This window comes from Saccoglossus kowalevskii, chromosome 9 (assembly GCF_978046115.1).
Source record: "Saccoglossus kowalevskii chromosome 9, keSacKowa6.1, whole genome shotgun sequence".
Lineage (NCBI taxonomy): Eukaryota > Metazoa > Hemichordata > Enteropneusta > Harrimaniidae > Saccoglossus > Saccoglossus kowalevskii.
Genome location: NC_140649.1, coordinates 22,606,101 through 22,750,279, shown reverse-complemented (window position 1 = coordinate 22,750,279; position 144,179 = coordinate 22,606,101). Strand labels below are relative to the sequence as shown.

The 144,179-nt window shown below is 34.7% G+C and overlaps 2 protein-coding genes and 1 long non-coding RNA gene across 4 annotated transcripts; 2 read left to right on the top strand and 1 right to left on the bottom strand.

Annotated features, from left to right (window-relative positions):
- Nucleotides 1–33,790: 33,790 nt before the first annotated feature.
- On the top strand, nt 33,791–101,731 carry LOC102809270 (receptor-type tyrosine-protein phosphatase T-like). 2 transcript variants are annotated; one of them, XM_085503314.1, is made up of 36 exons: nt 33,791–33,872; nt 36,020–36,313; nt 39,949–40,209; nt 41,186–41,317; nt 42,374–42,523; nt 46,009–46,161; nt 48,087–48,248; nt 49,138–49,425; nt 52,311–52,640; nt 53,399–53,466; nt 54,571–54,841; nt 55,552–55,772; nt 57,828–57,897; nt 58,213–58,319; nt 62,187–62,379; nt 63,174–63,297; nt 65,193–65,403; nt 66,159–66,198; nt 68,536–68,653; nt 71,495–71,640; nt 73,908–74,158; nt 76,065–76,155; nt 76,935–77,011; nt 77,160–77,196; nt 77,309–77,406; nt 77,601–77,720; nt 81,315–81,466; nt 84,150–84,285; nt 84,478–84,627; nt 87,832–87,931; nt 88,145–88,227; nt 89,142–89,276; nt 90,117–90,233; nt 94,227–94,384; nt 95,968–96,103; nt 96,587–101,731. In XM_085503314.1, the coding sequence occupies exons 1-36, from the start codon at nt 33,818–33,820 to the stop codon at nt 96,659–96,661; spliced, it is 5,310 nt and encodes a 1,769-aa protein (XP_085359440.1). In that variant the 5' UTR covers nt 33,791–33,817; the 3' UTR covers nt 96,662–101,731. The 2 variants fall into 2 exon arrangements, with proteins under 2 accessions (XP_085359440.1, XP_085359439.1); XM_085503313.1 differs by having other exon boundaries at nt 81,312–81,466.
- Nucleotides 101,732–126,218: 24,487 nt separating this feature from the next.
- LOC146738983 (uncharacterized) lies at nt 126,219–126,441 on the bottom strand. The gene is made up of 2 exons (XR_014930586.1): nt 126,373–126,441; nt 126,219–126,259 (listed from the first exon to the last, which is right to left on the bottom strand). It is a non-coding gene; the product is annotated as an uncharacterized LOC146738983 (long non-coding RNA).
- A 12,495-nt stretch (nt 126,442–138,936) lies between these two features.
- Nucleotides 138,937–139,977, top strand: LOC102806828 (carbohydrate sulfotransferase 1-like). Its single transcript, XM_006820113.1, has one exon. The coding sequence runs from the start codon at nt 138,937–138,939 to the stop codon at nt 139,975–139,977; it is 1,041 nt and encodes a 346-aa protein (XP_006820176.1).
- Nucleotides 139,978–144,179: the final 4,202 nt, after the last annotated feature.

The following is a 144,179-nucleotide window of genomic DNA, read 5'->3' as shown; positions in this document are numbered from 1 at the left end:
AAGCCGTTGCTGGTGAAAAGTTACCCCAACTGGGGTCAAATTTCTTGGTAATGAAAACAGATATCAAAAATTCAAATAGTAACTTTGTGCCCACACTTAAGCTGAGTATAATGAGCTATCTCTGAAGTGTTTTATCCCAAATTTGTAAGAGGAGATACATATCTCTTGTCCAATAGATTCATTATTGCACAAGTTGGATGTCTCTATGTGTAACAGTGCTCGAGATATTACACTTATGCATAACTAATGAGGTCACATGGCCATATATTATCATCTGATATGTTAGTCACATCTCTTGTCCATTGACTCCAATATTGCTTCAGTTGCATGTTCCTATCTGTAACAGTGTATGAGATTTTACAGTTATGTATATTTAATGAGATCACATGACTATGTATTGTCATATGTCAGTCACATCTCTTGTCCCATAGCTTCAATATTGCACAGAATGCTTGTCTTTATCTGTAACAGTGCTTGAGATATCATGGTCATGCACATTTAATGAGGTCAAATAACCATACATTGTCATCTCATGTGTTATTCACATCTCTTGTCCGTGGCTTCAATATTGCACCAGTTACGTGTTCCTGTCTGTAATAGTGCTTGGGCTATTATGGATATGCATAATTAATGAAGTCGCATGAGCATATATGATAATCCGATATGTTAGGCATATCTCTTCTCCCATGGTTTCAATATTGCACAAGTTGCATGTCCCTATCTGTAACAGTGCTTGAGATATAACAATTACTTATACTGCCGTTTTGGAAATACTATGGCAGTTGATCTTTTAAACTTATGCAGGAATAGTGGATTCGTCAACAATTATGCAAAACATTTTAGCAGCTAGGCCATGTGACATATGTGGCAGAACTTATCAACAAGATCTTATCAACCTCCACCAACATGGCAAATGCTGATTGGTTCATTAGTCTTGACAAAAAGCTTTACGAAAAACCGGCAGAAGAATAATAATAATAAACGGAACAAATTCAATAGGGTTTTGACCCATCTGGGTTTGAAACCCTAACAATACAAATTAAGAAAGTACAGATTAAAGAGTTACATGAAGGTACAGCCTCATCGTCAGTCCATATCACGTCGGGATAAATCAAATTTTATCAAGATTGGATAGTATTATTATATTTTTTCAAATGGACCTTAAGTTTCTAACGGTTTTTGACTTTTTAGTCTCTGCCGAGGAGCTGTGTGTTAATTAAACTATTGTTTCTTTAATTGTCAAATAAAACATACGTTTCATTTTTGTACTTGAATCTTGACCAATATGGTGCTTACTATGTTCACGTTACGTGCCGGAATGTTTATTCTTTCGTGTTTGCAGATTTCACATTCACTTCATATTGGCCGAGACCCACTTGGGACCAACTCGACCAATAAGTGTAGAATCATTTGCAATTTCATGTATTTTTTGGTAAAAGCAAAACTCACTTGATTTTGAAAGAAGGTATCATAAGCTTTAATAAAAATTAGGGTGAAATTTTTTGTCCTAGGGGTCTGAAATTCAAGATGGCGACCAAAATGGCCGCCGTTTAGCAATGATTGAATATATTCACTCATACACATACAGTAGTTATAACAACAAATAAAGTGTTTAGATATGGGGGTTTTGACAGAAAGAAAGCTATGAAATATTCAAATTTAGGCTAAAGTTATGATTAACATGCCTAAACACAAGATGGCTTCCATTCTGAACTCTATTGAATCTTTACAATGATTTAGGAAATAAATCTGCAAAATAGCTGTATGATTAAACTAATGTATTGCTCACAAGGCATGCATAGCATGATAAAGTCAAACAGAAACAAATCTACACAATTATTTTAACACAACGTTAGTTTTGTTCAGTTATTGTATAAATAGTATAAGTGTAGATATAGCAATATACATCAATCGTCTTCACACTCCCCATTTCTCTCTGGTCGGTTTGTTTTGTTGTTGCAAGTGAATGCCAAACATCCACATAATTCTGTACAGGGGATATTGTTTTTGCGACATCTACACATTCCTTCACATCCACGTTTACATCCGCATTTTATTAGGTGAAGTAGGAGCTGGGAGGTTTTGGTGCTTTTCATTAGCTTTCTTCCAAATCATGGCTATGTAGTGTACGCTACAGTGAACCTGAAGTTGGTGAAGGTTTTCTCCTTCAGCTGCACGCTATGAGTAAAGGAACCAGCGAAGCTCATCAATACAGCACACAAACAAAGCGTTTCAGTTGGGAGCATGCATCATTGTCATTTCCTAGCATTGATAGTAAACCCAAAGATTTGATCATCACAATACACGAATGCCTTGAAGCACCAGTCCTTGGTTCTGCCAGCAAATCAACCAGACATGTCAGAGCCTATCAGAGCGTGAAAATCCAACAGTGCAGAAACACGCTTTTGTCCCAACTTGTTGTATATGTCTGTGTCTGGAGAACTTACCACAAACTCTGCTTGATGGGTAACACTTACAGTATGCAGTATCAGCAATGAGTCTGCCTCTTCTTGGCTGTGAGTGAGAAGCGAATCTTGAATATCTTCAATGTTGAATTTGGGGTCAGTCTCAGTAACTGAGTTTACTACAGCCATTCTGTTGATGATGACCACTCGGTATGCTGATGGTTTAATTGTCACCACATCTGTATGTTCTACCGTTGTAGCTGCTATTGCTTGGAGTAGATGTGTTGCTTGATTGCCTGATAACTAACTTTCAATTGTTTTGTTGTTGTCAGTTTCGGCTTACTTGTGCATTACTGATGAGTTTCTCAAGATGATGCAGTATTGAAACCTTATCATCGGCTAGCAGAGAGACCCATCTGCAGCAAATAATGATCGTGGTATCACACCAAACTCATAAGTTCCTATGCACACCTTCAGGTCAAGTTCTAGTCTACTTCTGGAGATAATGATAAAGCGTTGCAAGAGATCTCGCACTGTAAGAGCTTCCAATGCTCGATACATGTGCTTCCTGTTGAGGATCTGTGTTACCTTTTTTGGTGTGTATAGTTCAGCTTCGACCCATGTCAATACCACTCTCTTCCACTCATTTACCAAGGGCAGATATTGCTTCTTAGGTCTTTTGGGTCATTGTCAAGAGCACCAGCTAACAGGGTAGAAAGTACTTGTTCTGGTTTGGTTTTGTTTGGAGGTCTGGTGAAAAGCACATCAGGGATATTATCAAAAATTAGTTATGTGTATCTTGGACAATCAGGCAAAGGAAACAGGTTTGATTCTAGCAAAAGCACATATGATTTTTCAATGTCATTCATATTCAAAACAGATTAATGAGTTGTGTTGTTAATTTCCGTTTCTACCATGTCGAGCAGCTAAAGATCGGAAACTAACACTGTGCAAACTGAATTGGATCTTTTGAGAGTTGCCTTTTTTATGTCTCGCTTTGCATGGCTAAAGCACAGCAGGTGATACTTTATGTCCTCTACAACTGCTGTTAAAAGATCGGATGATAGAACAACATTGCTCATTCTGACTTTCAATTGTTCATTTGCTGTCTGTTGACCAATTGCTTTGAACTGAGCTCCCATGTTTTCAGTTGAGACATTATGCAAGTCTGATTTGTCTTCTCGGCAAATGACACACATCTCCTTGTCAAAAGTCCTAATCCTGGTACATGTAGGTTGTGACTTGAAAGTACATGTAGGTGTAGATTTTGATGGTCGTTCTCTTTTCTTTTGTTTGACGTCACTGTCATTTTCTGTTGCTTGTCCTTTCTCATATCTGATTTTTGCTCATTTAATTGCATTAATTGCAGTTCTTCAGCAAACAAACCACTTAAGCGATCCTTTAATGCAGAGAACTCTGTTTCCCCTTATGAACATCGAACATCAGTTTTATTAATTAGTTTTATTCTACTGAGGACAAAGAAGAATGATGATGAATGTTTTTGATGTTGACCCTTAGGAAGTAGCAAACTACCTAAAACATTGATTTCAGGCCGCCATATTTATTTCAAGATGGTAGGTCTGACTGAAACTTCACAAAATAAAAGACTAGTAGTTATAGGAAAGTTGATATCCTTGTGGGAATCTCTATCTGCTCTTTCACAAGAAATAGATGGTGCAAAAATATTAGAATCAGATTTAGATTTACCCCGTTTTTGTAGCGTGGACGCCATCTTGGATTTCAGGATGTCAGAAAGAAAGAAAAAAAAATGACATCCTATTTTTTTCTTATGTCTATATCATATTCTCATAGAATCGGGTAGGATTTTTGCTTTTACTAAAATTAATACACGAATGTCTAGATCATGACAAATGAGCCTACACTTAACAGCAAAATCATGCTCTCATTAGTTGATCTCTATTTTATCAGTTACAAAGCCAACAACTGCAGTAAACTCTATACGCAGTTTCCTGTTATAAACTAAATTAAGATTCACATGAATATAATGTACTATTTTTTATCTTATGCAACTAAGCAAAATATTTTCACCATATAAACCGGTGAACAATCAATGTTTGAGCATTTACTATGACATGTGTGCCTCTTGTTCAGGTGACCCCAAATTTGTGTTTAATTTTTGATATCCAGCTGGCATGAAAAAGATTATGTAACAACATGTTTGTTTGAAATGTTGATAATAAATACTTTTTATGAGACAAATCAGCTTTCGCACATTATCTTTACAATTTAAAAAAGTTTCAGTTTAATGGTCACAATTGCCAAATATAATACATTATACTAGCTACCTACAAATGTTTCCAAATTTTAGGTTGTGAACGAGGCTATTGGAGTAAATCGTGTGAGCGCCGTTGCTCAAGTTCACCTACAGCATGTAAAGGAAGGATGTTTTGTGTTTCTGATCCATATGGATGTTCATGTCTTGCATCACATGGAGGATTAGATTGTCTTATAGAAGGTGAGTTGAATAAATACATCTAATTTCAAAAAGGATCGAAATACAAGTATTTGTTTGTAGATATACTTTTGAATTTATATAGATCTGAATCCTATTTATAACAAGTCTGAACATGTTTATAATATAAATACTATTAATTGAATGTGATAGTTAATATTTGTATAAGTCTTCTCAAACCATAATCAAACTTTTCTTTTGTAATATTATTTGTAGTAAGTACCATGTCACATTATAATGTACAGAATAGAGTACCTCTGGTTGCAACCTTATAGGCAGTAGATATTATTATTTGACACACAATCTAAATAAGATTACCTTATTTTTCGGCTTTACAAACAGTGCTACGTATTTTGATTACATATCTTATAAAATATGTCTCGTTCTTCTGTGTGGAAATTTATTATAAGAAAAGTAACGACTGAAAACTTCAAATTACGTAAATAAGCACCAGAAAATATAGCTGAATAAAACAAAGGAATATTGACTTCCCAACAAACAAATTCCATTAAAAAAAATGTTATGTAAACACAACTGAAATGAATGTTCAAACAATAAATGAATGAGTTCTGCTAGTACAGTAACACTTAATAAAGTATGCAATGCAGCAACCTGTGTATGGTTGTCATTCTTTGTAGCTTCACTGTATTCAATCATTTAATCTCTCATAACATTTCTGTACATAGTAGTAGCCCCTTTGTGTATGCTTAATTGTAACATTAGATATATAGTACTGGTGTTTAGATGAACAGGTAACTAATTATAATTTGACAAGCATTGTATAATCCCACACTAAACTGAGCAAGTCACAAGTCAAATGTGTTTAAATGTGTATATTGTCATAACATGTAAACCGTGACACAATCCAACTATATTAGAAGGTAAAATACCACACTCTGGCATAACTACTTATTCGCCTGATATCGTGCATTTTATTGCGCCTGACTTACAAATGGTCACAACAAATTAACCAATCCTGTTAGTTTATACCCGATGGGATCTAAATCGCAATTGATATTGCACACATGTAAGGTAGATCACTGTGACGGTATTGGGATGAGTCGTTCTCGTAGCAACGACACTATTAAACACGAAATGCCACGCATTCTTTATTTCTAATCACTAATGATCTCATAAAAAGTTATGCTTTCTTCAACTATTGACTGGCTACTTAATCACATTGGCTTGGTTTGTCTTGCGTTTTATTATGACTGACAGCTAAATGACGTGATTCCCGTCACTATTTTAGTGAGATACTCAGTAACTTACATTTTACCCTGCAACTAATCTCTCCATGGTATCTTAATAAAATCTCTGTGACTAACGCAATGTCATAGTAGGCACACCACATTCCAGGAAAGCATATCAGTAGCTATCTTGTTTTTATGAATATTACCAATCACTGGAACAAAATTTGAAATAAATTTCCTGATTTCCTCATATATACGTACTGCTCAAATTTATTTCTTTCAAATACGTCAATTTATGTTTTTGCAACATATGGGCAAAATATCACCTTAAACGGGTTTAAATTGTCGAACCCACAAGAATGCATCTACTACAAAAATCAAGTGTTGGCAGCCGACGATTGAAAATCATGAAATACTTGCATTTCTGCTACTACAAGAGAATGTATACAGATTGCGCTGGTGATATAGCATGGTGGGACAGAACAAATAATAACATCACACACATTGATTTTATTCAGGTGCAGCCAACGAGCAATAAATTGAAAATTTATTGTCTGGGCCTTTTGAAGTATCCTAATTTGTATAAAGGAAAGAGGGGAAATTAAAAGCTGTTCATAAGCTACCCTACACCTGAAAAAAATGTCTTCACCTCCTGCTGACTAACTTCATCTTTTGCCTCCCCTCATTAAAAAACGACGTAATTCATAGAGACATTGGCTTCTATAGGCTTCTTGAATACATTTACCACCCAGCAGATCAGTGGGTGACTGGCATTCTCAGTTATTGATAGCACACAGCTGTCCACATTTAGCAGATATTATTTCATCAAATGCGTTTTTTATTATACCCTGCAATATTTTTTTATGTAAGTACCCTACCCACTAAAAAAAGTTTCCCTGTCCTTTTATATGTTTTTTATAAATCTGTCCTGCCCACTGATATTTCCCGCCCCCTACAAAAAAACAACATTTTCTGCCTTCAACAAACATCCTTTGGAAAAGCTTTTCGGATGAACAGCTCCATTGGCTGCACCTGTTTATTTATGAACAGTGCACATCTATCATGTTGGGTTTACTGTTATTATTATGATTAATCATGACTCATGGTTTCTCATTATAGTAGCCAGGCAAAACAGTAGTTAGAATTGTTTATTCCTGCCTGCATTCAGAGTCGCTAAATTTTGTGGATGCTCGGACCAAGTGTTAAATAGTAAAAACAACTTATGTGTCCAGTGAAATAAACATGAAATGCATTATTTGATAACTTCAAGTCATAGGAAGTCTATTATTTGTTTTCAAATCTGATGCCATCTTTTTTATATTACTAGATTGTCCTCCTGGAACATATGGAGCTGGTTGTACACAGACATGTCACTGTACTAATGGATGTAATACGAAAGGGGAATGTATTAGCAGTCCTGGTGATTGTGATGCAGGATGGAGTGGTAATAAGTGTAAAGGTATGACTATGATATCACATCAGATATGTCAGTTTACCAATATATGTAATTACAAAAGAAGAATGTATTACCAGTCCTAGTGATTGTGATACAGGATGGAGTGGTAATAAGTGTAAAGGTATGACTATGATATCACATCAGATATGTCAATTTTTCAGTTTTCCATTGATATCCCAAGTTCTTGGTATGTAGATGCTTTAAAACAATTTACAGACCTGCTTATTTTTTTGGTTAAAATCTGCGCATATTAGTTACCTAATTTGCAGAATACTATTCATATTTTGTTCCATCACTATCTCAAGTTCTAATCACATTTCAATGAAAATTGATATATAGATGATCTGGGACATTGCACATACCTTAGTAGTTTTACCTTAAAATCTGTGCTTATTAATTACCTGAGTGGTATAATATTTAGTAAGTTTTCAGCTATTCCATATCAAATATAATATGATTTATGTCAAAGACAATGCGACGATCTAATTAGATTTGGGTTTACATGCCTAAAAATCACTTTCGAATTTCCTAATGTTAGTTTTTAAAAATTAATCATCGCATTTGAAAATGGACAATCGACTGACTAATCTATTTGATAAATCTTTCTCATTTTGCTTAAATTGCGGAGATATATCAGCTGACAGGTTACTTGTTCAAATCACCAAAAATTGTTAACATTCGGAAAACATTGCCTGAGGTAGATTATAATGGGATAATAAATCTAATGTTTCACAGATTATTTCAATAGGTTCAACCTTAAGTACAACCGTTATATTCATTAAAAGTATTAAGTTTTATAAATATACAATGCGATTCACATGTACATTGTCACAAAACATTATTGCCTACACATGAACCAATTATGTATTCTTCAAATGTGTTATTGTTTCAATATGGCAGATTCCTGATCGTAGTGATATAAAGTGTAAAAATGATGGTGTGGATGGTTACATTGATTACATTGAAGTGACGTATAGAAAGGCAGGTACAGAGGATGAATATGAGGTGGGAAAGACAGAAGGTTACCAAGATATTGTAACGGGTACAAAAGTTATCACATTTACTTCTGAATCATTGCTCCCTTACACAGAGTATGACGTCATTGCTCTGCTTAGAAATGCTGATGCTACAAGTCTACCGAGTAATTCAGTGACTGTTATATCACATGAGGATGGTAAGTTTAATTATCATTCACAACTAGAATACATGTAGGTACAGAATATCAGTACAGTACCAGAATGTAATAATTGATGAAGTAAATAAATAGAATACCTTGTTATATTATACATCTGGCAGTGAAAAAAAATAAAATTCATCCATCTATAAAATGCCATATGAGCACATTTGAACAATTTCCCTTATGTACTCAAGAACTATATAGCCAAACCTGAAATAGAATCCTTGTCACTAATCACAACACAGACACAAAAAGTGTAACTAACTAACTTTGTCATTTATGCAATTACGCTTGATAATGATCTGGAAAAAATTGTGCCGTTGTTTATGGTTGCGATGTCTCTAGTGTCATGTTACAACGTATGTCAACACCGGTAATCAGTTTATGATATAATTACACCATGTGTATGATAAAACCTGAATATGTTTTGATTGAATTGACAGTTGTACACAGTTTAAATATGGTTGACCATGATACACCAGAAAAACACAACAAAAGCATGTTACCACAGTTAGCATAACATTTTCATAGATACTTGTCCAAATTGTATGTAAATTAAAAAAATACAATTAATTTTCATTTTTAACATAGAATAATTATACATTTACATATTTACGGTTACATGGCCAGTCATGGTATAGTAATGACATGACATACTATGAAATACTGTATGTGTTTGTATTACAGTTCCTTCTAAACCTAGAAATGTAACACTACAACCAGCAGTGTATACAATTACTGTTACATGGTTAGAACCAGACCCACCCAATGGTATAATAGCAGCCTACAAGATAACATATTGGAAAACAGGTGATGAGAGTACGAAAAAGGATATATTGATAAATGATGGTTATTCCCATTCACTCATTATAGATAATCTGGATTACCCAGTTTACTATACTGTAATAGTAAGTTATACTTTTTGGGTCAAACCTATTGTTCTAGGTATGATATTTACTTTTGATAACAGTTTTCATTCAACATTCCTAATGTTAGCAGTTACTAGTTATTCCTTTTTTGTTCTAAACTGTCCTCATCATTTGATCATTGTCTTTCTACACAAAAGAGATGCGTAACACATGTTCGCTATGAAACACACTACCCGTAATGGTGTTACAGAAAAACATTTGTATTATAACTTCGTATCGTAAACTATTCGTACATTATTGACAATAAACAACCCTAGGTAAAGGTCTTAAGGGCGAGGGCAAAAGGTAGAAGTTAATTCAATTAATGTACTCGTAGGGGTAGGATCGCCATCGACTATATGTTATTGTTTATTATCAGTAAATAGACGTATTGTGTATCAAATATAATTATATTTGCTATTAATATCACACGTAATAGACATGGTAAAAATAAGTCGTAATTTGATGATCCAGTATACAATAAATGTATTCTATATGCGCATCTATTGAGAATATTGTGGTTCAAATGAGAACAAGTTTATAGAGGGGGTATGCATGCTTCTATTCATAGGTGTTAAGAAAGATCATATTTAGGTACATGTATGTATATGTTATTCATTTTCATATTGTGAGCTACCAATTATTGCATGAAATTATGTTCCTTTTCAGGTATCTGCCTATACTAGTGTTGGAGAAGGGGAATACAGTGATGAATTGAAAACAAAGACAGCAGAAACAAGTATGTTGTGAATCTTAACTATTTAGTTGTCATAGTGTTATTTTTGCAAATACTATATACAAATCATATCATATGTTGCAGCTCCTCGTGAACCTGCCAGCATTGATGTACAAAGAACAACTGAAACCAGCATCACATTGACATGGACAGATCCTACCATATTCAGTGGTGATATTCTACAATATAGAGTGAGTAAATAATGTCCATTTGGCTGCATCTTAGTAGCAGTTAATATTATTTTTGTATTATTTTCAGCTCCACTGTCGACTTGAACACTGTCATATGAGTTATCCGTCGTTCTCGTTCGACTGTTTTCCTTATCGACTTCTTCATGAAAACTACAAATTCGATTGCAATGATAGTCAGTGTATATGTACGTTGGGTAGACTTTTCATAGATTTGTGAATTTCATGATTGTATATCTATTTTATTTTTAATATTTAGTATTTTAAAATTTATTTTATTCATTATATAATAGATAACATATAAATCATCTGAATCGGTGTATTCAACTACTGTATTGGAATCTAATGATATACTCGTTGAGGGCAGTATTGATATACACACTTTAGAAGAACTACCACCAGGAACACAGTTTGAAATATCAGTGAGTGCAAGTACATCGAAGGGATTTGGTAAACCTAGATCAATCATCTCTGGAACCAAAATCGGTAAGTTTATTTTAAGTTTGTACGATCAAGTTATAACGATTTAAATGGAAACTGTAAACAAGTTATCAACTAAATGATTTTATTTTCAAATTACATGTATAATGGTTCCGATGGAAGTGTCAGGCATATCATCGTTCTGACTAATACTACCCCTGCTCATCTTAGAACATCAAACACAGCAACTTCCAAAAAACTAGTGCAGTTATTATTTTATTACCAGAGTCACATATTGCAAATTATATTAATCATGTAAACAAGATAGAATAATGGTCACAGGTATGAGGTATTACTGACAGGAGTCGTTTAGTGATTTATATAATTTGACAAGTAAAAGTCAATGTGGTCAAATTAACAGTAATTAAACTACATGTGAGTGAGTAAATGTTCAAATAAGAAAATTTGAATTGACTATGATCATGTTGTAATCTGTGTTAGAATCACTAATTGTCAAGTCAGTTTGAAATAACTGTAAACCATTTAAGATAATATTATGAATATTATAGTGACATTGATAACAATTTCAGGTATTGATGTTTCTGATATTCTGGAAGAGCCTCATGTGACAAATGAACCAATTTTAACAGAAACCACTGCTACCATTGATTTGAGAAAACTGAAGTCAAACACAGACCTAAAGACTGACACACCACTTCTGTAAGTTACATACATATTTTAATATGATAGATATGTACGCTACATAGATGATAGGCGCATCATTGAGATTACATATAGCACATCAAGATGAAGATAAAATGTTATACATGTATATAAAATACTTGGCATTTGGGCATTTTTCGCAATCAGGGATATTCATCAAACATTTATTCACATTTTCAACAATTGTATATACATTTCATAGATGGCTTTTCGATTCCTATCACAATCAGTTAAATTGTCACGTCATTTACAAACCATAAATCAATTATAATTTGTGGGACGTATAGTATAATGATGGGTTTGTATGTGGGATGCCATCGTCTTAGTCGTCTTTAACCATTTCCTTTGTCAGGGGAAAATGTGTTATTTGTATAATCTTAGTAATGGTGGTACAGTTAAATATGTTGTCCTCAAAAGCTATATTTCAACAAGTTTGGTTGTTTTTGTATGTTAAGTTCCTTCGAAACTAGCTTGAAACCTGTCAACTTATCATATAGCTATTATTCCTAATCGTACATATGGAGTTATATTGCAACATTCCAAGATGTGCTATGTAAAATGACTGTCTTGTATAAATCTCTTATTCCACCAATATTTTGAAAAGTACATGATTGTTCGTTTTCCGCCTTATTTTAGTAAGCATTAAATGCTAATGATCCCCATCACATGTTCCGCTTATATGTAATATTGTCTTGAGTCTTGTATACAGTTCATGTTATATTTTACGAGATGTGTTGATAATAATGCAGTTGATGTTATATTATTCTTGTTCATTTCTTTACTGAAACCAACATTCACAGTTTACATATATACTGTGACTTTTCATCTTGCATAGACTGCACTATATATTTTAGTCGCATAATTTTTCTTATATTTTGCCAGTATTTGTCAGTCACATGTTCTTGCTTATATCATCACATGTTTTAGGAATGTTTATATTGAGGGACTTTGTTATAAATTGTTTTAGAGTCTACCCTCTTATTTTGCACACGGTACAAACACAAATAATTTACAGGGTTTTAAATTTAAATACATGTTCGTTAAACTATATATTTCTGTTCCTTTAAATTTGACAGTATTTCAATGCAATATTGCAAATGGTTAAATCTAGGTAATAATTCTCTTTTATCGTGCTAATGCCATTGCAGACTATATTTGTGTAGAAAGCCCACCCTTTCCATTTATGGGATGTGTCAGTAATAAATTAAGCGTGTCATATAGAGGTTTAAATGTAAATGTTGCTAAATAATAGTTAAGTCTTGTGGGCAAACATGTTATTAAGTAGTAATGCCGCTATACGTAAATACGCACACTTAAGTGGAATCTTCACAATATGAAGAACGAACACAATGATTACTAGGGAGCACATACCAGTACACAACGGGAAAATTTCGTGGAAATGGCAATATACAAAAAAACAACTTTTCTGCAAATAATGCTTCGTTTATTTCAAAAGCTATGTCATGTAACATGTTTATTATTCGACCCATTAAGTGATTTTTTCAATGACTATCAGATATGTAAATGTATGTATGTACATGTACGTTGTTTCGACTTTGTCAAATATATTCAAAACAAGTGTGGATATTTAACCTTACAAAACATGGCTTGTTTACCTTAGCAACTATACACTTATTTGCTTGTACGGTATATGTTCTTGTATTAGTTGAATAGTGAGCCTTGCCAGTAAAATTTTATAATCATTCTGCACTAAATTATTTCATTCTCTTACCCATATGTATATGCGCAATTGTTATCTATTTTTATAGGTTAAGTGAATAACAAATGTTAGGTGGATCTTTCATACCCATTCCACGTCATTGGGCCCCATTGAATGAAGGCCAACACTCATTGCGTGTTACTGAGTCACATTTTTTGCAATGTTTTTTGTCATTTACTTATTTTTAGATATCACTTTTGAATACATTTGACATAATTGCAAGATATGGTGGGTTATATTTACTTTCCAGGTATTTAGGTAGATTTCCATGAAATTCTACTGACTGGCAGCAATTAAATCACAGCTTTTCAAGATTATAACATTTCTGGAGTATGCTTGGGCCGATTATATTCAATAAATTGAACATCATACATAATGAAATACTAATGCACACCAATTTGCTGCATGATTTTATTCAAAATGGCCGACTGGTGACCGTGTTTTTTTTCTTGTAACCTAAACCAGTTTTCAGATATACCTGGACCGATAATGATATATAGAGTAAATATGCATATTGAGTTGTTAAACATTTCAAATGACGTTCAGCCAACTAAAAAACATTTACTTACATTTATCAGACATATTATATGCAAAGTTGATATTGACTTCAGTCATGATTTGTTTCAGAATAGCGGACTGGTTGTTTTAGTGTCCTCATGTTTCTACCTCCGGTCACCGTTACATTTCTACCCATTTTGTTTAAATTTGGTATAGAGCCAAAATTGTGTTAATATTTATATTTAGTTTTGGGTTTTCAAATAAAGTTATCTGTTGACCGCCAGCTATTTTTGTCAAAAATCTCAAATCACAAAATATTTAAAACTTAGCAACCATTTCTCAATAATGCCTTTGTCAATTTCATTTGAAATAATTTTGTACTCCCCCACATTTTTTTAATCAAAATTTCGGTCTTATGCATCCGTAATCATTTATAGAGCGTGTAATTTTGTGTTATCAAGTCATGATTTAGGCACATGAAATTTTAGACAATGAAATTAACTTATAGATAATATGACTTTTTTTATTGGGAGTTTATGCATTTTGACTCAAAGTCATTTCCGAAGTGTTAATTGCTTTGATCATATTTTTTTTGAATTTCGTAATTTTTCAGGAGGTATATTATTGTTGTTCAAGAGAAAGGGCAAAACCAAAAGCGAGATTTAAAAGAGAATATGTATATCACAGCATCGTTTCAACTGAATGAAATCCCTGATCAACTTATAGTGGGTGATGGTATGGAATATAATGGTTATATCAATAAACCATTAACACCTGGAGAACATTATATCATATATGATGGGTTTGCAGTGTATACTACAGGGGTAAGATAGTTAGTATATTGTAGCGTCATTTCCATTACATAAAATCCCGGATAGCCATCAGTGTGGGAATGTTTAGAAATCAATGGTTATATCAGTAAACCAATGAATAACATTCACTTTGACTTTAATGTAACTGTCACTGATCCGCTACAAGTATTGTCTGTAGTGATTCATCAGCAAATTACCAAAAATTAACTATCTCAGACGTGCTATCTCACAATCTGAATTTTTTTCATTTTATTGTTTCTTATAATTATATAAATAATCAAATAATCTTTCGCTGTTACATATTTGTTGTGTTTTTGCCATTTAGTTTGGTGTTTGATCACCCATCTATCAATCACATTTTTATTTATTTTTTATCGATACAGACAGAAGTACGGATGTTACATGACATTAAGCTGACTTCGTTTACAGGTAACCTTCATTGATCAGGAAAAAATATATAGTGCAAGCTGACATAATTGAAAGTGCTATTGAATCTATTTTAGTTAATTTTGATGGTACCTGGCTGCATTACGTTACTAACAGTGCGAACTAAATTGCTATATCCTGAATTATATTCAATGTTTTTAAATTTTATTATTTGTAGCTGACGAGAACCCAAATAGATGTACAGAAAGTGAGAATAATATATCCGTGTTTATGAGAGGTGTCGCTGTTGGTGTGGTTATTACAATTATTATTGTCGTATCATTATTATTTCTAATACGTCGTTTGAAATCCCGTAATAAACACCAAGAAAGGTACACATCACATTTCACTTCAGCGAACTACACGTGTGAACGTTTATCGAACATAACACAATATAATGTCATACAATGTTTAGCTTTGCCAAGATATTACTATAATGGCTTTTTTCCAAGTAATATATACGTGCTTATTTTATTATTTTATTGTAAACTAATTAGGAACGAGATAGACGATGATATTGCTCATGCTAGGAACGAGTCAAAAGGAATGAAAGGTACCATATTTTTTTCTAATCCATGCAAACAATGATAGTATATTAAACTAATAAAGAGACGTATAAGTTAATATGCAACATATCGTTGGTGCAACACAATTACAGATTACGGGGACATCCATAAAAAAGAGAATGGCCACTATCAAGACCTAGGAAACGTCCAAGTAAATAATTACGAAGAGTTGAAAATGAATGAGTACTGGTAAGTACCCTGTAAAATATGGTTTGCAATATATTTGTTACATTAATACATTGCAGTTCGGTGCAGATCACATCCCCAGTAAACTGATGTAGATTCCATCCTCATTCAGAAATACATTTTACTCATACTATAAGTGATTATGTGAGAAATATACCAACGTTGAAATAACAACATATGAGATGATGTTTAAATTGAAAACCATTTACAAGTAAACAATATACGAGACAACTGACAAGTAAAGTTCATTGTCAAATGAGAATAGCCCTTGTGGTATTCCAAACTACGTCATGTATACAATATTTTATATCATTTAATTTCTGATATCTCTATTATTTTTTATAGCAATGTCGCAAAATATTCAAGGCAAACACAAAAACCCAACACTAAGCCGATCATCAGAGGTAACAGATAAATTGAATTATTACAATACAATATAATACAATGATTCAACTATGTGCGAATTAAATTTTCATGCATTGAATGTCAATTGTGACCCACTAATCGGTATGGCGATATAGCTACAATTTATGTATTTAATATTTTTGCTACTAGTTGAATATTTTAATATCCGCCATGTATATTTGGATCGCAGTTAACGAGAGACCAATTACTTAATACTTAATAAAGATGTCTGCATTCGCATACTTTGAATAATAAAATACATCAATAACAAATTATATACATATGCACAATACTGTCTATATCAATGTAAATTGACCATCAATTCAATATTTCAATCCACAGTTTCCTTTTTTGTATTTGATTTCAACTTAATTCAGTGTTTGTGAAAACATAATATTAGTTTGTACATAAAAATGCTGAAGTTCACAAATGTCCACTAAATATGTATATTTACTTTTTTACAGATCCAACTAAAGAACCGTAGGGGCATTACCAAGACCTTCAGAGCGTGTCAGAGTCTCAGTATCAGTCGCTTGTCAAAATGTGAATCATAAAACATGTATAAACAGAATAATATAATCAGAATTATTATATACATTATCTATTTTATTAACAAGTTACTCCCAACGACGTGTCATCATTACATATAACGTTACATATTACGATGGCACATTAGCAACTAGAATCTCTTGTGTACAGTAGGAAATATTGATTACCAGCTTCGTTTATCCACTGAATAGTTTTTTTGCCAAAATTTCCTTCATACATTTCGAGTATAAAATTTGATATTCATAAAGCATAATAGAAATTAATATGTATCATATTGGTATATTACTAGACATATATAACCAGGATTCGCATTAAATTATGAAAACTAAAGACTAAACGCGCAATGGAATTCTAAATATCTGTATTGATATTGTATGCGTGTTTAATATGTAAACACTCCTAATTAATATGTTTGCAAAACAAAATATCGTTGTTGTCACGTGTACATAATACACTACATGTATTGAACAATGTTAAAAAAAAACATTTTTGTCAATCAATCAACTTTATCAAAAAGGTGCATTCTTTATATAATTTTTTCGTAATGTAATGTAATTTTATACATATGCATTCACAGAGACTAATGACTATAATAATATATAGATATATGCCGAGGGTAATGGTAGCACGTATTTACAGGTATACGATTGAAACTTTTTGGGAGGTAGTATCAGTGTGACTGATGTAACAGAGTATCTCTATGGTATGACGTAAAAATTAATGTAAAAACAATTTATTAGGCGTATACAAGTGCATGTGGTTATCAATAGTGCATGGCAAATTGATATTATTTAGAATCATTTTAGCATGACAATACAAATGGCATGATCATATTTCAATGAATATGAAGATTCATAATATAGATTGAAAATCGATAGTTATAATCGATAGTTCACGCCGATAAAAGTGTACTGGTATTATATTTTGTTTGCACACACCCATTGTTATTTTGTAGTTGCATTCGATGCATGTGTATATCTGTATTTTCTTTGTCCAATATTTCTATCAGTTATCATCATAAAATCGTTCACTCCAGTCAGCATCCTTTATTTTATGTTACCTCAAACCCTGCAAATGGAAGTGTGCATGGAATCATAAGAAAAACGGTGTGCATTGTGATAACTGCCATAAAGGTGATTGACAGGTCATACTCTGGAAAGACAGTGGAATCTACAAAGTGTGCTTGTGATTTACATAACAAAGGGTGTTTACAACTTTGGGAGGAGAATTGAAATCTACCAGGTGTGCTGTTATTTGAATAACAAAGGATGTTTATGATCTACTGAGTTGCATACGTGACACAGCTGCTAGCAAGATCACATTCTTATTGGCTTATGTGGAGACCCAGATGGTGACACTGAATCATGCCTATAAATGGGAAGACTCTGGACAGTTGGGTCCATTATTTCAGCTTGGTGTCGATCATTTCAACTTGGTATCCCGTGTGTGCTGCTATGATATTGTGTGGCAAGTGATGCAGGCTACAACCATCATTCTGTGAGACTTGTATGAACATCTCTGCGATATCCTCCTGCCAGTGGTGCCCTCCAGAATATCAGTGTTCCTCTGCAAGCAAGATTCCTGTATTTCTTCGTTGTTGTGTAGCAGAAGCCATTGACTGTCGTCCATTATTACATCCTGGAACTGAGTTGTCACCAATGCACACTTCCCTAAGCAATCCCCTATTTTAGTGACTTTATTCATTGTATTTTTCTGTGCTTCGTTTCTTGTAATTATTTTGAGACGTATTAAAGCCAGGAGCTTTAACTCAATATGTTGGTGTATGTGTATTTCATTTCCAGTACTATTGTCTTGTCTACCCCTATACTAGCAGTGAAAGAACCCCTTGTCCAGTGAGTTCTGTGGGTGGCCCTCTCAATTACGATAAGCAGGCCACTGTGACAACCCCGTTTTAATAAATTATTCGCTGCGTAAAAAATACTGTCATGTTATACTGTTTTCCCATCCCCTTTAGTTGGAAAACATAATAACAAATATGAATGTCAAGCGGGCAGCCACTTTTGGAATCTAAATCAATGAATGTTTAATTGCCTGAAGGTATTGTGTCGATGATGTTGGATAAAACATAATTGACCTACGATGACCAACTGACTCCATTGATGACAGTCACAATAACTGGTTTATCCCATCAATAACTGGCTATATATATTCCAAGACCTAATTTAGTTCTAAAGTAGCACGTAACTAACTCTAATACTTTAAGATAATGCTACTGTAACGGTGCTGTGATTAGCGGATTTTCATGATTATCTCGTTCATATTCTTTTTAGTTTCATACATGCCTAATAACTGATCCTACTGATACTAATCAAGTGCGGAATGTGGTTAGCTTGGCAGTGTGCTTGTGAACTTCCATGTTAAAACACTTATGGTCACTGTACTCTTTGTAGTTGTCTACATGTCACGGAAGTCTGCACGATTCTAGAAGCGCAATATATTGGTCCGTTGTATTTAACGATGTGTGTAAAAAAAAGTTTATTGGTTATGAACAAATCATTGCATCTAAAATTTCAACTTTGGTCATTCATACATCTATTATTCTGAATCACTCAGGAAGATCTTTGTCACGAGTGTCTTGATTTTAATTCTAAAAAAACGAATTGCGTGTACACAGCAGATTTTTACATTTTTATTTATAATATCGAATTACGTGTTGTACACAAGAGATTCAAATAATTGTGAAGCAATTACCGATAGAAATAATAAACGAAAATTAGTAATAAATTTGCATCTTGTGATTTCCAGTCACCAGTTACATTTGGTTAGGTGATATCTCTAATGTAATGTTCTAATTTGACACTCGTTCTAAAATTCAGGTACTGGATATTTATACACATGTAATATATATGAAGAGTATTGCATGTCTTAATCTTGTTATATGATCGTTGCCGACCTTGCTGTGGTGTCCGTAGTACGTGTTTTCATCGCTATCACTTCTTACTAACCGTATATTCACGTTGGTGTGTGTGGGGGAGACCGCGTTTAGCACTGACATATTGCAGAGGCAAACCACATTGCCTGAGACGAGTAACCATACCGAGCATAATTTGTGTACCTAATGATAGTTTATGTGTGACGTCATTTGAAAAAATGGATCAGTGTGCATTATTGTCTCTATTTGAGTATGCATATATTCGTATTGAACTATATCAGTGAAACACGTGTATGATGATGCTTTTAGGTGTATAGTACCACATAAATGCCAGTCTCCATTTGACTAGTAATTATTACTAAATGTATACCATTAATGTTATTGTATATGAGGGTGGGTTTGGTTTTGATAGATAATTAGAAATAGGCTCGAAGTCATAAAATGAACTTCATGCAGCTACAGACCGGGTTACTTGTAGCGTAATATTTGTTGCATGGAATTACTGATCAGTGGACCGGTGTTCTACCTGAGCTTGAAAATTTTGAATAGTCCACCCCTACCATTGGTGAGTGTGGTGCAGACTCAATGGAATGGTTGAAACTACTGGCAGAGACTCATTCAGTAATGGATGTGACATCTGTTTTTGTATTTGACTGGGTCTATTTGACGCATTATATAGTGCATTAAACCATGTAGTGCTTAACATGAATATGTTTTTTGTGGCATGAAAACAAGAAAAAAGTCAAAAACGACAATTATATATATAAAAAAACTTTTTGTAGATCCAAATGAACATATACTTTTGTGCTATGGACAACACCTGTGTAATTGATAAAATTAAGACGTGTCGTAATGATCGGCCAAACTTGCTTGAAATAACATGCCATTTTACGGTAATATAAGACAAAATAAACATTCCTAACTTAACTCAAACGATCTTCGACCCATTTAACATGCACATATCTTTCTTTATATATGGGTGTTTGGACTGTGATTACGCGTAGAACTGTGCCAAGTAAGATTAAGTGTTCCATGCGAGCTGCTGTACTGTGGGACCCCGTTCACAGGGTTTGTGAAAACAGCTAAAGTGGAGAAAATAACAGCAAACTGATTTTGATTTAATCCTAAACTACCAAATTTAAATTCACTGCTTTAACACTGTTTTAACTTTTGATGATTGTCAGGCATTGAAAATGCTCGGATGAATATGCCATCATTGCATTATTATTCACACTATGGGTTGTTGTACACAGCTTATCATAATGTCATAATATTTGTACTTTTCTACATGACAATGACGACAGTCATGAAAAGTCAAAGGAATGATTATGGGCTAATGGACTAATATTGAACACAGAAACAGGATATGGAACTACATTTCTACATAAAAATGCCTTAATTTTGATACATAACACGTTTGTGTTAGGAATATTGTGTATAAATAAGTGTACATGCAAATAGACAAATTTAATATTAAACATCTAACATTCAACGGATGTTTCAAACTCGTTATCACAGCAATGACCTCGGCACTGCAGTAAAGCAATCTACCTACTACATAACGCTCACTGCGCCAAATAGACCAGTTCGAAATGACGGATAGTGAATATCATTCACAAGCCAAATATCAGGTATATACAAGTATAAAACGCATGGGTTCTTTTCATAGTAATTTAAAACTACTTCAGATGACAAATGTATTTCAGATGACAAAAATGTATTCCTGGGTGAGTTAAGCAATTAAGGTAAAGATGCAGTTTATTTGTGAATTTCAATCAAAAAAAGTTTTTTTTTTCGTTTTTTATATAGATTTTTATCTAAAGAACATAATGTAATATTGTGCAAATTAGGAATGGGCCATCTAATTATTTCAGTGTTTGTCCATCAAAGACGACCTACAAGTATCTTGTTTCTTGTACATGTGTATTTAGTTGCCTATTAACCAAGTCCTCAATGCTTTATTTACAAAACAACGAATGCAATCGATTGTTAACCCATTACCTACAGAATCGGTGAAAACATATCAACCTTAGGCATTTAAAACTACGAACTGAGTATCATGCAATCATAATTTTCTACCAGAATCCTTTCACTAGACGATGGCTATCAATATGATAATCATAGTGCACCTGATAAGGACAACGTATAGGCAACATATATCAATATGCATATCTAAATGATTTGGCTGTATTTGTTTGTGAATAGCAGCGTGTTTTAGCTAATAGTCACGTGACATGTTGATGGTCTTGCAACATTATTTACTACAACAAGTAATTCAAATCAACAACTGGTACTATTTGTGGCCGATTGATCACAAATTATCCATGTACTTAAGTACTATACATTTCATAAAGTATAATGATAAAATATCATTTATATGTGTATCTAATATTGCAATTATTGTCAGAATATTGTTATCATTGTTGTTATTTAAAGCTTAATATTGCCTATGAAAAGTGAAATCAGAGTTTAGGCTATTGTTATTCGATCACGTGAAAGATCAACGATCGTGTGGCTCATAGTGCATTCATGTGTGTTAATAAGTTCAATCCAAGTAAAAGTCAAGAAAAACTATTTAGAGATTTATCCGCTGGCTCTAATCATGGTTAACATCTTCTTTGAACAAAATAAAATTAGGTATATTGTAGTACAATGTAGGAATTGCGTTTAGGAGAAGTGTGGCAATAAACAATCGCGGACCAAAATGTAAAAGTTTAATGACAGACTATCGCGTCATATAAGCTATTCCACTGTTGTTTGTATTAAGATAATCCTTGCAAGTAAAGTACTACGATAAAGACTTAAGCGACACCAACGTTAACATGTGAAATACTTAAGACAGATTACGATCCGAATTTATTGATAGATCCGTAAACACACATAAGTGAGTCAAAACAAGGTGCTTAAATTATAGACTTTAATTTGTTTAACGTAACAGTGTACCTAAACTAAACAACGTAGTGCAAATAGCAATGTATTTGTTCACACGAGCAAAATAAATACACTGCAGTAAATAATGGTGAAATCAGTGTATACATCCGTCAACCTAGAGGCTAGAAAGATTACATTGGACGGTGACACTCAATCCGTCACTCTTGCATCCCCATTAAGAACACAGTTTAAAGCGAGAGGGTTGTGCGGGAATTGAGTCTCAAGCGACGATAACAACACACGCTAAAAACGCAAAGGGTAGACGCTTGTTTGTATATAATGACACACTATGGCCATCTGACGCATGCCCAGGTGACGATTCCTCTGCTTTAATCATCAGTAAAAATATGTTCATCATGTCGGTTAGTTGATCCTGCAGGTATAATAAGTGGAACTGAATTGAAAGGTAGTGGTTTTTCAAACATCCGAGTGACCGGAACATAATGAACTGAATTAAACGGTTAAACATGAATGAAAAGGCACTACATACTCTTATACACTGGACACAATTTGACTCAAAGTTGAGTTTCTCAGAATGATAATTTTGTCAGATGGTGTATTTCTGTAGGCGGAAGTATTGTTGTTTTTCTACTAATGGAAAAAGACTTTACAAACAGTTTTTTATTATCTCACTATTTTATTAAAACTATTTCATCAATTATACAGAATTAATAAGTATTACAAATTGCAGAACGAATAATAGTGTAGGAAAGTAAGATATCGAAAAAATAAAATCCAACAATGTTAACATTAAATAATAACATGTGATCGAACGCAGTGAAAAGATAAAAATATGTAATGGTCATCCCAAAACAAAAGGTCGACAATCGACGTGAAAATAAAATCGGATAGAGTAGTGATTTTTAATAAGCAGTTTGACAAGGACAAGTAACGTAAATGAAAGCAATAAAACATACAACGTTAAGCTTTGGAACCCTGCAAGTAGGCCAGTCTCACTGGTTCTCACCACAAGGAGTTACGATCCCCCCTACCAGTCCCAAAACAGAAATAAAACACACAACAAAGTTTAAAAACTACGTGATAATACTACCAGTTGATTTATTCGTGATGAAAAGTGGACATGATTTAAAATGACAGTAGGCGGGTTCAGTGTGTGAAAAAACAATACTTTATTTGAGATTTGACAGTCACCCGTGACACGACGTGGCGGAGCGTACTCAGACCACCCAACGTAGCTAACTGGAAGCTTGGTGTTTATAGAAACCGACCAAAACTTGAAGTGAAAATCAACGTGATATACATAAAGTATGTCACCCCACGAAGCCGACTTAAAGCCGGTTACACCAGCACCTATGGGTCTTCTCAACTGTGACGACCTTACCCGTGAAAACAATACCAATACAACAGACTGGTCCAGGAATATTAACTTGTAGCAGACTACAAGCGTACTTCTAAGCAAACAGCAAGCTCGTCATTGTGCACAGTACATAGCGCATCGCATATAGCCCACTTATTGATAAAAACCTGTAATTTATTACTTATTTTGAAAAAGTCAAATTCGGATAGAGTAGTAGTATTTCGATCAGACGAACCGAAATGCAATACTACGGGTACATTGGTATATATGATGTATGTGTAAATTAGGCGGCTATGCATACTAGTAATGGTAAACCCATTTCAGAATATACACCCAGTAGTAACAATATAGTATGTTATATAATATCAGAAAACTTTAGTGCCATGTATCACATTATTCTATAGCTGTTACTAGGTTAGATTATGCAGAGACCTAACACTGTCTACGGTGATCGGTTATGGTAAGCAGTATCATTGTGCATCTCAGCGTTTACGGCAATTTGAAGAGTCGTTTAAACTGCGAATGATTAGCGTATAACCACAGTCCCTCAACACCCGGTTGGGAAACGAGGGACTGTGGTATAACATAGCGCCCTGGCCGACAGACTCGCCCATGTGCGTCTGAGTATGTCCGCCGATGGGGGCGCAATGACACGGTAATGAACTCCAGTCGTACCAATGGGGCTGCTAAAATTATGGCTCACACGTCCCATTTTAGTAGTCTGAGATTGGGGTTAAGTTACTGATGCCCCGCTGATTTATGGACATTATTTAAAATCAATCAGTCGCAGTTGTAACTATGCGGAAAATGAGACGCCAATGCGGGACTTAATATACGGTACACCAACATATTTGGGTGTTCAGGCTAGCTGTAACTATTATATAAGTATTTGAATTATAGCCGGCGTACAGCCAACACACGTGACTGTTGTAACTTGATTACGCATCTAAGTCGATAACGCGAATCACATAACCCATGACAGTTCATTGATCATGGAACTCGGTTTACAAGCTAAAACAAGAAAAATGTTCAAAACACTTCCTATGTAAAAAGAACAACAACTTATTTTTGTTTTGTTTTTTTAGTTTCATTAGAACCCATCAGAGTTTTTAAAACTCCTGTAACACTACAACGCAAATTAGCTTTGTGAGTTTGTGTTCCCGACCCTTCAAACATATACACAGATACTGACACAGGAGTAACTGAGAAAATGTCAATGTCGTTATCTTTGTCACACAAATGTACAGTACATTACAAATAGTTGACCCTGGGATATTTCATCTGCATACTTGTTTTCGCAAATGTGATAGAATCTAAGGAGTCCACTGATATTAAAACATTGAATAAATTCAAACTGGATTAGAGAGAAGACTATTTTTTCTGGATCGATTAAAGTTCGGAAATAAACTCTACAGCTCCTGTTGGAATATGTGTAGATAAATATAATACTAGTATGTGACACTAGAAATGTTAACATGTGACGTGGTATATCGTGTAACTCAATACAGAACCGACGATCCTTGTTAAGTTAAGGTAGCGAGAAGGAAAATTTTCACTTTTTTCTTGATTTTTCAAAAATTGATAAAACGGTTACTTTAGACCTTGATACATCATCCCAGGTTTACAAAAGATCGAAATTGCGAAATAACGTTGCTTAAATTAGTGTTTTAAACGCTAGAAGAAAAGACTGCAACTGCCGTTTCCTGGATATTTGCATAATGTTTATCTTTGGAAGGGTTTAAATGATAACATCTTATCTGTATACTCTGTTGTTGACGATTCTGATATAATGGGTGATAGGCTTTCCGTCGCAAACAATGCGTGTTTATCTAACGTCCATTGTCAGTATTATTTTAGACTTCGTCTAAGCATGGAAGGTATTAACGTTAGTACCTTCCATGGTCCGAGAAACATGGTCATACAGTCCGGGCATACAGTACTCATTTCGCCCAACCTTCCGCTTTTACATCGACCGCTTATCGCTTAATTTTCGACCATGCGGAAACCGACCGCATTATAATCGCGTTTTTTTTTTTTTTTTTTTTTTCGCTAGCTCGCTCATTGAAACACCGACCGACCGCCCAAACACGGATAACTGGCACATGAGTGGACGAAATGGTGGTTTTGATAGTAAAGTGTGAACATACAACTAGTATTAACTATTATAAAATTCTGAACGACACTTCAAATCTAATAATAGTTGTATGCCACTGTATCGTGAAAGCAACTGAACTGTGACCTCTTGTTACGTGTTTTGGGTGCTTGTTCTAAATGAACTATTTTTTTATTAATTTTAATGATAGTTACGTCAAAAAAGCATAAGTAACTCGTTTTGACAGAGCAGAGAAACATGGAAATGTTAATGATTAATTCCAAAAATAACGATAATGAGTCCACGTCGGTCCATGTCTGGTGAAATTTAATGAGTTCAGTCTGTACCGTATACGTACCGTAAAAGTGTTCCCACAAAAAATATTTTCGACTAAAAACGTCCACATGCCCTGAAAAAATCGAACAGAGCTTGACATGTATGAATAATTTATTGCGCTTAAAAAAACGTGTCAAATTCAGTTATAGCCATAAATATTTGGTGGCCAGTCGATGAACAATTCGAAACTCAGGATTCACACGGAAGTCCTTCAGGGCTGAAAATCATCGACCCTACTCTGGTTTACTTTTTTTCCCAACTTGCAGAGAAAACTGATTCGCCGTGGACTCTAATGTATCTCAGCCTAGTATTTTCTTTTTGAACTGAGATCAAAATATACCGATGTTTTTCAGCGAATAAGTTTTGAAGCCTGTCACAGCACAAAAACACTATGTGAATCGACGCCAGAAATTGGATGGTACAACGACTCTTCAATTAGCGTCAAATATGCTTTGTTACAACATCATTGATTGGTTGAAAGTCACATGATTGGAGCACAACCTGGGTCACAGAACCATATTTGTCGGTATTATCAACAGGACCTCGCAAAAGAACCACACCCACATTTTCTATCTTTTTTAGAGCGAAAGTTGCCAACAAATGTCAAAAAACTCGTGAATTTCATGGATTCGAATAAAATAAAGCAAGCGATTGATAAGAATGATTATTAATATTTTCCCCGATGCTCTTCGAATGTTTAGTTTTTGTTTTTTTTTATTTCAAGGTAAGAAATGGCTAGTTGAAGTTGCATCGACTTCAAGGCGGCTGTTTCACCGCGAACAACTTTAGCTCTCTTGCAGTTTTGTGATGCAAAATAATATATATATTATAATAATAATAGTACTTGTTTAATTATTTAGGGTTTCAGCCCACAAATTACGGACATGATCCTCATGAATTACGGTAAATGTTTGTCCTGTTTCGGCTGATTGTGTTGATCGACGCCCTTCCTAAACTCAGTTTGGAGAAACCAACTGGGATCGACATTCCAAACAAATTATTGGGACACGGTAAACAGACATTCCAAACAATCGAAAAACGAGATTTGGCAGAGCTCCAGAAGGAGTACCTACACTTTATGCAAATTTTTTAAAAATTATGCTAATTTATTCATGACGTAGCAGTCTCTGTGCTCATGAATATTCATTATTTTGTGGGTCATTACATTTTAAAAGGGGCGATATATTATTTTTGGGGGAAGAGTTAGAAAGGGGGATTAGCAATCCTTAGGGGGTCAATACAAAAGAAGGGACCCATTTGGAGAGCAGCCATGCTCCTCGTGTCTGTTGTTGCACGTGACCTACAGCTGTCAACTGTGTTCGTTCTTCGACGACTTCGGCTGGCTTCCACGTGGGGTAGTATTCTTGTGTTCTGTTTTCCTGACTTGAGTTTTTGAATCCGCTGTTTATGATTTTAACGTCTTTCATGTCTTTTGTAGGAGTGTCCAATCCGTGATTCGAACTTGCGATCTTTGAGTTCCCAGCGCACTGTCTTGTCCACTGTACCACGAGTGTCTTCACACAGGAGTTAGGATTTAAGTCCTATTCATAGGACACTGTCTTCACTAGCATTCAAAAATCTAACTAAACATACTGGATTCGAACCAGCGATCGCTCACATTGCTGACATAGTACAAATCAACTGAGCTATGTGGGTAGTCATGCAAACTAAATAATTTGTTGTCATATTTAGCTTTATTGCCAAATGGTGTTTGCGAAAAAAAGATGGGCAGGCAAGGGAATTGAACCCAGGTCCTCCTGATCACTATGTAGAGAACTGACCCACAAGACCACAATGGATTGACTGGATGTATTTGCATTTGATAAGACTATATAGTGTGTATATATATAGAAATACAACATATTTCTATTATTGAGTTACAATTGTCCAAAAAATTGCCAATTTTGTGTTTTTACTTGTGTAAACTATATGCATGCCATAACCCGTTAGTGTACATCTTGCCAATTGGGTGTTTGCCATTTGCGTTGCCCATACCTGACCCGACCCTAACCCTAATGTCAAGACACGTTCCTGTTAATAATTCCGTTGCCCATACCTGACCCGACCCTAACCCTAATGTCAAGACACGTTCCTGTTAATAATTCCGTTGCCCATACCTGACCCCACCCTAACCCTAATGCCAAGACACGTTCCTGTTAATAATTCCGTTGCCCATACCTGACCCGACCCTAACCCTAATGTCAAGACACGTTCCTGTTAATAATTCCGTTGCCCATACCTGACCCCACCCTAACCCTAATGCCAAGACACGTTCCTGTTAATAATTCCGTTGCCCATACCTGACCCGACCCTAACCCTAATGTCAAGACACGTTCCTGTTAATAATTCCGTTGCCCATACCTGACCCCACCCTAACCCTAATGCCAAGACACGTTCCTGTTAATAATTCCGTTGCCCATACCTGACCCCACCCTAACCCTAATGCCAAGACACGTTCCTGTTAATAATTCCGTTGCCCATACCTGACCCCACCCTAACCCTAATGCCAAGACACGTTCCTGTTAATAATTCCGTTGCCCATACCTGACCCCACCCTAACCCTAATGCCAAGACATGTTCCTGTTAATAATTCCGTTGCCCATACCTGACCTGACCCTAACCCTAATGCCAAGACACGTTCCTGTTAATAATTCCGTTGCCCATACCTGACCCGACCCTAACCCTAATGCCAAGACATGTTCCTGTTAATAATTCCGTTGCCTATACCTGACCCGACCCTAATCCTAATGCCAAGACACGTTCCTGTTTATATTTGCTCAATAATGATACTCTGTTGTGCACTGTCTGCGGGTAAGTTGCATTGATGTCAACTGATTAAACAAGTCGCGTTTAAGTAATTTCCACTATTAACAAGTGGTTAAATTGTGACAATAAATGTGTGGACAAATATTTGAGATTAATTTTGGTGTAGACAACTCTCGTTTAATTATTTTACACCATTACAAGTTGTTAAATTGAGAGAATAAATGTCTCAACAAATATTTAATACTTAGTTTGATGTAAACAACTCACGTTTGATTAATTCCCACAATTACAGGTTGTTAAATTGAAAGAATAAATGTGCGGACAAATATTTTAGACTTATTTTGGTGTAGACAGCTCTCGTTTAATTATTTTACACCATTACAAGTTGTTAAATTGAGAGAATAAATGTGTGGACAAATATTTTAGACTTATTTTGGTGTAGACAGCTCTCGTTTAATTGTTTTACACCATTACAAGTTGTTAAATTGAGAGAATAAGTGTGCAGACAAATATTTTAGACTTATTTTGGTGTAGACAGCTCTCGTTTGATTAATTCCCACAATTAAAAGTTGTTAAATTGAGAGAATAAATGTGCGGACAAATATTTTAGACTTATTTTTGTGTAGACATCTCTCGTTTGATTAATTCCCACAATTACATGTTGTTAAATTGAGAGACTAAATGTGCGGACAAATATTTTAGACTTATTTTGGTGTAGACAGCTCTCGTTTAATTATTTTACACCATTACAAGTTGTTAAATTGAGAGAATAAATGTATGGACAAATATTTTAGACTGATTTTGGTGTAGACAACTCTCATTTAATAATTTTACACCATTACAAGTTGTTAAATTGAGAGAATAAATGTATGGACAAGTATTTGAAACTTATTTTGGTGTAGACAACTCTCATTTGATTAATTCCAACAATTACAAGTTCTTAAATTGACAGAATGAATGTATGGACAAATATTGACCATTATATTTGTGAGTAAATACCTGTTGTTTAATTAATTTCCACCTCTACAAGGTTGAGAGAATAAATGTGTCGACAAATATTTGATACTTATTTAGGTGTAAGAACTCGTGTTTGACCAACTTCCACCATTGCAAGTTGTTAAAATAATGAAATAAATATACTGGTATCATTGGATATTTGATTTAATTGTGAAACTTTCTAACAAAACGTTAACTGCTGGCTTCGAACCCTCAATCAACAATTCCGCAGACACGGTATAAATTCAACAACACCACAGAAGATATTCGTCTGTTGCCTGAATTGTTTTCGTAATATAGGGAACGCCATCGACACTTTAACAAAACTTACCTTGACTTGGGTCTTGTTTATCTCTTGTCACAATCTGGAAACTGTTGAACAAATTGCGCGTCGTCCAGTTTAAGACGTTAGTTATTTTATTATTTATTCATTCAGTTTTGTATGGTGCAGTTTTGTGAGGTTTATTATTTTTTGCGACGTTCTTTGTTTACTTGTTTACGGTTTGAGAGATTTCAGTTTATTTGATTTACGTTTTTACGGTAGCTCTGAGCGAGACTCGAACCCACTGTCTTTTCAAGCTAATTTTGTTTTATTTTGATGGCACGCTTGTGTACCACGCTACGACGTTGGTCGTTAAGTGGTGTTCATTTTTCTAACTACTCTAGTGTTCCGATGAGTTGAACGGAAAAGCCAAAACGATTGCTGGTTTCTGATTGCTTCGGTTCTGGTGAGTGTGTATCTAGTGTGATTCGAACCCATGTCGTTTGTATTGGGCGTTTTTTTATTTCCCATGGTAGCTACGCCGTAATATGCAACCACTTCCCCGTTTTATTGTGATTTTGAGTGTTTAATGATGTCTTCCTCACCCGTCACGCCATGACCCAGTTTCAACCACACGGCCATTTTGCAACACAGTTCGTGACCCTCGGCGTCACCCGACTGACTATATGAGCGTTCTCTTCAACTGTTAAGCTAGGATTTATTACCGTTATTATCATTATATTGTCACGTGATTTGTTTTACCTTATGTGTAATGTCTTAAGTATCTTTATTGTAATTTGTATATACCAATTCGTATATACCGAGGAAACGACCCCGATTGAAGGTCATGTATTTTATGACGTCACCAATTCGTGTGTAGGTACTGCTTCTAGATCTGTGCCCGAGATTTTTCTAGATATTTACAGACATGCTGTCATGAAGAATAGAAAGCGTTGACAGGCGAGGCAAAGAAAAATCTGCCACTCAGTGTCGCAATCTGAAACAGCAATTTTTTTTCAAACATCGGCCATTTTGTTTCACCATGAAAACCGTTTTATTAGATGTCTTATCAGAGACACTTGAAGGATTAGCTTGTTTGTAAACTGTTAGCCTGTACAGTGGGACAGTAATGTGTGTCAGAGGATTATCCCTCGTTGTGCGTTTGCATAACAATGGAAAACCCGAACGTTCCTGGAGTACGGACTCAAATGCCAGCAGTTTTCATTTTTCACGCTCGAGCTTGAAATTATTCATTATCTGACACTCTTTATGAGTTCTATGATATCAGAGGTTAATATTTTTGGCCATTTTTAGTGTATATTTATAATAATGCAGCAAATCTACAGTATTTTATTAACCAAAACTGTTTTTCGCGTTTTTCTCGAGTTGAGGTTTCGACTGAGTACGACTCATTGGGACTGCCGCCAAATCAAGTGCGTTCGGACTAGGACATTCGAACTCGCAGTTATCGTTCAAAAGATAATGATGGTGCGAAATATGTCTGGGTTTTTAAAGAAAATGCTTTGTCACTGAATAATAGTCTGTTAAAGGTGTCAAGTATGAAATAATTTGGGGACAAAAAAACAAACCTGCATAGAAATCGGAATAATAGGTCTTTTGATTACCGGGGACACATTTCAATGGACTTGATTACGGACAATGCATGACGTAATTTTCACCAGGAAATTCCGCAGTGTGCTCTCGCAAACGCGGACTTAGTCATTTTTACAAGGTTCGCAATTTTTGATGTCACGTGATAATTATGTAAACAATGACTGTCCAGTTTGTGCGAACTTGTACTTCTATACTTAGTCTTTTGAAATATATAAGCTAAATTACTGTTCTGAACAAGACAACAGACAGAGACTATTTTATTCGAAAACGTCACAAAACCCTTCTCGCTACTTTAACATCTATCTAACTTCACACATTTATCTAACGGTCCAACTATGACATTTCACCTATACAACTATCACGCTCGAAAAAAAACAACTATTTTCATTACGCATTTTATTTTTAGCGAACATACTTGAGATCGGTGTTATAAAAAGATGACGCTATACCGATACAATCATGAAACGATTGTGATAAATGCGTTGAGCGAACGCGAAATGAATATTTATTATACTGAAAAGCTCCCTCACTCGTCACATTTCACTTGTGTTTGTCAGTCTCGTCCTCATGTGCGACCTTCGATTCCACGACTACGATCAGTTACAAGCAAAATAAAATTAATTAAATTAAATATGAAAATAACAATTATGAGTTGATTTTGAAAAGAAATTTACAGGATTGTTTTTCGCAGCAGTAATTAACCGTCTATATGATTTTGAAAAATATGAAAAATAGACAATAACACAACAAACTATTTAGACGTATGCAAGTAAATTACTCCATGATAATACATGACATTCATTGTTACTTTGTTGTGTTTAGTGTTAAACCAATCATAATGAAACAAAGTTCTTCATTGATTTATCTTCTACTCATATGTGACATCATGAGAGACTGTTCGGATGCATGCAGAGAATATCCAGCACTTCATCTGCATAAGTTATGGGCCCCCTAACTTCGTGGTAAACTAAAAATGTCTGGCACTACATTAATACATTACTAAATGTTGAAAAGGGGTTTTATCTAAAAAACTATTGAATTAAGAAAATTATGACCAGAGTCTATTTTTTTGTCACGGTGTACCTCCTTCAGAGGCGACGGCACGAAATTTTGCATGAGAGGGCGATCTTACTAGGGGGTCCGGGGCATGCTCCCTCTTACAATTTTTGAAAGCTAGACCCTCTGAAACGCTGTTTCCTCCATTATGAGGAACAAATTTTGCTGACACAACGCCCCCTCTAAACCCCCGTGCCACCGCCACTGTCCTTCCCCGGACTGGGTGTCTTTTTTTTTTTTTTTTTTGAACAGGTTGTCACGTCTATAATACGCCACATTAAAATCGGGAAAAAATAGGTACGGGTAGTTTTGTTACCAATGTTACAGTAATAATATAAACGGAATGCCAGTATCTAAATTTCTTTTTTAATCTCCACGGCAAACCCGTCGTTAAATCTGCGAGTGAACTATGTATCATACATGATTTAATGTACCGAGAATTGGTTACCCATGCGCCCCGCACAACACGCAATGATTCCGTAGTAATAATCACCGTAGTGTTTATCTGTTGAACCACATGGTAAAAAGAAAAGGCTCAATTTCATCCACATGATACCATAACACTCATAGAAGCCGAGATGATATAAATAAATCAATGACACAGGCGTCCGGTGTATTCAGAAAATTTAAGTACACGGAAACTAGAGTAAAACTTTCGATATCACGTGATTTTATGCAAATTAGTGAACTTATCTATTGGACGCGAACGACAGCAATGGCTATGAGGCTGCCACTTTTATTTTTCGTCGTTCTGAAAATTTCAGTTTCAGGTACGTTTATTTTAACTTGATGGCACTCAGGACCGAGTTGTGCGTATATGTTGTGCCATGTATTAGTGTTAAACGGCCCGTTAGGTCTGTAAACTGCGAAGAGCCGTGTACTTAATTTGAGTTCAAGTAAACTGTGTTTTCGATTTTATGTTCGGTACTTCCGCCTTGGAACTACGCAGTACGATTGATTTTTTGTGTTTTTAGTTTGATGATAGCATATATAAAGTCTTTTATTCAACATCACTATTAAAGGGGTGATGACAAAATCCCTCCAGAATAGCATTACCGCCGCCGAAAAAAATCGTGGCAAGTAAACGTACTCTGTGTCTTTACAAGGGATTATGCTTATGAGTGATCAGTGTAACACTAGACAACTTCTAACAACAACCAGGATGTTCTCTTATGGACCCGCCTACTGCAATTATTACCGTCGACTCGAAAGTAAAATATAGGTTTATCGTTCTGTCCGGGAACTCAGCTGGGTGTATAACACCACGGTTGAGGTGATTTGTTTTCAAACATATTTTTTTATTTGAATCTTGCAATGTACTGTAGCTTGATTGTAGCTATAAATGTGCCGTCGTCTCTTAGGCCACAGTTCCTGGACAACATTTTTTTAGGGACTGTTCTCATTTGAATTAAATCTTTGCACATATGCTCCAACATAGAAACATGAGTATATGGGTAGTTTTCAATAATACTCAGATAGTCACAATATAATGATTTAAAATAAACGCGAAAAATGCTTATATTTCAGTATCCAATCTTCCCGGCGAATCAAATGTATAAATGCTTCATTTTGTGTCCCAGCCCCACCTGAGCCATGGCTGAAATAATCATTTTTTTTCTTCTCCTTCAATGAACTTAGAACTTACATAACTTCAGAAATAAAAAAAAACATACTGAAAACGTAAATTGAAGTGATCTGGTATTATGGGATGTATTATTTCAAAATAGAGGGCAGTATTCAATACTGGCTGTATTTGATTTTTTATTTGAGCATTTTCCAATATACATACGGTACTGTAAAATTTTCACTATTTTTGCTGAAGGAATGATTTAGTGAAAATAAAATCCAATGAATATACCCTTTTACCTATATTTTACATTCAACTCGTCAAAAATCAGTGAAAATAAATTTCATACAAAACACCCCAAAACTCTTTTCAGCGAAAATTAATTCTAGCAAAAATAAAGTATTTTACAGTATACAATGGTTTGATGCGTTGAGTATGGACCAGGCTCTGATTACTTTTTACCGCTGTGTTCAATTGAAGAAGTGCTTGAATACGAAAAAAACACCCAAAGCTTAAATGAACAAATCAAAAATTGGTATTATGGGATGTCAGTATTTCTCAATATTGAATGCAGTATTCAATAATGACTCTTTTCAATGTTCTCGCAATGTAATTATATTATGTAGACATACAAATAGGGTAACATAAATGTGCTTGCATCATCTGAATGCTCTCGCATGAGCTGAAATAGAACCATACCATTCTTGGCACATGCCAAGTTCCAAGAAATTGAATTTAACTTTCTTTGTAGAACAGTTAGTGGAGTGGTTGGTATACATGTATCGTAGGTGATTGTAGGTTGTCGTCATCCTGTGACTTTTTTTTTGTAAACCGTTAACTCTATTGCCTTGATACTTGATACATATGTTCCTTGGATTGACCTCTATGAAATGTGATCATTTTGTGACGATATCTCTATATTAAATGAATATTTTTGGAATTGTTTTTCACTTTTTCTTGAAAACTTCAACTCCTATTGGGTCGATATATGGTATATATTGCCTTAGGTGGACCTCTATTAAATTTAAATATTTTTTTTGACGATATCTTTCAATTCAGTAATTTTAGCAAATATGGTCGTCATTTTTTTGTTAAAAATGTTAGAATTGACTTCTCCTTGAAAACCTTTACTGAGATTGTTACTTGGTATAATGTACAGGTGGATCCAAACATATGTGTTGAAACACTTAATAGAGTGTCTGTTGAACATTCAAGTGCAGTGTTATGGAAAATGGATTCACAGTTGTAAAAATGTGCAAGTCAAATGGATTCATATTAATATTTATTTACTTGCATTACATGTATAATATAAGCATACATTAGACGTTTTTTTAATGTTATTTTTTGCAGTTGCATACCAAGATATAACATTCTTCACTGCAAAAGCATTGCCAAGTTTGACTGGAGGATACTTCATTGGTGGATACTCTGCTGGTGATGCTCAAAGTAATGTTGGTACATCATTTACATATGGTAGAGTAATAGATACAGGTACAGGAGATGATCTACCAATTGGATATTATGAAACAGACTTCAATGATTATGCGAGACGACTCAATTTACCTGAAGGTGCAGGTAGACCAGGTGTATATTACTGTAATACTTCAGATGTGTCAATACAAACAGTACAAGTAGCATCTCAAGGTGAGTAGATCAAACCATAACAGCAGATATGGCTATACAATACAGCTCAATTTACCTACAAATACTGGTAAACCAGGTGTATATTACTGTAATACTTCAGATGTGTCAATACAAACAGTACAAGTAGCATCACAAGGTGAGTACATCAAACCATAACAGCAGATATGGCTATACAATACAGCTCAAGAAACCTACTAGTACAGGTAGACCAGGTGTATATTACTGTAATACTTCAGATGTGTCAATGCAAACAGTACAAGTATCATCACAAGGTGAGTAGATCAAACCATAACAGCAGATATGGCTACACAATACAGCTCAACTTACCTACAGGTACAGGTAGATCAGGTGTAAATTATTTACTGTAATACTTCAGATGTGTCAATACAAACAGTACAAGTAACATCACAAGGTGAGTAGATCAAACCACAACAACAGATATGGCTATACAATACAGCTCAACTTACCTACAGGTACAGGTAGACCAGGTGTATATTGCTGTAATACTTCAGATGTGTCAATACAAACAGTACAAGTAACATCACAAAGTGAGTAGATCAAACCATAACAACAGATATGGCTATACAATACAGCTCAAATTACCTACTAGTACAGGTAGACCAGGTGTATATTACTGTAATACTTCAGATGTGTCAATGCAAACAGTACAAGTATCATCACAAGGTGAGTAGATCAAACCATAACAGCAGATATGGCTATACAATACAGCTCAACTTACCTACAGGTACAGGTAGATCAGGTGTAAATTACTGTAATACTTCAGATGTGTCAATACAAACAGTACAAGTAGCATCACAAGGTGAGTAGATCAAACCATAACAACAGATATGGCTATACAATACAGCTCAACTTACCTACAGGTACAGGTAGACCAGGTGTATATTACTGTAATACTTCAGATGTGTCAATACAAACAGTACAAGTAGCATCACAAGGTGAGTAGATCAAACCATAACAGCAGATATGGCTATACAATGCAGCTCAACTTACCTACAGGTACAGGTAGATCAGGTGTAAATTACTGTAATACTTCAGATGTGTCAATACAAACAGTACAAGTAGCATCACAAGGTGAGTAGATCAAACCATAACAGCAGATATGGCTATACAATACAGCTCAACTTACCTACAGGTACAGGTAGACCAGGTGTATATTACTGTAATACTTCAGATGTGTCAATACAAACAGTACAAGTAGCATCACAAGGTGAGTAGATCAAACCACAACAACAGATATGGCTATACAATACAGCTCAACTTACCTACAGGTACAGGTAGACCAGGTGTATATTACTGTAATACTTCAGATGTGTCAATACAAACAGTACAAGTAGCATCACAAGGTGAGTAGATCAAACCATAACAGCAGATATGGCTGTACAATACAGCTCAAATTACCTACAGGTACAGGTAGACCAGGTGTATATTACTGTAATACTTCAGACGTGTCAATACAAACAGTACAAGTAACATCACAAGGTGAGTAGATCAAACCATAACAGCAGATATGGCTATACAATGCAGCTCAACTTACCTACAGATACAGGTAGACCAGGTGTATATTACTGTAATACTTCAGATGTATCAATACAAACAGTACAAGTAGCATGGCTGCATCACAAGGTGAGTAGATCACACCATAACAGCAGATATGGCTATACAATACAGCTCAACTTACCTACAAGTACAGGTAGAACATGTGTATATTACTGTAATACCTCAGATGTGTCAATACAAACAGTACAAGTAGCATCACAAGGTGAGTAGATGAAACCATAACTGCAGATATGGCTATACAATATAGCTCAACTTACCTACAAGTACAGGTAGAACATGTGTATATTACTGTAATATGTCAGATGTGTCGATACAAACAGTGCAAGTAGCATCACAAGGTGAGTAGATGAAACCATAACTGCAGATATGGCTATACAATACAGCGCAACTTACCTACAGGTACAGGTAGACCAGATGTATATTGCTGTAATACTTCAGATGTGTCAATACAAACAGTACAAGTAGCATCAGAAGGTGAGCAGATCAAACCATAACAGCAGATATGGCTGTACAATACAGCTCAACTTACCTACAGGTACAGGTAGACCAGATGTATATTGCTGTAATACTTCAGATGTGTCAATACAAACAGTACAAGTAGCATCAGAAGGTGAGTAGATCAAACCATAACAGCAGATATGGCTGTACAATACAGCTCAACTTACCTACAGGTACAAGTAGACCAGGTGTATATTGCTGTAATACTTCAGATGTATCAATACAAACCAGTACAAGTAGCATCAAAAGGTGAGTAGATTTTTAATACATTTTACACTAAAAAAAATGTTGATGTATCATGAATTTAACGTTTGTCAAATGGGATAAAAGTACACTTGAAACATGATTATCTCAAAGCCATTTCATTTTTTGATATTTTAAATGCAAAATTAATATACAATTTAAATCTAATTTACTTGGGACCCTAAAATTTGTCTTCGAAAAGCTGTTCAGAATTAGCTGAATAAAAAAATGTGTTATAATTGCTTTTGCACAGGGATTCTGGGTACAATAATAACTATTAACACTTACCGGTAGTTTTCTATCTGAAAACTTACATGATTGCTGAAGTCAGGATTAAATAATGTGTTTCATCACATTAAATTAATGTGATGATACATTTTGACTTAGTCATTTGTGCTTAATATTTGCTTTGATAACTGTTCAAGTCTGGTATAAGTACATTTTCAAACATAGTTCTTGTTACATTTTAATTTTGTAACTTAAAGGCCCTGTATAGGGATTATTTCTCTGCTAATATCACTGTGGTAAATACCGTGTTTACTTCAATTTATGGATTCTATGTTGTATTTATGACAATTAATAAGTTGATATTTTGTTGAATGAACCTACAGTAAATAACTAAAAGGAAATGGATGTTAATTAGACTGATCACATGATCCCTAGAGTTTACGATGACGACAATTTTTTTACAGGTGGCTCAGTGCAAATTCATTTAACTTATGACATTGTAGCTCTTTTACAAAAGTGGCAAACTCATACTAGTCCCTCAAAACGTGCAAGATCGAAAGGAGAGTATTTTTATACTCGCTAAAATATTCACACCTCGTATTGTTTGCATTCAAGGCTGCTATGGTGCAATTTTTCCATGTTTATCCCATCGTACATATATGAGCAATATCATGAGTATAGTTTCCTGTCTTGTGTTCAAACTCACCAATGTATAGGAAAACAAATGATGACATTCGGTTATTATGTACATGTTGCATAGGTCCATGCTCTATGGAACCAAGCCTGAATGAATTGCTATACACATACATTAATACTACTGGGGTTAGTGTTATCAGCTTGTAAATAATGATGTGTTGTAAACACTTGCTACACAAGAGACTAACAGTACTCATTAGGGTAGCCACACCTCTAAGAAACAAGCAACTAGGGTGACTGAATTGAACCTTTAAGCATAAAAGGCGTCAGTCGTACCCCTTTCCTTTTTCAGACTCTAAATAATAAACCTCTGATTTTCAGTATGTAACAGGTATATAATGACACATGTGTGCTCAGATCATTAATTATGTTTCTTCTCAATGTTTTCATAGCTGAAATACACCCAGAGAATCAAACCAAGACCGTGAGTTGGGGAGATGAAGTAAAACTGACAATGACCATAAATTCAACATCAATAACAGAATCACAATTGAAATGGAAACATAATGGTGTGGATATAGAAGCATGGAATGGACAAAGTAGTATTACTATTACATCAGCTAAACCATCAGATGCTGGAATTTATGAATGTTATACTACTCAACAACAACGACAAGACGGATTAAATGGTTTTATGAGACTTATTGTTAGGCGTAAGTTCATTTTGTTTTACATATGGTACACTGTTTTCATTGTGAATTTCCTACTTAAAATCTGTATTTCAAACCTCATCTTCAATAGAAGTCAGATCAATTTTTTTTGAACAGTTAAGAACCAAACAGAACCAACAATTCACCATTTCTCATATGTATAGATGCTCTAAAAGAAACTGCATTCTCTGCTGCTTCGTACAATAGAAGCTGCATCTTCTGATACAGATTTTACAGTATTTATGCACATGCATTACGTGCGAGATGATTCACTGGTCTATGTAAAAGACTTTACATACCTATGAAGATTGATCCGTAACAACAGAGCACAAACGAACGGCAAGGCTTGGCAAGGGAACATTCACTACTGTAAACAGCTCATCTAGAAGTCGTTACAGTACAACCTTAGGATGAAGATTCAACTATATATCAAATTTGTCCTACTGTTTGACACTAGTGAGTGATCTAAAGTGACGTGAAACAACTCAAAGCCTTTCACAATAGATGTCTCAATAAAGTTTATCAATCTTTTGGCCAAATACAATCTCAAACAGTGCTCTGTATGGAAAATCTGGCTGCAACAGTGTTGTAGCTGAAATAAAATGCTGCCGCATTGGATGACTTGGACACATGCTCAGAATGAAACAAAACTATATCTTGTAAGTAGCTCTGGGATGGACTCTACCTGGCAAAGAAAAGTCTGGATGCATCAAAACAACAAGGCTCAGAACTGTTTAAGTTAAGGTGGCAGAAATTGGACTGACTTGACACAGGGAACATCTGCACAAAACAGCTCCTAGAAGTGTGCCATCATGAAGAGTGGTTAATTGTAGCAATGAACCGCTAGTTCATATTCCATGAGTTAATTGTTATTATCTCTAATGTTAGTTTATATATTCTAACACTGGATGTTATTCCATCATGCAAAGTTTAGGTTGCAAAATAGCATTAATTTTGTTTTTTGTTCCAATTATTAAAGGTTGTCCTAATGGTAAATATGGTGATACATGTCTAGATAACTGTTCTACATGTTATAATGGAGGTATATGTAATGCAGACACTGGAGAATGTATATGTCCACCAGGATTTAAAGGAGATGACTGTAATACAGGTAAAAGAAATGACACCATGTAATGAAGTTATACGGAAAATATTTTGTTGGACCTAGTTTAAAACAGAAACTTGATGCTATGAGTTCAATGCATCCATCCAGGCATCTATTCATTTCATTTCTGTATTTTTAGCGAATATTTTTGTCATTTTTAGCTCGACAGACAGTAGATCCACTTAGCTATATAGTTGTGTATGTTGTCTGGATAGATGTGGGTGATTTCTTCCATCTGCCTTGATGAGTGTAAATGAAAATGAAAAATGAAAATTCTATCTACCAACAATTATGCAAATCAGCTATCAAAATGTTTGAATGACTTCTTTGTTTTAGTTTGTTTTTTTATGGTTGTGAATCTAAATCCAAAATTTGGAAATCTATTAGACTAAGCTTAGTTCAAATATTGTGGTCGTTTTTTTATCGTGCAGAGGCCATTGCTGACTACTCACCAATACTAGTAGTTTGCAAATAAACTACCTATGGTATGGTATTTCAAGTGCATCTGGTAAGACATAATATGAGGTTATTTCGATGATACAGCAAAGTATGCATGAAGACAGTATATCAAGAGTATCAACCGGTGTGCAGTAGAAGTCAGGCGATTGCATACTGTCTGCGTGCATACTTTGTGGTATCCTCATAATAACCTTATTAATATACATCTTTTCCTTCCAAGGATACATCATGAGAATGTCAAAATCCAAAATGTTTAGAACAGATTTAGAAAAAAATTTTGTGTGGGGTCTGTGGAGTTTGTTTTTATTATTACAGGATGTTTACACACGTAATCATTCCATATTTGTAATTAGCATTTCCTAATATAGTAAGATGCAAATACCCAGTGCATAAACCACACAATTACTGCCCGCTGTAACTTATGGCATCAAACTATCCATGTGATTTGGAAACATGGAAATTATGTGACTATATATTTATATACTGATTATAGATGAGTAAAGATGCAAGTGATACACACATGATTTACACAACAGATACATTTTGTATGACATTATTTGTATTAAATATATACATTTAATTCTTTTAAATTACATATTATAGGTTGCCAAAATAGAGGGACATGGGGAAAAAATTGTGGACGAGTATGTTCATCATCAAATAAAGATGGTTGTCGAACAAGGATGTTTTGTGTTTCTGATCCATATGGATGTTCATGTCTTGCATCATATACAGGATTAGATTGCAATACAGGTAAGTTGAATAAATACACCTAGCAGTACTGATGGTTGTCATAGTGTAATGATGTGTGTTTCTGATCCATATGGATGTTCATGTCTTGCATCATATACAGGATTAGATTGCAATACAGGTAAGTTGAATAAATACACTTAGCAGTACTGATGGTTGTCATAGTGTAATGATGTGTGTTTCTGATCCATATGGATGTTCATGTCTTGCATCATATACAGGATTAGATTGCAATACAGGTAAGTTGAATAAATACACTTAGCAGTACTGATGGTTGTCATAGTGTAATGATGTGTGTTTCTGATCCATATGGATGTTCATGTCCTGCGTCATATACAGGATTAGATTGCAATACAGGTAAGTTGAATAAATACACCTAGCAGTACTGATGGTTGTCATAGTGTAATGATGTGTGTTTCTGATCCATATGGATGTTCATGTCTGGCATCATATACAGGATTAGATTGCAATACAGGTAAGTTGAATAAATACACCTAGCAGTACTGATGGTTGTCATAGTGTAATAATGTGTGTTTCTGATCTATATGGATGTCCATGTCTTGCATCATATGCAGGATTAGATTGCAATACAGGTAAGTTAAATAATTACAAGGCTCCTTTCTCAGTCAATCACTGTAATTCTGTTAGCCAATCAGTGCTATCTTTTGTAGCATCTCTTCTTTGTTTTAGCCCATTCTTGAATTGTCTCATTCATTCTTTGATGCAACTCGTTTACATGAATGTTCTTGTCGTCTAATATATTTTACTTTTGCGTGGTTCATGGGAACCACTGCTAAAAGGTATTTTTGATGCATATTATTTTACTGTTACGACTGCAGTAAATGAAAAAAGTTCACACACTGTTGACCAAATTAATATTGAAATGAATAATTGTAGACATATTTTGATAGCAATTAATGTCATTGCTGTATGCGATAAAGTATGTGCATGTGAAAAACTCTCTTACCATACCTTAAACCATGTCTTTGGGTGTATGAAAGGAAAGATATTGCCGCCAGATTTCAGTATGCAAATATGCTCAAGCTTGGTACATCAATTCGTGGTGCTTAGTGAAGTCAACAGTCAAAATATTAAATGCATTAAGTACAGTATTTTGTTGTCATACACATGAATATTACACGGATCCAATTGTTAGTTACAGTGTAATTGTTTGTTAGTTTACAAATTAGGTGAGAGTCGAGAGTGATTTCCACCTAAAACATGAACAACATGTTTCGATCACAGTCATTACGAGTGCTTAAAATGACTGTCAGTCATGGGGCTTATGCGAAATCTCTAGGTGTGTTTGTAGTAGTAATGATGTATGTGATATGTTCCAAACTTTGGTCTGGCCACTTAATAGGGATTGCAGAAATAGAAACTTTGACTTGGTTCAGAACCCAAATGTGCTTGTATGCAAATAAATCGTTGTAAAAGTTATGTTTTATAGAACAAGAACCTTGTATACCATATATAGTATGTAAAACATTCAAACACATACTTCCTTGGAATATTTGCACACATCAAGCGACACTAGCTGATACCATAACTGTATTAGTTTACAGGAATTGTGTTTCATTGTCGACCACGAGCAAACAAACCCAGAAAAGTGCTTTCAATAGATCAAGTGGCTTACTTGAGAACTGAATAAAGCATCCCTTCAAAACAAATAATAGCAAAGCATAAGATGTTATCACATAGAATTAACACTCCCAATTGAACAACTGCTTACCAATTTGAATGAACAACTGGATGGGCCATACAAATTGCGTTTCCTAAGACAAACTGGTGCAATCATGAGAATTCAGCTTACCATAGTGTTACTTGTGTTTCCAGTCTGGTGCTTACAATACCTTAATTTTTAGTCAATCATTTTCAAAACTTTCGTTCTCAGAAAGTTTGTGAATTTGATATGTAATTGGGCCACTTCAGAGGCAATTTATGATACAAAGCAAATTAGAAATTCATTATGACTAATATTTTCCAAATATTTAGCATTTTTTGCAAAATTTATTACTGTCACACTACCGTAGTTGGATTTGTAAATTTTAGCCATTTCATAACGATTGGCTATGAGCACCTGATATTTCAACTGAATTAAATACACTTGCTATATTTTTGTGTTATTGTTCTATTGATGGCGGCTCATGTGTGCTGTTTCCATTTTAGTGGTAGAATATATTGTGTAGATTGCATTCAAATTTCCTTTCACTACCAGCTCCCTCTTTTCATCTCAATATAACAAAATAGAAGATTGGGACAAAATTAGTGTTCAATTCTAGGTATATTGAAGAATATAAAAAAAAAGTGCTGACAAATTTGGTCGAGAAAGTCTGGTGGTTAGAGGTTAAAGTTTTCTTCAGTGTCCCTTAGAATCAAGTAATACCTGTGAGATTATTCATTTTTAGTCCCTGTTCAGGCACAGTACAGCCTGAAAAGGAGAGTATACTTTCTTATTTCCAGTTTCCATCTATCCTGTTTCCTTTACATCTCTAACATTTTCTCAGAAATTCTGCAGCAGATATCGATGAAACTTGATTGATGAACAAGTCTCTGTTGAATATGCACATCATTTTTTTTCCAGATCTGAAAATCCTAAGTGGATCTTTTCTCTGATTTTTATCATAAACTACCTCTCCTAACTACACTGAGAGAACAAATGAGCATGCTCAGAATAAATAATTAGGTTTAATAGATTTTAATGCTGGGGCTTTCAGTGACGTCATGACCTTGATCTGAATCAGTGACAGAAATGGACCACAGTCTGGTTTTTGTTTGGTTTTATGAAAAATTAACGCTGAAATCTTGAAAAAAAGTGGTCAGAAAAGTTGTTGTATATTATATCTTTAAACTGTAAAAAATGCATACTATTATAAACAGCCATGTGCATCACTGAAATACCTGGTCACAAAGTTGAAGATCAGTGAAAACACTTTGCAGTTACAGGCACACTGATGACTTAGTTGTGTGTAATAAAGTTATTATTGACACGTGTGGTCTAAATATAGCTTCAGTTGTCAGCAGTGGATAAATGGGTTGTACCATTATGAATCTCAGTGGAAACTGTAGAGGGGGGTCAGGGCTACATTTTGATGGGAATTATAGTGGTGATTCTGAAACAAACCCAGGTCCTGGTAATTTACAAAGACCTGAATTAACAAAGAGGGCAAGTTCTTATTAAAGGTACAATAAGGTTTAATACTCAGATTCATGAATGCAGTTTCTTGAGCAAGTATACATGTATGACACATAGTTTGGTTGCACTTGTGTACTCTTGAGATTTTGGACAAGGGTCAATGGAAGTTTTAAGTTATCAGTACAATATACTAGATTAAGGGAAATCACTTTATGATGAGTTGTACCCACATAGAGTACATATTAATTCACCTGTTTACAGATGTTCCATGTATTATTTTAACATGAGTATTTTATAATTGAATGACGGGGACTGTGACTTTCATGTCTTGTGTTACTTTATATTTGACCAGACTGCCCTGATGGGAAATATGGAGCTGGTTGTACTCAGACATGTCACTGTACCAATGGATGTAATAAATCAGATGACGATCTACTTGTGTCTGGAGAATGTACTACAAGTGGAGATACTTGTGATGATGGATGGGAAGGTGAAAACTGTACAGGTATGGTTATGTCTTCACATATACACATCAATACAAAAACAACTGTCACCTGCATTCACCTGTATTGTGTATTCAGATCTTTTCATTTTGAATGCAAATAGTAAGCATATGTTTAGCATTGTATTACCATTGCACACTCATATTTTAATTTATTTATACAGCATGCACTGCAGTATAGTGTCGTGGGTAACATACAATGTACTGGCATACATGTACATGTATATCTTTATCAAATGACATGTGCATACTATTCACTATCACTAACTGATATTCACACTAAACATAGCAATGTGCATTAGTCACTTCACTTCACTCACAATATTTGATTAAGTTGGATATATGTCTGAATTTAGACAAAATAGTTTTTTTGGGACTATGAATACTGGTGCACCTAATTTTCAGATGTTGATTGATCATTTGGTTTGGCAGTCATCTTGGATTTAAGTTAAGTCATGTGACTTTTTCTGTCATGCCCCCCCCCCCTCCCAAATGGCAAAAACACTTGAAAATCTTTTTATTCTGAACCACTGAAGACGTACATTGATCTGATATTTGTTTTTAGTATCAATGTACAAATATCTTTATATTTTGCGAAGCTCTTTGTCTTTGGTCATATAGTTTGGCTGCCATCTTTGGTTTCTTCTAAAGAGGAAGTTAGTGTTTTTTAATGATGCCACATTTACCCAAATATTTTTTAAATTTGTTTTGAAAAATGTTTCATTTTTATACGGAACTCCTTCTGACAGGAAACAAATAATTCATATCAGTTGTATGATTTCACCGCCATCTTGGATTTTTGTTGAAAATGGCAAAAATCTGGTGTATTTGTTTCTCAGGAATGCTTTAACCAATGAACTAGATATTTGGCATGTAGCCTATAAAACCTTAGCCTCTTACAAGAAAAAGAAAATAATTTGTATCAGTGACATGGTTTACATATTTCTTTATCAAGAATGTGTTTTAACCAATCAGTTTGATATTTTGCTTGTAGTATGTATGGCCGTATGGCAAAGGCTTTTCATGAGAACAATAACATATATATTAGTGGATACATATCAAGGCATATTCAGTCTTCAAACTTAGACCTGAAAAGACTACTCTGCAGCTTTAATTAATTTCATTGGTGACTGGTAGTTTATTTGGAAAAAATATGTTTATAAAAAAAAATACATTAATTATATAATAATAAAGAAAGAAGCTCTATTTGATGACAACAAAGCAAATGGTGGAAGAAACAAATTGGCAAATTATACAACATTCAAAACACAATTTAAAATTGAAAAATATTTAATAACAATGAGTAATGTTAAACTGAGACAAGCCTTATGCCAGTTCAGAATCTCTGATCATAAACTCCATATTGAAACTGGCAGGCATTGCAAAACTCCAAGGAAGGAAAGAGTATGTAAATACTGCGATAAAAAGCAGATTGAAGATGAAGTACATTAATTTCCTTATGTACTGCAGTCTGTACAATACACACAGAATTGAATTGACAAGTACTGTAAGGAAATTATACAAAAAATGAAATAGAAAAAATTCAAAGAAATTATGAAATATTGTACAGGAATCAGAACTGCACAATACATACAAAAGTGTATGTGAATGAGATATGAGCAGCTCCACCAACTATGCTTTCCACCATAGTTATGACTTTAATGTGATTTTAATGTGATTTTTCATTTCGTTAGCAATAGTAGTAAGTGTATTGTATTGTACTGTATCGTACAAGTATATTGTGATTCTTTATGTGTTTGTTTGTAATAAAATTATACGACCATAGAACAACTCATTCTGTTTAGTTGGTTATCTTTACTGTATCTTAGTTTATTTTATTTTTTTATATTATTTTTATATGATCTTAGAACAACTCACTGTAGTTTGTTTTAATATTGAATAAGTATTGTTATTATTATACATTTCAGTTCCCTCTGCTTGTCCTGATGGTTTATATGGTGAATTATGTAACTATAATTGTCATTGTAAAAACAATGCACCATGTGATAAGAACACTGGTGTTTGTGTAAATGGAGATTGTGCACCAGGATGGATAAATCTAGATACTATAGATTCTGATTGTCAACAAGGTTTGTATTTCAAATCACTGGTTTCTATGGTGATTTATGTAACTATAATTGTCATTGTTTTGACGCAGTCTGAAAACAAGGACTTGTGGGTCGAGCTCTGTGCATCCATGCCTCCTTGTGTGCGTCCAGACTTATATCTTAGACATGCCTGGACTTATTACATTCAAACTTAACACAAACATCAAACATAATATTATACATATGCACATCAATTTGTTTACCATTCTGATCAAAATGGCCAAATGGTGGCCATTCTGTGCTAAAAAATCATCAAAAATCAAGCATTTGTGGCATTTATAGATTGATTTTGTTCAAACTTGTACATGCATTAGACATTATGGGTTCCTGATGCACGTCATTTTATTTTTCAGATCGCATTCAAAATGGCTGACTGGTTGCCATTTTGTATTAATGAATGCACTTCTAGAGCCATATCTCTGACATGCTTTGACTGATTATGTTCAAATTTGATATATTCATTATACACTATGTTATAGATATATAGATGTATTCAAATTGGCTGATTTGTTTTAATAAATGCTGTTCCAGAGCAATATCTCTCAATATGGACAAGAACTCATTTGACGATCAGATATAAGATGTCAAACATTTTAATGTTAAACAATCATCATATTCCTGACATGTTTATATTCCAACTATATTACTATAAACAAAACTATATATCTTAAATTCAATAACTAGCTGGGACCGTGCCATGCATGGCTTGGTAATGAATATTGATGTAATTTTTGAATTCTGCTTGACAATTGTACTCGGCTTCCCTCCAAGTCTCTTACTGCATCAGCTATTTTAAACTTGTTGCAATAGAAGGCTGACTTGTTTAATGTGATTACTAATCTTTAGTTGTTTTCTATTATTGTATGTTAAGATGGCCGTCCCAAATATAAAAGCTTCTCCTATCACATCGTTAACCCTGGTGAAGAAACATATTTCATCTGTGGAATCATTGGAAACCCTGTAGTAGCAAATAATCAAATGAAGTTATGGAAACTGGGTACAACTGACTTCCCTATGTCTCCTACTACCTACAATGATAGTGAAAGATATACTGCTGTTGGAACTTTTACTGGAGTTGTTGTTCAGAATGGTGATGTATTTTTCTGTGGTGCTCCAGATATTGGATTTCATGGATTTTCAGTTACTTTACAACTATATAGTAAGTTTACATATATTATGTATCTTATGTTTAAAATGAGGTAATTACAATACTCATAATACAATGCAATAGTGTATAGTAATATATCTTGCCTGCAAATATAGTATGATAATAAAAGTCTATTTAGCATCTGGATATGTGATTAAGTGAACATTTGTTCTTGTTTATTATCATATAAACAGCTGTTATAACCATGGTTTTAGCTGTGGTAATATTCTGCAGTATTTGATCCACACCACGCAATATATTTTGACTCTGTGTTGACTTTTTTCTTTTTTATGTGTTTGACCCAGAGGTTAAAAAAATAGTAATGACATTCTGAACATTACTTTTTTTAAAACCTCTTGGCAGTGTTCTCCCCAAGATTTTGGTCAAGGATGGCAGCTAATTTGCATAATAATTAGCATATGATTTACACGATTTATTCGTAATGTTTGTAATTTTTCGTAAACTACTCATACATTTGTACACTGTACTACTTTTAGTTTTATAATTTAGAATGAAAACATGAGTCATGGCTTAAATCAGTAAACAAGAAAATATTATTATAAAGTAACTCGTCCGATATTTCATGTTCCCGTGAGTGAAGCCTGCAACGTTTTTTTTTATTTCATTGATATTTTAGTCATGGAAAAGCATTGATTTTCGATTTCATTTACTATTTATTTTGAACATTACAATAATCTTTTTTTTTTGAACATTTTATTTTGACATCGGCTATGGCGTAAAGTACGTAAATTACGTAATTAGACCAAAACTTTCAATGAGTACATGTCGACCTAAATCAACTTTAACAGTCTTTTGAATTTCGTTTCATTTTTTATGGTTGTTTATGAACAGCGAGGAGCATGTCATTTAACAATAGCTGTGGAAATCATAGATGATTTTTGAGTGTGGCAGTGTACATGTCTGACAAGCATGGCGGTAAAGCCACGCTGTTTGTATCTTGGGAGAACACTGGTTAGCATAATGAGAAGACTGGTTAGCATAATGAGGCACATCCATTATTTTTCAGATTTTTGTGTTATTGGCCGACTGGTGGTCATTTTGTCCGTACAAAATATTTATTTTTGTTCATTTTTGCTAATAAATTGAGATTACATTTACTAACTTTATTCAGATTTGGTACAAATATATAATTTCATGAAGGTGCAAGCCATTTTGAGTGAAAAAAATTTTTAATTTTTATTCATTTTTGCATTCTTTGGCTTATATCTCAAATTCAGTCCAAATAGGTCAAAATTTGATTAACTGACAATTGTGTTCTAGCATATTAACAATAGTTAATATTTGTATTACAATCTCCCCCCCCCCCCCCCCCCCCCCCGTTGATTATATTGAAGATAATATTTGGTAATCGTAGTCCTAAATAACTATTAAAAATAGCTAGACGTTTCGAGCAATGGCTCTTTATCGATAGCACAGAAGCAAGTTAATAGTTATTTAGGACTACGATTACCAAATATTATCTTCAATATATCATATTTATCAGTCCGAGCAGCGTTTATTTATTGACTCCCCGTTGATTAGCTTGTTTGTTTACTTCATACAGGGTATAATTTCCATGGGTGTATAAGTCATACAAAGTTTTATTTCCAAGTCACCATTCACCATACAGTAATGGAAATCCAAAACTATACTATAGTTCCTACTTGTGGTGTTGATGAGTTCCATTGTGCCACCATCCTTATCTAATTTCAGTAATAACTATTTCATACTGAACCAATTTTTTTACCATATACAGAATTCAAAGTTTTTTTAGTCATACTGTTGGAAATCCAACCTCATCAACCGGTATGTGGTGAGATAAACTAGGCCATATTTTATTTAGTAGCCATAACTGCCTGGATTTCCAGAAAATTTTTTCCTTACTCGTCTGGATTTCTAGATTCTGTTTCTCCATATACAGTTGGAATTCCGGGGTATTTTCTCCATCATACAGTGCTGGAAATCCGACCACATCAACAGGGGGGGGGTGCAGATATAAACTGGAATGGCCCAATCCAATTTAAGATGGTTGCCTATTAGCCATTTTTGCCAAATTTTGCCTAATTTGTTACTGTCCAGTTACAAACTGTAGCGCATCAATAAAATTTGGTGTGTCACAATCCAATCAAAGAGGCAGCCATTTTTCTTTTTAAAAATTTTCTAAAATGCACTTTTTTGGACATGCTTTGTTTTAATATTGATGTGATGATTTCACACATTTAGTGCCTGATGTACATGTATGTCTTGTTTGGGTTTATTTTGTATTTTTACAATGGCTGACTGGTGGCCATTTCTGAAGTCATTTCTCAATTTAGTTCAAATTTGATCATAGCATTTGCATAAAAAAGGTGCTTATAAATGCTGACATTTCATTTGTCATTTATTTAAAATACAAGAACGAATGAGGCTGTGAATTTCTCAATGGCTTGTTAAATGTAGGATTTTGATGCTTTTTTGTGCAAATTTTAAATTAAAGACAAGAAAACAAAATATATATTGATTTTGAATAGCTGAAACCTAGTGAAAATAGTTCCATCTTCATAGAACAGATGTCATATAAACAGGTTTCAATGATGTTGAACAACAAAGATTAAACATTTTTTTGTTCATCAGGAATAACTTTGCTTGTTCATGTGGTGATCCTGTGCCACTATATATCATAGAATATGCGAATATACATACTAGAAAATAAATATACATATATATCTCATGGACTGAAAAAGTGGAATGTATTTGAAAATCATCCTTTTGATATGATATAAGATACTTATACTTATAAATACTTATTTGTCACTTTATATTATACTCCATACATACATACATCAATGTTGAAAGATGTAACAAATAACTTATGAAACTAACATATAAAAAAAACTCATATTACTTTTCATCATCAGATCTGCCAAGATTTTATGCTAGTAACAAACCAAAAGTATCAGATAGTCAATCTGACCAGCTTACTGTGACCTGGAACAAATGGACTACTGATGATATTGGAGATGGTCCAGTTGAATCTTATAAAATATACTACAGAGAGAGTGGTGAGAGTGACTGGATATCAGGTCAAGTTATACCAGTCAGTGATTCAAGTCAGATGAGTTATACATCAACCGTCACAGGATTACAATGGTCTACTCAATATGAAATTACAGTGACTGTTAAAAGACCGGGTCCACTTGGTGAAGGAAATAAAGACACTACTATAACAGAAACTACCCTGTGTGCAAGTATGTGGAATCAGTTATCAGTTAAATTTTATTTGACCACTCACAACAAAAATTCAAATGTAACAATTGTGAATCATGCTAACTTAATACATTCTAAGCAAGCTATAAAACAGGTGGATTTTCAACTTCATGGAAACTGTTGATCGCGTTGATAATTGTAGGACCATTGGATAAACTCCTTTCAGATTTGTTTTGAATACTTCAATTCCCTGTTTTTCATTTTCACTTTTCTATAAAATCAACTAATAAATTGAATATACATGTTCATTACATTTACCTTTCAAACAAAGTAAACATATGCTTGAATGTATTTTCAAGTAGATTTTGTTATTTGTAATGATTATTAATAGCTTCCATTAACTGAGCAATGTCTTGTAGCTGTTCCTATACCAGTATGACCAAAACAGTTTGGGTTTCATCTCTAAATATTGATAAAGTTTTGTTTAATTTTATTTTTATTTAACATATTTAAAGAAGCATGTATATCGATAAAAAACAAACATTTTTAATACCATGTGTAATGCACTTCACTGGAACATGAAATTGCAAAAAAACAAACAAAAAATGTGTGAGTGCAGGAAGACAAACAGTGAGTTATTTTTGAATCAGCTGTCCTGTATCTGTTTATACAATTATGTTTATTTTGACACTGTCAATATTTCAGTGATTCTTGGGGTTGAGATGCAGCAGTCTTGCATTTAGTCAGATTCTGTGTATGTGTATTATTGTTGTATATTAACCTTTAAATTTTGTTGCAGCTCCACAAGCACCAATAATTCATCAAGTGTCATCACCAGAGTTGAATCAACTGGAAGTTCATGTGCAGGTATCCAAATGTTGAATATAGAATAGAATATTTTTTTTAATGGCACCATAAAAAGGTGACATTTTTTTGGCTCTATGGCCATTCAAAGCTTAAAAAGACTGGAAATGGTTTCCTCACTATTTGATTTTTTTTTTCAGTAATATTAACTTTTACTTTTATTTCTGGTTTCCTTCCGTACACCCCCATTTATGTCTCCAACATTTTCTCAGAAATTCTGTAGAAGATATCATGAAACTTGGCAGGTTGATGAACAAGTCTCTGTTGAATATGCTCGTAATGTTTTATTTCCAGATCTGAAAATCCCATGTGGGTCTTTTTCAAGATTTTCATCCAAAATTATCTCTCCCTACTGCACTGAGAGAAAACTGAGCATGCTCAGAATAAATAATTAGCTTAGATTGTAATGCAAGGGTTTTTAGTGATATCATGACCTTGATCTGAGTCAGATGGGTTGTACCATTACCAATCTCAGTAGAAAATGCAGAGGGGTGTCAGGGCTACATTTTGATGGGAATTATAGTGGTGATACTGATACAAACCCAGGTCCTGGTAATATAAAAAGACCTGATTTAACAAAGAAGTCAAGTTGTTATTAAAGGTACATGTATATCGAGGTTTTCTCAGATTTATGAATGCAGTTTCCTGAGCATGTACGAGACATAGTTTGGTTGCACTTGTGTACTCTGAGATTTTGGACCCGGGTCAATGAAAGTTTTCAGTTATCAGATTAAGGGAAATCACTTTATGATAAGTTGTACTCACATAGAGTACATATTAATTCAATTGTTTGCTGATGTTCCATGTATTATTTTAACATGAGTATTATAATTAGATAACAGGGACTGTGACATTCATGTCTTGTTCTCTGTTTTTCATTATTTTAGTAATCTTATATTTTTCTTGTACTTTGTGACCATTTCCTTTTTCCTCTGGCAATTGTGTTCATACACATAGTATGTATTTCATGCACTGCTCAATTGCATGGTATTGAATCATCCACATGTACCACAACTGAATGGAATACCATCTACTCAAATCAGAAAAGTGTGCTACATTATTAAACACTAACTAATGAACTAACTAATTATATTGTTCATATTTCAGGTTCCTGATAGCGATGGTATAAAGTGTAAACAAGGCAATTTTGATGGATACATCGAATACATTAAAGTGAGGTATAGGAAGGCAGGTACACAAGATGAATATAAGGGAAAGAGAAAACAATTTGATGGGAGTGTGAATGGTCCAGAAATAATAACTATTACTGATGACTCATTACAACCATACACAGAGTATGAGATCATTGCTGTATTCAGAAATGCTAATGTTACAAGTCCACCAAGTGATCCAGTAACTGTTAAAACTCCTGAGGATGGTAAGTTTTTTACATTCTCTGTTCAAATACAAGTACAGCATGTTACAATCTACTGTTAAATACTTTATTTTAGCTTGAATACAATTTTGCTGAAAAAAAAACATTTTGGCTATTTTGTATTTTCACTGATTTGAGTATTTTTGTTGAATTTTATCTTCACTGAATTATTCCTTCAGCAAAAAAATAAAAATAAGTTATTTACAGTACAAGGTATTTGTTACGATGTACAATGTACCAACTGTGAGTGGATCTTGTAATATAAACTTTGTGGTCCCAGGGTTTTGCAATGCTGAGCTGTCATCATAAATACCATCAATATTGTATAGTAAAGATGAATACTATTTACAGTATACTGTGAAAAAACTATTTTTATGAATTGGTAAAAATTTGAAGCTTTGTCTAGCGTCAGTGACTTTTGTGATTTTTTTTTCTCACAAACGTTATAAAATTTTGAAATGAGGAACATTTTTAACAGTGTAAAAGTAAATATTTTATGGTGCTGTTAACAACCCTGTCATGGTAATCTTCAGAACAAGAAGTTCAGACATAGACAGTTGACACATGGCCATGTTATGAGCTACTGTAAGTTTCTTCTACATGTCATGGCAGTATGGTGTTAAATATTGCAACTAATTTTTATGATTTGTATACCTATTGGTATATAATTAATAACATAATATACTAATATACTGTATGTGTTTGGATTACAGTTCCTTCTAAGCCTAGAAATGTAACACTACAACCAGCAGTGTATACAATTACTGTTACATGGTTAGAACCAGACCCACCCAATGGTATAATAACAGCCTATAAAATAACATATTGGAAAACAAATGGTGATAATACTAAAAAAGATATATCCATAGATGATGGTGATACAAATGAATACAATGTAGATAATTTGCAGTACAGAGTTCACTATTCTGTGCAAGTAAGTTTATATTTAATTGAATTTGTCTGGTCTTATTGCACAATACAAATGTATTTCATGCAAATTTTAATTTTACACATAACATATCATGTGACTTACTGACATTCATTTATTCTGATTCAAAATGGCTTCATATTTTCCCAACGTTTTACCGGTGAACTACTATGATCTAGTATGCCTCATATTATGTTCAGTTGTGATTAAATCATTTTCAATATGATCCTTGTTATTGCAGTGATTTCTTTCAAACTTGGTATTTACATCACTCATATTGGGTGTCAAAATGGCCTTTTTTCATGTGTTTTTACCTCCGCTGTCGACTTTGTCGAGCGGAGCTTATCATATGATTGATTGTCCTCCGTCGTCGTCCGTGTCAATGTTTTACTTTTTCGACTTCTTCTTGAAAAATCCAAGCCTGAATGCTTTGATACTTTGTGTATATGTACCTTGGGTGGCCTCTCTCAGATTTGTTCATTTCATGTTGATATCTCCAATTCTCTAATTTTGGTGAATATTTTTGTCATTTTGGGTAAAAAGTGATATTGTTGACTTTTTGTTAAAAACCACAAGTCCAATTGCTTTGATACTACATATATAGGTACTACATGTAGACCTCTCTAAGATTTGTTCATTTCGTGATGATATCTTCAATTCTCTAATTTTGGTGAATATTTTTGTCATTTTTGGTAAAAAGTGATATTTTCGACTTCTTGTTAAAAACCACTAGTCCGATTGCTTTGATATTACATATATAGATATTACATGTGGACCTCTATCAGATTTGTTCATTCTGTGATGATATCTTCAATTCTCTAATTTTGGTGAATATTTTTGTAATTTTTGGTAAAAAGTGATATTTTCAACTTCTTGTTAAAAACAAATAGTTCAATTGCTTTGATATTACATATATAGATACTACATGTAGACCTTTTTCAGATTTGTTCATTTCGTGATGATATCTTAAATTCTTTAATTTTGGTGAATATTTTTGTCATTTTGGGTAAAAATTGATATTTTCGATTTCTCGTTAAAAACCGCAAGTGCAATTGCTTTGATATTACATATACAGGTACTACATACATGTGGACCTTTCTCAGATTTGTTCATTTTGTGATGATATCTTCAATTATCTAATTTTGATGAATATTTATGTCATTTTTGGTAAAAAGTGATATTTTTGAATTCTTGTTGAAAACAGCAAGTCCGATTGCTATACAAACTATACATATTGTTCATTTTCTAATGGTGTCTTCAGTTCTTTAATTGAAATGTGCATTGCTAGCAGCGGAGCTATCTCAGCCGATAGGCTGCTTGTTTAAATAGATTTTGTTTAAATTTAGTACAAAGGCAAGACATAATAAGTTGCATGTTCTCATCTAGTTTTTCGATTTAAATGAAATTTAACTGACCGTTATACATACCCGGTATATGCACATTTGTCTTTCATTTCCTTGGTCTCCTGGTGCCCATTTCAGTTACCACAATAGATTTTAATCATTTCCGACGTCTGTCTGGTGATATTTCATTCAAAATTGTTTTGTCTTGATGTTACTGAATTGGAACACATCATTAATTTACATGATTTAATGATACTGCCTTTTTGATCCATGTAACTCAGTTCTCAGTTTTCATTATATTTGTTGTTTTTGGCGACAATACCCACAATTGAACACCAATCATTTTTCATAGTCCTGACTATTCCGGTGACTATTTTGCCACAAAACCATCTTCCAGGTATAAAAATCAACACTACATGTGACAGGATTGTAACCGTCTTCCACTTGTAATGGGAGTATGGAAATTGAATTCTTCGTGTCAACCAGCCATGGTCAAACACTATGACTTGCAGATCTTTGCACATAACATTAACATACACAACGCATCATGAGAACTTGATGCTTGTCATTTTATTTTATCAATCACATTCAAAATTGCTAATTAGTGGCCATTTTTAGCCTAAAATTCACCAAGATAATTAATTCTCTTGCCAAATTATTAATTAAAGTGTCCATATTTATTAATTTGTTTTTAATATTAATTTCAAAATACTCACAGGTCTCTGCCTTTACTGGAGCTGGAATGGGTGAATACAGTGATGTAGCAAGTATTCAAACCACAGAAACAAGTAAGTGATAATGAAATTTCATGTTGATGTATGTGTGCCTTGGGATAGAAATTTTCAAATCAAGATAGCCACTCAAGTAGGGTTTAATTCTAACGAGGCCATTGTTACCATGGAAAACATTTCAGATAACCTCTCTCTCTATTTTGGGGGTCTTTATTATTTATTTGATTGAATCTTTCACTATATCAATTTATAGTGCTTTTAATATTTACTACTTTTGTTAGTACATGTAGTTAGCTGCGAACATCTAAAAAAAATCTCTGCACTGATGTATAAACAGATTAAATGTGATTGTCATTATTTATTGAATTGCAGTTCCAGGACAGTTGAGTAGAATATATGTACTCAGTGCTACAGAAAACAGTATTACAGTTAATTGGACTGATCCTGTTATATTTAGTGGTGAAATAGAAACATATGGAGTGAGTAATTACTTTATATAATATTTATTTAAGAATACTTACAATTTCGCTGATTTGGGCTATTTCACTGTGTTCCAAGTTTACAAATTTGACAGTGAAACAAATAGTTCTATTGTTATTTTACATGCTTACATGGATTTATTCCAAATTAGCGAATTTTACATATCGACAAAAATAAAGAAATTAAAAACCAGTGAATGTAGTATCGTAATACAGTCTACCATTACAGTGACTTTATTCTAATAATCTTAAATGTGTTCAAACATATTTATATCATTAACCTTAAATTTGTATGTGTAATTGGCACATTATAAACAAGATTTAAACTATAAAAAAATTGCCATGTTTTTGACACTAATAAAAAATAAAAACATGCTAGGAATGACAAACAAATGTGCAATACAACATTAAATGTTTTTTTTAAATTGGCAATAGCTGTGAAGATGACCAATCTTACCGAAATACTGTTTTAATCACACTTGCATGAGCAAAGTGATCCCACGCTAGGCTAATGTCACATGAAATGTGAAAACTGAAGGTTGAGTGGTTGCCATTTTTGACTCCCGTGTGTGAAGCACAAAAGGGAGTCTTTGCAGTTACCCTGTCTGTATGTCTGTATGTCTGTATGTCTGTATGTATGTATGTATGTCACTTTTTTTGTTCCACCGTTATCTCAAGAACCACTAATCAAATTTTTGTGAAACTTGGTACATAGATGCTCTGGGATAATGCGCAGAGTTGATTAGGTTTTGGTAAAAATCTATGAATATTAATTACCTAATTTGCATGATAATTAGCTGATTTTTAGCTCTTCCAAGACTGTTCCACTGATATCTGAAGAACCACTCATTGGATTTTGATGAAACTTGGCACATGGATGCTCTGAACTAGTGCGCAGATTTGATTAGTTTTGGGTAAAAATCTATGAATATTAATTATCTAATTTGAATGATAATTAACTGATTTCAAGCTGTTCCATGACTGTTCCACTGATATTTGAAGAACCACTCATTGGATTTCAATGAAACTTGGCACATGGATGCTCTGAACTGATGCGCAGATTTGATTAGTTTTGGGTAAAAATCTGTTAATATTATTAATTACCTAATTTACATAATGATTAATCAATTTTCGGCTTTTCCACTGATATCTCAAGTACTAATCATAACATTTCAATAAAACTTGGTACATAGATGTCATATGACACTGCACAGACCTGGTAGTGTTTAGGGTAATATCAGTACATATTAATTACCTAATTTGCATAATTAATTAATTTTCAGCTTTTGATATTTCGAGTAGTAATGATCACATTTCAATGAAACTTTGTACATAGTTACTTGAGGATTGTGCAGAGACCTAATAAGTTTTTGGGTAAATATTTGTGCATATTAATCACCTTATTAGCATAATTAGTTAATTTTCAGCTTTTCACCTGATATCTCAAGTACTAATCATCAAATTTCAATGAGACTTGCGACATTTTCTAGGACTATGCAGAGACCTGATTAATTTTGGAATAAATAATTGTGCCTATTAATTACCTAATTTGCATAATTAGTTAATTTTTTGCTGTTCTATGGCTGTTGCACTGATGTCTACAAACCACTCATTGAATTTCAATGAAACTTTTAAAGAGTACCCATCACATTTCAATGAACCTAGGACTATACACCATATTAGTTTTTGGTAAATATATATGCTTCTTAATCACTTAATTAACGTAATTAATTAATACTGATATCTCAAGTATTGATCATCACATTTGAATAAAACTTGGTACATAAATGCTCTAGGACAATAGACAGCCTGATTAATTTTGGGTTAAAATTTGTTCATATTAACTCTCTAATTAGCATAATAATTAATGTTTTTTGGGTTCTAATCACATTTCACTGAAACTAGGTACATTGTGCAGACCTTATTAGTTTTACACTTAAATCTGTTCATATCAGTTACCTGATTTACATAATTAGTTTTCAACTATTCCATCAATATCTCAAGTACAAGTAATTTTGAATTAATTTTTACTGTGTCTTCAATACTCTCAGCACACGGGAGTTCTTTCTAAGCTTTCTTTGATTGGTCATGTGATGGGAATCTTAGAAATTTATTTAACACACACTATTATGGCAATTGGAACATGAAATCAAAAGTAGGAGGCCTTTAAAGCAGATGATTTTTTTGACCAAATATCCTCGATAAGTTGTAATTCTGCCCCGTAATCTCTTAGTTCCGTAATTTTGTGGTATTTTATGGGATATTTTCATCCTACCATATAAGGAAATACGAATTCTAAATATGGAATGATTACGCGCATAAGCGTCCTCTAATAATAAAAACAAACATGGCTGCCACGAGGGTTTGACCGGACTCCACATAAAGAAGTTCGCTGATTCTATTCTAAACTTTTTGAATTTCGGCATTCTCATGATGTATCATTGGAAGGAAAAGATGTATAATAATAAGGTATCCTCATACATGTAGTATGCACTTGTATTATTTTCTATTACATACATGTGGTTTAGATTTAAAACCTGTGTTTTTTGTGAGAAATTCACCTAAACGCTAACATTGTCATCCATTGAGTTCTAATTTATAGTGGTACAATGTATGAGCCCAAATACACACTGTATATAAATTGTTCAAAATAGCCCAAAAAATATCTTGGTTTATCTAAGTGTAGAATTGATGATTTGAAATTATCTTTGTAATCTGTTCCATAGTTAGTTACACTTGTTTATGTTCTGTGCATGTGCACAGTGACTAGTTGGCAAAAACCAATCATTCACACTGGAAGACAAAATAATTTAATAAATAAATAAAGTTATTCACTGCTGTTGTTATTAAATATACATGTATGTGTTTCCTGCTAATATAATGTATGGGAAATGTTATCACAGCAGATTGCCATTCTGTTTTGATCAGAGAGTGAAATTTTTTGTCACACTTTTGCATGTTGTTTGGCAAAAATGTATATATGACGTCACAGTGCAATGGTTGGTTGCAAATCAAATCACTGGATCGCAGGATTCTCAGGAATTTAAGTTTAAAAACCCAGAAGTTATCATTTTACAATAATTTTTTTTTTCCGGGACAATATAAAGATATTGACTTCAAAGAAGTTGTGCGCTACCGGCCTGTTTCTAGAGAAAATGATGGTGGTAATTTTATTGAATGACGGCTATTTTGAAAAAAATGATATATAGTGTAAATATTTATTATATACTTTCAGTTATTCTAAATTATTTTTAAATTTTTATTTTTCAAAGGTGATAAAAACAATTTCTTAACATTGTATCCTATGAAATTGTTCTAAAAATATTGATTTTTGGGAAAATATTAGGCCAATTTTCTACAAATATGGTTCTGTAATATGCAAAAAAAATGTTACCGGTATTTCAAGTTACCATGGAACCATTGCTTCATGGTTGTACATAATAATTTAATGAATATTGTGATGATTTATGACCATCTTTCTCAAAAATTATGAGTAACTTCTTTGAAGATGACAAGCAAATCTTTTGCTGTAGGTGATTGCCTGTTGTCATCCCACGTTTTGTGTCATATGTTCCATGGGTGCTCTTCTATGAGATTTGATCATTTTCAATTTCAACTTCTCCTCGAAGATTATACTCCAATTGATTTGATTCTTGGTATACCTAGTACTTATAGCATAGGTGAATTTATATAAGATTTGAATATTTTCTGATCATAATTTTATTTATAGCAAAAATTGTTTTTCATTTTTTCTTCTTGATGACTGCTAGTTTGATTGAATAGATCAAACATAAAAAAGGATGTCTTATTATCGGTAGGTAATTTTCTTGAGACTATAAAATATAATGTAACAAATTTATGTTACAGATTACATACAAGTCACTTCACTCTGTGTATTCCTCGACTGCACCTGTATCAAAAGATCTCCTGGTAACAGAACCTCCTTACACCTTGAAAGGGCTACCAGCAGCAACACAGTTTGAAATATCAGTGAATGCAAGTACATCAAAGGGATTTGGTGAACATAAAACTATTATCAGTGGAACTAAAATTGTAATTGGTAAGCCAACTTTCTTTCAAGAGTTGTTTTCAACAAAGTATAATGTGTAAATTATGATTGGCATCTGTATGAAAATTAGCTCACTAAAGATTTCTCCAGATACTATGTGTTTCATATGTTTATCAGTTTCACTCATGAACATAAGGACACACTTACATGGCATCACTCCTTTACTTGATGTGATGTAGCTTGGGGCACATTTTTATGCTGCTAAAGGTAACTTAATTTATAAAAAAATTAATATATAATTAGCATATGAGGTTATGAGAATACCAGAAAGTATGCACGCAGGTGGTATAGGATCACATTGGCCAACATTACACAACATCACTTGATACATGCTTTACAGTATTTCTCATGATAAGCACATTCAGTTTGAATCTAGTTTAATGGCACAGAAGCATGCTGATAATCAAGAGTTATATTTTAAAATGTGATGGTCATAACACCACGCATGCGCGAGATTTGTGACTCAAGATGGCAACTTTGACTGTTTCGCAGATCAATAAGGGCAAGCTGAGAGGCTATCATCAATGGAGTCACCGGCAGTAATTAGTGCAAGTTGCGCCTAGGTTAAAACTGGTACTTGTGTTTTCCTTCAGAAGGGCACATTGGATTATGGGAAAATCAATGTTTATCAACATAAATGTCACACATGCATGGCATGACGTCTCCTGCCCTTTTATACAAAGCTGCATTTGTCTTTTCATATAATTCTGTCATCCCTAAACAAGTATATCAAGTTTGCTTGGTCAGTATTTATTTGAATTCTAATCCTAGTATTGTCTCCCTAGATGATATTTCTGTTATTTTGGTGCCTGTCGTGGTGACTGCTCCAGTATTGACGGAAACTACAGCAACAATTAATTTGCGGAAGTTTGATGATAATGTAGACATTAATAAAGATACAGAACAAATGTAAGTTCCATCTAATGTGAAATCATTTTATTTTCATCGACATTTAATTTCACTATTTTGATGTACTGTAGAATACTTTATTTTCGTTTGGAATTTATTTTCGCTATTTTCGCTGAAGGGATGATTTCGTGAAAATAAAATCCAGCGAATATACTTTTTTTCCTATATTTCACATTAATCTCATAAAAAATCAGTGAAAATAAATTCCAAGCAAAACGCTCAAAAAGTCTTTCCAGCGAAAATAAAGTATTCCACAGTATTGATCATATTCACTGTGTTTTAATTTAGTGGATTTTACTTAACAGCAAAAATAGCAAAATTAAAACCCAGTGAATATTTAATGCATTTACTTTGTTTCTACTGATAAAATATGAATATGGTGACATAAAATACATGTATTTTCCCATTGTTTCAAGATGTCCAAATGGCGACCATTATAATAATAATTAATACATTCAACGCAAGTAATTCTACCATTCAGAAAAGTAATCTCAGTCATGTATGGACAGTTCACACTCAAAAATTTAACAGCATGGGCCCTTGATGCAATGACATTTTGTTTTAACAGATTAGATTCTAAGGACTTTTGTTGTGGAGATATATTTCTGACAAACCGGTACCTGGACCAATAACATTAAAACATAATACATTTCAGAGTAGGATCTCGGGTCACATTGATGGATTTCATTGGTACCAATACATACATTTCACATCATGGTACCTTGATCTTTTTGTTTGATGCATCTTGTTCAAAATGGCCTACTTGTGGCAATTTTGATTTTTCATTCAAAGTTTACTCATGCGAACTACATTTTAATTCACTCTTTTTTTTTACTATTTCATGGCGGGGACTGTTTCATGTTTGACTTGTTATTAGTCCCCGTTCGGACGAAGTCCGAAAATGGGGACTTATAATTCGTTCTCTGTGCGTCCGTCTGGAGTCATATCTCAGAATCCCTTGGACCAATTTCGTTCATTCATTCTTTGCATGTGTATAGTACTTTATGTGGGACATATGCACATGCAGTGGTTTAGCGATTCAATTCAAAATGGACGACTAGCAGCCATCTTGTTTTTTGAAAATGTTGTATTTTGGACATGCTTTGTCAGTTGTCATTCAAACTTGGCACATAAATTGGATCAAAGATGGTCGACTGGCAGGCATCTTGTTTTTGTTTTTTTATGCGGTATCTTGGACGTGCTCTGTCAGTTTTCATTTAAATTTGGCACATAAATGTACTTTATACATGTTAGGATGCATTTCCATGACAATTTGTTTCAAAATCTGTTCAAGGATGGCCAATTGACAGCCATCTGACTTTTTGGCCTTACTACTATATTTCCACAATTTACATCATACATATCAGTGTGTTTCATAATCAGATCAAAGATGGCCGAATAATGGCCGTTTTTATTTTTTGCCATATTACTACTACACTGAACACGTGTTTTGATGTAATAAAATAAACAATTTGTTGTATACGCCACTTGGGACTCAAGTTTCAAGAACACACTCGCAACAACCCCTCCGCTTTAATATGACAAGCACAAAGAGAACTTTCAAAAATTTAACGGCGACTGTTTCATTTTCAATGACTTGTTTATAATGCAATACATATTAATATGGCCTACTGGTGGCCATTTTAGTTCCTGTCTTATTGACAAATTTAATTCCAAAGTGGTGAAAATATGTGCAAAACATGCTTTATATGTTTGGTTACAAGGACTTTTACAATAGGAAGAATACATCTTAATGTCATATGTACACTACTTGTTTACATTTATAATGTTGAACAATTTTTGTCTGTGGCAGACTAATACAAATTTGAATTTATAGTATGATGTTTTTTTTCTGCATATCTTTCTGAAACTCCAAAAATGTAATCTTCTTGCAGGAAGTATGTTGTAGTTGTTGAAGAGGAGCAACAGCAGCAAAAGCGTGATTTAGAAGAAAATCAGTATATCATAGCATTGTTTCCACTGAATGAAATCCCTGATCAACTTATAGTGGGTGATGGTATGGATTATAATGGTTATGACAATAAACCATTAACATCTGGACAACAATATGTCATATATGATGGGTTTGCAGTATATACTACAGGGGTAAGATAATTATTCAAAGCATGCATACACAGTAATTAATAAATATAACATTTACTTGGGGCTTGGGGTATCTTTGACAGCTGTGTTGACCATGTTACCACAGCTGCATGATCTGCTTGATTTTGAACATCTATGACACAATTCAAATTCATTTGCAGTATGCCTGCTTAATTGGTTTTGAACAAGCCATTGTATTTCATATTATTTCAGTGTCATGTCATAAGAACAGAAATGGGAGAAATCATAGCTAGAATTATATATAGTTATCATCTGATGATAATCTATGTGCAACCAAGAGAATTAATTAAAATGATAGTTTTATCGATTACTATTCCTGATCAAAAAATAGTGGTTGATGGTGTGGAATGTAATGTGTAGTACAATAAACTTTGACAAGTCAAGTATATGGTAATACAACAACTATGGAATATTCCCCTTGCCAATAGCCAAACATCACTAAGCAGTTACATAGATTCAGCTCTGATTGAGTATTAGAAGTCACTGAAGGATTCTCTGTTCATCGATAAAAGATAGACTACATGACTACATCACAAGATTAATATTCAATGTGAAGATTAGTCTGAAATGCACTCTAGACCCTTTGAATGTGCATTGTTGTTATGTAATAATAATCCCATTATTACACAGCATTTTTTTGCCATGTTAATCATGCATATCCCGGTGTAATTACTACTGTAGCAATTTTGTAATGTACTATATTGAGTAACACAAATAAAATGTTGATTTATTTGCAGAAAGAAGAGTATATAATAGAGAAACTAATTGAATTCACAGGTATAACAAATTTAAAATATATCATGGATATTATGTATATGTTGCAGTCATAAAATTATTATACAGTGCAATTGTATTCTGTGATAAATTATTAAGAACAAAACTATTATTATCTGCATATTTATTAAAATAATAATAATTAGCAATCAAGAATATATTTTTACATGTATATACATCAATTTCCCAGTAATAACAAACATTTAGCCTAAGTTTTATACAATAAATTTTCAGTGTTTTCAATATTTTTACCAAAATATGGTCATCGAAATGGTGCAGTTTCATATTGTTTTTTTCTACTGTAACAATACTTAGCAGACACATATTACTAAGATAAAAATTTGTTTAAGGCTAGTGTGGATGTTTTGTACACAAAATCTCATAAAACAAATGTTTTGACTCCTGTTTGCAAAGCACACAACGGGAGCCTTTGCAGTTAGCCTGTCTATATGTATGTATGAATGTCTGTATGTATGTATGAAACGTGGTACATAGCTGCTCTTGAGAATTGTGTAGATAAGTTTTACATTAAAATCTACACATATTAATTACCCGATTGCATAATTGTTGGTCAGTTTCACCTTTTCTACCAATATCTCAAGCACTAATCTTATTTCAATGAATCTTAGAACATAAATATTCTAATGATAATAATAATAAAAAAATAATTATTGCATTTCCATAAGACTTTGTATATAAGTGCCTGGGAACAAAGACCTGATTAGTTTGGGATTGAAATTCGAGCATACTAATAATTGCATAATAGAATAGAATAGAATAGAATAATGCTTTATTAATACCGTAAAGAAAGAGTTAACATTTCCTTTTAGGTTTTCAGATTAATAAAGTAAATAATAAAAGTACATGAAATATAAAAATTTATTTAAAAAGAATTCAACATTAGTGAACAATTCAACATTAGTGAACGACAAGAATACTACAGACAAATATTAATAATATAAGAAATATTAAAATACTGTGATATGTAAGTATCACTGTATGTAGCATAGAATATGTAAAAAATATAGAAGAACATGACAAAATAAAAGAATTAGTCTTGTTTAGATTTAACTAAATATTTGCAGAGAGTGATAAGATGGTTTGTATTTGGTGACTGTAGTACAAGTTTAAATTGTTCTTTTTTGTTTAAGTTTTGGTAATCACTGTTAATTTCTTTAAGGATATTATATATGTCATCTCTGTGTTCTGTGTACAGTTTACATTCTAGTAAATGATGTAATTCATCTTCTATCTCTTTACAGTGGGTGCATAATCTGTCTTTTATCAGTGTTTTTGGTTTTGTGTACCTTCCTGTTTCTACAGCTAGTTTGTGACTACTTGTTCTAAATTGTGCTAGTATTTTGATGTAATGTTTGTTATCTATGTGTTTTATGTAATGTTCCATGTCTAGTGTGGTTTTGTATGTACTGTAAGTGCGCAGTTTTGCATCATCTCTTTTATTGTCATTGTTCCATGTGTTAGTGTAATATTCTCTAATTGAAATTATCACTTCTTGTATTGTTATATTATCTATATTACATTTAGTATATATTTCTAAGTTGTCTTCTAATGACTTCAACCATGACCCCGGGTAATTATTTTTCTTCATTTCCTTCAGTGCATAGTATGCCAAGTTGTTGTAGTCAAGAGTTATTAGGTGTTTATAATACCTAACTGCTTGGCAGTATATTTTGGAGATAAGGGGTTCCCGTCCCATTTCCATCCTACAGGCTATTTTGTTTGTCTTATTATTTAAATTTAAAATTTGTCTGCAGAAACGGATGTGATACTTTTCAGTTTCTGTCTTATCTTAATATGCATAATTGTCACATTTCATTGAAATTTGGTTCATAGATACTCTAGGGTAATCCACAGATGTGATTAGTTTAATGTTGAAAAAACATGCATTTATTATCTAATTTTTGCTATCTGAACAAATCAGATTTAAATTGAACTTTTAGTAGAGGTACCGTACTATGAAATAAAACTGTGAACCACAGATGTAAAATAAAATTTATTTTGTGTAAGTATTATGTCCTTCAATAATGTAGATCAAATTGTTTTCATGTTGTGCATTTCAAATAGCAGACAAGCTTCTTGTTTGAAAGACTAATGCTCAATTTCAAATTAATTTGTAGTATGCCTCCAATACTCTATAGTAAGCTTTCTTTTAATTTTTTCATTATTTAAATTTGCAATGATTTTTAATTTATTCATAATAAAAATCTGAATCATGAAAAAAAAAAATGTATAAAGCTTAAACTGGACTTTTCTTTGAAATCTATTACACTTCACTAATTTGAAATATGATAAGTTATTCATTTTTATTCTAATATTCAGCTGGAGCAGTTAGTGATCCTGGAACCAGTACAGATACTTCCAGTGGCATAATTGGTGGTGTAATTGCAGCTGTTCTCATCGTTGCAGTTGTAATAGCTCTAGTGTTTGTTTTAAAGCGGTAAGTACTTAATCTCATTCAAAGGTTGTTTATTTTCTAAAATCTAGTTAATGTGAATATTTAGTATGAACCTGAATTTTTATAATCATCTCATCTCATATCTCCTCTTCGTGCCTTCTGGCACATAAGGCCATAACGCTTGTCTTCCAGTTCTGTCTGTCTTGTGCGCTTCCCCTGACCTCATTCCAAGTTTTCCATCCACCCAATTTTCTCTCCTTTTCCACTGTTCTCAATGTTGTTTTAGGCCTGCCCATGTTTCTTTTCTCATCTGGATGCCATGTCAAAGCAATCATACAAAGGTGCATCTTGATAATAAAGAATGTTAATTTTGTGAATTACTAGTTAATCAGTATGGTACGTAAAACTAACCTATCCCATGTCCAGCTCACATTTTCTAGCTGTTGAACAATCCAGTAATTGATAAATCATCACTTTATTCATGTTTATACAAGCATGAATTCATCTATCCTATCCAAAGACATATTACTATTACTGTGCATGCTAGTTTATTCAAGTCAAAGTTGGTTAAATCAAAATGGCTGAGTTATGGTGCCCATACAGTCTTTTATAAGACATACACTATTAAACTTATTTAGTTCAAGGTTAATGTAGATTAAATTTGTTTATTGAAACACATAAAATTTCTCAGAATAAATTCAATTGATTATACATAACAAGGACAATAAAATACAAGATAATTTTCAATATGGTACAATGTACATGTATGTTATATTTGGCCCACTTATTTTGCTTATACATGTATGTGTGCTAGTCATACATTGTGGGTTACATGTTGTTGCAAAATCATACACTGTTTATTACATTTTGTTTACCATGTCCTAATGAAAATAAATTTAGTATAAATATTGTGAAAGGAAATGTCATTGATATGATGTACATATGGAATATATACAAGTATTTGTCACTTGCCTTAATAATAATATCAGTATCTAAAATACCAGATACAGTCAAACCTGTCTATAAAGGACAGTCAGTGGACTGAGCCAAACTGTCCTTTATAGACAGGTGGTCTTTATATGGAGGTGGCCTAATTTATTCATTTAATCATGAATAATAATTAGGGTGGGAATTTTAAGGGAGATCATAAGCAAAACAAACCCACAATGAATTGGTCTTTTTAATAAGTCACTCATTTTCATCTGGATAATTACACAGCTTTACTTTTTTACTACAAATTATATCATGTAAATTCACTGAAACCAAGTGATTCTGCCCATGGATTCATTGGTGTATTTAATGCATAAGAACGATTGTCAACGATCGGCCGCATTGGTGTTTCAGCTCGGACTTTCACACTCTCGCCATGCAGTCTTATTCCCCAGCCCATCACAGGCGGTAATCAGTCCCATCGTTAGTATTGTCGATTGTACACTGTGACAAAATGCACAGGCAAAGTTGCCGTGTTTGAAAAAACAAACAAACAAGCATTAAAAATGAAGAAGCATTGGTAATAAACAAAATTTACCAAACTCGTAACGATTGCTCCAACTCTCGGCGTTAACCGGAAATGAAACACGATGATCGTACACGCAATTTTACAGTTATTTGTTGCAAACATCGACGCATCAAAACTGCCCAAACGAAATGAATTTTTCCCGAATTATTGATATTACCGTTTATAAAAAAAGAGGATCAAAATAGAAATCATTTTTCGTTGAGAATAACCCCGAGATGACCCCCCAGTTTTGCCCATGCGCTAGCTTCATTAGCATAATTTATAACGATCAACAACAAACAACATGGCGGCCAAAATAGGTCAGATTTTGCAATCCCGCGATGAGAACGAAATAAACGAATGTTTTATTATTTTGTTCGGGTATTTCATGTCGACAGGGTAAATAAAACATCTCTCATTTAATTAAACTTTTTCTTGTTTTCGGGACGGGAGGAATGTGCTCTTCATGTGCGAGACAGTCCACAGAAGTGCCGCTGGTCGGCTGGGGATCGATAGTATACCGGGGTAGTACCGATCGGAAACAAGCTAGTTTTTCATTTCCAACTTTGAATGAAACTGTTTTAATTTGTTGTTAAAATCTTTCCAGTCTCCAGACGTTACATTCAGATGATATTCAACTGTTTTTGTTTTTTTTTACTTTTTCGCAACTTCACAATCCAAGTTGCGATTGTCACCCCTGTCTACAGATTGCGTACTCGGTAATCTGAACATAACATATGGCCACTTTCCTGTTAGCGATTCGCAAGTAGCTATTGTCTTTTTGCTGAGACCGTCTGATGGACATGTTGGTGGTCGTTATACAAAGGTTAAAGTGTGAATAGGTCTACAATAGGGTGGTCGCTGGTCGCGTTGGACAGGTGGTCGCTATATCCAGTGTCTTTAACGTGTAAATTGCGAAGGGACTGTACTGAGGTGGTCGCTATGAGCAGGTGGCCGCTCTGCACAGGTGGTCGTTAACACAGGTTTGACTGTATAGCAATTTACGATATTGCATTCTTATCTAACTAAAAATAATTACAGAATGATATTATACTGCATTATTGTAACAGCTTTTACCTTTTCATCACCAGACTTCCTTGCTCCAATTTTTCTGCACTTTTTTCTTGTATTCTTCAACATTTTTGGAAATAAAGCCTAATTTTTGGAGCCAACAGACAAAATTTGAGTCAATTCTCATTTTTAACTCAATTTTTGCCCAAGTGCAGGACTATTTTGTGAATTTGTGATGAAAAGGGGGAACTGGTGATAAAAGATTAGTATTCATGAATGATTTACTAACATCATTTTCTAAGTTAGTGCAATTCTATTCAAGACTTTCTTAACATTTTTGTTGACTTTAAATATTCATTACATTCGTACAACAGGCGACAACAAAATGCAAAGACTGGCAAAAAATATGAAGAGGCGCAAATGCAATCTACTCATGATGAGAATACTTATGCAAATGTGGATGAGTCAAGGAGAGCTTGCGTAGATGGTGCTAAATGGAAGGAATCATCTCAACAGAATGGCAAGTGCATATTTATATCAAATATTACCTAGCATAATTTTGTCACAGAGAGAAAATAGTCTTGGTTTTATATTTAATTAAGAAATTTTTGTTTATACATGTAGAAAGCATTATTGATCTACAGGGAGTTGGACAAACTTATGTATTTTAATAAATTATTAAATAATAAAATGTTATATAACTTTTCTTTTACCCCCCCCTTTCCTGGTATCGATTTCAAGTAATCACTGATCATTGTTTATACCACTCTTTCCTTCATCACAACTTTGTTACAAATTTTAACACGTGATGTAGACACACCCTATTATAGTAAAATATCCCAAGAGTTGAAACGCGGCAAGACTGTGGCATGAGCACAACCGTAAAGCCGGTGGGCATTTAATTTATTCATGAAATGCATTAATAAACAAGAAATGCTGCGCGCAAAATTTAAAAGTATAATCTCTGACGCGACGCAACTTCAATGAATCAGTGACTCTTCTGTAAAATGGTTTCTACTTCAAATGTCGTTCGCGTCGCTCTTCAAGATGTTTCTAATGAAAATAATCAAAATAGCAGCAGCACAATTCATGGGAAAATTGTTTACTTCTAATCATGTGACACAACAATATGAGTCATTCTTTGCGATAGAGGTCAAAGTTCGCAACATCCGGTTTCCGGCTTTATGATTGTGCTCCTGCCATGTCGCTCGATCGCAATGAGTTTAATTTGACAAATATTCCAGATGCCATATATGTAAAGAAAACGAACTTTGAAAGGTTCGAATGCGTGATTTTATGCCACAGTCCTGGCGCGTTTCAACCCTTGGGATATTTTACTGTAATAGGGTGTGTCTACATCACGCCTCAAAATTTGCATATAACATTAGCGCATAACAAAGTTGTGATAAAGGAAAGAGTGGTATAAGCAAGGGGGGTAAAAGACCAGGAGGGGTGGTAAAAGAAAAGTTATATAACATTTTATTATTTAATAATTTATTAAAATACATAAGTTTGTCCAACTCCCTGTGATTGATCCACAATTTAGTGAAGCCCCTCTGAATAAGGCCGTTTTAAACTATATTAAGTTGTCAGTGTTACTGTGTAGATTGGAGTTTTCTTGAGACTACGGTACATACAAACACAGTCTGTGATACAAATATATTTACATTGTCTATCACCAACACTTGTAATAATTAAGAAAAAATATTTTTTGTGATCGACAGACTTTGGCAAAGCATCACAGTGTGGCACCCTCTGTAGTAACAAATATATTTAACTTATTCAACGTTAAAAAAATACCTCTGTTACAGTAATAATGTAATGTTCGATTATCTATATTTTTTTATTTTATTGTTTTTGTTTTTTTTATTAGACGCATAAAATCATTAGGAAAGGATAAAAAAGGCCTTACAGAAAGAAATTTAAAAAAAACTACAATCTAAAAAGTAAAACAAAAAATAAAAACTTTTCTAAAAAAAATAAAACAAATCAAAAACAATATCTATAATATTATGCTATTACAGTAAAAGAAGCACTTCAGTCTGAACCAGTTAACTCCTTTCATCAAATTTGGCTTTGAAATTGGGTGCCCTCTGAAATTCAAGTCTTAAATACATGACTCAATTTTTTTATGTATGTTATTTTGTAGGCAAATAAATACCCCTACCATACTTTTTTTGAAAATCCTTGCTCATTCAGTGACCTACATTTACATGTTTATTTACAGCAAACAAAATATTCTAATCAAGCACTATTTACAGCTTCATAAATTTTAAGATGCAGGGCTCATCAAAGTTCACAGGAAGTAATCACATAATTATCAGAACTGTGCTTATCAAAATTGCATTTAATGACAGCAAAGTTTTTTTCCTGTGAATGTTCAGAGGGATTTGATTTTAAGAAAAATAACATTTGGTCAGTACTCTTATTTAGCTAAACATTGTATACTATTGGTGTGTGGTTTCGGATATTTTGCCATGGAAACTACATGTAATCGTACTCCACATTGCATATAAGAACAGTATGTTATTTGGTACAGGTTAAGTACTAGTATTTGCTGGCTTATGTATTTCTTTATTTTCACTTATTTCTTTGACAGATAAAATGTGATAAATTCAAAGTCGAATGAATATTTAAAGTTGAGAATAGGATGTGTATATTCCTTCACAAATCGATGTCAAATCTACTATTACTATTATGTAAAAATCAAACCCAGTGAATATTTCTTTTTCTACAGTAGTAACATTGTTACTCTGACTGTACTTTTCTCTGTTTTGTACCCTATAGTTTTCATTAATCCCATCAAAGATGGTGACACTGGTGAACTTCAGTACATGAAACCAGAAAGATCAGTGAAGCCTTCAAAGCCTCCAAAGCCAGCAGTGGTCCCTCTTGCTAAATTTGCACCTGTGAAGAGTATTCCACCAAAGCCAATAATTAAATCAAGACTTAACTCACAACACGTAATTAAAATTGATGACTTGGCAGATTATATTATCAAGAAGAGGAAAGAAAACAAGTTTGTTGAGGAATACAAGGTAGTACATAATCTCCATTTTTGTATCTGTGTTCAACAGGCCATTTTGAAGATAGCATTGTGTTCAGCAAAACTGTTCTATCGTAAAGAATTATAAGGAATTAATACTCAATCAGGGGTTTTTCTAGAAAAAAATTGCTAGAGGGAGCACTCCAATTCAGCGGTGCCACCAAGTGGGGGAGATAGGGTTCTCCCTCCCATGGTGTTTTAATAATTCTAAGTTACCGGTAAAATGAAGCATTCTATGGCTTCCTTGGGGCCAAAATTACTATCAGACAGGTCACAGTTGAAGACTATGGGCACATGTGATCCCTGGTCAATCAGAATTTTATGGTTGCCAGAGGATCTGCTCCCCGGGGTAAGAGAAGCATGGCCATGGCCATGGCATGAGGGTGCTGCGCCCCTGTTCCCTTGATTAAAAAAATCCCCGCTCAATTAATAATGTGGCTAGTATTTTCTTTTATACAATTCATGCTATATTATTATATAAGAAACATTGAGATTAATACACTACATGTAATATTAATTGAGTATTAATTCCTTATATATGACATTGTATTTGTTAATTTTTATCCAGTACTTTGTGTGCAAAATGTTTACCGTATAATCTCTTGAATAGGCATCATTCTTTGAACATTTCAATCTTTCCTGAAACCCAGATTAGAATCTAATTAAGGTTAGCATGAATGGGTAAACTGCGTTTCGACAGTGAGATGTTATCACCATAAAAAGGAGTAAAATTCCTCTTCAGTAGTCAGTTTATATTCCAAAAACAACCAATTTCTTGATAAAAAAAATTAAGCCATTTTGCCATTAAAACCAAAGTCAAAAGATCGCACTACAACTTCGGTAAATCTCTCCAGTGTTGCATTCACCATGAAGTTGCTGAACTGTCATTAACATATTTAAATGAGCTATGGTAATTCAAACACAATGGGACCATCCAGCATTTAATTGGTTAATTATCGACTTGACCTATCAGGCCAAAGAACACATGCAATTTCAGGTCAACTCGTGTATGGAAAAAACATGGTGGATATCATATCGCATCGAGTATTTACATATGTAATCATTTGCTTACGTTGAATTTTACTTGCATTTCATAACAATTCAACAAATTTAGTTTTTGTACACTATTGCAACACTTTGAAAACAAGTAGATTATTCACTTGTGAAATGTAGCAGGACTGGATTGCATTACAGTACCATGATGATTTGCTGCTAGCAATGCATTGGTGTTTGTTTTTATATATACCGGTAACTTCTTTTAAAATATACTTCTGATACCAAAAAAATTAAAGTATACTGGGTAAATGTATGTTACTTTAAATATACTGTATTTTTTTGTTATCATATGAACAGTTTTTTTGATTGATTGTGATTTTTCAACATTTCATGACGCCTATTTTAGAACCAAATTAAGGCCTTTCTCTCTTCCCTGGCACCTAAATTAGAGTGACGTCTATTCAAGAGATTATACGGTATATATAGTATTGCATTGTTTCATATGTTTATAATCAATTTTGCCATGCAAAGAAAAGAATCTGCAACATTAGTTTGTATCCTTCCATTCATTTATTATTTAATCTCGTTTATCAGAGGGAAAGGTTGTAATAGTTACACTATGTTTTTATTTAATAAGATTGGCTACCTATCTTTTTTTTCAGGATCCAATTATTGTGTAAACCTTTTACTTTAAGGGGTGCCTCAGTAACTTCTTAAAACTTCAAAATGTCAAAGACACTAAAGTTAATGACAGAAACAGTAATTTATATTGAATTTGCTGTGTTTTTATATAAACATTGAGTTATGTATGGTATTTAACTAAACCATTTAACTATGTCCCTGCAGACTTGTACAGTCAGTGTTGATATACAATGTATTATATGATGTATTTGTTTTTTCAGCTATTACCACAGAGTACAGGTACAATACCTCATGAAGCTGCCAAGAATCCAGACAATAAACAGAAGAACAGATTCCGCAATGTTCTATCATGTGAGTCATTATGCAGTTTTGTGATAATTCGTATCAAATACATGTGCCAAAATGCATGATATACAGTATGTACTAGTATTTCCATAGATTTATTGACTTAAAGGCAATGTACTATAATCATAGGTAATACTGATAGGTTTTATTATTTTGTGATTTGATCGAGTTTGTCAAATTGATACAAAGCCATGGTTATCAGTGAGAAATAGTTCCAGACACATTTACAGACTTTGATTTTAAGATTTTAGACAAAATGGCTATACATTTTTGGAGAAAAATATAGCCACCTGTAATCATTTGGTTTTTTTATGATGTTTTGATGATTATAATTAACACATTTTGTCAGTCTATGCACTTCCAGTCATGCTGCATTGAAACTGACATTCAGAAAATGCATGGAGCCCATTGGTAGATGTATATCAATACTGAAAATTGGAAGAAACTATCAATAATATGAAATGAGGACTGTGCATTGTCAATGCTTGTGATTTTTGTAAAAAAAAATCTCTACAAATTTTCTCATTATCTACAATGAAACATGTTTGGCAAAATGACAAGCAATAGAAAATACAACTAAATTTATTATTGACAACAACATCTGCCTTGGAATCAAAATCATGTGATAAAAGACAAGTATTACAATTAACTGGGTTGATAGAACTTTAATCCTCAGATTTCCAAGTAAAAATTTCAGAAAAGAAATTCTATTTAAATTTATACACTGCTACATGTTACATTGATTTGTTCAGTCTGGTAATATATTAGTTTCTTTTTGAAAATAGATGACCATTCTAGAGTGGTATTGGATGTGATTAATGATGATCCCAATTCAGATTATATCAATGCTAACTATATTGATGTGAGTACTGTTTTGTTACTTTACCAATCCTTCTCTATACAACTGCTTCTATCTTACATAAAACAGGAGAGACCACATTCATTCATCATGCACTAAAACTCTTTGCTAGACAATAACAAAAAAAAAAACGTGTAAATTATCTTCACAGGGCTACCAGAAGCATAAAGCATTCATAGCTACCCAAGGTATGTTAAGATTCACGTCTATAAATGTACTACTCACAGAGATTTATTGCTAAGCTCTATAGATTAATCAATAGTTACATGTACAGTGTTAATTATCTCTTATATACTCTAGGTCCAAATGGTTTGACTGTTGTAGATTTTTGGAGAATGATTGTGCAGGAGAATGTTACCACTATTCTAATGGCTACCAATCTAGCAGAATCAGGAAAGGTATGTAATATTTTTCCTACATAATACAGAACCTAACTTTACCTCACTTTGTAATATATTTCCATGCTTTCATGATTTAGCATTAATATTTTCCTGATTCACCTTTGTTTGAAATTGCTTTCAGCAGACTAGTGCTATAGTCCTGTATGTTAATTGTTAATGACACTGATGGTATTTGTGTGTTTTCTGCTTAGATCAAATGTGTCCAGTACTGGCCAGAGAAAGGGTCTATGAAATATGGTTCTGTGTCTGTTACACTTGAGAAGACCAAAGCCTTTCCAGAGTACTCTCTTAGAACTTTCACTGTGAAACAAGTAAGTTTGTATTTAAGGGCAGTTGACAGAGTGGGTGTGGCAAACTGTATTCAATCTACTAAGTACTATGACATACAGTTTTCAATCTACTGAATGGGTGTGACACACAGTGTTTAATCTACTGACTGGGTGTGGCACACACTGTTTAATCTACTGAGTGCATGTGACACAGTGTTCAATCTACTGACTGAGTGGCACACAGTGTTTAATCTATTGAGTGGCTGTGACACATAGTGTTCAATCTATTGAGTGGGTGTGATGCACAGTGTTTAATCTACTGAGTGGATGTACCACAGTGTTCAATTTACTGAGTGGGTGTACCACAGTGTTCAATCTACTAAGTGGGTGTAGCACAGTGTTCAATCTACTGAAATGGTGTGACACACAGTGTTTAATCTACTGAGTGGGTGTACCACAGTGTTCAATCTACTGAGTGGGTGTGATACACAGTGTTCAATCTACTAAGTGGGTGTAGCACAGTGTTCAGTCTACTGAGTGGGTGTGGCACAGTGTTCAATCTACTGAGTGGGTGTGATACTGTGTTCAATCTACTGAGTGGGTGTGACACAGTGTTCAATCTACCGAGTGTGTGTGACACAGTGTTCAATCTACTGAATAGGTGTGATACACAGTGTTCAATCTACTGAGTGGGTGTGGCACACTTCAATCTACTCAGTGGGTGTGGCACATTGTTCAATGTACTGAGGAGGTGTGGCTCACTTCAATATACTTCGTGGGTGTGGCACACTGTTCAATGTACTGAGGGGGTGTGGCACACTGCTCAATGTACTGAGGGGATAAGGTACACTGTTCAGCCTACACAGTATACTGTATGATTGTGACACAGTGTCCAATCTACTGGGTGGGAGTGGTACATTGTTAAATATACTGCATGATTGTGGCACAGTGTTCAATCTACTGAGTGGGTGTGGCATATACTGTTTAATGTACTGAGTGGGTGTGGCACACAGTGTTAATTATACTGCATGGGTGTGGCAAACAGTGTTAGATTACATGATTGTGGCACATTGTTCAATCTACTGAGTGGGTGCGGCACTCAGTGTTAAATATAATGCATGGGTGTGGTACAGTGTTCAATCTACTTAGTGGGTGTGGCACACTGTTAAATATACTGCCTGGGTGTGGCACACAGTGTTAAATATACTGCCTGGGTGTGGCACACAGTGTTAAATATACTGCCTGGGTGTGGCACACAGTGTTTAATATACTGCCTGGGTGTGGCACACAGTGTTAAATATACTGCCTGGGTGTGGCACACAGTGTTAAATAGACTGCATGGGTGTGGCACACAGTGTTAAATATACTGCCTGGGTGTGGCACACAGTGTTAAATAGACTGCATGGGTGTGGTACAGTATTCAATCTACTTAGTGGGTGTGGCACACAGTGTTAAATATACTGCCTAGGTGTGGCACACAGTGTTTAATCTACTGCCTAGGTGTGGCACACAGTGTTAAATAGACTGCATGGGTGTGGTACAGTATTCAATCTACTTAGTGGGTGTGGCACATAGTGTTAAATATACTGCCTAGGTGTGGCACACAGTGTTTAATCTACTGCATGGGTGTGGCACACAGTGTTAAATAGACTGCATGGGTGTGACACACTGTTAAATATACTGCCTGGGTGTGGCACACAGTGTTAAATATACTGCCTGGGTGTGGCACACAGTGTTAAATATACTGCCTGGGTGTGGCACACAGTGTTTAATCTACTGCTTGGGTGTGGCACACAGTGTTAAATATACTGCCTGGGTGTGGCACACAGTGTTAAATATACTGCCTGGGTGTGGCACACAGTGTTTAATCTACTGCCTAGGTGTGGCACACAGTGTTAAATAGACTGCATGGGTGTGGTACAGTATTCAATCTACTTAGTGGGTGTGGCACACAGTGTTAAATATACTGCCTGGGTGTGGCACACAGTGTTAAATATACTGCCTGGGTGTGGCACACAGTGTTAAATAGACTGCATGGGTGTGATACAGTATTCAATCTACTTAGTGGGTGTGGCACATAGTGTTAAATATACTGCCTGGGTGTGGCACACAGTGTTAAATAGACTGCATGGGTGTGGTACAGTATTCAATCTACTTAGTGGGTGTGGCACACAGTGTTAAATATACTGCCTGGGTGTGGCACACAGTGTTAAATATACTGCCTGGGTGTGGCACACAGTGTTAAATATACTGCATGGGTGTGGTACAGTATTCAATCTACTTAGTGGGTGTGGCACATAGTGTTAAATATACTGCCTGGGTGTGGCACACAGTGTTAAATATACTGCCTGGGTGTGGCACACAGTGTTAAATAGACTGCATGGGTGTGATACAGTATTCAATCTACTTAGTGGGTGTGGCACATAGTGTTAAATATATTGCCTAGGTGTGGCACACAGTGTTTAATCTACTGCCTGGGTGTGGCACACAGTGTTAAATAGACTGCCTGGGTGTGGTACAGTATTCAATCTACTTAGTGGGTGTGGCACATAGTGTTAAATATACTGCCTGGGTGTGGCACATAGTGTTAAATATACTGCCTGGGTGTGGCACACAGTGTTAAATATACTGCCTGGGTGTGGCACACAGTGTTAAATATACTGCCTGGGTGTGGCACACAGTGTTAAATAGACTGCATGGGTGTGGTACAGTATTTAATCTACTTAGTGGGTGTGGCACATAGTGTTAAATATACTGCCTGGGTGTGGCACATAGTGTTAAATATACTGCCTGGGTGTGGCACACAGTGTTAAATATACTGCCTGGGTGTGGCACACAGTGTTTAATCTACTGCCTGGGTGTAGCACACAGTGTTAAATAGACTGCATGGGTGTGATACAGTATTCAATCTACTTAGTGGGTGTGGCACATAGTGTTAAATATATTGCCTGGGTGTGGCACACAGTGTTTAATCTACTGCCTGGGTGTGGCACACAGTGTTAAATAGACTGCATGGGTGTGGTACAGTATTCAATCTACTTAGTGGGTGTGGCACATAGTGTTAAATATACTGCCTGGGTGTGGCACACAGTGTTAAATATACTGCATGGGTGTGGTACAGTATTCAATCTACTTAGTGGGTGTGGCACATAGTGTTAAATATACTGCCTGGGTGTGGCACACAGTGTTAAATAGACTGCATGGGTGTGGTACAGTATTCAATCTACTTAGTGGGTGTGGCACATAGTGTTAAATATACTGCCTGGGTGTGGCACATAGTGTTAAATATACTGCCTGGGTGTGGCACACAGTGTTAAATAGACTGCATGGGTGTGGTACAGTATTCAATCTACTTAGTGGGTGTGGCACATAGTGTTAAATATACTGCCTGGGTGTGGCACACAGTGTTAAATATACTGCCTGGGTGTGGCACACAGTGTTAAATATGCTGCCTGGGTGTGGCACACAGTGTTAAATATACTGCTTGGGTGTGGCACAGTGTTAAATAGACTGCATGGGTGTGGTACAGTATTCAATCTACTTAGTGGGTGTGGCACGCACACGGTTAAATATACTGCATTTGGGGACTGTGTAATCATAAATGAATCACTAATTACTTGTTTCTGTTATAAGCAGGGGAACACAGTAGCACGTGAAGTCAGACACTTTCACTTCACAGTTTGGCCAGATATGAGTGTCCCAATATATGCAACTGGTGTGTTAAATATGCTAGAACACGTTAACTCCATCAATGATGCTAATAGTGGACCAATAGTAGTACATTGCAGGTAGGTGATAGTAATGACTGTCTTGTGGTCCATTCGTCGGCGTCCATGCCAACTTTTTACCTTTTTGACTTCTTCTTGAAAACTACAATTCTTATTGCTTTGATACTTGGTGTATATGTACCTTGGGCAAATCTCTCTCGGATTTATTCATTTCGTGATGATATCTTCAATATTCTAATTTTTAGTCCCCGTTCGGACGCAGTCTGAAAATGGGGACTTATGTTTTGACCCTAGTGTGTCCGTGTGTGCATGCGTGCATGCGTACGTACGTCTGGACCTGTATCTCAGAAATGCCTGGACCAATCATAATCAAACTTCACACATACATCATACATGATATTATACATATATGTACATCAATTTGTTTCACGATCTGGTTCAATATGACTGAATGGCAACCATTTTTGTGCTAAAAAATTATTAAAATCAAGCATTTCTCGGCTGTTTACTGATGTATTTGTTCAAACTTAGTATATACATTGGACATCATGGGACCTTGATGCAAATAAATTTGTTTTTCAGATAAGATTCAAAATGACCGACTGGCGGCCATTTTGTTTTAATGAATGTGGTGCCATATCTCTGACTTGCTTTGACTGATTATGTTCAAATTTTAAATATTCATTATACATCATGTCATAGATATACAGATATATTGGTTTGATGATCCTATTCAAAATGGCTGAATGGTGGCCATTTTTGTGCTAAAAATCATCAAATATCAAGCATTTCTGGCATTTATGGATGGATTTCGTTCAAACTTGGTACATACATTAGACATTACGGGTTCCTGATGCACGTCATTTTATTTTTCAGATCGGATTCAAAATGGCTGACTGGTGGCCATTTTGTTTTAATGAATAGGCTTTTAGACCCATATCTCTGACTTGTTTTGACTGGTTATGTTAAAATTTTTAATATTCATTATACATCATGTCATAGATATACAGATATATTGGTTTGATGATCCTATTCAAAATGGCTGAATGGTGGTCATTTTTGTGCTAAAAAATCATCAAATATCAAGCATTTCTGGCATTTGTGGATGGATTTCGTTCAAACTTGGTACATACATTAGACATTACTGGTTCCTGATGCACATCATTTTATTTTTCAGGTCGGATTCAAAATGGGCTTCTAGAGCCATACATGTATCTCTGACATGCTTTGGCTGATTATTTTAAAATTTTATATATTCGTTATACATCATGTTCTAGATATATGCATGCATTCAAAATGGCTGATTTTGTTTTAATTAATGCTGTTCCAGAGCAATATCTCTCAATATGGACTTATAACAATAAGTACTTGTTTGACGAGCAGATACAATCATTTTAATGTTAAACAATCATCATAATCATATTCCTGACATGGTTATATTCCAGCTCTATTACTATAAACAAAACTATATATCTTAAATTCGATAACTGATGGGGACTGTGCCATGCATGGATTGTAATGAATATTTTTTGTCTTTTTTAGTAAAAGTTTTTTTTAGTTTTCGACTTCTTGTTTGATTGCTTTTATGTTATGCATATAGGTACCTAAGGAAGATAGATCTCTCTCATATTTGTTCATTTTGTGATGATATCTTCAATTCTCTAATTTTGATAAATATTTTTTACATTTTTGGTAAAAAGTGATATTTTCAACTTCTTGTTAAAAACTGCAAGTCTCATTGCTTTGATACTATACATATAGGTACCTCCGGTAGACCTCCTCTCTCAGATTTGTTTATATTGTGATGATAACTTCAATTATCTAATTTTGATGAATATTTTTGTCATTTTGGGAAAAAAACTATACACCTTGTTGTTCATTTTTTAATGATTTCTTCTGTTCTTTAATGGAAATGTGCATTGCTAATAGCGAAGCTATCTCCGCCGACAAGCTGCTTGTCTGTTCTTTGCAGATGTTATTATATAATGGGCCATTCCAGTTTATATCTGCACCCCCCTGTTGATGAGCTTGTGTGTTTACTTCATACAGGGTATAATTTCCATGGGTGTATAAGTCATACAAAGTTTTATTTTCAAATCACCATTCACCATACAGTAATGGAAATCCAAAACTATAGTTCCTACTTATGGTGTTGATGAGTTCTATTGTGCCACCATATAGAGTAGGATTTCCAAATATAACTCTCATCATAAGCTAATTATCCAAGTTCAAAATTTTATATTTGTTAATGGAAATCCAAACTAGCCCTGATTCACGACGTTGATGAGCTCATTCGTGCCACCATCTTTATCTAATTTCAGTAATAACTATTTCATACTGGCCCAATTTTTTTACCATATACATGTACAGTCAGAATTCCAAGTTTTTTTAGTCATACTGTTGGAAATCAAACCTCATCAATCGGTATGTTGCGAGATAAACTAGGCCATTAATTTTTTATTTTAGTAGCCATAACTGCCTGAATTTCCAGGAATTTTTTTTCCATACTCGTCTGGATTTCCAGATTCTGTTTCTCCATATACAGTTGGAATTCCGGGGTATTTTCCCCATCATACAGTGCTGGAAATCCGACCACATCAACAGGGGGGTGCAGATATAAACTGGAATGGCCCAATCACAAAATGTACTCACTCACTCTCACAGTATACATAACTATGCTGAAACTGGATAAAGTGGTAATCAACCCACATTGCTATGTCATGTATGGTTGTTTTCTCTGTAGTGCTGGTGTTGGTCGTACTGGATCATTTATATCCATTGATTCAATGCTGAAAATGGCCAAGGCTGAGGGATGTATTGATGTCTTCAACTTTGTGAAGAGGGGAAGGGAAAACAGAATGAATTTTGTTCAAACAACAGTAAGTCGATTATAATAATTATATTTATTTATAGTTCTTCTATTTCTCGTTTACCAGAAGCAGTATCAGTTTATCCACACAATATTCTTCTTTTACTACGAGCAACATGAGTCCATTGATACTGCTTTTGATTAGAAGCACTATGAATTTATCCACACTGCTATAATAATGTTTATATTTCTTGTTTACAAGGAGCAATACGAGTTTATCCACACTGCTGTATTAGAAGCTATCTTGTGTGGAGACACTTCAATATCAGCATCAGATTTCAGGCAGATTTATGGTAAATTACAGATTGTTGATAAAAAGACCAAAAAATCACAACTACAAGTACAATGGGAGGTCAGTTTGCTTCTGTTAATAATATTTAATATGGGCCTTGATTCATAACTGTACATGTCACTTCAAAGTAAAGCAGTACAATACCATATCAGTAGCACATGTACTTACAGTTACAACTTACAACTTTTGAGATAAAGGTGGAACAGACATACTATTCTCTTCTGACTTAGTGTTAAGGGTACTCATCAAGTTTTTTAGGGGTTGAGTGCTTAGACGAGCATCCTCTAAAAAATTATCCGAAAAAAGAGGCTATGATGTCATACTTTACCCACAATCTTTTGCTGCAGAATCAAGATGGTGGAGTGCATAATACTGATGAAAGTTGAATATCTAGAGAATGAATTGTGATATAAAAAAATTGTGAATTGCATTTTCCTAACTTTCTGAGTCTCTTCTCCATCGAGAAGCATTATGTTGTTTACCCAGTCTTCCCCATTAATGTACATGGTATTTTATTTGTTTAACAGATTTTAGCATGACACAAACATAACTATGCAATCCATTCTGGTGGTTTGTTTCTCTAGATCATCTAGCAAAATTTTTGACTTTTTGTGTGCGTATCCTTTCCCTTGATATCTAAAGAACCAATTAATGAGGTTTCAATAAAACTTTGTGCTCTTGGAAAATGCACAGACCTTATTAGTTTTTGGATGAATCTGTGCATACTATTTACCTAATTTGCATAATAATTAGTTAATTTGTATTTTTTTTCCCAATATCTCAACCACTCATCAGAATTCATATAAAGTTGTTTTTTTTTTGGATAATACAAAATCCATGCTTATTATTTACATACTTTGTATAAATAGGGTCACGTGACATCATTAGTATGCATATGTGCAATATCTAAAGCACTGTTGCAGATAAGAGCATGCAACTAATCCTATGTAATGTAGGAATTTTACAAGGTATATGACTACCATATAAGATTACCAAATGCATTTTTGTATGGTCAAGGGATGTGCATTCGGTGATATATTAAACGCATCCGGCAGGAGATATGACTAATATATCAGATGACTATATATGCATAACTGTAATATCTTACTGTTAAAGTGATCTTTAATGATGTTAAAGTGATGTTAAAGTGATCATGCAACTATTACTATAATTTAGTTGTCAGATTATACATATGACCAAAATATCAATTCATCATATATTGTCATGATTTTATTCAATATTTATAATTGTTGTACTATAGCCACTTAGAACCACCCTGATAACTACCGTACTCGACCGCGTTAGCGCCCATGCTCGGTCAAGCGCCCACCCCCCACTTTTGCACAATTTTTATATTTGGGGGTTCACATTCGGCAAAGCGCCCACCCCTTCCAAATGCCAATAATTTATCGTTTTTATATGATACAGCATGGATATTGACGGCCGTGAATATGTTGTGAATGCGTAGACCACGGTAACCGTGCGTAAACTACACTTTGACAATGACCTGTTAATAAAAGTAAAATGCAGTAAATATTTCATGCCGTATTCAGTTTACCGATAAAAATTGATATTTACCATTTAAAAAACAAAAACATGTCGTTTATTGGCCGAAATCAACTCCAACAGATCGTACTTCACATCGACAATTCACTTCCACATTGCGTTACCCGAGGGTCTTCGGGAATTTTCGAAGAATTGCGTCGGTACCACACAGCATTTTGATTGGATAATAACAGACTTGACCCGTTAGGTCAAAGAACGTTGATGCAGGACAAATGCAAATACATCATGGCGGAAAGAATTTGCGTGCGATCGGACACATTCGCCAGTGGCGATAATGATGAAGATTTTGACTTTGAATGTGTTCCAACAGACTCAAATATTTTTAATCTCATAAATTTGGGTGATACGTAATTAATATTGCAATAAAATGTGCATATTTGACCACTTCTGTTTCTTCATTGTAGGAGTCAATGACGACTCGCCTAATTTCGTAATTTTATTTTCCCTCAAACTTTCAAAGACGTAATATCCCCCTAAATCTGTCACATGGTGAATTAACATTGTCAGTTCCACTCTTTTCCAAGGGGGGTGCTCGGGTAAGCGCCCACCCCTAAAAAATCTAGTTTATTTTATGAGTTGAGGATCCTGGGCGCTAACGCGGTCGAGTACGGTACGTGTAGTTATATGTTTATAATAAATGCTAACATATTTGCTCTATTAGAAGCACATCATGTTTATGCCAAAGGCAAGACTATAGTCAAAATAAAACATATTTCAATGATTTTGCATGCAATAAATAACATTTTTGCTTCTAATATAGTAAATACAGTATTCCTTATTTCTACTTCATGCCTTCAATGCCTTTAGCACATGTTCTTTCTAAGCTTTTTTTCATTAAAATATAATTATTCTTACAAACTTTTACGGGAGCTACATGTATGTCAGTTAAGAATGACTTTTTCTGCATTGAGTAACAAATTTTAAATAATTTTAAAATTCTTTTGCTGTTTTTTATGTATTAGATGGCTTTATGTATTTAACAATGTGTTCTGTGATTTCATTTTATAAGGAATGTTCTAATTTCATTCACTCGACACAAGCGCACCCAACTTTCCTTGGGGTTTTGACAGTTACATCAAGTGCTTAATATACTTTTGAATTTTAATAAAATTGCATGCAGACCAATTAGTCTAAAAACTGTGCATTGATGCGCATGCATTGATGTACCCATCTATATCCAGTCATACGTCAAACATTCTTGGAATGATTTAAATTCAAACTTAACAGTCACATCAGACATTATATTGGACATATGTGCATGCATGTGTTTCATGATCAAATTTGGGATGGTTAAATAGCAGCAATTTTAAGGTGAAATTTGTTCGTGATTCTGAACCTGATCTATTCAAAATTGGTATATTCAAAGATCATAATGGAACTGTGACAATTTCATTTTTCGGATCAAGTTCAAAATAGCCAAATGGCAGCTACATACAAATATATATATATATACTATAATATATACAAATGGGGACTATGTCATTGACAATGACTTGTTTAAAAATTGTACTACATTTCAAAAACTTACTATTTCTGCTATTCAATAATATTAGATTCTAAAAATGATGTAATCCATGGAAAAAAGTGTAAAATTCAAGTTTCAATAGTGTTTGATTATGTTCAATGCTGATCACTGTACTGCTTTTGTGCATACTTTGCAGTATTCTCACGATAACCAGATACTATCATGTTTTGTAGAATCTTGGTAAAGTGAGTCGTGAACCCAGAGCAGACGAATGCGAAGTAGGAACGCTGGAGGAAAATTCTGACAAAAATAGATTTTACAATGTCTTACCATGTAAGTACTGTCTATTTAACACATGGTTAAAGAAAAAATATAAATTATTACATACAATGGTATTCTTAGTTTAATACAAGCTTGCTGAATAATATTGGTGATGGCTGCAAAATATGCAAATGTACCAAACATACTACCTCTGCTGAAAGCATCCATTTCATAAAGAATTATGCAAATTATCTAAATACAATGTATGTGTTTTGATTTGAATAGTTGATCGTCGTCGACTTCGTTTAATGACGCCAGTATATGATGATGATTTTTCAACCGACTATGTCAATGCAAGCTTTGTGAGCGTAAGTATATATGTGTTATTTTCCTCATAATGCGATCGTGTCAATATAGACATCACATATACCATGTATGTATGTAGGAGTGTGTATGTGCAAGTGTGGTACCTACGTTGTGACGACTTCATTTTAACTTACACCGATTTGTGACGAAAGGACCTACATTGTCACGACCCTCACTATTTTCATAATATATATTTAATATTCAATCAAACTTAAGTCAAGTTTGCGAAGTTTAGGTATACTAAAGGGAGAAGGTATGGTTCAATTTATGTTAATAATATTAATATAGTTGTACCATACCTAACCTCTTTACTAAACCTAAGCTTCGCAAAGATTTCTACGTTATGTCACAGGATATTAGACCTCCTATTTAATTGTACTTGAATTAAAATGCAATTTTATATTGTATTGTATTGAATTGAGTTTTATTAAACTTCAATAAAAATGCAACCCTATACAGGAACACGTTTTAATATCGCAACTATATTAAAAATTAATTCATCTATATTAAAAGTTAATCCAATGTGTGTTGTCACATCGACAATACGACTTGAAGTTATGTGCATGTCTGTGTGTGTATGTATGTATGTGTACCAATATCTTATGAAACTCTCTCATCTTCTGATATAACACCCAAACTCAATAAGCTGCTTCTGGCATATGGCTTATAATTATCAGCTGGGTTTTATTTTCATTTTTTTCACTGATCGTTAAATCCGCTACCTTAGAAGCCATTGAATAGTGTCATCATTTTCATCCCTAGCCATTGAACTTGAAACCTATCGAATATCTGCAACATATACTAATTTAAAAATTAAACACAATTATTGGACATACTTGTATATATGCTTCAAATTTCCACCAAATTACTTAAATCATCTTTTCATATACTATTTATGTTTTATTAATCTGCCTAGGCATATACAGTGAAAGAAGCATTCATGGTAACTCAGATGCCATTACCAAATACTATTGTAGATCTGTGGAGAATGGTTTATGATTACAAATCAACATCTATTGTTATGCTCAATGATATGGATCACAATGATAAGGTAACTCAGATGCCATTACCAAATACTATTGTAGATTTGTGGAGAATGGTTTATGATTACAAATCAACATCTATTGTTGTGCTCAATGATATGGATCACAATGATAAGGTATGTATTCATGGTGACTCAGATGCCATTACCAAATACTACCATAGATCTGTAGAAAATGGTTTATTATCAGATTACAAATCCACATCTATTGTTATACTCAATGATAAGGTATGTATTCATGGTAACTCAGATGCCATTACCAATACTATCATAGATCTGTAGAAAATGATTTATTATCAGATTACAAATCAACATCTACCGGTATTGTTATCCTCAATGATAAGGTATGTATTCATGGTAACTTAGATGCCATTACCAATCACTATCATAGATCTGTAGAAAATGGTTTATTATCAGATTACATATCCACATCTATTGTTATACTCAATGATAAGGTATGTATTCATGGTAACTCAGATGCCATTACCAAATACTATCATAGATCTGTAGAAAATGGTTTACCGGTATTATCAGATTACAAATCCACATCTATTGTTATGCTCAATGATAAGGTATGTATTCATGGTAACTCAGATGCCATTAGCAAATACTATTGTAGATCTTTGGAGAATGATTTATGATTACAAATCAACATCTATTGTTATGCTCAATTGTATGGATCACAATGATAAGGTCTGTATTCATGGTAACTCAGATGCCATTACCAAATACAATCATAGATTTGTAGAGAATGGTTTATGATTACAAATCAACATCTATTGTCATGCTCAATGATGATATTGTCTGCAGAATTTAGCATACAGTTTTTGTTTCAAATATTGTTTTCAGACCCTTGGACAATACTGGCCTGATGAGGGTGCTATGCAATGTGGACCCTTTCTGGTGGAGACTATGAAAACTGATAAAATGCCAAATATAACAACAAGAACCATGCATTTGACAAATGTGAGTAACTAGTTTGTTGTTGTTTTGATTCTGAATCAATATACTTTTATTTTATCAACAAAATGTTTTGTGTGTCTTGCTGAAACGATAATCCCAGTTCATTTACATTCAACAATGAGCAATGCTTGTTGTAATTTAAATAATTTTTCTCTCAAAAAAGTCTGAATTTCACAGTAGGAAGCATTCGACGCAGAGTTTGATACAGCTAAATGTATGTTTAACATTCCTTCATGTAATGTTTTAGCCTCTGATTGGACAACTTTTGATTGCATGCCAGAGAAACAGATGAAGACAGAGTGAATAGATAGAAAGAACAAAGTCCAAAAGTGGGGATTATTAAATTCAAATTTTATCTGTAACATTTGATAATAGTGAGAGGATATTTACTCAGGGACATTTGAGAATAGTGAGTATATTACTCAGGGACATACGAGATTAGTGAGTATATTTACTCAAGGACATATAAGATTAGTGAGTACCGGTATATTTAATAAAGGATATTTGAGATTAGTGAGTATATTTACTCAAGGAAATTTGAGAATAGTGAGTATATTACTCAGGGATATTTGAGATTAGTGAGTATATTTACTCAAGGACATATGAGATTAGTGAGAATATTTACTCAAGAACATATGAGATTAGTGAGTATATTTACTAAGGAATATTTGAGATTAGTGAGAGTATTTACTCAGGGATATATGTAGTTAGTGAGCATATTTACTCAAGGACATATGAGATTAGTGAGAATATTTAGTCAGTGACATTTGAAAGTAGTCAGAGTATTTAGTCAGTGACGTTTGAAAGTATTTAGTCAGTGGCATTTGAGAGTAGTGAGAGTATTTAGTCAGTGACATTTGAAAGTAGTGAGAGTATTTAGTCAGTGACATTTGAAAGTAGTGAAAGTATTTAGTCAGTGGCATTTGAGAGTAGTGAGAGTATTTAGTCAGTGACATTTGAAAGTAGTCAGAGTATTTAGTCAGTGACATTTGAAAGTAGTGAAAGTATTTAGTCAGTGGCATTTGAGAGTAGTGAGAGTATTTAGTCAGGGACATTTGAGAGTAGTGAGAGTATTTAGTCAGTGACATTTGAGAGTAGTGAGAGTATGTAGTCAGTGACATTTGAGAGTAGTGAGAGTATTTAGTCAGTGACATTTGAGAGTAGTGAGAGTATTTAGTCAGTGACATTTGAGAGTAGTTGAGAGTATTTAGTCAGTGACATTTGAGAGTAGTGGGAGTATTTAGTCAGTGACATTACAGAATAGTGAGAGTATTTAGTCAATGACATTTGAGAGTAGTGGGAGTATTTAGTCAGTGACATTTGAGAGTAGTGGGAGTATTTAGTCAGTGATATTTGAGAGTAGTGGGAGTATTTAGTCAGTGATATTTGAGAATAGTGAGAGTATTTAGTCAGTGACATTTGAGAATAGTGAGAGTATTTAGTCAGTGACATTTGAGAGTAGTGAGAGTATTTAGTCAGTGACATTTGAGAATAGTGAGAGTATTTAGTCAGTGACATTTGAGAGTAGTGAGAGTATTTAGTCAGTGGCATTTGAAAGTAGTGAGAGTATTTAGTCAGTGACATTTTAAAGTAGTGAGAGTATTTAGTCAGTGACATTTGAGAGTAGTGAGAGTATTTAGTCAGTGACATTTGAGATTAGTGAGAGTATTTAGTCAGTGACATTTGAAAGTAGTGAGAGTATTTAGTCAGTAGTAGTGAGAGTATTTAGTCAGTGATATTTGAGAGTAGTGAGAGTATTTAGTCAGTGGCATTTGAGAGTAGTGAGAGTATTTAGTCAGTGGCATTTGAGAGTAGTTGAGAGTATTTAGTCAGTGACATTTGAGAGTAGTGGGAGTATTTAGTCAGTGACATTTGAGAGTAGTGAGAGTATTTAGTCAGTAGTAGTGAGAGTATTTAGTCAGTGGCATTTGAGAGTAGTGAGAGTATTTAGTCAGTGACATTTGAAAGTAGTCAGAGTATTTAGTCAGTGACGTTTGAAAGTATTTAGTCAGTGGCATTTGAGAGTAGTGAGAGTATTTAGTCAGTGACATTTGAAAGTAGTGAGAGTATTTAGTCAGTGACATTTGAAAGTAGTGAAAGTATTTAGTCAGTGGCATTTGAGAGTAGTGAGAGTATTTAGTCAGTGACATTTGAAAGTAGTCAGAGTATTTAGTCAGTGACATTTGAAAGTAGTGAAAGTATTTAGTCAGTGGCATTTGAGAGTAGTGAGAGTATTTAGTCAGGGACATTTGAGAGTAGTGAGAGTATTTAGTCAGTGACATTTGAGAGTAGTGAGAGTATGTAGTCAGTGACATTTGAGAGTAGTGAGAGTATTTAGTCAGTGACATTTGAGAGTAGTGAGAGTATTTAGTCAGTGACATTTGAGAGTAGTTGAGAGTATTTAGTCAGTGACATTTGAGAGTAGTGGGAGTATTTAGTCAGTGACATTACAGAATAGTGAGAGTATTTAGTCAATGACATTTGAGAGTAGTGGGAGTATTTAGTCAGTGACATTTGAGAGTAGTGGGAGTATTTAGTCAGTGATATTTGAGAGTAGTGGGAGTATTTAGTCAGTGATATTTGAGAATAGTGAGAGTATTTAGTCAGTGATATTTGAGAGTAGTGAGAGTATTTAGTCAGTGGCATTTGAGAGTAGTGAGAGTATTTAGTCAGTGGCATTTGAAAGTAGTGAGAGTATTTAGTCAGTGACATTTTAAAGTAGTGAGAGTATTTAGTCAGTGACATTTGAGAGTAGTGAGAGTATTTAGTCAGTGACATTCGAGAGTAGTGAGAGTATTTAGTCAGTGACATTTGAGAGTAGTGAGAGTATTTAGTCAGTAGTAGTGAGAGTATTTAGTCAGTGGCATTTGAGAGTAGTGAGAGTATTTAGTCAGTGACATTTGAAAGTAGTCAGAGTATTTAGTCAGTGACGTTTGAAAGTATTTAGTCAGTGGCATTTGAGAGTAGTGAGAGTATTTAGTCAGTGACATTTAAAAGTAGTGAGAGTATTTAGTCAGTGACATTTGAAAGTAGTGAAAGTATTTAGTCAGTGGCATTTGAGAGTAGTGAGAGTATTTAGTCAGTGACATTTGAAAGTAGTCAGAGTATTTAGTCAGTGACATTTGAAAGTAGTGAAAGTATTTAGTCAGTGGCATTTGAGAGTAGTGAGAGTATTTAGTCAGGGACATTTGAGAGTAGTGAGAGTATTTAGTCAGTGACATTTGAGAGTAGTGAGAGTATGTAGTCAGTGACATTTGAGAGTAGTGAGAGTATTTAGTCAGTGACATTTGAGAGTAGTGAGAGTATTTAGTCAGTGACATTTGAGAGTAGTTGAGAGTATTTAGTCAGTGACATTTGAGAGTAGTGGGAGTATTTAGTCAGTGACATTACAGAATAGTGAGAGTATTTAGTCAATGACATTTGAGAGTAGTGGGAGTATTTAGTCAGTGACATTTGAGAGTAGTGGGAGTATTTAGTCAGTGATATTTGAGAGTAGTGGGAGTATTTAGTCAGTGATATTTGAGAATAGTGAGAGTATTTAGTCAGTGACATTTGAGAGTAGTGAGAGTATTTAGTCAGTGACATTTGAGAGTAGTGAGAGTATTTAGTCAGTGACATTTGAGAATAGTGAGAGTATTTAGTCAGTGACATTTGAAAGTAGTGAGAGTATTTAGTCAGTGACAGTTGAGAGTAGTGAGAGTATTTAGTCAGTGACATTTGAAAGTAGTGAGAGTATTTAGTCAGTGACATTTGAGAGTAGTGAGAGTATTTAGTCAGTGACAGTTGAGAGTAGTGAGAGTATTTAGTCAGTGACATTTGAAAGTAGTGAGAGTATTTAGTCAGGGAAATTTGAGAGTAGTGAGAGTATTTAGTCAGTAGTAGTGAGAGTATTTAGTCAGTGACATATGAAATTATACATGTATTTAGTGTGTGATATTTTAGAGTAGTGCCTTTTTTAAGCTGAAATACTTCATTTGTGCTTATTAATTTTTACAGGCAAAGGGAGTTGTGACAACAATTCAACAGTTTCAGGTGACATGTTGGCCAGCTGATCAGGAATTCCCAACAAGTAAATCTGTCATTGTTGATCTGATGTCAAAGGTTGAAAGATGGCAACAACAGACTGGAAATGGACCAGTGACTGTTCACTGCATGTAAGTATTTCAGGGAACATTTCAAATTATTTTTAGGGAGATAGGACTAATGATAACAACAGACTAGAAATGGACCAGTGACTGTTCACTGCATGTAAGTATTTCAGGGAACATCTCAAATTATTTTTAGGGAGACAGGACTAATGATAACAACAGACTGGTAATAGACCAGTGAATGTAAGTATTTCAGGGATCATCTCAAATTATGTTTAGTAAGGTAGGACTAATGACAACAACAGACTGGTAATGGACCAGTGACTGTTCACTGCATGTAAGTATTTCAGGGATCATCTCAAATTATGTTTAGGGAGGCAGGACTGATGACAACAACAGACTGGTAATGGACCAGTGACTGTTTACTGCATGTAAGTATTTCAGGGATCATCTCAAATTATGTTTAGAGAGGCAGGACTGATGACAACAACAGACTGGTAATGGACCAGTGACTGTTACTGCATGTAAGTATTTCAGGGATCATCTCAAATTATGTTTAGTGAGGTAGGACTAATGACAACAACAGACTGAAGTGGACCAGTGACTGTTCACTGCATGTAAGTATTTCAGGGATCATCTCAATTTATGTTTTTAGTGAGGCAGGACTGATGTCAACAACAGACTTGTAATGAACCAGTGACTGTTCACTGCATGTAAGTATTTCAGGGATCATCTCAAATTATGTTTAGTGAGGCAGGACTGATGACAACAACAGACTGAAGTGAACCAGTGACTGTTCACTGCATGTAAGTATTTCAGGGATCATCTCAAATTATTTTTAGTGAGGTAGGACTAATGACAACAACAGACTGAAGTGGACCAGTGACTGTTCACTGCATGTAAGTATTTCAGGGATCATCTCAATTTATGTTTTTAGTGAGGCAGGACTGATGTCAACAACAGACTTGTAATGAACCAGTGACTGTTCACTGCATGTAAGTATTTCAGGGATCATCTCAAATTATGTTTAGTGAGGCAGGACTGATGACAACAACAGACTGAAGTGAACCAGTGACTGTTCACTGCATGTAAGTATTTCAGGGATCATCTCAAATTATTTTTAGTGAGGTAGGACTAATGACAACAACAGACTGAAGTGGACCAGTGACTGTTCACTGCATGTAAGTATTTCAGGGATCATCTCAATTTATGTTTTTAGTGAGGCAGGACTGATGTCAACAACAGACTTGTAATGAACCAGTGACTGTTCACTGCATGTAAGTATTTCAGGGATCATCTCAAATTATGTTTAGGGAGATAGGACTAATGATAACAACAGACTGGTAATGGACCAGTGACTGTTCACTGCATGTAAGTATTTCAGGGATCATCTCAAATTATGTTTAGGGAGGCAGGACTAATGATAACAACAGACTGGTAATAGACCAGTGACTGTTCACTGCATGTAAGTATTTCAGGGATCATCTCAAATTATGTTTAGTGAGGTAGGACTAATGACAACAACAGACTGAAGTGGACCAGTGACTGTTCACTGCATGTAAGTATTTCAGGTATCACCTCAAATTATGAGAGGCAGGAAATTGACAATAGCTTGATAACATTTCGCTTTTGTATCTCATTCTCAATAGCAATGGTATTGGTCGTAGTGGTGTATATTGTGCATCAGTGTCTACTTGTGATAGAATCAAAGTGGAACAGATGGTTGACATCTTCCAAGCTGTTAAAACACTCAGAACTAATCGACCGCATATGATAGAAAATATGGTAAGTCATAATATTGTGAAGTGTATCTGTTACTACTCAAATATGACTTATTGTTATACACTGTACAGTGTGCCGTAATTTTGCGGTATTTTACGGGGTTTTATCATCCTACCATATTAGGAAATGCAAATTACAAATATGGAACGATATTGCATATAAGCATCCTCTAATAATAAAACAAACATAGCTGCCACCAGAGTTTGACTAGATGCAACATAAAGAAGTTCGCTGATTCTGTTCTAAACATTTTGTATTTCGGCATTCCCATGGTGTATGTATCCTTGGAAGGAAAAAATGTATAATTATAAGGTTATTACGAGGATACCTCAAAGTATGCACTCAGACAGTACGCAGCGCATCAACATCGGATAAATGACTTGTTGTGAAATACTGTAAAATTGAAGGGGGGAGCTTTTACTTGAGCAGGGGTTTATACTCTGATAACTACGGTAAATGATACTTATTATTCTGCATTTCTTTCAGGCTCAGTATAAATACTGCCATGACATCATCTTGGATTACTTTGAATCATTTGACACTTATTCCAACTTCCAATAAATCCATGACAGCTGTCAATTATTGAGGGAAATCAGCAAGTTTTCCGTCAAAGTGATTATTATTCAGATTATTATTCAAGTGTACTAATACTGGTATATTTTACATGGTAATTCAGAAGACTAATTTGATGACATTCCCAAATCTACCAAATTATGTGCAAGATATATTGTTAGTTTTATTTTAGTACAGTAAAACCTGTCAAAACCGACCCCTGGATAAACCGACCTACTTTCAGAACCGACCGATTTATGTAGCCCCGAAATTTCTCCATAGACGCCTATGTTAAAACAACCTGTGAAATCCGACCACTGTTTACTCCGAACACCGACCGCATTGATCGGTCCCAAGTCCAATATTCACACTGAATACATCGACCATCCGACCAGTTGCACCACATCCGCTGTCTAGTAATTCGGTCTGCCCGACCTAAAAAGTGTGCATTGTGTCCAAATTCCGCAAACGTCACAGAAACAATACCAAATCTCACACTACAAGTAACGTCCCGTGTAAAACAATGGCAACTGATTACATTTTTCACACCACACGCCCACGCATCGCGTGGTGTCTGGACAGTATAATGACCCCGGATATAAACAAATGATCGGGGTCATCACCTTCAATTGCGGTGAAGCACACTGCATTATCACTTCTTCAACGCTCAAAAGACATTGAGTTTTCTTCTTTCCATAACGATTCTGATCGACAATTTTGTGCTTTCGAATGTTTCCATAAAGGGGGCTTCAAGATTGAAATTTATGATGACGAAGAAGCAGACGACAACAAAGAATTCGGAAACCTTATTTAGCAAGTTGCAGACCCGCAAACACAGTGTAGCGTTGTAGAATACCTCCACTTTGATGAACGTATACTGACTGAAGCAATGTATGATGGCGAGTGGGAGCAACAGATTGTTGAGAATTTTATTGCAGACAAAGAAAACCATGAATCTATAGACAACAATGACATAAATTGCAACGACAGTCAAATTATTGACCCCCACAACGACAGTGACTTGACGCATGGCGATGTGCTAGACATGTTGACAAGATTACAGAACAAAGACTCCAGTTACTTGACAGATATCCAAAATTTCATAATTCGAACGGAAAACAAAATCGTTGAAAAAAAAAGATGTTCTTTAAAGTAGTCAAAACTTTTTTGATTTTTTACATCATAATTTGATTCATTGACTCACAGTTGAGGAACTGTGATTGACTTAACAGCAAAATCGACTGTCTGCATAAATTATGATAATTACATGTAGCTCACGTGAACTTACGTAGTGATGTCATCCAAAATGGACGCCTTCAGTTACGATACGCAATACTTACCCGGTCTGTTCGAATAGTTATTTTAATGTTAATTGATGTCATGTACATACCATAATATTTTTGTCTTGTTTGGTAAATTATTTTATTGAAACAATACAATAAATGCACATTGTAAATACATGTAGAATCACCGGAGGCAAACTCCGATGTCTTTCATTTGTCCCGTGTTTACAGCACATGTAATTGTTGTTTCAATCAAAGTCACGCCCACCCTGAATAAACCGACTCCCTCTGAAAACCGACCATAGATCCCAGTCCCAGTCATGGTCGGTTTTGACAGGTTTTACTGTAATAGCAATGCAAGTTCTTAAGTGATACAGAGGTTAAAGTATAAATATAAAACACCTAAATATATTTTAAGGTAACTTTGTCTACTATTCTGTTGGCAAATATTATATTGCTTTGAAATGTTATAGTTTTTATAATTTTTTTTAATATATAAAGCAGGGATTTTTTTGAGCAAGGGAACAGGGGAGCAGCGCCCTCATGCCATGGCCCCTTACACTGGGGAGCACATCCTCTGGCAACCATCAAATTCTGATTGATCAGAGATCACATGTAGCTGCAGTCTTCAACTGTGATCTGTCTGATAGTAATTTTGGCCCTAAAGAAGCAATAGAATACTCCATTTTAACTTGGAATTATCAAAAACTCCACACCCTGGAAGGGAGAACCCTATCTTCCCTACTTAGTGGCGCCACTGAATTGCAGTGCTCCCTCTTGCAGTTTTTTCTGAAAAAAAAACCTGTAAAGAGTGCAATCAAATTTATCATACAGCATTATTTGGTATTCAGACTTTTTTATATAGCATATTTTCTCTTTTATAGAAGCTCACATTGCCTTAAAGGTCCAAGTTACTGTCCAGACTGTAAAGCATTTGCACAATTTTTGCATTCATATCGTGTGAGGAATACGTATTTATCAAACATAGCATTCATATAAAATAATTGTGCATTTATTGTCTTTTGACCATTTTTGCATTACCTGCTAACTTCTATGTAATAATCTTTTAAAGGACTGATCTGATAGCAAATTACATTGAATGAACTAGTGTACTGTGATAAAAAAATCAGTGCACTGCACTCAAAATATGTAATGTAAGCGCAATAAATGTCTGCTGCTAATGTGATAAACAGGTGATGCAAATGCAATAATTTAGCAACACAAATGCAAAAAATGTAATGTGCAAATGCATGTGACAGATCTGCTGATATTATCCAATACCTCTTTAGCTTTTTTGCCACCAGTTCCATCACAAGTTCACAAAATAGTCCTGTTTATAGCTTGCACTTACTTTCTGAAGATTAGGACAAAAATAGCCAAAATGTTTGAGTATAAACTGAAAATTGGATCAAATTTTGTCTGTTGGGTAAAAAATTATGGTTCATTTTCAGAAATATAAAAGTGCAGAAAAATTTGGGCGAGAAAGTCTGGTGGTGAAAAGGTTAGATTTTAAAAGAAAACAATAAACAGATCCATTCTTTTACAAATATTATAGGTATTATGCCTTAAGATTTTGGTCTTTATTAATATGAGCTAGCTTATTATATTGAATTCATTATTGTCATAACCCTCCATTTGTGGAGATTGTTATCAATATATATTATGATAGCATTTTAAATAATATAATAACAATTTATAAATCTTTTTAATATAACCCAGAAGTGCAATACATATTTTTTTATCTGTGATTTCTTTGAAGTTTATCAATACAGTTTCATGATTGTGATCAGGTTTGAAGTGGATGCATAGGAGTTTTCACATGAAAGCATGTGAAGTTGAGACAAATAAAAAGGAAACATCCTAAAAATAAATTATCTTGAGTTACAAAAACACATAAAATATAATATACAAATTAAATGGCTCATGACTTACTTTTTTTTACAGAGTCCCATGCATTAACTCTGCAATCAATGTAAAAACACTATCACTTTTATTTCAAAAATGTGGTCCATAGCCCCAATTCTTTTTCACATACGACTTTGTATAGCTATAGTTAATCTATTCAACAATTTCCATAGACTCATGAAACTGTATTAACGGCATTCCTTTTACTTGAAGATGTAATATGAATGGAAAACATGTTGCATGTTGATGACCAATTTTAATTGTGAGTTAACATAAACTAAAATGCACACTATATACTATTTGTTCAATGTAACACTATAATATGCATTGAGGTGATGGAGAGGAAAATTTAAAGGACAGAAGCATTACAGTATGGTACCACCAAAGTAAAAATGTTGCCTTACATACACTTCTGTTGGAATCAAATACAATTACTTTATTTGCTTGGGCATTGCAATTGTTTGTTTGTTGACTGTACCAGTATAATATACAGTACTCCAGTGTGCCTTTACCAATTTATCTTGTATAAATAAACCATTTAAATTAGTAATAATATTGTAAGCAGTGATTAAGAATTAAAATTAACAATTGTCTGAGAAAATGTCATTCATCCTGCTACTATGGTGTTATGAATGTCTCCATTTCAAAAATGTTCATTATATTTACATCACATTTGAACATTTTTCTATATTGGATACAGCACAGTCTCTCAACACATTGAGGGACTGTGGACACAGCTAGCATTTAGCATGTGACATACGGTCAATAGAATTGAGTGTAAATGATTCTTGTATACTACCGTAGGCAAGCATTTCTGGCTGTTATCTGAAGAGTTGCGGAATTGTTTGAGTTACGGACCTCAAGTTACGAATATTGGGTTGCAAAAACATTACGTTACATCAGAGGTACATTACTTGGGGTTTGCAACGCGCATAGTACTGTATGGTGACATCATGTCAAGATCCCATTCAAGTCTCATCTCGTAGATAGCGAGACTGGTGCTACGACCTTCTGACATGAGATAGGCGGTTTGTAATAAAATAATAAAACATGTATTACCACATTCATAGTGAAAAAATGTAATACATCGAAAATGTAAAGAAAATATAGTTATCGTAATCCGTCATATCGTGAGCAGCTATTTTGATCCACCTGGACATTCAAGTATTCTAGTTACCTTAGGCATGTGCATTCGAATTTTTCTGAGTTGGAACGCTTATGCGAGAGCGAGATTGAAACGGGATCTTGGTATCATGTCACCGTAGTTGCAAACCCCAAGTAATGTACCTCTGGTTACATATATTTTATGTAACTCAAAGTTTGGTTAACTGATAATTAAAAATACTAGTTTGAACATTAAACAAAACAAAAAATCAAGTTCAATTAAAATTGTTATTTAAAGTTTGAGTTACTAAATGTGGACGTTCAACAAAATATAATTATATGTTGCCCATAACATGGAGTTCTATTAATTGAACATCAAGTTATACTTTAGACCTGGTTTCTAAAATATGGGCGTGGTCATTTTTGTTACTCCATGTCTGTAACAATTCAGCATCTCTAACTCAAATAGAATTAAAGTCAATACAAAGCTACTTAATAAATAATTGTACCGGATTGTCTACCCAACTCTAACACCTAACAGTCAGACCAATCAGAGAGCAGATTGCAATTGTTTGTATAATATTCTGCATTCGAGTGCTTCGCCTCAAGTGCAGAATTAGACTACAAATTAGATGTACAATAAATAATATGGTTATCATGAGAATACCGTAAGGTCTGCTTTGATCACCATACTGTGTTTGTGTATACATTACAGTGTCCTCGTAATAACTTCATAGTATGTGAAAAATAATATTCACACATTAAATGAAATTTGTATTTATTGTAAGATTATGATCTCAATGTTATTCTCGAGGCGGACATCCAAGCATTTTCACCGCATGTAACCATCACGGTGACAACAAAGGCCGAAAACTCTGAGAAAACGGTACTTTGGGATGTTGTTGAGACTCCCTTGAACAGTGTAACAAGATTACCCATGCGTGTGTAACGCATATAAATTTGATTGTTCAGGATTACTTCAAAGTTGAGTTCCTGTTGTTTCCTCTATGCTTGGCGTTCCGCATTCCTCAGCAGCGCGCACAGAGCCCATAGAAATACATGGTACAGTGGTGCGCGTCTTAGCAACATGGAACGTCTTGTGATGTACGGTAGCTCCGCCCCATTCTCGCCGCCAGAGTTTATTTTCGCTTCGAGACTCAACGAAATCTCTCTGTGTAGGCTTGCCGTAAAAGAGGCCGTGGCGTACGACGATGGGAGCCAGCAGCAGCGGTGGTCAATCGTATGTATCAATAAAACTTCTGTTCTATGAAGTCACATTGAAGTGCATCGAACATTGCATCCATTGATAGCGGCAGTATGATAACGCCCATATCAATTTTATTCACATACTGATTTAACTTTGGGTGGTCGCTATTCGTTGATTCTGTGAAACCCACGTCATCTATTATGCTCATCGGCAGTGTTGTCGAACTATATATTACAACTTACAAGGAGAAGCTTGATATACATCTGTGACCTTATTATCACGCTGACTACCGTTAAAGATTATTGCTGAGCAATACCGTGGGCGTATTATTATCACTGCATTGTTGACTTATGAGTAGAGCTTAGTGTGAATGATGTAAGCGTATTATTGTCACGCTACTGTTAAATATTACTGTTAGCAGTTACGGTGTATTGTCACACTACTGTTGAATATTACTGTTAGCAGTTACGGTGTATTGTCACACTATTGTTGAATATTACTGTTAGCAGTTACGGTGTATTGTCACACTACTGTTAAATATTACTGTTAGCAGTTACGGTGTATTGTCACACTACTGTTAAATATTACTGTTAGCAGTCACGGTGTATTGTCACACTACTGTTAAATATTACTGTTAGCAGTTACGGTGTATTGTCACACTACTGTTAAATATTACTGTTAGCAGTTACGGTGTATTGTCACACTACTGTTAAATATTACTGTTAGCAGTTACGGTGTATTGTCACACTACTGTTAAATATTACTGTTAGCAGTTACGGTGTATTGTCACACTACTGTTAAATATTACTGTTAGCAGTTACGGTGTATTGTCACACTATTGTTAAATATTATTGTTAGCATTTATGATGTATTATCGTTACACTACTGTTGAACATTACTGTAAGTGATTACGGTGCATTGCTTAGCCTTACTTGTAAGGATTACTGTGCATGATAATTATTGCATTACTGTTAGTACATTATTATTAGAACTTTGTTAATCAGAGATTGTTACACATTGTAAGGAACTACATAATTGTTAACTTTTACTGTTGACTTACTGATTCACTTTCACTGTAATGATCAGTAATATAGTGTAGTTGTTAGGGATCATTAGTAGGTATCCAGGATTTATTCGTGCACGTGCATTAGTTAGGGAGTTTAATCTTTTGGATATATCAAGTTATGACACTTAATGAGAGGAGTGTAACTTCATTTATTGAGTATTGAATAGAAGTTCATGTTGTCTTTAAACAGATACCTGTGTTAGTGTGTTTGTTGTTCTCCCCTAAGACTATTACTTGTACTGCGTAGGTATACCAACTACGAATTCCGCGAGCCCAGTGGAAATTGCGTGGTCAACTAGTTCGGAAACTGTATTTATTTTGTGTATGGACTCGTGCCGGGTGAGTCCAGGCTACACTAGCTAAAAATGGTATACTCTGAAGCTGCCATATATATTCAGGTAGGCGTTCTTCGCTGAGATTAAAGAAAAAAAAAAGATTTAGAATGATACGATTAAAATGCGTATTGCAATACCTTATTCTAAGTCTATATAATGTGTTTAGTTAAATTCGTACAATACTTGTCTGAGCATATGTGCATGTACTGTCAATTATGTTCATAATACAGGAGAATAAGTTCTTTATATTTTCATTGCTCTAACTGTCTGATTATGATTGTTGACTGTTGATCGTTGTACATTTCACTCTCAGCTGGGTGTTTCGGTTCTTTTTGTACTTCGTTGCTAGCCTCTATTAGACATGACTGCTCTGTATATGTAGCGTTTTAGGTTGCTAATGATAAACCTAGCACTAGTAGTTTCTGTTGTCTTTCAAGTTGTGGTGAATATAGTTAAACTCACATATATTGTGTACCGATGCATTGTGTGATGCATTGTGTCGAAGGTTTGATTTTTAGTCTTGGGAGAACGCTAGAAGAGAACATCTTGCTGGTGGGTTACATCTGAGTTGTGTGCGTAGTGCTTTATATTTGGTACCACATGTATCTAGTGGAGTCCCTTTGTCAATGTCAGTTGAGCCAATGTGAAACATAATATTTTGTGGGTCTTTGAATTTTGAGTTTTGGATAAAAGTAGCTGCATCTTTTTTCCCCTTTCCATCCAGTGGTTAAATACACTTTTGCTTGCTTTATGGAAATTATCGGATTCGGGAATCAATATGTTTGATAACTTAATCACCAATCATAACCGTGTTGTTTGCTAGTTCCCTTTGTTTGGCTTGGTCTGTCTGGGTAACTGCTATGATTCCCATCATTTTCATTAGTGTAGCTTGTTGATGGTTTTACTTTTACTGATGTGGTCTCTTCTATTTGCGGCTTCTTTTTTGTGATATATGCAGATGTTCAGTTGTTTGTGGTACTTGGATGGTGTCACATGATTTTAATCCTGGTTGACAAGTTTATGTACCGAGTGTCCATAAATACATCGTGGGAAAACTTCTTTCAACGGTAATATTAGTTACCAGTGGTCTGCAGGATCCTTCATCATTTTGCCCTTTGTCAGAATCGTCTATGGTGTTGATGCCGCCATCTTAGACTTGTTGTTTATTTTGAGTTGTGATCGCACTGGACTCGCTAGCATCGTCATCGTGCAATGAAATTAAATCGTTGCTCAGTTGTTGAACGTTTCGTTTCATAGCATTTCGTTTCATGATGTTTTGTTTCAATATTCATCGACCACCCATTTGCTGATAAACTTGCCTTGAATAAATATAATCCCAGATGAATAATAGAAGCAGACGTTAACTTGTTTACTATTCGTATGCGTACCAATGTATTACATAAAGAGATATCAACACACCTGTGGCAGGGAAGGAAATATACCGGTAATGAGCACATTAAATCACAACAAAACAATATATAATGCTCCATCACTTTACTAAATAAGTAATACAGGTCGCTAGTCACTTGAACCAGCAAGAAATGGCGATATACAGTAAATGAATGAAAGCAGAGACTTGATAGTTGTTGCAGGGAACATTCTCCGGCAAACAGCAATGTATAATGTCGCCTTCCTTCGTTCTTGACAGACTGCCGAAGTAGCTTCACTACAATTTAAATGTGTGCTCTATGTTCAAGGAGTGTTGGCAACAGCACTGCTATCTGCTGATACTAGTAGCGCCGGTACGACTGGAGTATTTTAAGCAGTGAGATTCAGTGGTTCCTGATGATCAGCAGGGATTACTGCACAGCACGTCTGCATATATATACCCCTGTATAGGGTACAGCTCACTACAGCATCACATGATATTACAGGATCAGTCAGGTCACCTTTCTGACTACTGGTTTTCACATATGTTAAATAACAACTGAATGAATGTATTCAAAGAAATGATTGGTTATCTCGAAGTAGCGGACAAATCTGTGTAATAGAGTATGCCAATTTTCGTAGTGGAATAAACTGCTTTTTATAAAAGCTCCGCTACCAATTTAAAATACAGGTCAAACGTTTTGTCATTGCCAACAACACTGGGTTCCGCTCATCCAAGGTATTTCACAATTACCATGTGACTGTCTGAGACATACCATTATGTCACGAGTTCTAGTGACAACACAGCCCAGTAACTGTACTCCAGTCTAAAAATATACATATACAATGGGCTTTTGCTAAGTATCGAAACACGTGTGTGTTATTCATTCATACATTCTGTTTTCTGAAAGGACTTTTCACTTATAATGTATGTCACATTATATTGGGAAAATAGCCAGAGTATGTTGCTGACGAATGTATGAAAAAGTAACGACAACTTTGAGACGAAGACATCGTCGCAGCCATCCAATACGACAATCGCAATGAAATATTAACAGAAAGTCATAAAAACAGCATTGGACACTTTTTGAACTTTAATATTAATTTTAATAAAATAATAGTTCAAGTCGGAAAAGTGTGTTTGGAGGGATTGTTACGACCAGATACTCTCAATATAACTTCGACGAAGGTCGTTCGAATCGCCATCTTGGTATCACATGACCAAATTCACATTACGAACACATATATACACATAAAAGAGGAAAGTTCTCGAATAATGTCGAAATAAGCTGCATAAATTGCTACAAGGTTCACAGGCGCATAAATGATGACAATTTAAAATCGGGAAAAGACACCAACGATGTTATGACGTCATTGGTTTCACTCCACAAGCAAAACGCACGCTGTTATCAGCCATCGAGGGATTAACACCTTAGAACAAAGGCGTTTCCCAGCCGCTTGTTGAGGAATTATATATATACACACGCGCATGTTTCTTGCCATTGATAAGTGGAACATTCCATTCTGTAAAGCAGCAAAGCAATTGGCAGGAAAGGTAATTAGTAATTAGTAATTAGTATTTTCCTGTGGTATATCGGGTATTTTAGACCGGCTTGCAAAACTGTGCATAAATTAAACCTACCTCTCATCCAGTAACAATCGTGCATTACCAGGCGTGACGCACTATAAAATACTGTTTCACTCAGTATTGATATACTGTATATTATAGCTGACGTTATGGAGACCCAGTATAAGTTCATCGTAGTGTTGGTGATAGCAACGGTCGGATGTTTTATCGTCACACTGAACAATCATCAAAATGATTTAACTTATGAATATCGGTAAGTATAATTATGTCCAAATAAGGACACTAACTCTCTAACACAAATTGCTCTCATGTATTATATTAATTATAGCTAAACTCAGAACAGCGTTTGTATGTCCGCTTTCTATTGTTATATGTTTGTTCTCTTATTGGTCTGTGTGCCAACATCGCGTGCACTACGCCCAACATTCAGGTCATGCAAATGGAATATGTATGTAATCATGGTCACTCATTGAATGGTCGTGCTGTAGTGTGACCGACCTTGTCCGCCGTTGTAAAATACTACTTTACGATTATAAAAGCCTAATTTGTTTTTTCCAATTATGATTACGATGGCAGTGTCATTTTCATATCCGTTATTTTGATATGTTTATCTTAATTGTCGACCAAAGACTGTAGTGAAAACAATATATTTCAAATCGACAATTGTGTTTCGCTGTCATGTATAATATAGCAAAACTTCTGAAAAACATAATCTTCATTGTTTGACTACTACAGATACTAGTTACTGAAGTGTTTCACCAGGCACGACTCATTGGAATAGTGTACTTTGACATTTGCTTACATTGTACAAAAGTACATCGTTGTTTAGCATAATTTAGTCATTCGGAATGATACCATACCCTGCATGCAACAGATGTGCGCAACATATTCAATTAATAGTGTACTAAAAATCCTCCTTTCACGTTAAGAACACCGCCTACTTTTAATAATTTTTTATAATACCAGTTATAAAAAAAAAAAAACATTTCCTAAATAAAATTAATAAATAAATAACTATAAGTTGGGGAAAATAACCTCTGAAGGGTCACTGCTTAAAACAAATAAAAATGTCTTCAATGACTTTTTAAATTTTTTTAAATAGTCGTTAACGGCTATTTCGATGAGGAGATAAATAACGGTTTTCTAAATTTGAATAACAATATTGGATTTAATGCCGACATGTGTTCATTAGGATCGAATATAATGAATTCAAAAAATGTATCATATGCTGGGGTAAAACATAGCTTTGAAGTCAAGGTTCTATATGAATAATAATTTACCTAATACAATTTTGGTTTGTAACAGGTATTCAAAGTCACCACGTGTCTTGTCGGACGGAAACAAGAGCAGTGTTCGTGTTCTGGTTCTGGCTTCATACAGAAGTGGTTCGACATTCGTCTTAGAGCTCTTCAAGCAAAATGAGAAATTCTTTTCTTTGTTTGAACCGGGTCATGTTTTGGCGGCATGCTTGCCAAATAACGAGAAAAAGAAAACTATATTTTCAGCCAGGATAATAGAATTGCTTCATGATATTTATACGTGTACATTTCAATCGTTGTATGCACGCTGTTACGTTACCGCTGGATCTGGGTTATTTAGTGTCAAAAATGCAATGTCACGAACATCGGGACTTCAGGAAATTCATGTAGACGACGTCATTGAATACTGCAACAAACGTGAACATATAGCAGTGAAAACCATACGAGTGGAATATTTGAATGACGTAGTGCCTCTCATTCGCGATTCGGACGTAAACCTGAAAGTATTACACCTTGTAAGGGACCCGAGAGGAAAGTTCTTGTCAATTAGGAAATTGGAAAAAGAAAAAATCCCATTAGAAAAAGTGATGGAGATGGTAAACCGATATGTTTGGGCTAGAAATATAGCAATCGGAAATGACGCAAGAAAGTGGCTACAAAATAATTATAAAACTATCAGATATGAGGATTTGGCACAACATCCAATCACCACAGCAACAGAAATATATCAGTTTTTAGGACTGGAACTGCCAGATAATGTACGTGTTTGGTTGCGCGATAATACGGACCACAACAGTGGCGGGGCGTATGGTACAAGTCGCAAGTCTAATATTACATCAACAGCATGGAGAAAGAATCTTTCTTTTAACGAAGTACAACAGGTGCAGTCATTTGAGAGTTGTCAACAAATGATGAAATGGGCAGGTTACAAAATCGCTAATAGTCATGAAGAGATGATGAACCTGAATGTGAGTTTGGTTGTACCTAATATTCAATTAAACTGGACTAGGATAGGTACTAGCCCCGAATATACATATTCAGGCAATGCCAAATCTACATGGATCGAAGTCATATAGATTAAGGTGACACATATTTTCCGTGGAAATTTAAGTTAAATCATGTGAAATTATGCGGTGTCGACCATAACTGAGTTAAATGTGATTGTCCAATGTTAGGTTTATTTGAGGCACATTTTCAACCGTTTACATTATCCATGCAAGACGTGTCAGCACGGAAAATGATATATAAATTCGTGTATTCGTTAGGACATGGTGTAGAACAATGTGTAACGCTCAATACTTTAATTTTCAGATTACATTTTTGATCAAATATTGCGATTAGGCCTTCGAGCTGCGATCCTGTTCTTCCTTGTCAAATGTCATTGTTTCATATGTTTAGTTTTCATTTAATCCACGAGATAAAATATAAACTTAATTGTATTTTTGCCTTCACGTTGGCGGAAAACATTTCTTTCAATCCGTATTATTTCAATTACGTCTCACAATTTTAATTTTCCTGTACTTAAATTACTTACTATATTTTCATGTCACGTTGTTATTTTCATGTCACGTCATTATATTCATTAAAGTTCTTTGCAGACGCAGTCAGTCACTCGAATGCAGATGATCAGCCTTAACTTTCTCTTTTCAATACTGCTTCAGTAGTCTATTTTAAGAAATTGTATTAACCAATATAATAAATATACTACGACAGTATTTATAATCATCATTCCAAAGTACTTTGGTCTATTTTATTTGTTGGTTGTTGTTCAAAACTCAGAAACCTGTGTGTGAACAGGGAAACAAACTACGTTTTGGTTTAAAATGTTGTCTACGAATATTTGACATCGTTCCAGACGCAACTCCCCTTACAATTTTTGTCTGCAAAATTAACTATTCTATTATATTATATTATAAAACTGGGGGGTCTTACTCTGTTATTATAAATACTGTCGTACTATATAAAATTGTTTAAAACTTTTGAATAAAGACAAACGAAGACGAACTGTACTGTATTGTATTGTATTGTATTGTTATTGCAATATTATAGGTTTGGAGGAGTGTGATTGCATTAATGTGTAGATAATGTGCACAGGCTTCTTAGCGTTTTCAAACAACGCTGTGTAGATATCGATAGCCTAAACTAGTCGCAAGCAATTCATACACCCAGCTAATTAGACAGGTATCCACTATTTAAAATCATCTAATTCTCGAGTCTGATATTTCTCTTAATGGTAATACATAATAACTCAGAACCGCTTTAAGTAGATTCCCGCACATCTGCCACTCACTCAAAGCTGAAACCGGGCGCTGAGACAACGTTCAAACGTCTTTTTGTAATCTTGGGTAATAATGCTGACAAAAAAGTATTTTTTTATGAACAACAACAAACATTTTCATATTTATTTTATTCTTTCGTCTTCTACAGCGAACAAAACTGAAGAACCTGAGATTCAAACTAAAATATTATAGCGACATTGTCGTCACAATTGTTAAAACGAAGTTATGTGACGGCGTTGTATCACAGTTCGAGATTTTATGATTGCGAGTCAGGTTATTCGCTTTTCAGTCATATTTATTTTCATTGCCAACATCACCGGCTTCAGCACATTCCAAATCATTTCACAACCACCATGCGACTGTCTGAGACATACCTGTATACAAGATGACAGGATGCATGTATCTCAAATTCTATTGACAACATGACACAGTGACTGTACTCAGGAGTCTAAAAATAAAACATATACAATGGGTTGTTGCTAAGTATCCAAACATGCGAGTTTTTCATTCATGCAGCAAATAGTATTATAAAAGTACTTTCCCCTTATATTGGAAGAGTTACCAGAGTATGTTGCTGAAGAATGCATAGGGAAGGCGACGACAACTTTGAGACGGAGAAATATTTGCAGCCATCCACGACGACAATCACCACGACTTCTGGGTCAGGGTCGCAAAAAGCCTAAGGAACGCAGTTTATGTGTTACAAACACAGCCTAAGTTTTATTTGGAAAAGAAATTAACAGAACATTAGAAATTGTATTTTGGAGGGTTGTTACGATAAGATACTTCCACTATAACATCGACTAAGATTGTATGAATCGTCATCTTGATATCACATGAGCAAATTGTGTGGGTGTGTGTTCTAAATTCACAGTAATTTTTTGACGAGAATATCGGAATCCGACCACACCAAAATGAGTCAGTTATTTCTAAGATATAAATAGTACGTTCTTCAAAATTATCAAATATAACTGCAAGCAATGATCAGGGTGGTGAAATATTGACCATATGTATTATGGCCATACGCCAACAAAATTATAGCACCAATTGCATTTCCGTGTCTGTAACAGTACTAAAGGTATTACAGTTAGACTATTACTTATTATCACATTGATCGCAACTAAAAACTAACCAGGAATGCGCATTAAACCAGGGCATCCATGTACCAAGTTTCATTGAAGTCTGTTGGATAGTACATGGATAGTAATTGTGCAAATTAGGTAATTAATATGAATGGGCATTAATTGACATCAATGTACCATTTTCCATAGTAATTAGTACTTGAAATATCATAGTTATGTGATGATGAGTAATTGACTAATCATTATGCAACGTAGGTAATTAGTATGCTTGGATTTTTACCCAAAACTAATCAGGTCTGTGCATTATCCTAGAGGTTCTATGTATGATTTTTATCAAAATTCAATGCCAGTTCTTTGGATATCAGTGGAACAGTCATGTTATTATTTCTTTATTCCGCACTATATGGCCACCGGCCTAAAGTACTGTTACATTTCAAAACTTAAATTACACACGGTCGCTTTAAAATTACAAGATACATATACTTCAAATCATACTTCCATTTCAGTTTCTCTGTAATGAAAACTCTTAAACAAATATTTACCCAAACTTAGTAAAATATACGAGTTAGTACTCTGTAGCAATGCAATGAATTTTATCTTGGTTGGTGGTGAAAAATAATATTTTGGTAAGAATTTTTGTCTAAGTGCTTCATATTTTGGACAAACCATAGTAAAATGATATTCGTCCTCTGTGACCCTGCAACCAAATGGACATAATCTTTTGTCACGTGGAATACCCAATGTTCTACCATTTTCAATTTCTTGGGGATGACAGGAAATTCTAAGTCTAGTTATAGCACATGAATAGATAGGAGTAGCCAACGAAATAGCAGCAAGATATCTTTCATATATTAAATTTTGTTTAAACATGCAATATGTTTGAAGCTTTACATTTTTGACTCCCATGTGCGAAGCACAAAATGGGAGTCTTTGCAGTTAGTGTGTCTGTATGTGTGTATGTGTGTGTGTATGTGTGTATGTGTGTGTGTATGTGTGTCCGACTGTTCCACTGCTATCTCAAGAACCATACATCGGTTTTTGATGAAACTTGGTGCATAGATGCTCTGGGTCAATGCGCAGATTTGATTAGGTTTTGGTAAAAATCCATGCTCGTTAATTACCTAATTTGCATGATAATTAGCTAATTTTTAGCTGTTCTATGACTGTTCCACTGATATCTAAAGAACCACTCATTGGATTTTGATGAAACTTGGTACATAGATGCTCTGAACATATGCGCAGATTTGATTAATTTTTGGTAAAATCCGTGCATATTAATTACCTAATTTGCATGATAATTAGCTATTTTTAGTGGTTCCATGACTGTTCCACTGATATCTAAACAACCACTCATTGGATTTTGATGAAACTTGGTACATAGATGCTCTGAACTAATGCTAGGTTTTGATTAGTTTTTGGTAATAATCCGTGGATACTAATTACCTAATTTGCATAATGATTAGTCAATTTTCGGTTTTTCCACTGATATCTCAAGTACTAATCATCACATTTCAATGAAACTTGGTACATAGATGTCATACGACACTGCACAGACCTGATAGTTTTTATGGTAATATCAGTACATATTAATTACCTAATTTGCATAATTAATTAATTTTCAGCATTTGATATAAGTAGTTAGCATTACATTTCAATGAAACTTGGTACTTACATACTCAAGGACTATGCAGAGATTGATTGTTTTCGATAAATATTTGTGCATATTAATCACCTAATTTGCATAATTAGTTAATTTTCAGCTTTTCCACGGGTATCTCAAGTACTAATCATCGCATTTCAATGAAACTTGGTACATAGATCCTTTAGGACTATGCAGAGACCTGATTAGGTTTAGGGTAAATAATTGTGCATATTAATTACCTAATTTGCATAATTAATTTTCAGCTTTTCTACTGATATCTAAAGTACTAATCATCACATTTCAATGAATCTAGAATTATGCAGACCCAAATAGTTTCCGGTAAATATTTGTGCATATTAATCACCTAATTTGCATAATTAACCAACTTTCACACTGATATCTCAGGTACTAAACATCACATATCAATGAATGTACATGGATGCTGTAGAACAATAGACAGACCTGAATAATTGTGGGTTAAAATCTGTACATATTAATTACCTAATTTGCATAATTAACCAATTTTAAGCTTTCACACTGATATCTAAAGTACCGTAAAAACTCCAAAATTTCGACCGGTTTTAAATAATTGGTGTTAGAAATGTGACGTGTTTTTAGAGTCAAAATTAAGGTGCATTTTTGGACGGTCGAATTTTTCAGAGTAGAAATCAGCAAAAAAAAATGGGGATGATAGACAGTGTGCTTCATTAGTTTTTAAAAAATGCAATGTCGGTCAATTGACGTAAACTTCCTCATGTTTCAAGGTAAAAGCAAAGGTCGTGGCCGAGTTGTAACTCAAAATCTAAACAAAGTCATCAATCAGTGAGTATTATGACAAGCAAAACAAAACATCAAGACGCGGAGAAGAGGTCAGCACAAAACTAATAGGTCAAAAGACAAAGCTGTCTCGCACTACCTAGGAAAACTTGCGAATGTTCGAAGTACAGGTACCCATTGGACAAAAGATACATGGAAGTTTAGCAAACGATCTCCCCGACCCAGTGCAATGTATCCGGTTAGAATCAAAGCTCACGTGTCCCTTATTTGAGGGACCAAATTCTGCCGTAAATTCGCCCTTGGATTAAAAAGTAAAATGGGATTTAAGAAAATAAAATGGGACTTTTAAGGTGTATTTTGTCGTCATTTTTCGGACATTTCAATCAATCCTGCCGGCTAAAATAGAGTCTAAGTTTTACCGTAGTCATTGACGTCTGTCTATTCAAGAGTACACGTGTATGATTTTTATCGTGACTAGCGTGAGCGGGTAAGCTTCCTTTCGAGAATGAGCTGTTATCACTGTGAACAATGTTAAATTATTCTTCAGATGACCAGTTTATTTTTTAAAAACAACTAATTTTTTTATTTAAAAAAAATCATGCCGTTTTCGCATCAAAATCCAAGCCAAAATATCGTACTACAACATCAATCTCTTCCGCATTGCGTTCAATAACATTAACATATTTAAATAAGCTATGGTAATTTGAACACGTTGGCATCATCCAGCTTTTTGATTGGTTAATTAGCGATTTGACCTATTTGACCTAAGAGAACATGGCGGATATCCTACAGCATCAAACGTTTATACAGGACCGGAATCATTCGCTTACGATGAAACTAAGTTGACTTTTATTTGTTTTTCATAACCATTCAACAAATTTATTTTGTGTACATTATTATAATCACTACTGAGTACAGTAATAATCAACAATTCAGAAACGCAGCATGCCGAGATTTTTGTGTTCGTTTTTATTTGAAACTTCGTTTATTTAGAATATATTATCGTTACCAATAAAATAATAAAAATCTCTCAGTCAATCAGAAACCCGGATTCATGCCTTTGAGGAAGGTCCCGTTTGAACGCTCACATCGGTTTTTTTTTCGTTTGGGGGAAAACTAAAACTGGTCGCAATTTTCGAATAAGAATGAGTCGGCATTTTTTAGTGGAGTCGAAAATTTGGAGGTACAATGTAAATAAAACACCGAAACCCGGCAAACAAATAGGCGATCGAATTTTTAGAGGGGTCGAAATTTTGGAGTTTTCACGGTGCTAATTATTCCATTTCAATGAAACTTAGTACAAAGATGCTCTAGGACAATGTACAAACCTAATTAGTTTGGGGTAAAAATCTGTTTATATTAATTCCCTAATAAGCATAATAATTCATAATTTTTTGGTTCTAATCACATTTCAATTAAACTTGGAGACATAGATTTTCTGTTACATTGCGCAGACCTCATTAGTTTTACACTCAAATCTGGTCATATTAATTTTCTGATTTGCATAATTAGTTTTCAGCTAAGTAATTTCGAATTATATTTAATGTGTCTCCAATACTCTCAGCACATGGGAGTTCTTTCTAAGCTTTCTTTGATTATTAATTTCTGCACACCAATTCTGTCTAGATATATCAAAACATCTTCTTTTAAATTCACTGAAGAACATCTCGCTATTATCAATTCTTTGTTCATACCATACATGTCCATAACCAGATGTACATAAAATATTTTTTACCTCTAAAGCCCAACACCTAGACCCCCCTTCTGCTCTATGGTATAGATAATTATAACATTCCTTTAAAATGGTTGAGCCGTCCTCTTGAATCAGTTTCAGCCAAAATCTGACCATTTCAATATTAACATAAACTCTAACTGAGTGTCTTCCTAATTCTCCCCTTACTGCAGCATTGGAAGCGTTGAAACTAACTCTCAATAGAAATTTACAAAACTTATTTTGTACTTTTTCTATGTCAGCTGTTACACCCCGCATTCCCCACACACAACTACCGTATAACAAAATTGGCAATATTTTACAGTCAAATACTTTGCATGCAAGATCAGGCTGCAGTCCCCCCAATCCCATAATGGTTTTTTCCAAACAAAATAGTGCTTTTCTAGCTCGCGCCGAGATATCTTTCTGTGTTTTCCCGAACTCGAAAAAACTATGCCTAAATAATTATATTTTGCTACAATTTCAATTTCTTTACCCCTCAGAAACCATTTTTCATATTTTTTTAGACGACCCCCTTTTCGGAAAACAATTATTTTTGATTTTTTCAGATTAATATTCAGTCTCCATTTTAGACAATAATCCACTAAGTTATTAAGTAATCTTTGTAATCCAACAGGTGTGCTGCTGAACAACACCAAATCATCCGCATATAACAAATAAAAAAGTTTTAAAGTATTTATATACACAACTGATTCCCGTCCTTGTTGGAGGGCACTCTTAAGGTCATTTCTGTAAAAGCAAAACAGTAAAGGTGATATAACAGAACCCTGTTGCAGCCAACATTAATATGGAAAAATTCAGTAACTCCCTTTGGGTTTTTCACAGCAGCCTTAATATTTTGATACATAGAATAAAGTGATTTAAACAGTTTCACCTTAATCCCAATTTTTGACAACTTATAAAATAATGAACAATGGTGTACTCTATCAAATGCCTTTTCATAATCAATAAAGGCACAATAGAATCTAGCTCCAAGAGTATAAACATATTTTTCTACAAGGGTATAGAGAACAAAAATATTATTCAAAGTTGATTTACCTTTTTGAAATCCACTTTGTTCCTCAATTATTTTATTATATCGATTCAACCAATTACTTAACCTATCACTGAGAATACTTGTGTATACTTTACTTATAGTATTCAAAAGCATTATACTTCGATAGTTTGCTGGGTCATCCCTGCAACCCTTTTTGTACACTGGGGAAATTAATCCCCTGCTCCATTTTATAGGAAACGCCCCTTGATCAAAAACTTTGTTATATAGACTGTACAACAGATCACAGATGTCCAAAGGTGCAAATTTCCAAAACTCAGAAGGAATTCCATCTGGGCCAGGTGATTTATTAGCCTTCAGTTTATCCAAATTTTTCTTCACCTCTGTCATAGTAATTGGTTGGTTAAATTCTACTAATTCCTAATCTACATCAGGTATACCAATATTCTATATATCTAAATCAGTCATATAATCTTCGATTGAAGCGTAAAAATCATTGTAGTTTTCATTTTCCACACGACCCGGGGTAAACAAATTAGTGAAATAATGTGACCATTCCTTCATAGTAATATTTTCTAAAACATTAATTTTATGTTGCTTAAGTTTCTGCCAACATTTATGAGAGTTTTTCTGTTTAGACAGGTTAATTAGTTCATCCCTTCTGAGCTTTCGAAATTCTGCTTTTTTCTCTTTAATGAGTTTTTGATAGGATTGTTTAGATAGAAGGTAATATTCAAGACTGTTCCGACTTTTTGTATGTCTATAATGATTAAGCGCTTTACTGACAGCACGTTTGGTGACTAAACATTCTTTATCAAACCAAAAATTTCGAAAACACTCATTTAACTGTTTTGACTTGCACACCATATCTTTTCCACAAGTATAAATAATATTAGTTAAATTAGTAGCTGTGTCATCTATATTTCCTTCTATCACATTCTCATAAAACTCATGTCTTAGATTTCTAATGCCCTCTGAATTAAAATTATTTCTATAAATATTTGCTTTTTTAGTATCCCATTTTAGTTTGTTCAGATTCTCAGTATTATGATGGACAGTATCAATAGTACTATTTCATGCTTGGAAGACAGCATCATGGTAAGTTCAAGTGATAGATGGTCTGATTCAATTCTATTGCCAATGGAAACACCCGTAAAATTTGAGAAATTATTTGGGCTTGTTAAAATATAATCAACTACACTAGTGCCTATACCTGAAACCTAAGTAAAATTTTCACTCCCTGTTTGTTTAAAGAGTCTTCCATTCACAATTTTAAAATTGGTACTTTTACAAAATTCCAATAACTCCAAACCATATATATTACACTCATTATCCATAGATTCCCTTTGTGGAATATCATTAATTGTAGTAAACACATCACCCATAGGTAAGTGGTTCACATTACAATCAGAACTATCACTTTTATTACCCGTACGACCATTAAAATTTCCCCCAATTATTACCTTACAATCATATTTAGTGGAAAAAGTAACCAAATTATTTTCTAACTGATCAAATAAATATGGGTTTATAAAGTTAGAACCTTCAGAAGGCCTATACACACTTGCCACTATTAACACTGGGCTTTCCTTATGTTTAATTAGAGACCATACTGAATAACTATCCTTATATATATATTCAATATCAAATTCAGCAATATTATTTTGATTAAATAGAATGGATATTCCCCCCGAGGCCCTCCCGAATTTCTTTTTCTTTACACCAGCGTTATGTATGGTTTTAAACCCTTCAATTTGAAAATCAAATTGTGAATCAACCCATGTTTCGAGAAGACACACAAAATCAAAAGACTTAACATAGTTCAAAAAATCAGTGTCTAATAGTTTTCCGTATAAACCATTGATATTCCAAAATAAAAATTGAAATCCGTGGTTTCACACCTAGCAACTGCATTGTCAAAACTCGGGGTTTGACCTCCTTCCTATGGTAGCAATGGTGACGAATAATTCAGGCTACGCAGTGGTTTAATGTTCTTCATTACCTCGTCATAAATATACACAGTGTCATCGATTTTAATTTTATCGTACAAAACTTTAACTGTTTTACCTTCTGCTCTTGCATCCACCACAAATTTACCTAATTTTCGGCGTAGATCTCTGATTTTAGGAGTGAAGTCCTCGCGAATACGGAATTCTGTCCCTTTTAATTTCACAGCAGCACGTAGAACTTCATCCCTCTGTTTATACCGAAGAAACTTGCGTATTATTGGTTGTGGTCGGCTACGGTCATGTAACAGCTAAACATTAACTGTCTTGCAAATTAGGTGATTAATATGTATGGTTAACCCAAAACCTAATCAAATATGTGCTTCATCCCAACGCATCTATGCATAAAGTTTAATAAAAAAACACCATATGGTTCTTGAAATATCAGTGGAACAGACGGACACACATACACGTCTTACCTTTGTTGTGACGACACGCATTGCACCTTTTAATATAGTTGAATTTACTTTTAATATAGTTGCGTTATATTTGGATTAAAACGTGACTCTATGTGAGATTGCGATTTAATTGGAGTTTAATTGAACTCAATTACATTGCAAGTAAGTATAGAATTGTGTTCATGCAGTTTAATTGAATAAATAGGCAACAAAGTAGGAATAAAGTCATACATCCGGTGACTTAACATAGAATTGTTTGCGGAGCTTAGGTTTAGTAAAGGGGCAAGTATGGTACAGTTATATAAATATTAATATAAAGTCTGCCATATCTTCCCCTTTAATAAGCTATGCAAACTTTACTTCAATTCGATTACATATTAATATAAAATATGAACAATTGTGAGGGTCGTCACTAGTTAGATTTGTCATCTTGGTAGATATAAAGTTAAATGGAAGTCATCACATAGTTGATTAGACAAACGTATACAAACACACACACTAACTGCAAAGATTCCCATCGTGTGCTTGGCACAAGGGAGTCAAAAACGGCACAAGATTCACAGACGCAGAACGGACGGGAATTTAAATCTAGGAAGGCTCCATGATGCTATGACGTCATCGGTTTCACTCCAGAAGCATCAAGCGCACAGTTGCCAGCGATTGGGGGATTAACACATGTGCGTGAACTGGTGAGCATGGTCTGTGCAAACCCTCACTAGCATAAACACCCCAGAGATGAGTATACCACGGAATTGTTACCAGTTTCACGACATATACACGTACGAGCGTTTGTTTGTCATTCATAAGCAGAGCATTCCATTCTGTAACAAGTCATTGTCAATGACACGTCCCCGTTCCGTTCATATTTGAGTGACATATACATTCAAAGCAGATCATGACCGAAATGCACCTGCATATGTACAACACATTGTTCTAAATCTGAACAAAATCCATCCATGCATGACTGAGATCAGGTTCCGGAATTGTGAAAATACGTGATTTTGATGCATTTTCGGCCTTAAAATGGCCATCATTCAGCTATTGTTAAGAGGATCATGAAACAAATGCACATATCTATTTGTGACATGATGTACTATGTGTATGTGAAGTTTGAACTTGATCAATCCAGACATGTCTTGGATACGGATCCAGAACTGAATTTATTAAAACAAAATGGCCGCCAGTCGGCCATTTCGAACTTGATCCGAAAAACAATGACGTGCATCAAGGTCCTATTATGTTTAATGTATGTACCAAATTTGAACAAAATCCGTCCATGCATAACTGAGATCCGGGTTCGGAATGGTGAAAATGTGCGATTTCAATGCATTTTCGACCTTAAAGAGGCCGCCATTTGGCTATCGTTAATGAAATCATGAAACAAATGCACATACATATTTGTGACATGATGTACCTTGTGTGTGTGAAGTTTGAACTTGATCAATCCAGACATGTCTCGGATACGGATCCAGAACTGAATTCTTTAAAACAAAATGGCCGCCAGTCGGCCATTTCGAACTTGATCCGAAAAAAAATAACGTGCATCAAGGTCCTATTATGTTTAATGTATGTACCAAATTTGACTGAAATCCGTCCATGCATAACTGAGATCCGGGTCCGGAATGGTGAAAATGTGCGATTTCAATGCATTTTCGGCCTTAAAGCGGCCCCCATTTGGCTATCGTTAATGAGATCATGAAACAAATGCACATACATACTTGTGACATGATGTACCTTGTGTGTGTGAAGTTTGAACTCGATCAATCCAAGCATGTCTCAGATACGGATCCAGAACTGAATTCTTTAAAACAAAATGGCCGCCAGTCGGCCATTTCAAACCCGATCAAAAAAAAAATGACGTGCATCAAGGTCCTATTATGTTTAATGTATGTACCAAATTTGAACGAAATCCATCCATGCATAACTGAGATCCGGGTCCGGAATGGTGAAAATGTGTGATTTTGATGCATTTTCGGCCTTAAAATGGCCGCTATTCGGCTATCGTTAATCGAATCATGACAAAAATGCATGTGCGTATGTCCCATATAATGTGTGATGTATGAGTGAAGTTTGAACTTAATCGGTCCATGCATGTTCGAGATACAGGTGATCACGGACGCACGCACGGACGCACACAGGGCAAAACATAAGTCCCCGTTTTCGGACTACGTCCGAACGGGGACTAAAAAAGTGGCGAAGGCAATTGGCAGGAGGGGTAGATAAAATATATATTATTTTTTTGTAATTCATTTTAGACCGGCTTGCATAAATCACAGTCCCTCTGTTGATCATGAGTTGCATAAATTTAACCTACCTCTCATCCAAGCAAATCGTGCATTACCAAACGTGACGCACTGCTGAATTATAAAATACTGTAACACTCTGTATTGATATACGGTGTATTCAACACTGTATAATATAGTTGACGTTATGGAAATACAATATAATTTTGTCATACTATTGGTGATAGCAACAGTCGTATATGGTATCGTCACACTGAATAATCAGCCACATGATTTAACTCATGAATATCGGTAAGTATAATTATGTCGAATAAAGGATATTAACTTTCGAATTCAAATTGCTCACAATTATTATAGTGTTTATTCTAAACTCAAGAGTATTGCTATTGCATTCAAAATGTTATAAAGAACAACGCGCTTTCTATTGTTCATTTGTTGTTCTCTTCTTGGTCTGTGTGGTAATATAGCGTGAACCACGCCCGACATTCAGGTCATGCAAATGCAATATGGCTGTAATCATAGCCACTCATTGAATGACCGTCCTGTATTGTGAATAACCATGGCCTCCGTATTAAGATACTACTTTACGATTATAAAAAGCTTGAACGTTGACAAAAATCTCCGACCTAATTGTCTTATGTCAATTACTTTGTTCTGATAAGTTTATTTTAATTGTCAATCAAAAAGTGACATTTCAACTTTGAACCTCACTTGGGAATTTACCATTCTTATAAGTAAGCGCCCGCTAACAACAGAGTGATTTTGTATAACCATGGAAGGTACCAGAGTACCTTTTATGGTACAGTATATCGTACACGGGTGAACGCAATGTCATTCCATAGTCCTTCTATATAGAGGGGTATGGAGGGGTTGTGGTCTTTCAAATCGACAATTGTGTTTTGTTATATGTAGTCGTTTGTCATGTATAATATAGCAACACCTCTGGAAAATATTATCTTCATTGTTGGTCTAATGCAGATTTACGAGTTCATGCCTTTGTGTCAATTACTAGTACTTACAGACGTGCTTCACCGGGCACTACTCATTGGAATGGTGTACGTCGAGTTACATTTACTTACATTGCATGCCGTGGTTTTAAAAAAGTACGATTTCTGCGTGAATATTAACACTAACATTTCATTGTTTATACGTTTTCCGGTGTACGATTCCCGGATCTCCTAACATCACGACATACTAATTTGAAATTCGTGCATAATAGAATCAATGTGAAAATGTGTATTGTATGTACAAACAAATATTTCCTAAATCAAATAAATAATAAATAACTATAATGTAAGAAAAAGGACATATGAAGGGTCATATGGCCGACTTCCTGTCACAGCACTGCTATTGAGCTCCAGAATTTCACAAATTTTTAACCTACCATAGTTACATCTACCACTACAAGAACTTGTGAAGAAGTCCATGAATGTATGTTACATCACCTTATATGTTATCTGATGTTAGTGATCACTTCAAAAAGCAAAGATCTGGTGTTGAAGAACTTCATATATTGGTAGGTCAAGTCCAAACAATAACAGTGCTATCAAAAAGTGTGTAACATCTCAGAGGTGACTCCTGGAAATCCATGTTATTCAACCAACATAGTTAATTGACACTAAAGAAGTCAATCATGAAGTCAATCATCACAAAGTTTGATTATACAGTCCTCTGGTTTTAGTTAGACACTGGTTCTTGTATTGAATATCCAAGTCAAGGCTACAGTGCATGAGTTAACATTGTTTACATGAAGAGGCTGATATTGTTTACACTAACAAGCTGATAATCACATTACAAAGGAAGGTCAATCTCAAAATGGGTGATTCTAGGAACAGCATAAGTTTAAGGAGTAAAGAAAATGTTCAAAATCCAGGAGAGATGAGAAAGTTTATTGAAAGATACTTTGGAAAGAAAGTTGAAATTAAATTCCACCACAACAGTGTCACCATACGGTCAAACACAAATATGAAAGAAGTGTGGATGAAAGCGATCAAGGCTGTATTCACTGAAGACAAGTACACTTACATCAAGAAAGGTGAAGAAAAAAGTGAACAACTCCGTATTGCTGATGGTGACAACACTGTTACTATTAAGATGTATGATAATGGCACTTTACTAATACAAGGAAACAATTACAACCAGTGGATGGAAACCGTGGGAAGAGAGATGTTCTCCAAAATACAAGAACTGTTGGGTTTAAACGTGAATTTTGAATCAGCAGAAGTTACTGAAGATACTGTATCACTGTATCAAAAAATACAAGAGCAAGGCGTGATCCTAAAAAGAAACCAATTAGATTCAACGCTGAGGAATACGAACTAGAAGCCAGCACAATTAAACCACAAAAGACACACCATGATGAAAGCAATACAAAAACCGATTCACAAAGTAAAGGACCAACATCAACCAAGCAAAGACCTACAACTCCAACAAGATCTACCAAGCCAAATATTGCTAACACTCCATCCAGAATCCCATGCCGCATCTCGAAAACACCTATTGTAAATAATGGAGGATCCCTGGACAACACAGAGCTAGCAGCAACTTTGTCACAAATGTTCAAGTCCATTCAACAAATTGACAAAAATTACTGTAATATTATGAGATCGGGCTCAATCACACAGTAATTAACGGACAAACTAATGAAAGTGGAAGATAATCTAGCCAAACAATCAAGAGACATACAGAAGATAAATAAACTTCTGGAAATAAAATGAGAAAGGATGAAGCAACTAAAACAGGTACTGGCACAACTATACAGAATGGGGAAGTCATAGCCACACTGATGAGCAAAATTGACAGAATAGAGAGAAGCATAACAAGTATTGAGAAAAGTGTTATAAACAACGATAAAGCCATATCAAAAATAACAGCTCTACAAGAATCCACCAAGTCATGTGTTGAAAAGGAAAAAGAAATCCTAACCAAGCTGCAACAAGACAGACATTACTTACAACAACAGCTTGAAAAGGGGGGAAGAAATTGACATATTGCAAAGTGAGAATGACAAACTACGGAAAGATATCAAAGAACTGAGGCATGATACACAAGACAATTACACAAGAAACCAATACAGTATACTTGCACCAGAAGACAACAGTGATGATAGTCAAACTAACACCTCTACCAACAGTTAATTCACAACTGTCACTAAGAAGATCAGATCATCTAGAAAGGTACAAACATTAATAATTGGTGATTCAATGCTAAAGGACATTAATGCTAGAGGAGTTTATAGAAATACACAGGTTAAGACATTACGTGGACGGAAGATAAAGGACATAACAGATCACATCCAAAAAGCATCTATTGTAAAAGAGGTTGAAAATATTGTGATTCATGTTGGCACCAACAACTTGGCCGATAAACACAAAGTTGATGAGTGTATGGAAGAATACACCACCTTGATTGATACTATCAGAGAAAAGAACCCCACAGTCAAGATAAGCATATCATCGGTTATTCACAGAAAAAATGATGTAGCTACTAAGAAAATAATAGACAATTTCAACAGTAGATTGAAGAAGATTAATGGAAATAATGTACATTTCATCAACAACAACAATATTACTTCTGAAACTCACTTGATTGATGCAGTACACTTAAACAAACGTGGAACAGCTGAGCTGGTGAAAAACATCAAAGACACTATTGGGCCACTGATTGGAGTCAACAGACAAGAAACACTGGGCAAAATCGTTGGTATACGTCGGGTACATTAGCGTATTCGCACGCGTATATTCCCGATATTCGAAGACATACGTTGGTCGGCGCACACGTACATTCAACGTATGTACGGGGAATACGCAACGTATATTCACACATTCGGAACATACTGATACGTAAATATACACAGCAGTATATTTACGCAGACCGGAAGTATACAGTGCGCACATTAACGTACACCTAATGCAGAACAATGCTGTCTAACGTATTCCTACGTATACGTAGTATATACGGATACGTGATAAACCACTGCACAGAGTTAATACTGACGCAGATCGACGTATACGTAGCGTATACGGTCACGCAATAAACCAGTGCACACAATTAACATCGGCGTAGATCTACGTATATTTTGCGTATACTCGGCATATTTAAAGCGCATGCTATTGGCTGATTTTTCAGGAACATTTGCATACAGGTCACATATTTTAGGTCATGCTTCATTTCCGGTTAATCATTCACGTAGTACAGTAATTTGGTTCTTGGGCGCCGCACGTGCTTGTAATTTTTCTAGGTACTAGTATTTTGTTTATAAATAAAGTATCGATAGTATTACTCGTGTTTGCTACCGCAACACATTTATTTATAAACACAATACGACAACCTGGCAATATCACGAGCTCCTGTTACAGTCATATACATGTAAAGATAAAGAAATGGTTATTGCCACACCCATGGCCATCCTAGTGATCAGACGTTTTTTTATGAACACAGGACCAGCAACGAGGCATTAACCCTTTCTTTATCTGTAAGTTACAAGTGACTGTTCTCCCGTGACTTGCATCAGACTCGATCGCATACCACAGGAAATTAAACGTGGGAGGTGATTCACAATGACATATTTGGCCACTCGATGTTCAACACAAGTAGGATCAGGGCAACGTAAACAGTTCATAATCGGAAATAACGTTTACAGTAGATCTACGGTCAACGATAACACATTGCAACTAATTTCGTGTTAATTAATATTCAGGAGTTGTTTTTGGGTAATTGCAAAGGTAGGAATAAAAGACAGACATTTGTGATTCAAGTGATTTAGTATTTATTTGTAATAACAATACACACACAAGTACACAAATCTTCCTCGACATACATAAATATATCATATGGGGTTTTAACTCCAATTTAATTGAAGGTGAAAAATAAGTTCATTTCAAGTGGTTTAAATTTAGTGGACTTCTTTAACAGAAATAACGAAATTCAACAATTAATGCATTTAAAGTCAAGTAATTAATAAATTCAATGAAACAAAAGAAATAAAATTCCAGTTATAAGCTAAAAATATTGAAAGGGTTTGGGTTTGGGTAGGAATCAGAAAAAATCACGCTGGTCATCAAAACTTAGGGCAATCACGTGGGGTTTGACAGGTACATGGTGGTCCTACTTATTTCTGGAGCATGTGGACCGGTTGCCTCCTTGCCACTCGGTTGTCTTAATCCAAAATCAAGTCGTTCAGTACCATGACCTGGATGTCGGAAACCTCACAATGAACATTCCTTTCCGATCTTCTTCGCCGTCTTCCTCATCTGACATCATAATGTCCACAACTTTCGTCACCATCTCCCACATCTCTTGTTCTTCCTCTTTAACTTCTTTTCCCGACATTCCGTCAGCTGCAATGATAGAAATGTTATTTATAACTTACACTATATTTATTATTACTGCTATTTTAACAAGCTTGAATAAAAAGAATTCAAAATTATAAAAACTATAAATTAACACTTACTCATCTCCTCCTTGGTTCTTTATTTGTTTTTTCCAAGCTGTATAAAAACATTCTCGTCTTTCTCTGTAATTTTCTGTTAACAGTACCTAAAATAGAATTTGTAACAGTTTAATTGAGATTTGTCAAGCAAATTTGAATAGGAAAAGGTGTTGTATTATAATGTTTGGTGACCTGGACAGTTTTTACTCAATATATTACCGACTCAACAGTGGGCAAACCTACCTCCCGCTCGAAATCAAAACGTGCTAATCATTGTAGTAATAACTTATGTATTTTATATTTAAAATTATAGGGGTGAAACATTTGTTAAGTAAACGCAAGCCAGTCACCAAGAATAAAAAATGCACGCGAGCTGTATCTGGAACAAACGTTGACACATTCAAGACAAAAATAAAAAAAATATAAATAAGACAGCGTGAAAAAAAATTAATTGCAATGGTCATATCCCGTGATTTCAAATGTTTGCCTCAAATATTATGCCACATAAAACTGTTGTTAAAATGCAAGTTGGTATGAAGTATTAGTGCTATATGACTACATCCACCCACACTTGCTTACAGGAAGCATGGAGGTAAAAAGAGATTACCTCCATGCAGGAAGTCAGTAGAAGACAAAAGATTTTTTCGTTAGTGTGGGGAAACGTTGGTCAGCGTGGGGGGAAACAGAGGTGTTAATCCGAAAATTCATTGTCTGTTCTTGTTTGTGATTGGTTCAGGCAACGTTTCGAGGATCGCGTCGTAGCTCCTTCGTTTGTAGTGGGAGCGTGTAAATGGCGAGAGCCGGGTTACCACGAAAGATGGGTTACCGCTATCGCCATTTATACACTACCATATTTTTTTTATTAAAAAAATAAAACAAGAGACTGTATGCAAGTCTAACGCCTACTTTACACTAGCCTGTATCGGTTAATTGCTGAACAGCCTGAGCCCTTTGTCAATTTGAGTAGAGCTCTTTGAAAACAATGAAGGATCAGACAAAAGCATGTAACAACGGACATCATATGGTATAACCAGGCCAACATGAATTACTAGTAATTTGGGTGAAGAGGTCAATTAATTAGATCGGACATCAATTTTCGACTTTCGCATACTTACGTTTTTTCTGACACATAAAATAAAATTGCGTATATAGAGATTTACAGGCTGTAATCAAAATCGATCCACTGAGTACAAGTTATAATAGTTACAATGAAATGGTACGAACTAAGTGTGAAAAATTGAACAGTGACTTTTCTATGCGTGTTTGAAATGACACAGCTACATGTAGACACGCTACATCGACTGAAAGTTAAACACAACTTACACAAATACTGCAGGGTCAATCCGGACACGCTGATTTTCAGAACTTCTAAAAGGGTTGATATCATTCTCTTGTGGTGACTTGGTGTCAGTTTTTAAAATAGCACGCTTTTTCTGTCTGTTTTGATGTAGCCATGACTTCCTTGCGCAAACGATTTACTGTTGTAACTAAAGATCGCATAATGTTGGTGATCCGAGATGCTTGAAGACTGTGGGCGAGATCTATCAAAACTTCCAAATAAACTTCGACTTGATAAAGATGAGATAGGGATTGAGATCAGCCTGAACGCTGAACGTCAGACAATCGACAACTACGATGGAAATTTTCACTTTTTTCTTGATTTTTCACAAATTGATAAAACGGTTACTTTAGACCTTGATACATCATCCCAGGTTTACAAAAGATCGAAATTGCGAAATAACGTTGCTCAAATTAGTGTTTTAAAACACTAGCAGAAAAGATTACAACTGGCGTTTCGTGGATATTTGCATAATGTTTATCTTTGAAAGGGTTTAAATGATAACATCTTATCTGTATACTCTGTTGTTGACGATTCTGATATAACGGGTGATAAGCTTCCAGTTGCAAACAATGCGTGTTTATCTAACGTCCATTGTCAGCATTATTGTCAGTCGAGACTTCGACCGAGAAACATGGTCATACAGTACTCATTTCGCCCAACCTTCCGCTTTTACATCGACCGCTTAACGCTTAATTTCCGACCACGCGGTCTTGTCCGACCGGAAACCGACCGCATTTTAATCGCGTTTTTTTTTTCGCTCGCTGGCTCGCTCATTGAAAACATTGACCGCTCGCCCAAACACTGATCACTGGCACATGGGTGGTCGAAATGGTGGTTTTGATAGTAAAGTGTGAACATACAACTAGTATTAACTATTATTACATTCTGAACGACACTTCAAATCTAATAGTTGTATTACACTGGGACCTCTTGTTACGTGTTTTGGGCGCTTGTTCTAGATGTAATATTTTTTTTTGATGAGACAGTTACGTGAAAAAAGCCTAGGTAACTCCTTTTGAGAGAGCAGAGAAACGAGGAAATGTTAGTGAATAATTCCAAAAATAACGATACCGAATCCACATCGGTCCACGTCTGGTAAAATTTGACATTGAATTTTTAAAATTAAGTCACGATCATTGAACGAGTTCGGTCTATACCGTATACGTACCATAAAAGTGTTCCCACAACAAATATTTTCGACTAAAAACGGCCATATGCCCTGAAAGAATCGAACAGAGCTTGATATGTATGAATAATTTATTGGGCTTAAAAGAAAAACGTGTCAAATTTAGTTATAGCCATAACTTTTTTAGCGCGGAAGTTGCCAACAACTGTAAACAAAAATCGTGAATTTCATAGATTCGAATAAAATAAAGCAAGCGATTGATAAGGATGATTATTAATATTTTCCCCGATGCTCTTCGAATTTTTATTTTTTTTATTTCAAGGTAAGAAATGGCTAGTTGAAGTTGCATTGTCTTCAATGCGGTTGTTTCACCGCGAACAACTCTAGCTCTGTTTTTGCATGGTTTAGTTTTGCGATGTAAAATAAAATATATATTAAAATAATAATACTTGTTTAATTATTTGGGGTTTCAGCCCACAAATTACGGACATGATCCCCATGAATTACGTCCAATGTTTGTCTTCTCTCGGCTGATTGTCACGGTGTTGATCGACGCTCTTCCTAAACTCAGCCTGAGTATGGAGAAACCAACGGGGATCGACATTCCAAACAAACAATCGAAATTATCAACGAAAGACGAGATTTTTCTAGATATTTACAAACATACTGTCATGACAAACATATGTAAAATTAACAAATACACAAAGAGGTGTAATATTAGGTTTTATTTTAGGCTTAGAAATATTTTCTTTCACTCAGCCCATGCATGTAACTGCCATTTAGATTTACGGTCCTTCAGCATCGGGGGAAACAACAATAGTTATATAAAACACATTGCAAAGACTCAACAATCGGGAAAGAAACCTCAGACAACCATGTCGTACTTGTGTTGAAATACATTTTGTATTTCACGTCAGAATATTGTTTAAAATAAAATATTCAGTCCAGGCCAAATCGAGGTCAAAGGGTCAGGTTGCGTGCATATAATTATAGATAGTTAAAACAAAAAGTATTTGAACTTTTGTCAGCTGTTCAACATCTATAAAAAACAGAAAGACAATTATAAGACAATGTGAACCTCGGAAATTATTCTGTTAGTCCGAATTTTAAATGCGCGCGAGCGAGCAGGTGGGCGGTGATATTTCAGGGTTTGCGCGGTCGAAAATAAAGTGGAAATTGTCCGGTCGAATTCAACAAGCGGTCGCAAAAGCGAGAGAAAAGGGTGATTGGAAAGCGGAAGCGGGCGGGAGGTTATGCGAAAGGAGTACTGTAACTTTGCACAACTTTCTTTTAAATCGTTTTATTTTCCAAGTCAATATTCTATTTTACTAATACATTTTTTTTCTAACGCAATGGGGAAGAAAAGAAAGAAAGCGTTGACAGACGAGGCAAAGAAAAATCTGCCACTCAGTGTCGCACTCTGACACAGAAATTTTTTTCAAACATCGGCCATTTTGTTTCACCATGAAAACCGTTTTATTAGATGTCTTATCAGAGACACTTGAAGGATTAGCTTGTTTGTAAACTGTCAGCGTGTATAGTGGGACAGTAATGTTTGTCAGAGGATTATCCTTCGTTGTTCGTTTGCATAACAATGGAAAACCCGAACGTTCCTGAGTACGGACTGAAATGCCAGCAGTTTTCTTCATTTTTCACGCTCGAGCTTGAAATTATTTATTATCTGACACTCGTTATGAGTTCTATGATATCAGTGGTTAATATGTTTGGCCATTTTTAGTGTATATTTATAATAATGCAGCAAATCTACAGTGTTTTATTAACCAAAACTGTTTTTCGCGTTTTTCTCGAGTTGAAGTTTTGATCGAGTACGACTCATTGGGACCGCCGCCAAATCAAGTGCGTTCGGACTAGGACATTCAAACTCGCAGTTATCGTTCAAAAGATAATAATGGTGCGAAATATGTCTGGGTTTTTAAAGAAAATGCTTTGTCACAGAATAATAGTCTGTTAAAGGTGCCAAGTATGAAATAATTTAAGGACAAAAAGACAAACCTGCATAGAAATCGGAATAATAGCTCTTTTGATTATCGGAGACGCATTTCAATGGGCTTGATTACGGACAATGCATGACGTAAATTTCACCAGGAAATTCCGCAGTGTGCTCTCGCAATCGCGTACTTAGTCATTTTTACAAGGTTCGCCATTTTTGATGTCACGTGATAATTATGTAAACAATGACTGTCCAGTTTATGCGAACTTGTACCTCTATACTTAGTCTTTTGATATATATAACCTAAATTACTGTTCTCAACGAGACAACAGACAGAGAATGTTTTATTTAAAAACGTCACAAAACCCTTCTCGCTACCTTAATGCAACAATTACGTAACTGATTTCAAAAGGGCTCATCACTTCAGTCAGGTTAGCGTATAGCATTTTGTTAGTAGGGGTGTGCGATTGCGAAATTCGACGTTTCACAGTTTCATCATGTTCGATTATTATTTTATTTCCACCAGTAATATAGATATTTGTTATTTACTATTCACTACGTACTAAAAACGTAGTGTTTGATTTGTTAGTGACGACGGTTCCAACTCAGCCCATAATGATAACGTCCAACCAGTGTATTGCACCCTCATTATTTTGGACAGTGTTCTACGGACACCTGTTCGCGCAAAGAGTTGTGGGACACTCTACCACAAAGATGAAATGAATATATATACCCGAACGAGAGACTACACCATTGGAGTATCTCTCACGTACACCATAGACTATGGAAAACGGAAAATTTCTAGTAAAATGTATTTAGGAATTCAAATGATAGTAAGAGACAAACATTTATTTAAATTTATAAATGAAACCTGATAACAAAATACAAGTTTACAGACAGATTCGGAAAAGGATCGTCGTGACCCAAGTATAAATAGGCTTCTAAACGCTGCTAAGCATAAATAATTAACTGATGTCAATCGATGTCACGTGATGTGAATGCACTAAAACATGAATCGTCAGTCTAGTTTTCACAAACATTTACACAGTTCCTAATATGTTGCCAAGTACCACATAGCAGGTTCAACCATAGACTGTCTATGGTTCAACGAAGACAATGAGAATTGTGTTCGCAAATCTGAAACGTCACTGCAAAGAGTACTAGCCAGAAATATCCATAGTTGTTTGAAATGAAAATGCGATGTTTAGCGTTGTTCACTGTATGTGTTCCGAGTGTATGTGGTGATATCACAGTCACTCTACGAGTAGAGTGACTGTGGTGATATAGATCGTATTCTGAAAATAACGCAGCGTACGATGGTAAATGGAATAGAAATGAAACTCCGTAATCAAACGATCCCTAGAAATGGCGATGACGGCAAATTCGACCAATTTTGTTACATGTGTCTCAGTGAGAATTCATTTCACTTTCTTGGTATGGACTTTGTGGCTATTCTTACCAAAATGCCGATCGGCCAACATTCACGTGTATGAGACCACAAGCCGGCCCCGAGAAACACGCACACGACCCGAATGGAAAGTATTTTAACACTCGCCAAATGATTTACACCTGTATTGTTCGCATTCATTCAGGCTTGCGAATGATATTGCAATAAATCAACGTATACTCTATTGTGCAATTTCCTGTCTTGTGTTCGAATTCACCAGTGTATAGTGAGACAAATGAAGACGTCACGTTAATATCAAAGCGATGGTACACTTCAGTCAGGAAATGTTTTTTTTTTTATTTAGAAATTAGTAACAACCGTTTCTAAATTGTACCTGTACATAGCCATTTCTCAATTACATGTACTCGGAAAAACAGGAGTTTTTAGATCGATTCAAGACGCCATGCGAGTCGACAGTTCCGGTAATTATTTATTATAAGTACTGGCGGCCGCGATCCCAAATAAAACCGGTCAATTCCACGCGCACAGTATTCTCCACGTATGCGTAAATATACAGACTTCGTAAAACAACGTTAATTGTACTACGAGAATGCATGTAAAATACGTACGGATACGCTGCGTGCCACCCAAGGCGGACATGTGTGAAAGAAACCATAAAAATACGTAGCGCATATGTACGTATATTCCACGATTTGTATACGTAATCATATCTGCGTATACTAAACGTATACCGTGAATATACACAAAATGTATATCTGCGTATACAATCGTATATCAACGATTTTGCCCAGTGAAAAAACAAATCACTGGTACAACAATGCAAGACATCGTCACAACAGAAGTTATGATACACCCAAGGAAGTGCACATACCAAGAAACAACAAAGAACAATACAGACCAAGAAACAACGAGGAACAGTACAGACCAAGAGACAATGAGCAACACTACAGACCAATAGATCCAGTTCCATTTCATATGCAGTTTCCTTTAACATCGTTCCTTGGCTACTCACCACCTTCACATTGGCCAGGAATGTACGGTCATAGACCACACTTCCCCAATTAGAATTAATATGTGCTGTCAGAAAACTAGGAAGAATATTAACATTTCACAACGGAGATCATTATCATTGTCTTATTGGAACATACAAAGTTTAGCCAGGAAAACTCAGGAAAATAACTTCATTAAAGACATTAATTGTCACGACATTGTTGGTCTTGGTGAAACCTGGCTTGACAAACACTCTGCATCTTCGTTCAATATACCTGGATATTACAATTACTCAATAACAAGGAACAATCACACAGGTGGAGGATTAACAATCTTAATCAAGCAGGATATCAAACAAGGAGTGAACATCATTGAAAATACATCTTCTGAAGAAAAATTCTGGTGTAAACTAAAGAAGAAATTTTTTGGTCAACTTAAGGATACTTATCTCTGTTTTGTTTATAATCCCCCACTGAACTCAAAACACTGCAATCCTGACTTTTTTGAACACTTGGAGAAGGACATATCTAAATTCTCACAGTTTGGTAACATTGTCATTCTAGGAGACTTTAACAGTAGAACTGGTACGTTAAAGGATTATGCTGATTTTGATGATACATTTTTACCATTACCATTTTCACCAGATAATAATGACACAATAACAGTTCGTAACAATCGAGATACTACAGTCAATGCATACGGTAAAGCTTTAATTGACCTTTGCAAAAATTGTGATATGAGGATACTGAATGGCAGAATGCCAGGAGATTGTAGTGGTAACATAACATGTTACCATTACAATGGAGTAAGCACAGTTGATTACGCCCTGTCGTCTTGTGATATTATTCATTATTTTGATTATTTTAAAATCCATGATTTTACTTATCTTTCAGACCATTGCCAGATTTCCTGCCAACTTAAATTAAATAAGATAATTAAATTACATAAAACCAATAATAATGATTTACATAATCTAACTAAAAGCTGGGTCTGGGGTAAACTTTCAGTTTTTAATTACCAGGATAACCTTGCTTCAACACATAGTCAACATAAAATAAATTCCTTCTTAACTAACAAATATACATTAGATAGTAAGGGAATAAATGATGCAATAAATAATTTGAATTCATTAATTACTGAGTCTGCAGACAGAACATTTAACAAGAAGTCTAATAAAAGTAAGAAGCAGAAACCTAAAAAGAAAAAATGGTTTGACAGAGACTGCATGGTACTCAAAAAAGATCTTGTTAAAACAGCCCAATTAGTTAATAAATTTCCTTTCGATACTAGGTTGAGAGACTTATTTTATAGAAGAAAAAAGAAATTTAAAAAACTAATTAAATTAAAGAAAAAACAAGAAGAAAACTTACTTGTGAATAAACTTATTAACTTAAATAATACTAACCCTAATCAATTTTGGAAAGTTATTAATCAATTAAGAGAATCAACTCATGAACAGGCAAGCCATATTTCACCAGAGGAATGGAATAGGTATTACAGTAAATTAAATGCCTGTGAGACCAATAACAATTATCATAATAACATAATTACTGAAATTACATCACTTGAAAATAGGGAACCTTTAGCAACTAAATTGAATAGCACAATTACAGATGAAGAAATTAAATTAGCTATTAAAAAACTTAAGTCAAAAAAGGCAGCAGGGTATGATGGATACTGTCCAGAATTACTGAAACAAAGTTCAGACTTCCTGATTAAACCACTACAAAAACTTTACAACCTCATCTTGGATTCAGGTATTTACCCAGATATCTGGAACATCAGTATCATATCACATATTTTTAAGAAGGGAGATATAGCAGAGCCTGGTAATTATAGGGGAATATCTGTTTCCAGTTGTGTGGGTAAGACATTTTGTGTTATTATGAATAATATAATTCAACAGTTTATGGACAAAAACAATATTTTACATTTCAACCAAGCTGGCTTTCGAAAAGGTTGCCGCACCACTGATCATATTTTCACTCTAAAAACAATTGTACATAAGTATCTAAAGCAAAATGGAAGACTATACACTTGTTTCATAGACTTCCAGAAAGCTTTCGATACTGTTTGGAGAAATGGTTTATTTTACAAACTTCTGAACAGTGGTATAGACGGGAAAATTTATAATATTATTAAATATATGTACTTAAATACAAAGGCCTGCATACGATTTGGAAATAAGACTTCTTCTGTTTTTGAGACAACTAAGGGAGTAAAACAAGGCTGTGTAATCAGCCCTATGCTTTTTAACATCTATATTAATGACTTAAATGATGTATTACAGGATAGTTCAATAGACCATGTTTCACTAAATGACACTAAAATTAGCTCACTCTTCTACGCAGATGACCTAGTTTTACTTTCCACAACAAACAATGGTCTTCAAAAAGCATTAGATATTTCATCAGACTATTGTTCTAATTGGAAACTTAGTGTCAATTTAACAAAAACAAAAATTGTTATTTTCAGAAAAAGAGGTTTAAAAACACATGATAAATTCCTATAACTTGGAAATCATATCAACTTTGTTAACTCCTATAATTACTTAGATGTTACAATGCAGTCCAATGGGAAATTTACTGAAGCCAGACAAAACATGGCAGATAAAGCCAACAGAGCCTTATATGCAATGTTAAGACACATTCCACCTGAATGCAACTGTAAAACATTTATCTATCTGTTCAGAACATGTATTCTTCCAGTACTCATTTATGGTTCAGAAATTTGGGGAATTGAAGTTTTGGATGAAAACAAATGGGACAAAACTACAAGTGAAAAACTACATTTGAAATTCTGTAGAAATATTCTAGGCCTAAATAAATTTGGTGCAAATTTAGCTTGTAGGGCAGAGTTGGGCTGTTTCCCATTACTAATAGACACCAAGAAAAACCTTATCAAGTATTGGTTACGTATACAAGGGCTTCCAGATAAATGTCTTACAAAACAAGCATATTATGAACAAATGAAATTCAATTTACCATGGTGTTCATCAGTTCAGAATTTAGTTATTGACTCAAGAATTCAAACTAGTAAAACAGATTTGAATATAAAGAACATTGATAAGACTTTAAAAGAAAACTATATTACATTTTGGAAACAGAATGTCAATCAAGAAAACACAAAACTAAGAACATATGCAAAATTCAAAAACACTTATAATTTTGAGTCATACTTAAATTGTCTTCCGAAAAAACATCAAGTCTGCATGTCACGCTTCCGAACAAGTAACCATTGTTTGGCTATTGAAAAAGGAAGGCACACACAGCCAAAAAACTCCCATTGAAAAAAGAATTTGTAATTTGTGTTCCCAAAATAAAATAGAAGATGAAGTTTACTTCCTTTTAGAATGTGATCGGTACAAATATATTAGACATGAATTGCTCACAGAAATTACATTAACTAATGCAGGAGATAAATTGAGTAACTTTATATTTTTGATGAGCAACAAGGACTCCAAAGCAATTAAATGTATGGGGACCTATCTACTTAAAGCCATGGAGTACAGAAAACTTTAACGTATCTATTTATATTGTATTGTAATTGTGTTGTGTATGGATATATTTATTGTTTTTTACCAAAAGAAATATTGTAATTTCTAAGGATGCAATAAAATTTGATTATTATTATTATTATTATTATGTTTAAAAGAGAGAGTAATCACCTATACACTATGTAGGGGGAGGGCCAGCGAGAAGTGGTTCGCGATTTATCGGGCTGGAATAAATGCGAGTTGTCACTTAATCGAACTAATCGAACGTGATTTTAGGGGGGCGTCGATTATTTCGGGGGATCCTAGAAAAGTCTGTTAAGAATTTTCGTAGGAATGGTGTGAAATATATCAACGGAAATAACAGTGACTGGCGGGGAGGTGCGAGTCGACATTGTTGTTATTATTGTGATCGGCGGCGGCGTTAGCAACAACAACGAGCCAGTATGTTAAAATTTGGGGCGCTTATCATTTACCGTGGCGTAGAGGGCGTCGGTGTATGGTCGGTGGTGCTACTGGGGAGTAGACACCGTGGCGATAACTACTAGTATTTGTACAGTCTGATTGGTAGCGGTCGTTCAAATGGGTGGTGAGGATTGGAAGTGTAAATACCTGGCGAGGTGTCAACGGGGGAATTGTAAAGGAAGAAAAAAAAGGAAAAAAAAAGTCGAAAATGCGGTAAATTCGGGAATCGAAAGTGTGGGAAAACGAAAAAACGAAAGACTGGTTCGAGTGCGGGCGCGAACCGTCCAAAAATGAATGATAAAGTGGCATAGGACGATCGGGGCGAGCCATTTGGGGGGGGGGGGGGGTTCGAAGTGATTGGAGTCGAAAAGTATAAGTACCGGGATTTGTTGGAGGACGGGAGATTATTTGGCGGGAGTTTATTAGCGCGGGGAGCGCTAGTTTTGGTTGTGGTATAAGTTCAAAATTAGAAAAGGTTGGAACTAAATAGGGGCACAATTTACGTGAGTCGAATGGTGTAGCTACGAGAATTTATTAGAGGGCGGGAGGTAATTTAGCGGGAGTTTTGTGGCGCGGGGAGCGCTAGTTTTGGTTGTAGTATAAGTTCGAAATTTAAAAAGGTTGGAATTTAAAGTGGGCACAATTTACGTGAGTCGAATGGTGTAACTACGAGAATTTATAAGGGGGCGGGAGGTAATTTCGCGGGAGTTTATTAGCACGGGGAGCGTTGATTCTGGTTGTAGTTTGAGTTCGAAATTAAAAAAGGTTGGAATTAATAGGGGGACAATTTATTTGCTAACGTCGAAGGGTGTAACAACGGTAATTTAGCGGGAGTTTGTTAGCGCGGGGAGCGCTGATTTTGGTTGCGGTGTAGGTTCGAAAGTTGGAGACGATTGGATTTGAAAGTGGGGACAATATATTTGCGTGAGTCGAAAAGTAAAAATACGGGAATTTTCTAGAGGACGAGGAGAAATTTTGTGGGAGTTTTGTAGCGCGAGGAGCGCTAGTTTTGGTTGTAGTATAAAACCGAAATTAAAAAGGTTGGAATTAAAAGTGGGGACAATTCACGTGAGTCGAATGGTGTAACTACGGGAATTTTTTAGAGGACGGGATGTAATTTAGCGGGAGTTTATTCGCGCGGGGAGCGCTGATTTTGGTTGTAGTGTAAGTTCGAAATTGAAAAAGGTTGGAATTGAAAGTGGGGACAATTTATTTGCGTGAGTCGAAAAGTACGGGAATTTTTTAGGGGGACAATTTATTTGTTTGATTATTTATACGGCAAAAATTACTAACCACGGGTTAGGAGAAAACACCGTAATAAGTTTACAATTGTGTGTGCGATGTCGGTTTTAGGGCGGCACAATTTGAGTTAAAACCTAGAAAATACTCAAAAAGTGTGGGGTTTCAATCAAACGACCGGGGTCTTTTTTAGGTCAGTTGAAAAGGTGAAGTCGACCGGTTTCGTTTCCGCAACTCATCAGGACCCCGGGGGAAAGAGTCGAGAATGAAAGTTTTCTTTTTCCTCTCTTCTCTTTATTTGGGGGGAGGGTGGATATTGTGTGTGGGGTGTATGCGTTGTGTGTGTTACTTGTGTTTTTTTCAATCATGATGGCTAGTTTAAAGTTGTGAACGGCGATTTCGATGAGATAAATAACGTTTTTCTCTTAATTTGAATAACAATGATGAATTTAATGCCGACATGTGTTCATTGGGATCGAATATAAAGGTTTAGAAAATGTATAATATGCTGGGATAAAACATAGCTTTGAAGTCAGAGCTCTATTTGAATAATAATTTACCTAATACAATTATGGTTTATAACAGGTATTCAAAGTCAACACGTGTCTTGACTGACAGAAACAAGAGCATTGTTCGTGTTCTGGTTCTGGCTTCATACAGAAGTGGTTCGACATTCGTCTTAGAGTTCTTTAAGCAAAATGAGAAATTCTTTTCTTTGTTTGAACCGGGTCATGTTTTGGCGGCATGCTTGCCAAATAACGAGAAAAAGAAAACAATATTTTCAGCCAGGATAATAGAATTGCTTCCTGATATTTATACGTGTACATTTAAATGGTTGTATGCACGCTGTTACGTGACCGCTGGATCTGGGTCATTTAGTGTCAAAAATGCAATGTCACAAACATCGGGACTTCAAAAATTTCATGTCGACGACGTCACTGAATACTGCAACAAACGTGAACATACTGCAGTGAAAACCATACGAGTGAAATATTTAAATGACGTAGTGCCTCTCATTCGCGACTCAGACATAAACTTGAAAGTATTACATCTTGTAAGAAACCCGAGAAGAAAGCTCTCATCAATTCAGAAATTACACAAAAGTCAATTTACGTTAGAAAAAGTGATGGAGATGGTAAACCAATATTGCAATGTTTGGGCTAGAAATATAGCAGTCGGAAATGACGTAAGAACGTGGTTAAAAAATAAATATAAAACTATCAGATATGAAGATTTGGCACAACATCCAATCACCACAGCAACAGAAATATGTCAGTTTTTAGGACTGGAACTGCCAGATAATGTACATATTTGGTTGTGCGATAACACTGACCACACCAGTGGCAGGGCGTTTGATACAAGTCGCAATTCTAACATTACATGGAGAAATAATCTTTCTTTTAACGAAGTACAACAGGTGCAGTCATTTGGGAGTTGTCTACAAATTATGAAATGGGCAGGTTACAAAATCGCTAATAGTCTTGAAGAGATGATGAACCTGAATGTGAGTTTGGTTGTACCTAATATTCAATTAAACTGGGCTAGTATAGGTACTAGCCCCGAATATACATATTCACACTCTGCCAAATCTACATGGATCGGAGTCATATAGAGTGAGGTGACATATTTTCCTGTACTTGTATTACTCACTATATTTTCATGTCACGTTACTGATTTTAAATTGCTACATTGTGTCTCAGACTAATGATAATATTATTATTAGTCAAAGGCTCTGTATAGAATCAGTCGCATGCAGATGATCAGCGTAGGTAGGCTATTTTATTCAAAGAACTTTCCACCATAACCTGAAAACTTTCGTGTAGTCTTCGCCCTGCCTGACTATTAGAAATGTGTGTTATTCACTCGCTTCCGTTACTAATGTTAATTTTGACACTTTAATTCGCGTTCCCATAACGGTACTGCGGGATTAAAGTACAACTAGCACTCTGTCAGGTCAAGATTGTCATATGATGCTTCAGTAGCCATTGCAGTTTAAAGTCTGTATACCACTGACTGTTGACAGGGTACAATGTAAATATTTTCACGGTAAACAATTACTAGTACACGCCACGTCCGAGTATCTATAACACCTACTGCGTTTATTTCGAACGCACACTCCCAAGCCACGCTAACCCGACGATCTACGACTTACTACACGCACATCATGAGTATTCGATATACTAATACACCATCAATCGACCAGATATCAGTTTAGTTACAATACAGCATTTTGTTATAATATACCAAATGGTACATGGCCACGTTGCAGTGTGTACGATATTCGATAGAAGTCTTAGCTATGCTTAGCTTTATTATACTAGTATTCATTGGATGCAAATCACATCGTGCGATTATATTTTACAAATAAAATAAATTTGAAACTAAATACGTGATAAATTATAAATTATACTGTATCACTGATTATTGGTGTATTGAGCGTTGTAATAAAACACGGTATAAGTGTATCGTACTATTGGTGGTAACAACACTGTCCAAACAAAGATACTAACTCTAGCAATCAAATTTCTCTCATATACTATAGTTACTATATATTTATTTATTAGTTATTTATTTATTCTTCAGTTCAAGTATTTCTATTGAATGAAAATATTGTTCAGGGTAACTGTCGTCAGAACTGACTATGAATATTTCTATTGTTCATATGTTCTCTGTTAGTTGACAAAACAAAACAGAACAGAATTTATGTATTAAGGGCAATTATTGCGACGTAAGTTTATTTATAAAGGACAGACTCATTAAAAGAGAAATTCGTCTTTGACGCATCCAAGAATATAAAACTAAAGTACAAATTATGTTTGCCTTTGGAACTGTGTTTTAGCGCCCTCTAGCAGCTTTTTAGTGAAGGAGCAGATTCTACTTCAAGCAGTTCTGAGTTATTGATTGTCGATTGTCAATAACAGTAAAATGAGGATCGAGGGTTAGATTATTTTTAAATAGTAAATATGAGTTTAATTTGCTGGGGCAGTTGGAAACATCAAAAGGTGAAATGTGACTTGAGGGTGTCTATGTAGACGATGCAATCGTTTAGCAACAGTGTGTTTAAGATGTGTGTTTCAGTACATGAAGAAACAATAAAATGGATGTTTGTTGCTACAAACACAATTAATTCTTTTTAGTCAGAAAATACGGAAGTCGCCTTCTCTAGTTGTGATACGCTACTATGACGAAAGCGTGTGACACAAAGGCTGCTCAAAGCGAAAATAAATAGAAAAGCTATATAGATATGTGCCGCCAGAAGGGTGTCCTTTTATGAGCCAAAGTGCCCGGATTGGGTCAGCTTTAAGGTAAAGGCGTCTAGGCATCATTCATTGCTAAAATTATGAAGTTAAAAGCTTTGTTCAAGGCACAAACATCGTCAATTCTACCAGGAAAATAGGTTATTTAATACATCATTAGTATCAAGAAGAACCTTAGTCTGAAAATTAGTGTACATTTTTAGTAAATTGTTTGAAAAGTGGTATGTTTTTGAGAGTACAAAAGTTGCTTTCACCCAATACTAATACCTGATGTTATTTTGACGTCACAGAAGCACTCCATTATATAAATGTAATTTATATGATTGGTATGAATGGTAGGAAAAGAGCAGTATGTATTTATGAAAGATACATGAACAGGAAATACAATTTTTATCTTAAGAATGACACTTGAAAGATTAATTAAAATGCAAAATGATATCTATGTTTCATCGATTATACTAAAGAGTTTGTGAAACACGAGCAACTATTAGATATGCTCCAAAATTTAGATATAGACAGGAAAGACGTATAAAAGAAGAGATACTATTGAGAGATTTGGAACAAATAACAAGCATGAATAATGAAAATATAATTAGAAATTATGAAGAAATAAAAAGACGAGTTTGCCGAAGTTGTGTGTTTCTCCTGACCTTTTCAATTTATACAGTGCACACATTTTAAAGTAGTTAAAAGTCTTCAAGGGTATAGTGATAGGAGGCTAAAACATGAATATTTTAAGATATGCAGATGACCCCGTGTTGATACGGGACTCAAGAGACCAGTTACAGAAGATTTTAGATAAGGTAATATTAGAGAGTGCAAAAGGCAGTTATAAATTAACAGGTACTGACAAAAATCGAAGCTTATTTTGCACAAAGTTGTAAATAAAATCAATAAAAGCATATTCTGATAAAGTGTTTGCCATTAGTACAAATCACGGAACAATATCACTTTTAAACAGAACAATATCACTTAATTAGCATTTACAGGGAATAAAGCAGTGGTACATACAAACCCTCGCAAGAGCTATAGCCGAATCGTCAATCATGGTCTGATCCTTCCATCGTCAATTCCCCCACAAACACTGTATTTCTTATTCTATCATAACTGGGTAGATTGTAAGCCAAAACCATCTTCACTTGCGGGTGATAACGAGCTATATCTTCTCTTTACTGTTTTAGGCCGCTGGTAGTCATATGCGAATTTCACTACTTCAGTTCAACATCAGCAGTTTGTTTTCGTTTATTTTATCCCACTACCGTGTATTGATTACACGCAAGGAAAGAATTAAACTACAAACTGGATAAACGTAATAAAATAAGGTCAGAAATGACAGAAACCCAGGGTTACACATATCAAAATGTAACATCTTTGCCACCCTTGAATGAAGCACTATTGAAGCAACTGCCCACGCAAGCCGAACAAAAATAACTTTCCAGTATGGTAACACAAGTTTACAAACTGGTCGCTCACATCTCGAGTATAACAACAAGTTACCCATCTAGAATAGGTGCAATTAGAATAAAGCTCTTTCGGGTCATTCTTATGTTGGACTCGGAATCAACAAATATAGCCAGCTCACCATTGAAAATAGCCCCCATAACAAAAGTACCAGCCCCAGTTGGCAGTCAGCAACGAATCCATCAAAATGAGAACCATCTGAACATAGTAGTGACCAGAAATAAACCAATCTCCATACGTGATACACAAGGGTAACTCTGGCCCTAAACAGTTTCATAAGTATGACGGTCCGCCCAATAAGATTAACGGAAGGGAGTAATCAATAAACATTTTTTTGTTACGTGACCAATTTTGTCCACTGCCTCCGTATGGAGGCACCTAAAGTGAGAATTGAATATAGCACGTCGGCAATTGTATGAACAAGCTAACCTGTCTGATCCTATTTGGCTTTTAAAACATTAAATAAAACAACATTAAGTTACCAATACCCTGAGTCGATAATTTCACTAATATAAACTGCCCTATTGATATAGCTAAAAACAGTCAGCGCAATATCTTGGGTTTCATAATTACTTTCATAATGTTCTGATTGTATGTGAACCACATAACACGTGAGCACTAATCTGTGACCAGGCTTGAAAACAAGACAGTTATCTCTTCTCACCAAGGAATGGCAATGCCCAGATATAACGGGAGTAATGCTGATTGGCGTGCAATTAGAACAAAGCCCACCAGACCCAACATCTTTCGAAGACTTGCACCCGCTGCATAACACCCCAGGAACAGATGAAGCTTCAATTATTATCGCCAGTAATAGTACCACCACTCTGTGTTGTCTTACCAAATAGTCAGAGCGCGACATTCAAACCTGTAATGACCTGGACGGTCACAAGCAAAGCAAACGCCCTGTCATGGAGCAACAGCTTCTTGTTAAATATCGGGTGCCGGGCTGCCAACTGGATGTGTTTGAGGAAGTTGTTGACTTTTTGGCTTTCTGCATTTTATTTGCTAGGTCTTGAGAAACGCATTCTTGGGCGGTAGACCATCCATATTCAGAGGTATCGGCAGGTAAAACTAGTTTTTGATGGTTGTCAAA

Bases quoted from the DNA above. Each gene is read 5' to 3' on its own strand.
- LOC102809270 (XM_085503313.1), top strand. From the start codon at position 33,818: ATGGCTATGAGGCTGCCACTTTTATTTTTCGTCGTTCTGAAAATTTCA. The intron at 49,426-52,310 runs GTAAGTTTACAT...TTTCATCATCAG, and splicing joins AGTTACTTTACAACTATATA to ATCTGCCAAGATTTTATGCT. The intron at 88,228-89,141 runs GTAAGTATATAT...TAATCTGCCTAG, and splicing joins TCAATGCAAGCTTTGTGAGC to GCATATACAGTGAAAGAAGC.
- LOC102806828 (XM_006820113.1), top strand. From the start codon at position 138,937: ATGGTTTATAACAGGTATTCAAAGTCAACACGTGTCTTGACTGACAGA.